This window comes from Microcaecilia unicolor, chromosome 14, assembly GCF_901765095.1.
Source record: "Microcaecilia unicolor chromosome 14, aMicUni1.1, whole genome shotgun sequence".
NCBI lineage: Eukaryota > Metazoa > Chordata > Amphibia > Gymnophiona > Siphonopidae > Microcaecilia > Microcaecilia unicolor.
Genome location: NC_044044.1, coordinates 15,690,140 through 15,834,318, shown reverse-complemented (window position 1 = coordinate 15,834,318; position 144,179 = coordinate 15,690,140). Strand labels below are relative to the sequence as shown.

Here is a 144,179-nt window from a genome sequence, read left to right as displayed (position 1 = left end):
TTCAGCTTGTGACGAACCCGGAAGTACGTGATGTCAATTCAGGAGATGGATACAGAGAGCAGGAATGCCTCAGCCATGCAGTCAGCTTCAGAATGTTGGAGGTGCCTTTTATTATATAGGATATGGGATGCTTTCAAATAAATTAAGCAGCTGTCAAATAAGTAAAAATAAAAAAAATCTTTTGTCCTCCACCTTTTAAGGCACTGCCTATCCAACTGGAACAGCTTTTGACTTTTTACAGATGGACCACACATAGGCAGTCCATTATTTGTAATAATCTTTTACAATTGCTTTCAATAGTGTTTGCTATTGTTTTGAGTGTACTTGTGACTCCGCCTACTGGCTTCAACCCATATAATGGGCTAGATAGCCTATACCTTCTCCTGTTCTCAATCTAACCTCCTTGTGGACAGCACAGTTTCGGTTCCTGCCGAAAATTCACAGTATTTGGGCCACTTTTGGCACCAAAGCCAAAAACAAAACCAAAATTCAGTCAGCCTTTAGGAAAATGTCAATTAATCTCCCTCGTCTTCAGTTATCCGTGGCTCTATCAATGACTCTAACTGATTTTACTCAAGCTATTTCATCTCCCTGTAAAATGTACATTTTTCCCAGAGGATAATCAGGATAGCAAGTCCTCACTGATGGGCGATGTCACTGAAATAGGGTTGCCATACTTCCGGGTTTCCACAGACATGTCCTCCTTTCCAGGCAACTGTCGGGCGGCCTAGCAGTTTTGCAGATTGTGACAGTTTGGGTTTTCGGAGGGACATGGGCTGTGCTTGCACTGCACCGCAATTTACGCTCCTTCCCAATCGAGTCAGCATCTGCCTTTAGTTCCCTTGAGCGCCATTGGAAGTGAAAGCAGACTAAGAGGCACAGCTGACGCCGACTCCCCGCTCCCTCAGAGCTGCCAGTGCTTCCGCGAATCTTTACTCAGTCGCTAGGTTCCCTTCTGTGCCTGTGCTGCTAGTATCGTCACCCCCCACCCCGTGCTACCAGTCACAGTGCCTCCAACGACCCCCCCCCCCCCCTCAGCCAGTGCTTGTCTGCTCCCTGCTAGTATTGCCACTTCGGATGCTGTGCTGGCCCCCTCAGACAGACTGCGATTCACTCTATCTCCCTCTCCCTCATTGAAATCACTCTGCAAGAGGAGGAGAAAGTGAACAGCTGCATATGGGCTGCTTCCTCCTCCTGTGTCTGCCTAGAGCCAACTGCTCATGAACCGCGGGGGTCCGCTCATGGGGTTCAAATGAACAGTCAGTTCTCTAGGCAGCAGTTCACTCTTGCCTTCTCTTGCAGTACGATTTTAGCAGGGAAGAGGGCGAGAGAGAGTGAACAGCACAGCTGGTGCCTGTCTGTGGCTGTGTATAGCAGGAGGCAGGGCAAGGTGGCTATGCACCATTGGGATGGGATGGAGGGGGCAAAGCAAGGTGATAGTGCTCCATGGGGAGCATAGAGAAAACTGAGTTTGTATTCCAGGGGAGTGAGAGCAGCAACCTGAGGGTGTGCCATGGGAATTGAAGAGGGGCAGAACAAGGTTAGAGTGTGCCCTGGGGAATTTGGGAAGGTGGGGGGGGGGGAGTCTAAGCAAGGTGACTTTGTGCTATGGGGAATGAGTTTTTTTGTCCCTAATGCAAACATAGATTATTGTCTATTACTGTACTGTAAGTCAATCACCGTTTGATGTGTGGTCATTAGCTAAAAGCCATTTACACATTTGCTACGACTAAATATTTCTTTAGCAAAGATAGCAACCATTTTATTTTTTGTGTCCTCTGTTTTTTTTTTTGTCTCTGCAAATATGGTAACCCTACACTGAAAGAGCCCAACATGGGAAACTTTTTCCAGACCAGATGTATCCTGAAGCTTTTGAGACGCCTACCAAGCAGGCACCTCACTTCCTGCCTGCCACTGTCATGCGGGGACTGCAGTGCCGTAGCGAGGGCAGCTGACACCCGGGGCGAGTCGCCGCTGCACACCCCCCCCCCCCTCCGGGTGCAGCACAGCGCACCCCCTCCGGCGCACGAAGAAACAAAGAAACGAGGTGAGGGACGGGCCGATCCACCCCCGAATGCAAGTCACTGGGAGCTGCGTCGGCTCCGCTGGTTCCCTGCTCTCTCTGCCCCGGAACAGGAAGTAACCTGTTCCGGGGCAGAGAGAGCAGGGAACCAGCGGAGCCGACACCCCCACCAGCGGCGTGCAACCGGGGCGGACCGCCCCCCCTCCCCCCCTTCCTACGCCACTGGGGGACTGCCCTAATCATCGTTTTTCTACAGAGCTGGTCAGTTGCGTCACTGAAGCTACCCTTCAGTTGTTTTCATTTTCCCCATCCAACTTTGTTCCTTTCAATGCTGTTGCTATCATGAGGTTCCCAGTGTCCTTCATAGTGTCTTAGGCAGGTTTTCAGCTGGTTTCAAGTTTAATTTCTTTTTTTCTCAGCAACCTAGTAGTCAGGCCTCCTTTAGGAGGCTGAGACGCCCTGGTTCAGTGTATTTTTTCACAGTCGAGTTGTTTGATTATGCTGCTGCTGTCTTTTTCAGCAGCATGTGTAGAAAAATCCCCCACCCAGTCCAACAAGACTTAGTGCCTGAGGCCCAATCGTGAACCCTCTCGTAGTAGTTTGTGTTCACTGAGGTCCAAGAGAGGTCTTCATGGTCAAGAGAAACAGTAAAAGTGGATTTGTGGCTCTTAAAGTCATCTATCAATATCGGAATCGGAGGAAACAGTTCGCATGCGTCCAGGATTTGCGTCAGATGCAGGGGATGCATTAGCATTGATATTGAGAGTGCAGTGGTCACCCTTGGTATCAAGCATCATATGAATCCATCAAGATCAGACATCCTCTGACTCCTGTCCCAAGAAGTGGAATGATTCATCCTCATCTTCATCGATGCCCAGAGTCGCAAGGAGCTGCCTGTGCCTGAAGTGGGAATCGAACTCAGTTCCTCAGGACCAAAGTCCACCACCCTAACCACTAGGCCACTCCTCCACTAGGCCACTCCTCCACTGTTGCTACTATTTGAGATTCTACATGGCGGTTTCAGGGGAAGGCAGTGTGGAATAAAGAGGAATAAAGTGGAAGAATTCCCACGAGACTGGATAAGTACTCAGCTTTTCACCTTGCACATTTGTTTTAAAAGATTGAAAGTTTAAAGTATTTAGTCCATTACTTTGCACATTTGGTTTAAAATAATATATATAAAAAAGAAAAAAGTCTTCCGAACTCACTGCAGGGATACCCGATGAAAGAAATGCTATACCATTTCAGAGCAGTATGCTTGACTGCATGACAAGTGGCAAAATCATCTGAGGGTTCCCTTGCTACTCATGGGTGTGCATTGTATTATAAACATTGGATGAGTGAACTAGTGCATTGGTGTCAGCTGAGTCTTTAATAATCGGTGGCTAAGGTCCTGGTTTATTTTGTCTAGTTTTGGCTATTCCACTAGCAGCATTCAGTGTAGAAGTCGGCCCTTGCAGATCACCAATGTGGCCACACAGGCTTCTGCTTCTATGAGTCTGACGTCCTGCACATACATGCAGGACATCAGACTCACAGAAACAGAAGCCTGCACAGCGTTCTACATGGAAAGTTGCTAGTGGAATAGCAACATTCTATGTAGAATCTCCAATAGTAGCAACATTCCATGTAGAATCTCCAATAGTATCTATTTTATTTTAGTTACATTTGTACCCCGCGCTTTTCCACTCATGGCAGGCTCAATGCAGCTTACATGGGGCAATGGAGGGTTGAGTGACTTGCCCAGAGTCACAAGGCCTGTGCCTGAAGTGGGAATCGAACTCAGTTCCTCAGTTCCCCAGGACCAAAGTCCACCACCCTGACCACTAGGCCACTCCTCCACAGTGCAAGAGAGAAGAAAGTGAGCAAGATAGAAGAAATTGCAGGTACTCTTCCTCAAGAGAAGGCTGCACAACTCCATTCACTTTGTGGGCAGAGGGAAGGAGTGTGGAAAACGCAAGAGCTTCTGCATTTGAAGACTCTAATAGGTTGGGCCTCCGAACTGAGGTATGGTGTGCAAAGAAAGTTTGCTAACATGCCGTGCTGAGGAGAGAATCTCTTTGAAGGTAATGTTAAAGAGGCCGCATCATTTATAAATAAGCACAGTGAGACCATTAAGACCCTTTCTAGGCCCACTTCTGATCCAGCCTCCTCCTCTTCTAGGATGTATCAGAGTGGAGGTTAAAGGAGATATCCTATTACAGAGCATATTCAAAATCATGGATTAATGAGACAAAAGCCAACGTGGATTTAGTGAAGGGAAATCTTGCATCACCAATCTACTACATTTCTTTGAAGGGGTGAACAAACGTGGATAAAGGTGAGCCGGTCAGTGTTGTATATCTGGATTTTCAAAAGGCATTTGACAAAGTATCTCATGAAAGACTCCAGAGGAAATCAGAGATTCATGGAATAGGAGGTAGTGTTCTCTTGTGGATTGAAAACTGGTAGTTAAAAGATAGAAAACAGAGAGTAGAGTTAAATAGTCAGTATTCTCAATGGAGAAGAGTAGATAGTGGGGTTCTCCAGGGGTCTGTGCTGGGACCACTGCTTTCTAACATATTTATAAATGATCTAGAGGTGGGAGTAACTAGTGAAGTTATTACATTTGCTGACGACACAAAGTTATACAAAGTTGTTAAATCACAAGAAGATTGTGAAAAATTACAATAGGACCTTACAAGACTGGGAGACTGGATAACCAGTGTAATTCAATCAAAAAGTGGAGTTGAACGATCAAATCCATGAGCACCACAAAGGAATCGGGCTGAGGTATTTTGAAGTGTTTGGAGCCTTTTTAACTTTTTAATTCCAGTATATATCGAATTACAGCAATCCAATCGAGAAATCAAAAAAGCATGAAAAAAGGGTATGCAAAGCCAAAGTGTCAAGTGATTTTGTAATGGTACAAAGTTTACAGAACGCTAAGAATCCAGACTTCACAACGTTCAAAATTTGTTTATGAAATGAAAGCTCAGTATCAGGTATAACACCCAAGTACTGAGAAGATTCCACCATAGAAACAGGGGCATCAAAGAGAACAGGTAGACGTGAAGCGTCTGTTTACTCTTTCCAAAAATACTAGGACTAGGGGGCATGCAATGAAGCTAGAAAGTAGTAAATTTAAAACGAATCGGAGAAAATATTTCTTCACTCAACGTGTAATTAAATTCTGGAACTCGCCAGAGAATGTGGTAAAGGCAGTTAGCTTAGCAGGGTTTTAAAAAGGTTTGGATCATTTCCTAAAGAAAAACTCCATAGACCATTATTAAAATGGACTTGGGAAAGTCCACTGCTTATTTTTGGGATAAGCAGCATAAAATGTTTTGCACTTTTTGGGAATCTTGCCAGGTATTTGTGACCTGAATTGGCCACTGTTGGAAACAGGATGCTGGGCTTGATGGACCTTTGGTCTGTCCCAGTATGGCAATACTTATGTACTTATGACAACAGAAGGAAGCATTGAGCAACCCATCACACAACACATCATTGTCTTGTCTTGAGTCAATATCAATTTGTTATCAGAGATCCAAATTAGCCTTTGTTTTCAAGTATGTCTGCAGAAGAGGAAAATCAGAAGAGTTTATAGGGTAGGAACATCAAAAGAGTATCATCTGCATAAAAATGAGAGGATACTCTAACTGAGGCAAGATCAATGGATCTTGAGCACACAGCGAACTCAGGCCATTTAGAGGCTTTGAGACATCAACTATGTCACCAGACCCGTCTGGGACTCTCTGACCTGATGAACGGTTCAATCTCAATTTGTCAAAAGGCATCCCTTTCCAAATTGCACTGTTCCAAATAGTATTGAGGGCAGATACATTCAAACTGGGTTGGGAAGCCCATGTAGACAGATTCCACACTCGTGGAATTCTGGACTTCCCAGGGCTCTGGAACGCTCAAGGCTTTCAGAGATCGGTTGGCCAACAAAATTATATTAGTACAAACTGACAATCAAGATTCCAATACATTATATCAGCAAGCAGGGAGAAACAGGATCCTGTCTCCTGTGATGGAAAACTATCAGAATGTGGAACTGGATCATCTCTCATGGGATGTCCCTCGGGGCCATGTACCTGAGGGACATCCCGTGAGAGATGATCCTGTACTTCGATCACACAAGTATTCCCTGGGCTCAGGGGTGGCTCAGATCATTTTTCTGGAGTAGGACATAGCCTTGACAGATCTGCTCACCATTCCTCAGAACAGGAAAGTACCCGATTTGTGTTGCATGATAGGAACACACGTCAGTGGGGGGGGGGGGGGGGGGGGGAGAAGGAAGCCTTCTATATACGTATCTTCCAATGCCCCGAATAATGAAGACTTTCCTGCAACTTAGGGACCAGGGAACCATGATTTCATAGCTCCCTTTTGACTAAGACAGTTGTGGTTCCCTCTTCTTCTGGAACTTTCCGTAAGAAGACCCATAATCCTGGAATTCTCCAACACTGATCACACAGGCTCAGGTGTCTCTGTTACATCTCAACATCAAATCCCTTGCCCTGATAGCTTCCATGTTGAAAGGGTAACCTTGGCTTCCCTGAATCTGCCCGACAGTGTGTCACAGGTGATTCTGCCTTCCAGGAAAGAATCCACTAAAACTAGAAGCAGTACATGTACATCGATCTCATGCATATTCATTGTGGAAATCTTGAAAACCCAACTGGGTTGTGGCCAGGGGTGTGCTGGTAAATTTTTAACAACAGGCTCTTTCACCGATCGTAGCCAGCTCTGCAGTTGGAAGGGCCAGGGGTGGCCGGGGTGGGGGGGGAGCAACACTTGCCTCTCTCTCCTCCCTTCGTGCGGGCAAGCTAGGCATACCTTTGCTGGCAGCCAATAAATGGACTGCCACCACCCCCAACGTCTTGCTCTGAGCAGCATGCTGGAACTTCTCTCACATGCTCGAGAAGTCCCAGCCTGCTGCCCAGAACTGGAAACAAAGAGCAGAGAGCAGCAGTAGTCTGCAGGGCTCAGCATCCCCACCAGCAAAGTAAAAGATAATTCAGCAGGGGGCCCAAGCCCACATTTTGGGAGCCAGTTGTTAAAGTAGCCATGGAAGGCCCTACTTTAACAACCGGCTCCCAAAATTCTTAAAAACTTAACAACCGGCTCTTGCAAGCCTGTGAGAGCCTGCTCCAGCACACCACTGGTTGTGGCCCTTGAACACTGTGGTTGACCACTCTTGCGCTAGAAGGTCCTATAGTTCTAAATGAAAGAGGTTTGCTGTCTGGTTTGATGGAAAAGGCCTAGGTCCCTTTTTTTTGTCCCACACAAAAACAGCTTGAACATTTTCCTGAATGAGGTTTTAAAACCAGCTCTGTTAGAGCAATTGATGCGTATCACTGCCACATAGAAGGTAAATCCATCTCTCTATAGCCTTTGGTTGTACGATTGATGTGGGGTTTACTTCTATTGAGGCCTCCTGCAGTGTCAGGGGACCTCAAAGTTGTTTTAATGCAGTCAGATGATAAACAGGGTCAGATTTATGTATAAACTAGACAAACTACAGATTAGGGCCTCACGCTTCACTAGCATGGAAAAGGAATAAAGCTAAAATTTACTTCCCACTTAATCGAGAGGGGCCTCTTAAATATTACAGCTGAGAGACCACAATACACATAAATCCAGCCCTGCTGCTGAAAGCTCCTTTAAAGCTACTTGACACTTGTGATCTGAAGTTCCTGATCTGGAAGGGCTTGTTTTTGGAGGTGGTGACTTCAGAGCACAGAGTGAGTGACCTATATGCTCTTTCTAGAGACTTAACTCACCTCACACAACACAGTTTTACAATAACAGGGTGGTTTTGCTATGCACACGTTCAAAGTAAGCTCAGATTTCCATCTTAATCATCCTGACGGTCTTTTTCCCAGGCCTCACACCCACAAATGAGAAAACGTATTTGGATTGCTAGAGAGCCCTAGCCCTCTATTTAAAGTGGACTAAAGCCAGTGGTGTGTTGGAGCGGGTTCTCACGGGCTTGTAAGAGACGTTTGTTAAGTTTTTAAGAATTTGGGGAGCCGGTTGTTAAAGTGCCTCCTTTCCTCTCCCATGGCTACTTTAACGATGGCTCCCAAAATGTGGGCTTGGGCTCCCTCCTGAATTCTCTTTTACTTTGCCGGCGGGGATGCTGTGTCCCTGCCAGCCAAGTAAATAGACTGCTGCTGCTCCCAGCTCCCTGTTTCCAGCTCTGAGCAGCAGGCTGGGACTTTTCATGCATGCCTGAGAAATCCCAGCAGGCTGCTCAGAGTAGGAATCCAAGAGTGGTGGCAGGTGGGGATTGGCATCCCTGCCAGCAAAAGGTATGCCTAGTGTGCCTGCCTGGGGGGGGGAGAAAGAGGCATTCATTGCCCCCCCAGTCCACTCTGCCCCCTCCCCAAATTACAGGGCTTGCTATGCCCGGAGAGAGAGCCCATTGTTAAAAATTTACTAGTACACCCCTGACTAAAGCCCTTAGAAAGTCTACACAACTTTTTGTTTCTTTTGACCTTAATAAATCTGAGGTTGACATAACTAAATCCAGTTGGCTAGCAGACCACATTTACATAATAAGAACATAAGCGTTGCCATCCTGGGACAGATTGAAGGTCCGTCAAGCTCAGTATCCTGTTTCCAACAGTGGCCATTCCAGGCCACAAGTATTTGGCAAGATCCCCAAACAGTACAATACATTTTATGCTGCTTATCCTAAATAGAAGCAGTGGGTTTTCTTCAAGTCCAACACAATAATGGCTCAAGAACTTTTCTTTTAGGAAGTTATCCAACTTTTTTTAAAAAAACCCTGCTAAGCTAACTGCTTTTACCACATTCTCTGGCAACAAATTCCAGAATTTAATTACACGTTGAGTGAAAGAAATATTTTCTCTGATGTTTTAAATTTACTACGTAATAGCTTCATTGCTTGCCCCCTAGTCCTAGTATTTTTGAAAAGAGTAATCAAGCGATAGCTTCATTGCAGGCCCCATAGTCCTAGTATTTTTGGAAAGAGTAAACAAGCGATTCACGCCCACCCATTCCATTCATTATTTTATAGACGTCTATCATATCTCCCCTCAGCCGTCTCTTCTCCAATCTGAAGAGCCCTAGCCACCTTAACCTTTCCTCATAGGGAAGTTGTCTCATCCCGTTTATCATTTTCGTCGTCCTACTCTGTACCTTCACATATGCCCAGGCAGGCTTAGCACTGGGTCTTAATATAAGAGCTATGGCTGCATCGACAGCCTACTTGAGATCAGCCTGCATGGAGGAAATTAGCAAAGCTACCACATGGACTTCTGTCCTTATATTCACATCTCACTGCTGTTTGGAGAGAGACTCTCAGTGTGGTCATAGAAGCCAGTTCTGTGGTGCTAGTGAGTGCTGAGCATCCCCAAAATTGAGCAAGTCCCTTGTGTCCAGGGAGGGGTAATTTGTATTGTGTTCCCTTAGATTGACCCCACCCTGGGTATCCCTGGATACACAGCACAGGGCAGGGCGCCGCCATTTTGAAGATGATGGCTGCTGGAGGCAGGAGAGAGTGAGCATCGTTCCTGCATCATTGACTTTTTTTTACTCTGAAATAACACTCAGGCTGAAACCATTTCTGCAATGCTCAGCCAATTAAACCTGTGGTCTGCATGTGCCCCTGAAGCAGTGGTAAACAGGAAGTGATGCACATGTGCGATAGGTTTCTCAAAAGTTTCTAGATGCATATAAGCTGGAGAAGCTTTCCCGCCCTGGGCTTCAACAGTGATACCACACATCATTTTTATCCTGCTGTCCATAGAGAACATGTGCTACAGGTAAGTAGCATGGTTTTCCTCTCCCACTGCAGAAGTGGCTGAATGTCTGTTTCTGAAATACCATCCAAGTATTCATATGGCATATACTAATACATTTAGTGAAGGGAGCGCATCTATCAATCACTTCAAAAATCCTCAGCTTCACATTGATCTCTTGCTTAATTGAAGTATAATAGTCTAGTCAGGCTGATTTTATCTATGGGATCATCAGATCAGCGTGTGTGCTTCCATTTTGGCTATACTGAGCCATGCCGATTTCAAGGGGCATCACCGCAATCCTCATAGATCTCCCTACTCTCTTTTTTCTTAATTTTTCTCAAACTTTTCTCAGTTTTTTCTCAATTATTCAATTATACATTAAATCAATACGGCACATGGCGAAACAGACTATGTCGACTATTGATTTAATGTATAATTGAATAATTGAGAAAAGTTTGAGAAAAATTAAGAAAAAAGAGAGTAGGGGGATCTATGAGGATTGCGGTGATGCCCCTTGAAGTCGTCATGGCTCAGTATAGCCAAATCGGAAGCACACATGCTGATCTGATGATCCCATAGATACAATCAGCCTGACTAGACTATTATACTTCAATTAAGCAAGAGATTAATGTGAAGCTGAGGATTTTTGAAGTGATTGTTTCTGAAATACGGCATTCTGAAGTGCTTTGTATTAATTTAAATGACAGGTGCTGAGGGCTGTGAGAGTGGTCACATTTGTTACGGAAACACATCACCTCCTGATTGTTTCTCACTGGTCCTTATATCATAAATTACATCACACATGCTGTATGAACCATCTGTGATGTCATTTATGTGACTCTTGAGCATTCTGGTCTTATACAATAGTAAGGGGGGAAGAAAGAGCCAGAGAGGGAGGAGGGAGGGAAATGGGAGGCAGGGGATAGAGGACCAGAATGCATATGTGAGGGGAGAGGAACCACGGGGGGGGGGGAGAGAAAATGCCACAGATGGGGAGGCAGTAGAAAGAAGAGCCAGATGGAGTGGAGGAGTGGTCAAATGGTTAGTGCAGTGGGTTGAGATCCCGGGGAACCAGGTTCAGTTCCCCCTGCAGCTCTGTGTGACCCTGGGCAAGTCACTTAACCCTCCATTGCCCCAGGTACAACAGTAGTACAACGTACTGCTTAGATTGTGAGCCCACTAGGGATAGACCCAATCAGGGGCGTAGCCAGACACCCAATTTTGGGTGGGCCTGGGCCCAGGGTGGGTGGGCAGAATAACTTTGCCCTGTCCCACAAGTGATTTGGTCTCTCCCTCCCTGCATGCCATTTGGTCTCTCAAACATCCTCCCTCCCTCGCCTGCAGTAACTAATACACACTGCTCATGTTGGCCCCACAGTCTTCCCTCTGATGCAACTTCCTGTTTCCGCATAGGTGGGAATACATCAGAGGCAGTGTTGCCAGGTGGGCGGTTTTCCCGCCCAATTGGGCGGTTTTCCGCGACCCGCCGCGGGAAATTTTTGCCCGCAGCGGGTTGCGGTTTTTTGGGCTTGTTTTGGGGTCTTTCGGCGATTTTTTTGAGTGGTTTTTCGGGCCGCAGGGGCGGGGATAGTGAAGTTCTGGGCGGGGCCGATGACGGGAGAGGCGGGGCCGGTGACGGAAGAGGCGGGGCTGATGACGGCGGGGGCGGGGTTGATGACAGCGGGGTGGGGTGTCAGGGGCGGGGTTTTGACTTTGGGCGGGTTTTGAGCTAGATTTGGGCTGATTTGGGTGGGGAAAAAATTTTCCACCTGGCAACCCTGATCAGAAGGAAGGCTGTGGGGCTGGTGTGAGCAGTATGTATCAGTCGCTGCTCACTGCAGGTGAAGATCTGCTATTTACAAGGTATGCAGGAGGGACAGTTGTTGGGAGCTTTTGGCTGGTGAGGCTTAGGGATCTCTGCCAGCCACGTCATAGGTGTGCTGCTACTGGGTGGGCCTGAGCCCAAAGTGGGTGGGCCTGGGCCCATCCAGGCCCACCCTTGGCCACGCCACTGGACCCAGTACCTGCAAAATGAAACTGTAAACCACTTAGGTCTAGGTAGTATATAAATACTGAAATGAATGAATGGAAGATTTTCAGAAGTGAGTAATTCTTGGGGAGGGAGAGAAAGAGTTGCAAAGGGGATATTGTTGCAGAATAAAGAGCTGCAGAAGAAAGATAGAGGTAGAGGGAGAAAGAGCCAAGGAGGGGGAGGGGAAACAAAGAGTAATGGAGGGGAATTGGTATGGGAACAGAAAGTGCAGAGCTTCCCAAAGCGTGGGTCAATTTGGGGTCGGGACCTTGCTGAGTTCTCCATAGGCGCATCCTTATTCTGCACCTCCAGGGGAGGGGGCGGAGGGTCACACTATTTTATATGGCCACTATCGTGGGGGTCGTGGCTACGAAAAGCTTGATAAGCGCTGAGACAGAGGGGATGGCGGTGAAAGCCGCAGAGATGATTCTGAAGGGATGGCAAGAGCTTCAGAGGGAATCTAGTCAGCAGAAAGAGATGCAGAGAGGATATTTGGAGGAGGGAGAAAGACCTGCAATGGGGATAAAGGGGGAGGGGGGAGAAAGTTTAAAAAAGGGAGATTTCATAGAAAATATTGGTGGGTGGGGCAGTGGCGTAGCCAAGGATGGGCCCGGGTGGGCCCAGGCCCACCCACTTTGGGTTCAGGCCCACCCAGTAGCAGCACACCTATGATGTGGCTGGCAGGGATTCCCAAGTCTCAACAGCTGAAAACTCCCAACAACTGTCCCTGCTGCATAACTTGTAAATAGCAGATTTTCACCTGCAGCAAGCAGCGCCTGATACATACTGCTCGAACCAGCCCCACAGCCTTCCCTCTGACGTGTTCACACCTATGCGGAAACAGGAAGTTGCATCAGTGGGAAGGCTGTGGGGCCAACATGAGCAGTGTGTATTAGTTGCTGCTCACTGCCAGTGGAAAAATATTATTTAAAAGGTATGCAGGAGAGGGGGGATGTTTGCGAGACCATATGGCATGCAGGTGAAGATCACCTGTGGGATGGGTCAGGGTTCTTCTGCCCACCCATCTTGGGCCCAGGCCCACCCAAAATTGTGTGTCTGGCTACGCCCCTGGGGTGGGGACCAGAAAGATGAAACTGGAGCCAGAGAGATGATGCTTTTGTAAGTGCCGGTAGCGGCACTGCTTCAAGTAAATCAGCCTGCTTCGAGGCTTGGGGCCTTCCCTACGGTGCATCCCGCTCTGACTGACTCAACTTCCTGTTTATTGTACTGATTATACTTACCTGTCTCCAACGTTTTATTGACGTTATTGGTCTGTGCTAGAACCTGCCCTATCATTTATATTGTAGTTCCTTTCAAAATTTCTGTTAAATGTTATTTTAAAACCGCCCTAATCTGCGAGTCAACCTGGGCGGTTTAGCAAGTTTCAATAAACTATAAAGAAGAGCCGTGCTTACCACAAAACGATTAGTATGCGGTACTGGAACTCCTGAACAGTGCTACCTGGTGGCCTTACACAAGATTGCATCTTCAATATAGTAGGCTTCAACGTGTCGCTGTTGTATGTCTCAGGGATATTTACAACTGAAATTGAATTTGTTGTTGTGGGGAGTGGTGGCAAAGGGATGTTGTGTTTGCTTAGTCTCTCTCTTTTTTTTTTCAGTGTTTATAAGTTACTTTTGAAAATTCAGCCTATCCGCTTACAGTGATTACCAATAACATTTGCTCTTTCCTTGTACCCTTTGATGTGAAGAAGACAATGTAGAGGAAAAGCCGCCAGACCAGAAAATCAAGGCCAGGATGCAGCCAGCAAAGCCGTCAATGGATGTTTGCCGGGGCAGCAGGCACAGGGAGCAAGAGAACAAGAGTTGCTGGGCTAAACCCTGTTACATTGACCGCCTGGAAGAACATGTACTGAACATGAGGGACACGGATGAGGAGAAGGCCTTCCGGTACCGGCACCATCGAGTCCAGGCAGATCGCCATTGCCGTAGGGAATGTGAGAGGGCCAGTGGGACTTACTCACACCGGGGATCCACAGCAGCACTGGGACCCAAGCGGCAGGCTGTGGATGTGAAAGTGAGACCTGGTGTGATCTACAGAGAGGTCCTGCCACACTCCAGGCCCCGGGTAATCAGGCTGGACTCTACACCCCCTGTGGGCCATCCTGATTCCAGACCCCCCACAGCGAGGTGCCAGTCACCCAGTGTTGCTGAGCATTGTGCCAGTGCTACCAGCCCAAGGCCCCACCCATACTCCAAGCCCAGTGGGCTCATCAATGATTCCACCCTGCCTGTCAACCAAAACCAATTCCAGTACCCAGAGAGCCTTGAAATGGTCAGTAACCCCTCTCCTGTCTTCCGGCCACAAACCCCAGGTCCTATAGATCAAGGGTCTCGGCCCCAGTCACAATCAAACAACATGGGATTGGATGACCCTGCCCAATATGACCTCTCCCAGTCTCTAATCTCTGCCCCTCCAGTGAGTCCCGATATTCAGGACGATGCTGTGGGCCCCAACCCCTTGTTGCACACCAGCTGTAGCCGTAGGTTTCATACTACCAATTATCACAATAACCAGAGCTCTGAGAAGCCATCCCAGATCATACCAGACTATCTATCACCTCCACGCCCAGAGGAGCACCTCCAGTCCTCCAGGGATCAGCAAAGGCCAGCTTTACTGACCCAGGACTCCCAAACTCCAAGCCCCAAATGTACCTATTCCCAGAGCTCCTGGGTGCTACTCTCCCAGAACCAGGACAATATCGAGCATTCTACCTCTCCTCTGTCTGCTAGTCATGACCCACACTCAGGTCGAGTGGTCTATGATGCCCGGGCCCTGCACAGCCATGCCAGAGAACCAGCAGAGGTGAAAGAAATGGAGGAGGAGCAGGACAAGAGCCAGGTTACCCACGTGAAATCAGCTCAAACTGAGGAGAAAGCTACAGGATGCGAAGGGGCATGCACCCGGAGGAGATCAAATCTCTACAGGGGCACCAAGCCCACTTTCAACCTTCCACCTCTCATTAACACTAATCGCTACCGCTTTCAGATGCCTGAGGCCAGGATGTCCAAGAATCCAAGGGCGCAGACCCAGAAAACTGACTATTGCAAACCACAAAATTCTACGTTTAACCATTCTGTTCAATAAAAGAAATCTAAGAGGCATGGGCATGTGAGCATTTAATACAACGATGACACTGAGCAGCTGGCTCTCCAGATCACCAGAGACTGACTGAGAAAGGTCACCAGCTCTCTCCATGTCAACCAAACAGTCTGAGCCGTTCCTGGTTCCACCCCATTGCATGCAGGGAGTAGCAGTTGTGATCCTGTTGTGGAACCCGTGGGAACTACAATTCAAGGCATGCCATGGAGCATAACCAGGAAATGGATGGAGTTTCAATTCTGATTTCCTGGCATGCAGTAGGGTAAAATGAGAAAAGAACTATGTCCCCCTAGAATAGATGAAGTTCTGGCTCAGCATGTCCCCTCATCAGATCTGAAGCTATCTGGTTATTTCAGTTGATCAGCTAGCTGTTTTTAATTCCAGTACCAGAGCAATTTCGTTCCTGGTTTTTACCTGCCCCATTGCATACGCAGACTTCTAATGATCAATGCTTGAAGAAATCTGTGAACTACAATTCCCAGCTGGCAAATTGGGTGCGGGGGGGGGGGGGGGGATCGAGAAGAGCGGATGTGTAAAAACCAGATTAGCCAAACATGAAAACAAACTACTTGTTGCCAGCCAGTTGGTAAGACAATGGAGTGTAATGATTTGACAACCAGCATCATGTGACCCAGGGCGTAGCCAGACCTCGGTGGGAGGGGGGTCCAAATCTTGAGGTGGAGGGGAGCACAGTTTAGCCCGCCTCCCCCAGCCGCCAACCCCCCCCCCCCCACTTTGGACCCCCCCTCCCGCCGTCGACTCTCCCCCTTCGCCGCCACTGCCGCCAGGTACCTTTGCTGGTGGGGGTCCCCAACCCCTGCCAGCCGAAGTCTTCAGCAGCAGTCGACCCCGGCGTCTTCACTGATGATCTGTTTCTAACTCCTGACGTCCTGCATTCACGTCCTGTGTGTAGCCCCGTGCAGGACGTGGATGCAGGACATCAGGAGTCAGAAACAGACCATCAGCGAAGGCGCCAGAGTCAACCGGCGCTGAAGAAGACCGGCTTGCGGGGGTTGGGGACCCCCACCAGCAAAGGTACCTGGTGGCGGCGATGGGGGAGGGGGGGTCGGCGGCGGGGAGAAGGGGGATCCAAAGTGGCAGGGGGTCGGCGGCTGGGGTGGTCAAAAGTAGAGGGGGCAAGGGCTTAATCTGTGGGGGCCCATTCCCCCGTGGCCCCACCTAGCTACGCCCCATGATGTGACCACTTTCAGTGTACATTATAAATCAAGAAGGTGCCAATGGTTGAGTGATGTGCAGAGATGCTAAGTGATCCAGGTCCAGACTGGATATTTTGGGACAGTCCTGGATTTCTGACCACCCTATCCTGGTGTTTTATGCACAAGGAAGATAACAAGAAGCAGCATGAGCCTATCTGACCCATTATGTGGGCAGAAGCCAGTAGGTGGAGCTTGTTGCCCTATCAATTACATTGTTTTGGGTGTACCAAGATGGCAGCAGCTGCATTGGGGAGAATTAAAACCTCCTTGGGTGGAGTGGGTTGAGACTGGCTGTCTCCTGTCATTAAACCACCTTGTTTATGCATGGCTGCCAAGTTACTCAGTTCCAGGAGGAGTGAGACGTTTTGGCCAGTCCAGGGTTTGAACTTACATCGGAAAGAATTATGGAATTTGCAACCCCTGATTGTACCCATTGAAATGGGTGCTGCAGGTCCCATGATGCATCAGGATAGGCCTGTCAGAAAAGCCAGGACATCTCTCTCTTGGAACTGGGTAACTTAGCAGCTGTTTATGAGACTTGCAGGACTGATTTCAATGGGCAGGATCAGCTGCTGCAAATCACACACACTGCTTTGGGATGTAAGTTCAAAATCAGGATTGGACAAAAGGTCTTCAGGCTGGAACTAGATAACTTCTGGATTTAGACAGTGCCCATGGACATTTTGTACATGGAATTACACCCTTTGGCTTGCCTGGTTCCTCCCTTTGTCTCTCCCTTTCCAACCAATGGCAACCCAAGCAGTGTTGCCAGGTGGGCAGTTTTATCGCCCAATTGGGTGGTTTTCCGCGACCCGCCGCAGGAAATTTTTGCCCGCGGCGGGTTGTGGGTTTTTGGGCTTCTTTTGGGCGGTTTTTAAAGCGGTTTTTTCGGCCGCGGGGGGCAGGGTTAGTGACGTTCTGGGCGGGGTTAGTGACGTTCTGGGTGGGGCCGATGGGGGCGGGGTTGATGACGACGGGGGCGGGTTGATGGCGGGGGCGGGGTTGATGATGCGTGGGTGGGGGTGTCAGGGGCGGGTTTTGGGCTGGATTTGGGCTCGTTTGGGTGGGAAAAAAATTTTCCACCTGGCAACCCTGAACCCAAGATCATATTAAAATATGGAAAGTGGGTGGGGCAGCAGGATAGGAGGACTGAGTTCTGTGACCATGGCTGCCATTTTCAAAGCAGGTCATCTGATATTTTAGAGCATGATAAAGGGTTCAGCTCCCAAAGAATTAAACAGTGCTTACAAATAAATACATAATTTCCAATGATTTAGAACAGTCTCCTGAAATAAAGGAGTAATCTTCTCTAAATAAATAAAACCTTCATGTCTGGAAGGACTCAATTATCCCCTGATTAACCTGAGTCTCTGGGAGTAAATGATTCATCTAGTAACAGATTAAAACAGAGCCTTGGGGAAATACATTTACAGATAAACTGTTCTTCTCTGGAGAAAGCCTGGTCCCCATCTCTACCGTGGTGGGGACAGAAACAGTAATGTAACAGAGAAAAAGTCCAAGCAGAAAAACAGCACAAAGGGCCTTTAAAAACAAAGGGAACACAGTGCTTTCATCAAAAGAATCCTTTAATAGTAAAATTTGATTGGAGGAAGACCCGACACGAGCCGTGTTTCGGTGCTACCACACCTGCGTCAGGGGTCACACCAATGACGAGGCTTCAACAGACTAATTTCAACTGTCTGTGCTGCTTTTCTGCGGGGACAGAAACAGTGACAGATTTCAAAAGCGTGTGGGATAAAGTCGCACGTGCTACCTCCATTCTATGGAAATATATCTCATGCAAACCCATGGTGGATATCCCAAAAAACCTGACTGGCTAGGTGTGTCCCAAGGATTGGGTTGGGAACCCCTGGCTTAGGGCAATACTTCTGAACCCAGGGCCCGATGCTTAAAAATTGCCATTAAATACTGCAATAGTCTGTATCCACGGTTGACCTTACCAATTTTGAAACAGCGATCGCTGCTTAAAGGAAATCAGATGCAAATGAGATGCGTGAAAATTCTGCAAGCGGCTCAGCAGACAAAGCACGCATAGAGGAGTCCTACGGTAAGCATCAATGTTATCGCATGCCCAGGGAAAAAAGGTGAGAACTGCAAATAGCACATTTCATACACATATGCAGAGTCTATTAAGTTTTCCACAATAACCGTTAAGTGTGGAACACACACATATAATACACGCATATGGCACCAAGGTTGCGAGGTGGGTGGTTTTCTGCGACCCGCTGCGGGAAATTTTTGTCCGCTGCGGGTCACGGTTTTTTGGACTATTTTTGGTTTTTTTGTGCGGTGTTTCGGGCCGCGGGAGCGGGGTTTGATGACGTTTTGGACGGGGTTGATGACGGAGGAGGCGGGGTTGATGGTGGCGGGGGTGGAGTTGATGGCGGGGGGTGGAGCTGATGGCGGCGGCGGGGTTGATGACGGCGGGGGCGGGGTTGATGACGGCGGGGGCGGGGGTGTGAACTTTGTGGGCGGGTTTGGGGACTGGGTAATTGGCAGTACTGTATGGCACATTTATCACAGGTGCAGATACTATAAAAAAAATGTTTCACAACAACTTTTTCACGCTACTGTTACGTGTGGAACACACACATATAATGCACGCATATGACACATTTAACACACGCGTGCAAGCAGACTGCTCCACTGAGAAGTCGCCCTCATGCAACGACGGCTCCAGATCTGCTGGAACATTTTATTTTATTTATTGCATTTGTAGCCCACATTTTCCCGCATAGCAGCAGGCTCAATGTGGCTTACAGGTTCCGGAGAGGAGAGAACCAACTCCGGGAATATATACAGAGTGGAAAATAGAGTAACAGTAGGTGCAAGGAAGCTGAGAAGGTTCCGGAAAAGAGAATACAACTCTGGGACAAATATATAGTAGCATATAGAGAGAAGTAATCCCAATGAGTTAAAGGTAGGATCTCCTTTCTGTGTATTGCACAGAATGCTCATTTTAATACTAATGAGCTTGTTGTAATACATTTGCATAGGATTATCGGTAGCCAGCAGTAAAAGCGACTCAGAAGAACCCCTTTGAGCATTAGATTGCTGAATAATGTGTGCGCTAGACTGGCCACAACCAGTCTAATTCAAACATTGCAAGCACGGTAAGCTCTGAGCAACAGGGCCTATCAGCTTCTCTGAATATCCACAATGAATATGTATGAGAGAGTTTTTCAAGCACCGCCTCCTTGGTATGTAACTCTTATCTCACTCATTTTCATTGTGGCTATCCCAAAAAACCTGATAGGACTAGCCGTACTACCTCAAGGACTGAGTTGAGAAGCACTGGCCTAGGACAAAGGGGCGTAGCCACGGGTGGACCTGGACGGGCCCAGGCCCAGCCAATTTTGCTCCAGGGCCCGCCCAGCCTCTTCTGCCCGCTCTCCCCGTCCACGTGGTCTGCTCACTTTTACTGCCCTGAAGCACCGTTCTCCAGCACTGGCGTTTCTCATAGCCAGCCTTCTGCCAGCGCGCATCGTCAGGGCCTCTTCTCAGGCGCGTCCCGCCAACTCTGCAACTTCCTGCGTCCCACCTTTGTGGAAAACAGGAAGTTGCAGAGTAGGCGGGACGCGCCTGAGAAGAGGCTCTGACGATCCGCGCTGGCAGAAGGCTGGCTATGGGAATCGCCGGTGCTGGAGGGAGAATGGCGCTTCAGGTCAGTAAAAATGACCAGAACTGACCATGTGCAGGGGGCTGTCGGGGGGGGGGGGGGGCGGCGATAGCGGGTGGAGAGGAAATGCGAGCCCTGTGCCCACCCAGTCCACCTCCAGGCCCATCTAAAAATTAAACTCTGACTACGCTACTGCTAGGACATCAGATATCCTTGGGTCACCATCCAGGTCAATTTGGAGAGGCTGAGCCAGTCCAGTGTTTTGTATTTTGGCCTCCCTGGAACGTGTGGATGATGCAATTCGGATTATAATTCCAGGCATGAAAAGAGGGTAAGATCAGGTTTGGATCAGACTGTCTGGGTTGATGTGAGTAAAGTGGCAACCCCTGGTTAGGGTTACCATATGGCTCCAGAAAAAGGAGGACACATTGATCCAGTTCGGGTTTTGCTTCCATTGACAGCAATGGAAGTAAAACCCAGACTGGCTCAATCTGTCCTCCTTTTTCTGGACGTAATGAAAATACTCTGGGGATTATGTTGACCGGTTTCTTCTGGTATTGTAAAATATAGCACTATAGAAACCTCCCAAATTTAATACACAAACGAATAAATCCTATATGTTATAAAGTAGCGTGTAATAATGTTTAGTTGTGCTCAGTGGCATGTTATGAGCTATTTTATGGCTGAGCTACATGCATGGCAATCTGAGCACAACTAAACATTATTACACGCTACTTTATAACATATAGGATTTATACGTTTGTGTATTAAATTTGGAAGGTTTCTATACTCCTTTTTCTGGAACCATATGGTAACCCTACTTTCCTCATTTCAAAAACAAGGAACTGCCTAAAACGGGGATTTTCAACCCAGTAGCCAGGGACCACCTAGCCAGTCAGGTTTTCACGATACCCATAATGAATATGCATGAGAGATATCTGCATGCAGTGGAGGGGAAGTGCATGTTAATACATCTCATGCATATTCTCTGTGGATATCTTGCAAACCCGACTGGCCAGGTGGTCTTTGAGGACTGGGGTTGAAAACCACTAGTCTAAAAGGTCTGCTGCTTCGGGGAGCGGAAGATAGAGCAGAATTGCTAAAAGGGAGATTTTGGACCGATTCTGACTTTCTGACAACCCTATCCTGATGCATTATGGGAGCAGCAGCAGCAGCACTGATTTCAATGGGTAGAATCATAGACTACAAATCCCACACTGCTTTGGAGTGTAAGTTCAAAACCAGGACTTAGCAACTCTGTTGGGAGTGAATGGACAGAGAGATCAAAGTGTATAAACTGTCAGGACAAAAACGTTTCTTGATGTTTGACTGTTTTTTTTTCCCTCCTAATTGTCTTATAAATTCCTTTGGCAACGAGGTGCAAAGTGTCAAATCAAGACGGTTTCCTCTGTCTAAAAGAATGCTACCTTGAGAGACAGAGAAACTCCATTTCCCATGATCCCCCTGAGTGGCAGAGGGTGGAGCATGGCTGCCACACCCTCAAATGCACAGGGAGAAGGTGCAGGTGGGACGATGCTGGCAGGGTGTTGCCTGAATAACAAGGAAGACATAGAACTACAGATCCTTGCATGCAGGCCGGGGCGTGGGCTAGGGCAAAACCAGAACTGGCTTAACCTGTCTCTAGCTTCCTGGATGACCCAGAGCCAGCCGGTCAGCTCAGGGAGGTGAGAGCAAGGATTTCTTCCCACTGCCTCCTGGAGGGGCACAAGAATAGAGTGAGCAGCAACCGCCCTCCCCTTGTACCTGCGGAATCACTGGGTAAATCCTGGCACAGGGAGAACCTGTTCCCCTGTCAGCAGGGCAAAGAGACACTGACAGAGAAAGAGACAGAACTAGACAGGGAGACTGAGCGGAGAGACACTGAAAGACCGATACAAACAGAGAGACAGGAAGGAACAACTAGAGGGCAGCGAGACAAACACAGAACAGACTGACAGGAAAAGAGAGAGGCACAGAGAATAGACAAAAAGCGAGAAAGCACCAGATCTGTTTCGGGGAGGGTGTGTGAGACAGAATGAGAGCTGTACTTTGTCACTTGTGCCCTCCTTTAATCAGGTTGGAGGAGGGAGGGATTGATTGTGCCCCTGTCTGTCTCAGCTGAAAAAGTGAACTTTAAACTGCCCCTACTCACCACTGGGCCACGAAACTTCTTCCAGTCCGCCTGACATCAGATGAGGCAGCCTGAAATCAGGCACTGGAGAATTGTTTCTAGCACTGTTTATTACTAATTATACCTCAGGCTTCTGTGCTGATGCCAGAGTAATTCTGCCATCAGAGTGAATGACAGCAGTGAGAAGAATTCAAAGCCAGATGGGAGGGACTCAGGAGAGAAGAGGGAGGGAGAGGAGCCCTGTTAAGAGCTGGATGGGAGTCAGGACTGGTCAGGGAGGCAAGAGGGGATCTCAGATGAGAGTTGGGGGTGGGAGGGAGTCAGGAGAAAGGAGAGGACTGATGTTGAGGGGGAAGGGGCAAGGGGATCGCAGATGAGAGGGGAGGGGAATCAGGAGAGTGGACTGGAGGAGGATCCCTGATGAGAGCCAGATAGGAGGGAGGACCGTGGGAGGGGGGCATGGGAATCCCTAATGAGAGCTATGTGGGAGGGAGTCGGGACTGGCAGGGAAATGTTCCCTGATGAGAGCTGGATGCGAGGAGAGTCAGGAGCGAAGACTAATGGCTGCCATGATGAGAGCCAGAAGGGAGGGAATGAACGCAGGTCTGTGCTTAAAGGCCCTGCGCTGTGCTGAGTTCCCGCAGTCTTGGCCTGGGCAGAGGTAGGTGGTGGAAGTGGCAGTGGCAACAGGAACAGCAGAGCCTAAGGAAGGGAAGAGGAGGGAGATGCTGGCCACCTGGTGAGAGATAAGGCAAAGGAAGGGGAGATGCTGGGCAACGGGGTCCACTTCTTATGGGGAAGTATCCCTGATGAGAGCTGAATGGGAGTCAAGAGAGAGACCTTGTAGAGGGAGAATCCCTGACTGGATCTAGAAGGAAGGGAATAAGGGGAGAGGCTTCACGAGAGGAGGATCCTCAATGACATCTTAAACGTGGAATTGAGAGAAATTTCTGCACGGCAGGGGAGGGGGAATAGGAAGGAATAGAGGCAGATGGCAGGGGGTCAGGGGAGAGGCCTCATCCGGGATGAGGATCTCTGATTAGAGCTGGATGGACAGTGTGAGGAGAGCAGGGCAGTGCCCCCATGGTTCCATTAAAGCAGTGGCCTCGTTTTCTTTTTCTGTAGGGACACCTAGCGCTGAGGCCTCCTTTGCACCGACCTCTGCAATGAGAGTGTAAGCAACACGCTGCAACCAGGGAAGGGGTCATGGCGTACCCCACAGGTCCCACGAGTGCCCGGCCCTCAGCAGCGCGGCCCCTGACTGACCTGGACTTCCGCTCGGCGATCCGCATTGAGGAGATAAACAAACTGATTCAGGAACTGGGGAAATATGAGGCCCGGGATTATGGAGACCAGCTGGCCCTGGAGGTTCACAGCGCCAAGGACTTCATTTTCTCCATGCTGGGTAAGGGCAGCATCACTCCCCCGCACTGCTGTGCAGCCTGATTAATGTCGGATCTGTGGTAGACTTGGCGCCTTTTCCTGAGAAATGTTACACTACGTCCGTTGATAAAGACATATGGGTCAATATTCAAAAGCACTTATCCGAGAAAACAGCCCCTGCTTCTAAATATCTGTACAGGACTGCTCCTGCACTGTGCAGCAGGGCCGCAGAGAGGGGGGGCAGGGGGGACAAAATTCCCTGGGTCCGGGCCTCCAAGGGGGGCCTGGCGCCGGGGTCTCCGTCTCCTGCTCCCAGGCCGCCGGCAACGCAGTCCCCGGTCTCACCTGCCCACCCTTGGCTCCATCAACAGCTTCCCTCCATCCGCCACGGGGCCCCCTGCATTCAAATCGGCAGCACCTCACCTCCGTGTGAAAGCGGCAGATCCCCTCCTTTAAGGCCCTCCCTCCCTGTGTCCCGCCCTCGCGGAAACAGGAAGTTACATCAGACGAGGGCGGGACACAGGGAGGGAAGGCCTGAAGGGAGGCGATCTGCCGCTTTCACACGGAGGTGAGGCGCTGCTGATTTGAATGCAGGGGGCCCGGTGGGGCCGACGGAAGGGGGCTGTTAACGGGGCTGGGGGTGGGTGGGTGGAGACTGGGGACTGTGGAGGCGGCCTGAGTGGCGATTGGGGGGTGGCGGCCCCAGGAGGGCGGTGGCCCGGGGGGGGGGCGAGGGCGTCCTTGCCCCGGGTCCGGCTCAGTCTCTTGGCGGCCCTGCTGTGCAGATAGTGTCAAGGTGAGACGTGGATGGAGCCAGGGCAGTCCCAGAACTTATCCAGATCACCGGCATAGCCACAGGTGGGCCAATGCCCACCCACTTTGAATCTCTCCCTCCAGGAGATGGGGGAGGGGTCACTTAACTCCAGTCCCCCGAATCCCCCCCCCCTCCCGGTACCTTTACATCCTGTAGTGTAGGTCTTCGCCAGCAGTGAGCAGCAACACGTTCCCGCTGCTCGTGTTGGCCCAAACCTTCCATCTGATACAACTTCCTGTTCGCGGGACCAGGAAGTTACATCGGAGGGAAGGCTTGAAGCCAGTGCGAGCAAGGGTAATTAGTTGCTGCTCACTGCCGGCGAAGACCTAAAGGATTTAAAGGTACTGGGGGGTTGGGGGAATGGAGTTAAGTGACCCCCCTGATTGTCTGGAGGGAGGGAGAGATGCCTGGCTGGGGGAGGCAGGGTAGTCCTGCCCACTCACTTTGGGCTCAGGCTCACCCAAAATTGAATGTCTGGCTATGCCCCTGATCCGGATAGGAGAAATACATAGTCTGCTGACCAGATCATTTAGGACAGGTAGAAGACTGTCTTAACTTATCCGGATATGTTATCTAGTGAGAAGACTGCATAGTGCAAAGTCATACACATTGAGAAGAATAATTGAAATCATATAGTTACCTGATAGCTAGGGGCCATCTTGGGAGTCAGCAACCAAGAAAAAGATCTAGGTGTCATTGTAGACAATACTCTGAAATCTTCTGCCCAGTGTGCAAGACTGGCCAAAAAGCAAACAGGATGCTAGGAATTATTAGGAAAGGGATGAAAAATGAGACCAAGAATATTATAGACTCTGGGCAAGTCACTTAACCCTCCATTGCCCCATGTAAGCCGCATTGAGCCTGCCATGAGTGGGAAAGCGCGGGGTACAAATGTAACAAAAATAAAATAGATACTATTGGAGATTCTACATGGAATGTTGCTACTATTGGAGATTCTACATGGAATGTTGCTATTGCACTAGCAACATTCCATGTAGAAGGCTGCGCAGGCTTCTGCTTCTGTGAGTCTGACGTCCTGCACATATGTGCAGGACGTCAGACTCACAGAAGCAAAAGCCTGCGCGGCCACATTGGTGATCTGCAAGGGCCGACTTCTACATGGAATGTTGCGTGGTGGAATGGCCTAGTGGTTAGGGTGGTGGACTTTGGTCCTGGGGAACTGAGGAACCGAGTTCAATTCCCACTTCAGGCACAGGCAGCTCCTTGTGACTCTGGGCAAGTCACTTAACCCTCCATTGCCCCATGTAAGCCGCATTGAGCCTGCCATGAGTGGGAAAGCGCGGGGTACAAATGTAACAAAAATAAAATAGATACTATTGGAGATTCTACATGGAATGTTGCTACTATTGGAGATTCTACATGGAATGTTGCTATTCCACTAGCAACATTCCATGTAGAAGGCTGCGCAGGCTTCTGTTTCTGTGAGTCTGACGTCCTGCACGTATGTGCAGGACGTCAGACTCACAGAAGCAGAAGCCTGCGCGGCCACATTGGTGATCTGCAAGGGCCGACTTCTACATGAGTGGAATAGCAACATTCCATGTAGAATCTCAAATAGTAGCAACAGTGGAGGAGTGGCCTAGTGGTTAGGGTGGTGGACTTTGGTCCTGAGGAACTGAGGAACTGAGTTCGATTCCCACATCAGGCACAGGCAGCTCCTTGTGACTCTGGGCAAGTCACTTAACCCTCCATTGCCCCATGTAAGCCGCATTGAGCCTGCCATGAGTGGGAAAGCGCAGGGTACAAATGTAACAAAAAAAATAAAAAATAATGCCTCAATGGAGTGACCTCACCTTGAGTATCATGTTCAATTCTGGTCAAGCATGAAACGGTTGAGCAAAGGAAAGGAACCCCTCGCAGACGGTGTCCAAAAATGATCTTTATTTAAAAGTTCTTCTAAAAACAGTAAGGGTCACCATATCTCAAAAAAAGATATAGTGGAATTAAGACGAAGAAGGAAATGGAACTCCTCCCGTATGAGGAAAGGCTAAAGAGGTCAGGGCTCTTTAACTTGGAAAAGATAAAGCTGAGGGGGGATATGATTGAGGTCTCCAAAACCCTGAGTGGTGCAGAAGTGAATCGATTTTTCACTCTTTCAAAAAGTACAAAAGACCAGGGGACATTCAATGAAATTACATGGAAGTGCTTTTAAAACAAATAGGAGGAAATATTTTGTCACTCAAAAAATAGTTAAGCTCTGGAGCTCATTGCCAGAAGATGTAGTAACAGCGGTTAGTGTATCTAGGTTTAAAAAAAAGGGTTGGACAAGTTCCTGGAGGAAAAGTCCATAGTCTGTTATTGAGATGGACATGGGGGAAGCCACTGCTTGTCCTGGGATTGGTAGCATGGAATGGTGCTAGTAATTGGGTTTCTGCCAGGTACTTGTGACCTGGATTGACTGCTCCTGGAAGCAGGATACTGGGCTAGATGGACCATTGGTCTTACCCAGTATGGCTGTTCATATGCTCTTCTGCCGTTATCCAGGAAAAGTTCTGGTGCCGACTGTCTTATCCAGATAGTGGTGCTAAATATCCAGATTTGTTTTGACCACCGCAGCCAGTGTTTAAAACGATTTTGACTGTGGTGGCTGAATATTCACCCCTTAGTTTCCAGGCAGAGGTCTGTGCCCCCTCCTGTATGGCGTCTCCTCTGGCGGACTATAATGGATTTTCTTTTAGGTTGCCCGCTAGGCATCGCCGTATTCCATGCAGTGGCGTAGCCACAGGTGGGCCTGGGTGGGCCAGGGCCCACCCATTTAGTGCTCAGTCCCACCCAATAGTAGCACACATTTAGCGGTAGCTGATGGGGATCTCAAGCTCGGCCAGCTGAAGACTTTTCCCCGACGGTAACAAAAACGCTACTGTTCACGATACCGGCACCTGCACACACTCAGTTTTCAGCGCATGCCTGCTGCATACCGCCAAGGTGGTAAGAAGCACTTTCCTGCCAGCTGAAATATTTTTTTGGGTGGTGGTTGGGAGGGGGGGGGGGGAACACTTGGTGCCCACCCACTTCTTGCCTAGGCCCACCCAAAATTTGTTGTCTGGCTACGCCCCTGATTCCATGATCGTGTTTTATGGTCACAGCTCCTCTGTGCGATGAAGGGCTTCCATGAGGTGAACTAGGCAGGTCCCCTACAGTGCCAAAATTTGGGAGAGCAGGACCACCATGGTTTCTACTAAGCAGCTTTGAGCTGCACAGAAGTCCAGTGCCAGTAGGGAGAGGGCCGATGATTTCTTATTTTATTGGGTTTTATTAACTGCCTTTTATGAAGGTACAATTTAACATAAAACTCACAATTCTCTTAACAACATAACAATAGTAAAAATAGCCACATATAAATACAATAGGAATTGGAATGGGCTTCGTCACATTTGCCACATGGGAATCACTAGCGTTGGCTTGGTAAAAGGAGCCCTAAATGAGAGCAGCAAATCAAAACCTGATAACAGGACTACCATGAAACGGGATTAAAAATTATACACAGTTAACAACACTGGAATTCAAATAACGGAGATATAATACGATGTCAGCATAATACTAATGAAACACCCGATAAGCAGAGCATTCAAATAGCAGAGATATGTTGCTGATGCCTTTCTACAACCCAGCTTACCATGTAGCAGAGGGGCCAAGTACAGATATATATGTTATATGTAGGATATATGTTACTAGTAAAACATGCCCGTTTCTGACACAAATGAAACGGGCGCTAGCAAGGTTATCCTCCGAGTTCCAGCTTGGCCCCCTCCCTCCCCCTCCCTTCCAAGTTTCATGCCCCCCTCCCTCCCCTCCCCTCCGAGTTCCATGCCCCCCTCTCCTCCGAGTTCCAGACCCCCGTGCCTCCCTCCCTCTCTGTCTCTCCTCCCCTCCGAGTTCCAGGCCCCCATCCCTTCCTCCCTCTCCTCCCCTCCCCATCCGAGTTCCATGCCCCCCTCTCTTCTCCGAGTTCCAGACCCCCCGCGCCTCCATCCCTCTCTCTCTCTCTCCCATCCGAGTGGCAGCCCGACCTGTGTTGCCCGCCCTCTTCTCCCAGTCCTCTGCCTGCCCCTCGCCTTCCTGCGTGCCGGCCTGAATTTAAAAGTTCTTACCTCGGGGTCCGCCGGCAGCAGTGAAAGGCGAGCAGGCACGGTGCTTCAGCCTGCCTTCCCTTCTGTCTCAGCTCTGCCCCTGGTCCTGCCCTCATTTCCTGTTTCCGGAAGGGCGGGACCAGAGGCAGACCTGAGACAGAAGGGAAGGCAGGCTGAAGCGCCGTGCCTGCTCGCCTTTTACTGCTGCCGGCGGACCCCAAGGTAAGAACTTTTAAATTCAGGCTGGCACGCAGGAAGGCGAGGGGCAGGCGGAGGACTGGGAGAAGAGGGCGGGCAACGCAGGTCGGGCTGCCACGGAGGGGAGAGAGAGAGAGAGGGAGGGAGGCGCGGGGGTCTGGAACTCAGAGGAGAGGGGGGCATGGAACTCGGAGGAGAGGGAGGGAGGGGGTGGGCCTGGAACTCGGAGGAGAGGGGGGCCTGGAACTCGGAGGATGGGGGGGAGGGAGGGGGGTGATTCTCCCGGGATTGAATCCTCACCTCCAACGTTCTATGGCTGGCTGGTGCTGGTTTCCCTTCTCTCTCATTGATCCCGCCCTCTGACATCATCACATTCCGACGCGAGGGCGGACCAACGGGAATTGTGTTACGAATCCAGGAATTATATAGGATACCACCTTTCAAACGTACATCAAGGCGGTGTACAATACCACTGCAATCCTGAAAAATAACCCAAAAGCATATATTAAAATATAAAATAAACAATATTCAATAAATCACAAACCATACAAAAAAAAACAGTAAGAAGGGGGATATGAACAGCACAGCAATTTGTACCTAGAAGCAATTTTGTCGAAACAGATAAGGAGAAGAAAAGAGACTTTCACTTTCAAGGGACAGATAGATCACATCCCACATGCCCCCCAACCAGCAGGAACGCTGACAGAAAACTCCTGTACAAGCTCACAGCTGCTCAACGGGACCCCTGAGGACCACCCGCCCGCTCTTTAAGACAAGACATTTTCAGAACTCATGGGTTAGCACTTCCCAACTTGTTCTTGTGGCATCATGAAGAATTGTCTGTGCAGCAACTGGACAAGCCAACCCCTGAGTTTAAAAAATGTTTTGAGTACCAATATAGGGACGCTGAAGAGGAGAGCCCCTGACCACTTGTGGTGCTCACTCATCCCAGCACTGGCCAAAGTTAGGAGGAAGCCTGTAGCTGCCACCATGAGAAAGAGGGAGATGCTGGGTAGGTGGTTGGGTGGGGAAAAAGGACGCTGTCCCACTGGAAAGATGGAGAAGGTACTGGGGTGGTAAGAGGTGGGTGTGGAGGGAAAGAGGATACTGGGCGAGTGAGGTTGGATGGGGCGAGAGAAGGGAAGTGGAAAAGAGAAGGTAATTATGCTGGCTAAGAGGTGGAGGGGGGAAAATGAAAACGATGGGTGGAGGGTTGGGGAGACGCTGAGCGCTGGGGAAAAGGAAGGGGGGTGCCGGGCTGGCAGAGGGTGAAGAGAGAGATTGGTAGTGTACCAGAGCCTGTACCTGGGCACAAGATTGAACTGGTGTTGAGGACTGGGAAGCTCTGCCATACCACAGTGGGATTGTGGGCCTGGATTGGCCTCAGTAATTTGCAGGCCTCAGCCTGGTGACTTGGTGTGAAAATGGCCTACCACTGGCTGTGAGGCTCGGTGTCTACTTCTGCCCACTTCCCTCCGACCCCCATGCACTGGGACTATTTGGGGGGGGGGGGGGAGGGGGAGTTCTTACCTGTCTGCATCTTACAGGTTGTCTTAGATCCTTTTTTAAAAAAGAATAATATCAACGTACTTTGTTAACCCAAATGGGACATCACCGGGGATTAAAGTAGCACAAATGGAAATTTTCTTCGCCCTCCTCTCAGTTGCTGTCTTGGGATGGGTGAGTTGTTTCCTCTGAGCCCTCACAGTTTTAGGATGGGAATACTGAGGTTAGGTATATAAGAAAGAATTGTCTTTTGAATAGATGGTAAATGTCTCTTTCTCTGCCCCCCCAACCTCCCACCTCACTGTCTCTCTTTCCCCATCTCCATTTCTCACTCCTTCCCTCCTGTCTCTCTTTGTTCACCCCTTCCCGTTCTCTAACATCTTCTGTATGCTCCCCCCTCCCGCCCCCCACTTTCCCTGGTTTAGGCCTCGTTCAGAAAGAAGACCATCGCCTTCCCATTACGAATGAGTATCTCCTGCTCTCAGGGGGTGCCCGGGAAGGGGCCCTTGATATGGATCCTTACAACTTAGGGGACTACGCCTGGGGCCCTGATTACGACCTGGACTTCACACTGCTGGTGCCGGCCTTGAAACTCCACGATCGGAACCAGCCCATAGCCCTGGACATGCGTAATTGTGATGCTGGTCACACCTGGCTCAACCTCCATCTCTTCGACTCAGACACCCTGGCCAGGTGGGGGGAATTGTGCTGTGCAACAGACACCATGACTGATGCTGAGTCTGGACTGTACTTCTCACCAACCAAAGTAGCCAACTGGTTTTTCAGCATGGTTGCCACAGTGATTGAAGAGACCCGGAACAACCCACGCAGGGGGCTTCCCAGGGTGGAGCGGGTGGAGAGGAATGGCAGTATAACCACTTTACTGCTGACTGCTGGAACCTGCCGGGTGCTGTATGACCTTGTCCCAGTGGTGTCCTTCAGGGGATGGCCAGCAGTGGCCCAGGCCTGGCCAACCTGGAGCCATTTTTGGGATGGGAAGGTGACGGAGGAGGCGGCCATTGGAGGCTTCTACCTTCTTCCTGCTTGTTCCCGTGGTGGCAGAGGAGATGAAGAAAGGGAGTGGCGACTTTGCTTTTCCCGCACCGAGGTCCAGCTGAAGAAGTGCATCCCAGCTCCTCTCCTTCAGGCCTTCCAAGCCTGCAAGGCCGTCCTCCGGCTCCTTTCCCAGCCCCGGGCCTTGGGGCCATACCACCTCTGGACTCTAATGCTCTGGGCCTGTGATCGGCTGCCCATCAGCTTCCTGTGGCAGGAGGAGAACGCGGCCCATTTCTTTCTGGGTCTGCTCGATGAGCTCTTGCACTGTCTGATTAACAGGTCCTGTCCTAATTACTTCTTACCCCATTGCAACTTGTTGAAGCATGTGCAGGATACCATGGTGTTGCTGCTTGCCCGCAAACTATCTGGTGCCCGGGCTGAGCCAGCCGAGCACTTGCAGACTGCGGTGGAGCAGGCAAAGGCTGCAGTGAAGCTGGGGCAGGGGAAGGCAGGACAGGCTACAGAGGAGGGGGAGGGAGAGGAGGAAAAGAGTCGCTTAGCTGAAAAAATTCAACAGCTGGTGACCGAGAATCAAGGGAAGTCCATTTCTGTGTACTTGAATCCAGAGGATGTCTCCAAGCCTCACTTCCGTGTGAACCAGAAATTCTTCTGAGGAACAGGGGCGGACTGACTATTCGGGCAACCGAGCAGTGCCCGAGGGCCCAGAGGTTCTAGGGGGCCCAGAGGCTCTGCCTGGATGCCCGGCATGCTGATGGTGATCTAGTGGCCTCTGTGTGTGTGTGTGGGGGGGGGGGGGGGACATGTTCTTTCCTGCCTGGCCCACTGGGCTGCCGCTATTCCTCCCCCCCCCCCCCGGCCCGGCACCACCATATTTTAACAATGGTGGCAAGACTAATGCAGGAAGTCGTCCGCCATTTTGAAAACATAGTTGTGCCGACAGGCAGGAGAATAGAGGCAGCGCAGCAGCCAGGAAAGAATATTCCCCCCCCCCCCCCCATAGGCCAACAGACCACCAGAACCCCTCAGGTAGGACCGGGGCAATGGGGGCGTCGGCTGCGGTGGCAGAGGCGGCTGGGGGGTGTCAGGCAGTGCCGGGCGGGGGGCCAGACCACCCTCAGTCCACCCCTGGTGAGAAAAGACTGTCAGTGGTAGCTCTTGGTTTGGCCTGGCAGGGTGATGTCTCGGACTCCGCTCAGCAAGTGAGGTGTTGCTGCCGGCAACCAGGAAACCTTAAGTGTGGTATTTCTCTTGGGTCTTCATACCCATATCTGGGAGTTCTACTCAAGCAAAATGTTGCTGGCTTTGGTTTCTAGTTTCCAACAGTGGCCAATCCAGATCACATATACCTGGCAAGATCCCAAGTACAAAACATTTTATACTGCTTATCCCAGAAAGAGTGGATTTTCCCCAAGTCCAATTTAATAATGGTCTTTGGACTTTTCCTTTAGGAAGCCGGCCAAACCTTTTTTTAAACTCCGCTAAGCTAACCGCCTTTACCACATTCTCTGGTAACGAATTCCAGAGTTGAATTACGCGTTGAGTGAAGAAAAAGTTTCTCTGATTTGTATGCAACTATAAGCGCACAGTTAGGGTTGAGCATTAGGATGTAAGGAGAAGGAATGCGCCCAGCACAGCTGTTGTGCGTATGTGCAGTGTGACTGGGGAGCAGGGAGTCCTGGCCAGGGGGAAGAGGTGGAAGTGGAGCACTATTAAAATTCCTCGAGAAAGCTCTCCAGTCCTTGGGTCCTGTAGACAGAAAGAAAGCCTTCTGGCTCAGAAGGACACCTTTGGGAACACGCCAAGTTGCTGCCACCTCTCTCCCTCCCCCATCCCTGCAAGCAGGAATAAAAGTGAAAACCCCCACAGAAGAATCCGAGCGCCGAAGTCGGCAACAGACGCAGTGAGCTAATAAGGCACTTTTTTGTGGTTTGGGGATTTCGAGCAAGCTTGGCTTCCTCCTCCTTTCAGGAATCCCTCACGATCTTCTGCTTCTGCTGCTGAAGGTTTGCTGCTGTCCAGTAACCTAGCTGGCGTTAGGTTCCCGGCATCAAGGATGCCCTTCTTTGAGCATTAAGACGAATCGCTAATGGCCTAATGTGCATGCTATCTGCGTTAGGCTTTGGCGTGCTCGTTGTTCCACGCACTAGAGCCCTCCGAGCGTTCAGCAGTAGCAAATGTTGGCGCCAGTCTGGCGCTAATGGTCTCTAGCACCTGCATTGGTTTCTGAGCATCAGGGCCTTAGAGCCTCCCCTGCTGCTGTTAGGTTTTAACCCATTAAACAGTCTTGATGCAACAAAAGGAAGTATTTCATTTCTTAGGCCCCGATGCTCAGAAGCAAACGCGGGAACTAGAAGCCATTAGCGCTTGCATTAGTGAGCACAGAATCCTCAGAGGCTGTAGTGCGGGAAACGAGTATGCCAAAGAACGCGAATATCATGCTAATGTAGTCCAACGGATGTTAATGAGGTCATTTCCTATCCCTTCCCAATGCTCGGAGAACAGCACACAAAGCAAAGTCGCCCTTACCGCTGAAAAAATAAGGCTGGCTCAGAGCAGCAGGGGCGTAGCCAGACACCCAATTTTGGGTGGGCCTGGGCCCAAGATGGGAGGGCAGAAATCCTCTGCCCTTCTCCACAAGTGATTTGGTCTTTCCCTCTCTCGCCTGCATGCCATATGGTCTGTCAAACATCCCCCCTCCCCTGCATGTCTTTTAAATAGCAGATTTTCACTGGCAGTGAGCAGCAACTACCGTATTTTTCGGACTATAAGACGCACTTATTTCCCACCAAATTTGGGAGGAAAATGGGGGGTGCGTCTTATAATCCGAAGGTAGAGTTTAGCAGGCCGCCCGCCCTCCCTCCGAGCTCAGGATCGCCCTCCCTAGGGTTACCTCCCCTCCCCCCGGCCCTGTCACGACCTCTCCCCTTACTCACGCGATCTTCCCTGGTGGTCTAGTGACGTCGGGGCAGGAAAGAGCCCCCTCTTTCCTGCCCAGCGCACTGCTCTGCCCAGCGCACTGTGATGACGGTCTCGGCGAGATTCAAAATGGCTGCCGAGACTTCAATTCTCGGCGGCCATTTTGAATCTTGCCGAGACCGTCACAGGCAGCATACAGGAGGATGGAGAGCAGCGCGCTGGGCAGGAAAGAGGGGGCTCTTTCCTGCCCCGACGTCACTAGACCACCAGGGAAGATCGCGTGAGTAAGGGGAGAGGTCGTGACAGGGCCGGGGGGAGGGGAGGTAACCCTAGGGAGGGCGATCCCCAACTCGGAGGGAGGGATTCGGACAAGACGCACCGGAGCACCTAGGTTTTAGAGGAGAGAAAAAGTGCGTCTTATAGTCCGAATTTTTTTTTTCCTATTTCCCTCCTCTAAAACCTAGGTGCGTCTTATGGTCTGGTGCGTCTTATAGTCTGAAAAATACGGTAATACACACTGCTCATGTTGGCCCCACAGCCTTCCCTCTGATGCAACTTCCTGTTTCCGCATAGGTGGGAATATATCAGAGGGAAGGCTGTGGGGCCTGTGCAAACAGTATGTATCAGTTGTTGCTCGCTGCTGGCAAAGATCTGCTATTTACAAGGTATGCAGGAGGGACAGTTGTTGGGAGTTTTCAGCTGGTGGGGCTTGGGGATCCCTGCCAGCCACATCATAGGTGTGGTGCTACTGGGTATGCCTGGGCCCACCCAGGCCCACCCTTAGCTACGCCACTGCAGAGCAGGCATCATAGTGTTTGAAGAGAGGATTTCTCACGATTCTTTCTTTAAAATCTATCAGTTTTTATTTAATCTGAAAGCAGAAGGAAGCCCGTGCAAGCCCGTAAGCGCTGGTATGAGAGACAAATGTGTGTGTGTGTGAGTCGGAGCAAACCTGAAAATGAAAGCACACATTGATTCCTGTTTCCTGTGTTTAAATAGTGTTCCAAGTTTAAAAAAAAATTGAAAAGCTTATATTTAAAGGCGCAGAAAACAGATGCCAATGTGTGTTTCACGTTCCAGTTCGCCTGGCACATCCCCCTCGCCCCTCCTTGCTTTCACTTTAACGGCATGCATATGAGATTTAATAGTTTGGGATTTCTTACAAATTTTCTAGTGGACACCCTTTGAACTGTTATTGTTTATTGTAACTTGTCGCAGGTAAACTCCAAGTTAAGCTGGGAGGAAAAGGGAAGGGTTGGGGGGGGGAACGTTTTGATATAGATTGATGATAACTGTCACTTTGAAATGTTGCTATGTTTATTCAGCATTGGGAAATTGATGCATTTTCTAAAATAGAGGGGCGGGCTGGGGGTTGCAAAAGTTTAAAAGTTGGATTATAATGTTACGTCAATATTGAGCATACTTTTCTATTTGAATTTCGGTATGTATACATTGTTGGATGTGATTCCTCCTCAAAGTCATCAATAATAAAAAAAACCTGTTGAATCAGAACAGCGTGCGTATGAGTCGCATACCATTTCCTCTGAGCATTGGCGAGCTCGTTTTCTGCGCTGTTCCGGCGGGTATGGTTTCTGCACTGTTGGCTTTACCGCAGGACTTCTGAGCGTTGGGGGCCTTAGAATTTCTCTCACTCCTCCCCTTGCCTGCCTCGGACTCCTCAGCCTCACCAATAGAGAGATTTAATTCAGCCAGAAGAGATTCCCACCGCTTCTTACACACCCTCAAAGAAACCCTGATAAACTGAGAGACAAACATCTGAACTGACCATTTATAAATTCCTAAAAATAGAAGCATTAACTCAGCGGTGTAGCAGGGGCGGGGAGGTCCGGGTGCACGCCGCTGGAGGGGTGCAGAGAGCAGCCGCGCACCTGTCGGCTCCGCTGTTTCCCTGCTCCCTCTGCCCCGGAACAGGTTACTTCCTGTTCCGGGGCAGACGGAGCAGGGAGCCGTGCAGCTGCTCCCAGCAGCCAAGAATGCACCCGGGGGGGGGGGGGGTGGTCGTGCTGCACCTGGGGGGGGGGGGTGCATCAGCGATCCGCCCCGGGTGGCAGCCGACCTAGGATCGTCACTGCATTAATTATATTTTCATAGGACTTGTGCCCAGGGCAGATGTTTCCATTAGGTGAACTAGGCAATTGCTTAGAGTGGCAAAATGCTGGAGGTGACAAACAGACAATGGTCAGTTATTTTACATTTTCTGCCCCCCCCTCCCCCTCTTCCCAATGCCATACCCCAGCACATCCTCCAGTTCCTATGACCAGCAGGAAGGAGGGTTTACCAGTGTTACCAGATGGGCAGTTTTCCCGCCCAATTGTGCTCCTTTCCGCGACCCGCTGTGACTTTTTCACGGCTCATGTGGGTTGCGAGATTTTGGGCGGCTTCTTGTTGCCCCGCCGGCGGTTTTTTTAGCCCGCTGCAGTTTTTTCCCAGTTGGCTAGTTTTTCAGCAGCCGCGGCCAGTAGAAGCCCCACGGAGGCGGGCTTAATGACGTCATTTGTATGCAAATAGCCTCATTAATATTTATTAATGTCATTCATATGCAAATTGACTCATTAATATTAATGATGTCGTTCACATGCAAATCGACTTTGCAGTTTGGGGCTGGCTTTGGGCCTGACAAATTTTTTCCATCTGGCAACATGAAGTTTCTTCTGAGCCACAGGGACACTGTTGTTATATGAGCCAAGAGATCCCATAACCTTCCGGCTCATACCATGTAACTGGCCCCAGGTGGAAAATGAAACTGATTTGTTATTAAGCATCCTTCCTTCTGGGGAAACACTGAAATAAGGCCTCTGGTGGAGAGAGGGAATTTAAAACTGCCTTTTTACCACCCCCAGAATCTTGTAGTATGTGAACCCTGATTGGTCTTTTACTCCAGTCCTCGAGATCCCCCCAATGGGTCAGGTTTTGAGGATACCTCTAATGAATATGCAGAGTTGCCAACTGGATCCAGATTCACCTGACAGGGTTGATCCAGTCCGGGGTTTACCCTGTTGCATGCAGGGATTTGTAGTCTTGCCTTTCGTAGGGAATGCAACGGGGTAAACCCAGAACTGGATCAACCCTGTGGGTGAATCTGGATCCATTTGGCAATGGGAGAGGTTTGAGTGGAGGTAGTAGGCATGCATATTCATTAGAGATCTCATGAAAAGCTGACCCATTGGTGGCCCTTGAGGACTGGGAGTGAAGACCATTGCACTGGGCTTTCAGAACTACACCTTAATGCATCGGTCTTCACTCCTAGTCCCTAATAAATACGTATGTGAGATATATGCATACAATGGAGGCAGTAGGCATGCATATTAATTAGGGATATCTTGAAGACCTTATGGTAAAAGCAGTTAGCTTAACAGGGTTTAACAAAAGGTTTGGATAGCTTCCTAAAAGAAAAGCCCATAAGCCACTATTAAAATGGACTTGGGGAAAATCCACTGCTTATATCTGGGATAAGCAGAATAAAATGTTTTGTACTTTTTTGGGATCTTGCCAGGTACTTGGTCTGTGCCCTGAAGAGGACAGGTACAAATCAAGGTAGGGTATACACAAAAAGTAGCACATATGAGTTTATTTTGTTGGGCAGACTGGATGGACCGTGCAGGTCTTTTTCTGCCGTCATCTACTATGTTACTATGAGGCTCATTTTCAAAGCACTTAGCCTCCCAAAGTTCCATAGAAACCTATGAAACTTAGCCTCCCAAAGTGCTTTGAAAATATGCCTCTATGTATGTTACTTGTGACCTGGATTGACCACTGTTGGAAACAGGATACTGGGCTTGATGGACCTTTGGTCTATCCCAGTATAGTGACATTTATGTACTTATGACCTGACCAAGGCAACAGAGTTTTTATGTGTGCCTGGGAGCGGGGGGAGGGGACATGGAGAGTGGTTTTGTATATTTTCTGATTTGCATGGATTTTGGGGGTTTGTATATAGGAAAATCTGAAGGTATATGTTTTTGGTTTCCCTGGTATTTCTTCCTTGTTTATCGCTGGTACTTTTTTTTTTGTGAAGGGAGTTAAGTGTTAGGTATAATCAAGGTCTTGACCTAATGATGGATTTCCTATTCTGAATTTTGCCTTTGGAAGTACTAGTCCTTATGTAAATAGAAGCAGGTATACAGAGGCACAAGGGGATGAAAATGACTCACCCTGAGGTCACACACAAAGAGAGCCTTTGACTGGAACCGAGGCACAGGGAACAGGGCAGGATTACGGTATTGGCAAATTAGGCACAAGCATAGGGACCAAATGTTTAGGAGGGACCCCTCTCAGATATGCTAATTCACTGGCTCCCAAGTCATACTTTGACCTGGGAAGTCACCTGCTGGCAGAGGGACCAGACCAAAGAGAATGCACGCGTGTGGAGAACTCAAGTGATCCCACGGAGAAGCTGAAGAAGAGGAGAAAAGTGGGAACTCGGACCACGGGTTCCAGAGGCTGGAGCACACATGTCTTGAACTTAAAACAAGGTTTATTTAAAAATCACAAATGACTCAACACAACGTTGGGTTTCGTCCAGAAGGCCTGCAGCAGGAGTCTGTATACAAGTTCAAAACAAAATCATCAAAAAGGTAAAACTCATGAAGAAAAAACAAGATGGTCTCTATAAAGACCGTTAAATATTTCCGCTGCTTAATGATAAGACTAATTGTGCCTTACAAAAACTTCATGATTTTACCTTTCTGGTGATTTTGTTTTGAACTTGTATATAGACTCCTGATGCAGGCCTTATTTATTTATTGCATTTGTACCCCACATTTTCCCACCTATTTGCAGGCTCAATGTGGCTTACATAATACCGTCAATGCGTTTGCCTAGTCGGTTGATAACAGATACAAGGTTGTATAGTGATCGAATGAGTTATAAGTGGAGGGTCGCAAGGGGTGAAGATTGCGTGTTGTCCAGTACGATTATAGTCATGCTGTGTAGCTGGGTGAAGAGGTCTACATGGGGTCGTTGGGGTAGGCCGTTTTGAAGAGGTTGGTTTTCAGTGATTTCCTGAAGTTCAGGCGGTCGTGCTTTGGGAAGCCGTTCCACAGCCTTGCGCCTATGTAGGAGAAGCCTTCTGGCCGAAACACAACATTGTGTTGAGTCATTTGTGAGTTTTTTTTAAATAAACCTTGTTTTATTTTCAAGACATTGTGTGCTCCAGTCTCTGGTCCAGAGGGACCAGACCACCCCCTGCCCACAGAAGTCTTCAGTTCTCCCAACCCCCATTCTACTGTCACCTCTTCACACGAAGGATTGGGTGAGCAGCACTCTTCTCACATTGTGAGAGCTTAAAATGTATTATATTACAATCAGGGATCTAATGTGCTTGTCTAGGACTTGCCAACAGGTTAATCCTGTCCCAACAGGGAAATAGTGACCCACTGGTGTTTGGGTGGTGGGGCTAGTTCTGGGCAAGACTTCTACAGTCTGTGTCCTGAAAATGACAGATACAAATCAAGGTAAGGTATACACAAAAAGTAGCACATATGAGTTTATCTTGTTGGGCAGACTAGATGGACCGTGCAGGTCTTTTGCTGCCGTCATCTACTATGTATGTTACTTGTACGTATGTGTCTGTTAGCTGTGAATTAGAGGGTGCAGTTGTATAGAACAGCCACAGGGTGGCAGCACATGATGGGGGGGGGGGTCCCCTGGCTCCGTCACTATCCTTGTAGTTTGGTTTAGGGTATGTGCTGCAGAGGCAGGATTTGTAGGTGTGCAATACCGACCACACCCTTCCTGTAATTCTCTGTCCCCGCTGCTGCAATCCCTGACTGCCAGTGACTTTGGATCTCTCTTGCCTTGTATTAAGTCTTGCAAAGAGATTTCCATGTTAACGATACAGTCAAGGTTTATCACGAAATGATATCCTGGGATTCTGAGTATGGATTCAGCATCTGCAGGGCCAGAAGAATTTCAAATGGGTGGTTTAAAAGAGCTGAGAGGGGTGGGGAAGGGGAGAGAAAAATTACAGGAGACTCGGGCAAAATGCAGAGCACAAGGACTGCATTGCATAAAGAAGTTGAGTGGTTTTGCTACAGATAAATTGATTAAGGGCTGAGAGTACAATAGTTAATTGATTGAAAAATTAAAAAAAAAAAAAAAAAAAGAAACCAGAGAGAGATCCAGAAATGAGAGGCGCTATTTTAAAGCAAGGAGTGCCTATGAACTTTTTTTTTCTCTGTGTCTTTTTGTCCCTGAGACAAAAGAACTCGGGTTAGTGTATTTCAAATTGTCACTCAGCTGCAAACTCATGGAGACATATTCATTTTATTACCCTTCACCTCACTGTAAAATGATCCCACACACCTGAGAGGGGTATCTCTCTCTTTCTCTCACCCTCTGTGTTTTCCTGGAGTCTCCCCTGGTATTTTTTGCTGCTGTGCGCTGGAGTCTCTTCTGCACCCTCCTGCATTCTGCTTAGAAGGGGACAAAGGGTGAGTTAAAGGGAGGTTGCAGTTGACTTGTAAGAGTGATTAGGTGCTGGACATGCTGCACCTCTTTGAGGCCAGGTCCCCCAGGTGCTTCCCAGACTTGCTATCCTTTCCCTTCCCCGCCTGCTGCCGCATCCTCACTGTTCTCACCTGCCAAAGATGCTGTACTGACAAGGTCATCACAGCCTGAGAAGGCAGTGTGAGCAGAGCTAAAGCTGATGGAGGATGTGCAGCCCCCTCCTCCCTCCCCAGTTCGCTGCATTTTCTTGGCTGTCTCCCTCAAGATCTTAAAGCCTTTCTTTCTTTCTCTCTCTCTCTCCACCCACCCACCAAAACCCTTTAATCTCTCTGTCTCTTTCTCTTCACTGGCTCTATCTTTCTTGCATGTTCATCTGCCCCCTCCTTGGTTCTCTTTCCCTGCCTCTGTTTCGCTCTCTCTTCCTGGCCTCATTTTTATACCCATTTACCCCCTGCCACTGTGAGCTGGAAAGAAGCCTCAGATGGGGGTATCCAAGGTCAGGTGAAAGACACTTTGAGAGAGAAGGGAGGAGATTTTGTCATTCATGATCAATAAAGACTCGGTTCTTGCACACATCCCGTTTTCCTTTTTTTTGTAATCCTTTTTGGCATTTTGCAGGAAAATTGTATTGACAATTAACTTGACATTCAGTAAAAGCACCCAGGGCATTTCACTAATCTTACTGCTGGACTTTGAGTTGTCACGCTGGAAGAACAGGATAACACGGTAAATGACGGCAGATAAAGACCTGCAGGGGCCATGCAGTCTGCGCTACGAAGCGACCAGAGCCATACCCGCCATTCTGCACAAGCCTTAGTCATGACAGCACACTGTCTCACTGCACTAAAGCACGGGAAGGAGGCGGGTGGGGGGGGGGGGGGGACTGGTGTGGACTGTGCCCTTGTGGCAGGATTGGTGGGGGACAGGCGGAGAAAGCAAAGACGGGTTTGAAAGTCACTTGGGAACAGCCTGACCTCCTCCAGCACAGAGTAATGTATGAGGCCTGCACAGGCTGGGGCAGGTGGGAACCTCACCTGAGCTGAGGTCATTCTAACCCTTACAGTATATCACTGCCACCGCTGCAGGTGTAAGGAGGCAGGTCCCAGGACCTGTCGACCCACGAGAGGACAAAAAAAAATGGGACTAGACCAACTCAATTCCAACAGAAGGATACTTGCTTATTTATATGTAATCCAAAGTAGAGGAGTGTGGTTGCCGTGTTAGTCCACTCTTAAGGTTATCAATGATTGAATATTTTAACACCCAACAGAAAGGACTTAACAAGGATCTGGGGTTCCTAACCCATTATAAACCATAAAGCTGTATGTCTCTGTTGATCACCCCACCCCTCACCTATCCACACCCATCCTGTTAGAATATCAATGATATGCTTTGATGTCCCCATGCATACCTCCTACCCACCCCCATCCTCCTACCCTGTCAGACTGTCATAGTAATGCTTGAATGTTTTCACTTATATACACTGTCAGCTAGCACATTTGCTTATTTCCGATCTGAGGAAGAAGGGCAACCTTCGAAAGCTAATCAAGAAATGTATTAAGTTATGTCCAATAAAAAAGGTATCATCTTATTTTCTTTTCCATGTTTTATTTTGTTTGATTTCTATGTAATCCAAAGAAACTCTTGCAATAGACTCGACGCAGTCCTGCGTTTCGGCACAGTGAGTGCCCTGCGTCAGGAATCGAAGCAGTCCAGGTACGTAGAGAACACAGGGCAATGATTCCAAAATAAGGACACAACTGTGGCAGTGTCAATCTACAGCGATGACTGGCAGCAGGAAAAGGAAATGATCAAGGCACTAATGAAATAGTGGGTTGCAGTTTTTTGCGACTATTACATTAACGCTTTGATAATTTACTCTTACTGCAGTCATCGTGTAGACCGACAGGGCCACAGTTGCGTCCTTATTTTGGAATCATTGTCCTGTGTTCTCTACGTACCTGGACTGCTTCGATTCCTGAGGCAGGGCGCTCACTGTGCCGAAACGCAGGACTGCGTTGAGTCTATTGCAAGAGTTCTTTGGATTGCATGTCACTAAACAAGCATCCTGGTGTTGGAACTGAGTCGGTCTACCCTCTTTTTTTTTTTTTCTCTGTTGTTGTGGCTGGGGGCGTCTTCCACTCTTTGTTGACACTAGAAAACCAGGCGAAAAATACAACAAAGAAAATGTTCCAAGCAATGTGGAAACTCAAAAGAGTAAAACCTGGCTTCCCAAGGGAAATATTTCGCAAACTGGTACAATCAATGGTGCTAAGTCTCGTTTAGACTACTGCAATCTGCTTCTTGCTGGCCTCCCACTTAGTCACCTCTCCAGTCGGTTCAAAACTCTGCTGCCCGTCTCGTCTTCCGCCAGGGTCGCTTTACTCATACTACCCCTCTCCTCAAGACCCTTCACTGGCTCCCTATCCGTTTTCGCATCCTGTTCAAACTTCTTCTACTAACCTATAAATGTACTCACTCTGCTGCTCCCCAGTATCTCTCCACACTCGTCCTTCCCTACACCCCTTCCCGTGCACTCCGCTCCATGGATAAATCCTTCTTATCTGTTCCCTTCTCCACTACTGCCAACTCCAGACTTCGCGCCTTCTGTCTCGCTGCACCCTACGCCTGGAATAAACTTCCTGAGCCCCTACGTCTTGCCCCATCCTTGGCCACCTTTAAATCTAGACTGAAAGCCCACCTCTTTAACATTGCTTTTGACTCGTAACCACTTGTAACCACTCGCCTCCACCTACCCTCCTCTCTTCCTTCCCGTCCACATTAATTGATTTGATTTGCTTACTTTATTTTTTGTCTATTAGATTGTAAGCTCTTTGAGCAGGGACTGTCTTTCTTCTATGTTTGTGCAGCGCTGCGTACGCCTTGTAGTGCTATAGAAGTGATAAATAGTAGTAGTAGTAGTCTCTTGTAACCAGAGCTAATAGTGTGATGTCATAATGCCTCAGTCCACCAATAAGAGCTAACCTCATCAGTGATGTCACAATGGCTTGATTGTCCTATACTTGGCTCACTTTTATTACATAGCTCTTTGAGCAGGGACTGTCTTTCTTCTATGTTTGTGCAGCGCTGCGTACGCCTTGTAGCGCTATAGAAATGCTAAATAGTAGTAGTAGTAGTAAGCCACCTAGATTACTGCAATTCACTATATGCCGGATGCAAAGAACAAATCATCAAGAACCTCTAAACAGCCCAAAACACAGCAGCCAGAACTCATATTTGGAAAAACGAAATACGAAAGTGCCAGACCCCTAAGAAAAAAACTACACTGGCTTCCACTAAAAGAATGTATTACGTTCAAAATTTGCACTCTGGTTCATAAAATCATTTATGGAGAGGCCCCAGTCTACACATCAGACCTCATAGACCTACCACCTAGGAATGATCAGCACGCACATTCCTGAATCTCCACTACCCTAGCTGCAAAGGTGTAAAATATAAACTAACATATGCATCCAGCTTCCCCTACATAAACACGCAGCTATGGAACGCACTACCACTTGCCGTGAGAAAAATCCATGATGTAACTAACTTTCGGAGATCACTGAAGACCAGCCTGTTCAAAAAGGCATACCACAGTGGTCCATCCTAATACCATACAATGAAACTAAAGTCGATTTGGATAAACCCAACTCTCTACGCTCGATTACCAAAGTCCACTTCACCACAATTGATCTTTAACCCATTACCACTCTATCTTTAATTCCGAATATGAACTCTTTATACTTGACTGTTTAGTCTATTAACTCATCTCTTCCAAAAGGCCTACAAGGAAAATACATAGCCTACAAACTACTTCAACAAATCACACTATTACCACAGCTCACCTCTAACTTACCGAACACTTCCCGTCTATCCTCCCCTACCCAATCTTTAAAGAGCAAGAATTGTACTTGTCATCATGAAACGACTATGCTTATCTTCTCTTACCAACATTCAAACTATAAGAAATGTACCTGTTAACACGAAATGATGATGAGGCATATTTTCAAAGCACTTTGGGAGGCTAAGTTCCATAGGTTTCTATGGAACTTTGGGAGGCTAAGTGCTTTGAAAATATGCCTCGATGTCATAACCACACTCTGTAAGCCACTTTGAGCCTACAAATAGGTGGGAAAATGTGGGATACAAATGCAATAAATAATAATAATATAAATAAATGAGACGAAGCAGAGGAACAGCAAGGCTGGTACTGGTAAATTAACGGGACGTAAGATTCTTATTATTATTAGCATTTGTATAGCGCTACCAGACGCACGCAGCGCTGAACACCTGACACAGAGAGACAGCCCCTGCTCAATAGAGCTTACAATCTAAAATATGTGCTGAAATGGGCCATGGCAAAGGTCTCTCTGCCCCTATATCCTATCCCCAGAAGCATGAGAAGGAGCAGAGAATTGAGCGTCGATAATGACACCTTAGTGTAGCGAGGCAGAGATGGGCAAAACCAGGCCAAACCCCGCTTCCCAGAGCTCTCAGCACTTGATGGAATGGCTTTAGAGACCAAGTATATTGAAAATTAGTGTGGCGAGAGCAGCTGGCTGGCGGAAAATTGGTAGTGTGTGTGGCAGTGACATGTGAAATTCAAGCACAATGGAGCAGCAAGCCATGCTAAAAAAGTCTGGGGGGTTTCTGGCCTATAGAATGCAAAAAGGTTTGAAAGTTTATTCCGTAGGCACGTTAATTAAAGCGTGACTTCATGCTTCTGCTTTCTTAGTACTGTGACTCACCACTGCGTTGGTGGCACTTGCTGGTATCTGCCCTTCAAGATCATGGACGACTCTTAACTTCGGTGGGTTGGTTCCACAGGCCTTATCCTTCTCAAAAGGTTCTGGGATCAGAAAACAGCTGTCGCCGGCTTCTATCGAGGCTGTGACTTCTCTTGCAGCTGTAGTTTAATATTCCTGTGTTGTGCATCTAACCTTTTATAACAGCTACTCATGGCTACGTTTATAAATCCCTGAAGCACGCTGCCCGGGCCTGTTTTTTTGTACAGAAATAAGGTTCAACATTGAAGCTGTAGGCCTCTAATTTTTGTGCTATTCGGGGGGGTACCAGAGAATGACACGGGGACCCGCGGTAACCGTGGGGATGGGGACGGAGACAGAGCCCGTGGGGACAGGGCGGGGACAGATCTCGCGGGGACAGGGACAGATCCCACGGAGACGGGGCGGGGATGGGGGCAGAGCCCATGAGGACAGGGACAAACTTTGTTCCCATGTCACTTTCTACTTTGAAGCCTGTTAATGAACTGGACTGTTATTTGTGTTTGATGCAGACGACGATATTTTTATTTTTTGGAAAAACAAGCAAACGTGCTGGCCACAGCTAGCAAAATTTGCTTGGGGGATCCCGTACATCCTCTTACAAGCACATCTTCTAAGAAGACACCTTCTATTGCAGGAAGGGCTATGGAAGACAGGAGAGATAGACTGAATCCTGAGATTGTTGATGACTTATTCATCCACAGATTAAAAAATCATACCCTATGAAGCACTGTTAAATTTCTCCCTTCTAGGGCATACAGAACAGGTTGTATTTTCTACCCCTGGACATTTTAACAGTGTGGATTAGGATTCCTTGGGGTAATAGAAATCACCTATTGTTGGGGTTGGAAGGGTAGAGGGTGGTGGTGGGAAGGAGGGTTATTATAGCAGCTCATTGTTATTATTGTTTTCTATTTGTAATTTATACACAACAGTTACACAGCATATTGTTCCTTTTTATGCTTTAATACAAAGATTTAAATATAAAATCATAAGTGTTTGAGGCTTCTGCAGACGAGAACAGAGCCCACAGGGCAGGGACGGAGACAGGGCCTGCGGGGACGGGACGGGGATGGAGACGTGGCCTGCAGGGATGGGGAGGGGACGGAGACAGAACCCACAGGGATGGGGCAGAGATGGGGAATAATTTTATCCCCGTGTCATTCTCTAGTTGGTACTCAAATCAACTTAAGCGGCCAGAAACGGCTCCTGGCTGGTTACATCGTTTGTTTGGGGCTAGTCTCTGATATTGTTCGGAGCTAACCGGTTAATGCCGCTAAATATCATTACAGACTGCTGACTTCAAAGCTGGTGGTCCGTGAGCAGAATCAGCACTTACGTGGTTAAGTGCTGATAGACAGCACATAACCAAGTTTAGCGGTCAACTCAGACCTCATAAAAGTCAGTCATTTTTTTTTAATGTGGTGGGGCTTAGGTGGTTAAGTGCTGAACGTCGCACTTAACCGCATAAGAGATAGCTGGACGCATAAACCCGGCTATTCGATACCAGTGCTGATGAGGCCAGGCATTGAATATCCGTGAATAATGCCACCACTGGATAAAAAAAATGCTCACCACCACCGGCTGCATATCGACCCTCAAATATTCAACGTACTTCTTGCTGCAGCTGATGTACAGAACAAAGGTAGGTCTCCTTGGTTAAGCGTCGCTAGTTGAGACCTCAGTCCGTGGTGACCACCCGCGTATCCTCTTAGTTCAACTCATACGAGACTAAAGTCTCCGCAACCAAGGTCAACAGGAACAAAACAGCAATGGAGAACAACAGCCACTTGTGAAACCAAAGGGACTTTATCGCCAGCATAAACAACATGCACACGGCGACCCGACACGGCCATGTTTCCATCAAACATTGCCTGCGTCAGGGGTCTTTGAACTCTATTGAAAGAAATGCATAAAATGGGTAAATGTATACATACAATAAAATACCGAATAAACAAATACACGATCAGAGATGTACAATAAATAAGCATGTACTTTTTCACATTTTGTTTTTATGTTGTTATTTAATGCTTATTTATTGTAAATCTCTGATTGTTTATTTTGCATTTTATTGTATGTGTTCTCCATGTCTGTTTTGCTCCAGTTACAAAAATCATATAAACATTAGCACACTTAAAGGCCAACTTTCCTCCATCTTCGCTCCTTCCGGGCACTCAGATCAGCGGGAGTGGTAGCAGGCTGGTAACCTGGATGGGACATAGTACGCACATGCCCTCAGCTGATTCCCCAGTCCCCAAAGTCTTAGTACATAAGTAATGCCACACTGGGAAAAGACCAAGGATCCATCGAGCCCAGCATCCTGTTCACGACAGCGGCCAATCCAGGCCAAGGGCACCTGGCGAGCTTCCCAGACGTACAAACATTCTATACATGTTATTCCTGGAATTGTGGATTTTTCCCAAGTCCATTTAGTAGCGGTTTATGGACTTGTCCTTTAGGAAACTGTCTAACCCCTTTTTAAACTCTGCCAAGCTAACCGCCTTCACCACACTCACCGGCAATGAATTCCAGAACTTAATTAAGCGTTGGGTGAAGAAAACTTTTTTCTCCGATTTGTTTTAAATTTACTACACTGTAGTTTCATCGCATTGCATTGCATCGCATCCACCTGTTCCACTCCACTCATTATTTTATATACCTCTAGCATGTCTCCCCTCAGCCGTCTCTTCTCCAAGCTGAAAAGCCCTAGCCTCTTTAGCCTTTCATCATAGGGAAGTCATCCCATCCCCGCTATCATTTTAGTCGCCCTTCGCTGCACCTTTTCCAATTCCACTGTATCTTTCTTGAGATGCGGCGACCAGAATTGAACACAATACTCAAGGTGCGGTCACACCATGGAGTGATATAACGGCATTATAACATCCCAACTAGAAAGAGAGTGCACATCTTGGGTGGGGGGGGGGAGGGACAGGGTCAGCTATAGACATAATCTACTTAGATTTCAGCAAAGCTTTTGACACAGTTCCCCACAGGAGGCTCGTGAATAAACTTGACAGGCTGAAAATAGGACCCGACGTGGTGAACTGGATTAGGAACTGGTTGACGGACAGACGCCAGAGGGTGGTGGTGAATGGAATTCGCTCGGAGGAGGGAAAAGTGAGTAGTGGAGTGCCTCAGGGATCGGTGCTGGGGCCGATTCTGTTCAATATATTTGTGAGTGACATTGCCGAAGGGCTAGAAGGTAAAGTTTGCCTTTTTGCGGATGATACTAAGATTTGTAACAGAGTGGACACCCGGGAGGGAGTGGAAAACATGAAAAAGGATCTACAGAAGCTAGAAGAATGGTCTAAGGTTTGGCAATTAAAATTCAATGCGAAGAAATGCAAAGTGATGCACTTAGGGAGTAGAAATCCATGGGAGACATATGTGTTAGGTGCTGAGAGTCTGATATGTACGGGGAGAGGTATCTTGAGGTGATAGTATCTGAGGATGTGAAGGCGACGAAACAGTGTGACAAGGCGGTGGCCGTAGCTAGAAGGTTGTTAGGCTGTATAGAGAGAGGTGTGACCAGCAGAAGAAAAGAGGTTTTAATGCCCCTGTATAAGTCGTTGGTGAGGCCCCACCTGGAGTATTGTGTTCAATTTTGGAGGCCGTATCTTGTTAAGGATGTAAAAAGAATTGAAGCGGTGCAAAGAAAAGCTACGAGAATGGTATGGGATTTGCGTTACAAGACTTATGAGGAGAGACTTGCTGAACTAAACATGTATACTCTGGAGGAAAGGAGAAACAGGGGTGATATGATACAGACGTTCAAATATTTGAAAGGTATTAATCCGCAAACGAACCTTTTCCATAGATGGGAAGACGGTAGAACTAGAGGACATGAAATGAGATTGAAAGGGGGCAGACTGAAGAAAAATGTCAGGAAGTATTTTTTTACGGAGAGAGTGCTGGATGTTTGGAATGCCCTCCTGCGGGAGGTGGTGGAGATGAAAACGGTAACGGAATTCAAACATGTGTGGGATAAACATAAAGGAATCCTGTTCAGAAGGAATGCATCCTCAGAAGCTTAGCCGAGATTGGGTGGCAGAGCCAGTGGTGGGAGGCGGGGCTGGTGGTTGGGAGGCGGGGCTAGTACTGGCCAGACTTCTACAGTCTGTGCCCTGAAAATGGCAGATACAAATCAAGGTAAGGTATACACAAAAAGTAGCACATATGAGTTTATCTTGTTGGGCAGACTGGATGGACCGTGCAGGTCTTTTTCTGCCGTCATCTACTATGTTACTATATTATGGGACTGTAACTAGGGCTATTGCCATGAACCCCCTTGTCACAGGTGCCCCTGTACCTTCCTGAAGCTATATGAGGTGCAGCCAAATAGTTATCTTTTGGTGCCACCTCCTAAATTTCTGCCCTTGTCCTCAGTGTATCTAACCCTGACCTTGAAGTCGCAGCTGCGAGGATGGAGGTGGACAGCAAGCTCTAGCCTCTCACCAAATGCCTGTTACTGCTCTGCCCGTTGGAACTGCAGGGAACTTGTAGGAGAGGAGGGGGAGATACAGAAGGACCTGGGAGGAGGTTGGTGGAGAGCTAGCTGAGAAGATGGAGGGGAGCGGAGGAAAGACAAAGCGCTCCAAGGGCAGAGGAAGATGAATAGGACCTCGGCCGGGGAGGAGGAGGCAGAGAGGAAGAGGGAGAGAGGAGGCTGGGAGTGGATAAAGAGGGAGCCAAGGAGAAAGACAAGATGAGGAGGAACCTAAAGGAAAGGGGGATGGATATATAGCGAGATAATTCCAGGGCAGGGGAGGATGGATGTGAACTTTGTGGGAAAGGTAGCTGGGGGGGGAGGGAGATAAAAGGAGTGTTGAGAGTTGAGACGAAGAGGAGGGGAAATGGAAAAAACCTAGGGAGGGGAAGAGATAAATGGGGGAGCAGGCAGGACTGCTGCAAGAGATGGGGAAGAAGGGCAATTGTCATGACCCCAAGCTGATAGAAAGGAGCACATGTGTCACATCATCCTTGTGAAGTGGTCTGCAAGCATGTCAACTCCAAAGTGAAGGGAGGTGCCAAAAGCAACTCTTACCCAGTGCGCCATGTGGTCGAGCCATTGCCCTGGGAGAAGATAGAAAGGAGTCTGGAACTAGGAACAGAATGAAAGTGAGATGGAACATGTAGGAGAATGATGCAGGCACCTACTCTAGTCTCTAGGAATGAATGTAACCAAGAAGACATGTTAATCAGAAGAGAAACCCAATTCACTGTTCAGTTCCAGGGATTTTTCTATGGTGTTGTTCATGGCAATGACCTAAAGATTAACCTTTAAGCCAGAAGGCCCCAGGTCACACAAAGTGGGTTGGTGGGGCAGAGCTGTGACCCAATCCTCAATTCACACAATCTTTTTTCCTTCTGTCCACCCATTCTGTTTGTTACCTTTGAGCTATCTAAAACAGTTGAGACATTAGTGGGTACAAAGTAGGTCAGACCTTAATAAACCAAAAGGAAATCAACAGAAGGTGGTATTAAATGGTACACCCTGATGCAAAAAAAAAAACAAACAAAGTTTCCTTTGTTAAGGTCTTGTGGGGGGTATTTTTTGATACGTTTCACCAAATAAACACAAAATTTGAACAGAATAAAAACATAAAAATAAATGAATCAAGGACAAAAGGACAGCCATCTTGGATTTCAAGAGAAACAAATTCCCAATGGTGCACTGCAGGTTATGCTATGGTGACTGCCTTTGTAGGTAGTGACGTCAGTTAGCAGAACTACCTAAGAGCTACCAAAAGATTATTTATTATCTGAGCTTTCACAACCACAGAGGTCTCTTCAGGCATGACCTGCAAAACCTTGTTGGTTTACTCTTTGTTCTCAGTTCTTGATTAAATGTGCATTTTTGCCACGGAGCATCCATCACACCCATCCTGTGGATCCTGCCAATACAAGAAAGTTTAAATCAGCAGATGTAATTGACCAAACCAGTGATAAAACCCATTTAATCAGGACTGAGTATTAATGGAGTCTCCTTTTGTGTCTCCAGCCCCGGCACTCTGCACTTTGTTGGAATCTCATCTGATATATTCAGCCTCTGCATTTTGCTGGACTCAGCTCTGGTATTTTCAACCCTTGCATTCTTCATTTTGCCAATGCCTCCTCTATTTTATTTCAACACTGGTGCTTAAACATTTTGCTGGAGTCTCTCCCGTATTTTCAGCCCTTGAGCTCTCTGCGCTTGACTGGAGCATCCTCCAGTGTTTCCAGCCCCTGCATGCTCCACATTTTGCTGGAGTGTCCTCTGGTATTTTCAGTTCCAGCGCACTGGTGAGGCTTCTTCTACCTACTGCTGCAGAACAGAAAATTCCTGACTTATGCAGCAGAGGATCAGAAACCAAACAGCAGCCCTGAAAATCTGATTCTTTAGGGTCAAAGTTTTTTTTGTCTTCATCATTTATTGATAACACCTCAGGTGACTCAGGACGTGGACTCCATGTCAAGCTTAAAATATGCAATTTAGGAAGTCCATTAGCCAAAGTGTTTTTGCATGTTTATGTGGGAGCTTTAGGTGCTGCAGAGCTGTGGGGTGGGGGTTGGGGTGGAGTTCTCATTACTAGAATAATAGGTGCTGCAGAACAGGACTGAGGTGCTTTGATATAACTGCATGGGAGACCTCAGTACTGGAATAGCCAGGGGTGCTGCAGGGAAGGATTGAGGTGCATTGGTAGAAATTTGTGTTCGTGGGGGACCTCAGTACTGGAATAGCCAGGGGTGCTGCAGGGAAGGATTGAGGTGCATTGGTAGAAATTTGTGTTCATGGGGGACCTCAGTACTGGCATAGCCAAGGGTTCTGAAGGGAAGGATTGAGGTGCATTGGTAGAAATTTGTGTTCAAGGGGGACCTCAGTACTGGAATAGCCAGGGGTGCTGCAGGGAAGGATTGAGGTGCATTGGTAGAAATTTGTGTTCGTGGGGGACCTCAGTACTGGAATAGCCAGGGGTGCTGCAGGGAAGGATTGAGGTGCATTGGTAGAAATTTGTGTTCAAGGGGGACCTCAGTACTGGAATAGCCAGGGGTGCTGCATGGAAGGATTGAGGTGCATTGGTAGAAATTTGTGTTCATGGGGGACCTCAGTACTGGCATAGCCAAGGGTTCTGAAGGGAAGGATTGAGGTGCATTGGTAGAAATTTGTGTTCAAGGGGGACCTCAGTACTGGAATAGCCAGGGGTGCTGCAGGGAAGGATTGAGGTGCATTGGTAGAAATTTGTGTTCGTGGGGGACCTCAGTACTGGAATAGCCAGGGGTGCTGCAGGGAAGGATTGAGGTGCATTGGTAAAAATTTGTGTTCATAGGGGATCTGAGTACTGGAATAAATGGGCAGTGCTGCAGGCAAGACTGAGGTGCTTCCGCAGAGCTGTGTGTGTATGTGTGTGGGAAGAAGACGGGATCCAGTTTCTGGTTCAGATGGCTTTATTGTTGTAATCTGCATTGATCATTGGGAAATAGCAGGCTATAAATGTTGAAAATACATAAATTAATAAATAAACAGTGGCTGAGGCTGGGTTGGCCCCCTGGCTGTGGCAGTGTGTAAAGGCTGTAACCTGTGGTAATGTTGGGGCTGGGGGGGGGGTCCCTGATGTCTGAAATAATAAGGGCTCAGCAATTTGGGAAGAAGAGATAATGACTACAAAACTCTGAAGGAAAGATGATTAACTCCTGTGGAAGTCTCCAGCTCCCTCTGGGTTTAGATTTCCGCTGACAAGAAAGTAAATGAACAAACAGGAGCCGCTGGTGTTGAACAGCATTCACTCATGAAAACACTTGTAACAGCTATAGACACAGGTAACACAACCACAAAGCACAAACACCCGTAACACAGCTACACACATTAAACACGTGTAACATCTCAGACACAGATAACACAACCACGAACACCTGTACGACAGCTATAAACGTTAAACATGTGTAAACATCTACAGACACAGGTAACACAACCACAAACACCCATAACACAGCCACACACATTAAACACGTGTAAACATCTACAAACACAGATAACACAACCACAAACACCCATAACACAGCCACACACATTAAACACATGTAAACATCTACAGACACAGGTAACACAACCACAAACACCCATAACACAGCCACACACATTAAACACATGTAAACATCCACAGACACAGGTAACACAACCACAAACACCCGTAACACAGCCACACACATTAAACACGTGTAAACATCTACAGACACAGGTAACACAACCACAAACACCCATAACACAGCCACACACATTAAACACATGTAAACATCCACAGACACAGGTAACACAACCACAAACACCCGTAACACAGCCACACACATTAAACACATGTAAACATCCACAGACACAGGTAACACAACCACAAACGCCTGTAACACAGCTGCACAGATTAAACACATGTAAACATCTACAGACACAGGTAACACAGCCACAAACACCTGTACAACAGCTGCACACATGCAGACATTTTTAAGGTACAGGTGGCAATATATATGCAAACACATGTAGCAGCTACAGACACAGGTAACCCAATCATAAATATATAACACAGCTACACACATGCAAACATTGTAACTGCTACAGGTAACCACAAACACTTGAAACACAGATTCACACTTTAAACATGTGCGCAGCTACAGACACAGGTAACACAACTACAGGGGTGTGACACTGTTATACACATGCAAACACGTGTAATAGTTACAGACATAGCCACGAATGTATTTAATTTCTTTATCTCATTAGTGTACTAACGAGTTACACATATGTCCAAACCACAAATGCATATAAACAAATGCATGCTTAAACGACCAAAACCACACACGTAACCTAATGTGTACATACCTCAACAATACATGTGGGCAAACATATAGAGATCTCTAACCACACACCCATGCGTGCTGTTGCCTTTGGAAACATTGTGCACACAGGATTACAGACACACAACTAAGAAAGCACATGGACAGGTCAGAAGAGCAACAGCTAGCACACCCGAACGCACAGTAAAATATCAAACACGCGTGTTCCCTGACTGTGCATTCTGAGTCCAGGAATTACAGACGCACATACATGAATATCTATCCTAGGCATGGGGAGGGGCTCCTGCCCTTCGCTTCTCAGGTGGGGTACCTGTGGAGTGATCCCAGGTTGAACTTTGGTGATATATAAGGACGATGCAATATAGCATAAACCCCCCCCCCCCCACCCTCACCCCCTTTTCCTGACACTGCAGGCTCTCCCAGTCGCAGCTGGAAGGCTCCTGTCATGCTTGGGTATCTCTTGCTGTGCAGTGCAGAAGGGGCTGTCCCCTCTCTCTGTTTTTCTCTCCCGCCTTCCCTCCATCCCTCTCCCTCCCTCTTTCTCTCCACCCCCCCCCCCCCTGCAAAGATGACTAGCTCTCCATCCCTCAGCGAGCACTGAAGGACACGCTGATCTCTGCCAAAGAGGAGAAAGGAGACTTGCAATGCGGGCACACACTCACACACACACACACACACACATGGCTGCGAGTGACATGGGGACATGAGTGAGCGGCTGAGGAGCAGCGTCCCCACAAGAGGGGATCCCACCCAGGAAAGCAGCGCCCAGAATCCAGGACAGGGTGAGGGGAAAACTCTGCTCAACTCAAATACCCACATGCCCTCATTGTGTGTATGTGTTTGTATCACTGTGATCGAACGTGAGACTATGTGAATGTATGTACATGACAGTCTCCCTGGGTGGCATTCTGTGTGTGTGTGTGGGGGGGGGGGCATTGTGTATCTCCATGTGAATGAATGCATTTGTCACTCTGTGAATATGTATCTCAGTATCTCCCAGTGCTGCAGACCCCCATGCTTTGCTTGCACTCTTGTACCAGGGATACCATGACATTAAAGATTCACCCTGTCAAAATGAATTGGGGATAGCTGACTGGAGTGGCTGGGGCGGGGAGAGGGGTTCGGGTTCCTACCTTTCTTACCAGTGGAGGTTCTCAGATCTCTCCTTTCTAGGCTAGAATCTCAAACGCTCTTATGCATGTAATAACCCTTCCCTTGGTAGCTGGATTTTGCAAAGCAGAGAATGCTGGAGAGAGGTGATTTCTGTAAGCAACCTTTGGAGACCACACAAGTCTCTTCTGTGGAAGATTTACTCACCTCTGGCAGTATCTCGCGAATACTTCTTAGCTCAGTCCATCAGATGTATTGCAGCCAACACAGAATACAGGGCTGCCCAATCCCCTTGCTATTATATCACACAATTACAGGTGGAAATTGCTTTAGGTACATCGTAATATGATGTACCAGAAATTTTGACAGACAAGAAAGAGAGACTGGGGGCTTGGGAGATGCCATCTGATGCTGGAAATTAAAATGACTTTATTCAAGTTTGAAAAAGCGTTGTTTTGATTGTCCTGCGTTCGATTCCAGACTGAGATCATCATCCACCTCCTGGGCTAGTCGGGGGGGGGGGGGGGGTGATACAGAGGTAGCACTCACATCGCTCCCCTACCCCCCCATGCAGGAGGACATCTGAGTCACTACGCAATGGTGACACCTACTGGCTGGGCTCAGAGTGCACTCCTGCTGGGTTCTGGAAGGAGCTGCCCTGTGTGGCCTCTGGTGAAAGTCCCTCACTACAATGATCAGGGTAGATGCTGGGGTTATGAAATAGGAGGGTGGCTTACGGTGCTTAGCTCACGAAAGGTTGAGCCTGACTGTGCTGGAAGCCCAAAAGAGTTGGAAACAGCCGAGAAACTCCCTCTTCCAAATGAAGTTTTATTTTATGATCATTGAGTCAAATGGAAGGTTTTTTTGGGGCCGCAATATGTTAATTTTGTGCATACCAGGACAGTAATGAACCCCACTTCTAAGCCCAGGTATGTGGCGTGCGATCTCAGTGTCTCAAATTCCCTGCGAGTGCTCACTTAATACTTGCATTGTGCCAAAGAAACCTTCCTTCTGGAGTCCATAGGATGTCATAGGTATAGACAAATGATCAAAGTGTGCTTAGAAATTGCATTTAATCAGGCCTATGATGCCCAGCACGATGAGAAATTCTAGGACTATGGGGTACACAATGAAACTAGAAAGTAGTACATTTAAAACAAATCAAAGAGAAAATATTTCTTCACTCAAGGTGTAATTAAACTCTGGAATTCGTTGCCAGAGAATGTAGTAAAAGCAGTTAGCTTAGCGGGGTTTAAAAAAGGTTTGGATGGCTACCTAAAGGAAAAGTCCATAGACCGTTATTAAAATGGACTTGGGGAAAATCCACTGCTTATTTCTAGAATAAACAGCATAAAATGGAATTGTACTGTTTTGGGCTCTTGCCAGGTACTTGTGACCTGGATCGGCCACTGTTGGAAACAGGATGCTGGGCCTGATGGACCATTGGTTTGTCCCAGATGGCATGTACTTATGTAGGGTCACCAATGTCAGTTTTGACACCTATCTATCTTCCAGGAAATAAATTCAGAAGCCACCGAGAACGAAGAAAGATCAGCGCCAGCCTATCTTGTGGTGAAAAAAAGTCCCGGTGAAGAAAAAGCACGAGGGACCACCCAGTGCCCTCTCAAGATCTTTGGTCTGTTTTTTTGTAATATCCTCTTTACCCCCTTTTTTTTACAGTCTCTCCCTTGTGTGGCTTGGAGACTTTAGCGGACTTCTTTGTGGACAACAGAACTTTTCTGACGTATCCCAAGCCTCTGCGTTGCGGGTGGGGGGGTACGGTGCCCATGCACCAAGGTGGTGGAAGTCTCCTACGGTGAAAAGTCCAAAAGGGCTGATTGGAAATTGTGGATCTCCATTGGGAAAGCTGATGGCAGAAGCCACAGCCAAAGAATAACACAGGTACAGAAGAAAACAACTAAGGAAAGCAGAAGGGAAAATCCCTCCCATAAGATCTGAAGGCATCAATCCAGGGAGAGTGGAGGGCACTCGGTGAAGTTAGGTTGGTCTCCCAACTCAAATCTTGGAACTGTGACAGCAGCTGGTTTCCTCGTACGCACAGAAAAATTCTTTTAAAAGAAAGGCATCCGTCTGTGAAAACCCACACAAGTGATCCCCTCTCTGTGTCCCCCTCCCCAAGCCGTACTCACAAGCCCCCAAAAAGTCGAGGCTTGTCTTATATTTCAAATTTTTTGGAGGTTTTTCTTAGAGATTTTTTATTTGTTGGTGAGGAGACATATGGCCACCGCAGCAGCTTCCTAGATGGAGTGACCATGGCAGCCCTTGCCAGCTCCTTGATTCGGCAGAAGAGAGAGGTGGTCCGGGAACCAGTGGTCAGTCGGCCAGTGCCTCCGCCCAGGAAGGTCTGCCCCCGGGGCACCAAGTCTCTGTGCCAGACGCAGTTGCTACTGCTGGTGTCCAAGGTCCGACTGTGTGGGGGCCGCCGGAGTCGGCTGGACAAAACACCAGGTGAGCGCAGTCTTCTCGTTTTCTGTCTTTTCTGGGGAGTGGGGGGGGGGGGAGGATGAATTGAGACTTTTTCTGGACCAGTCGGAACCCTTCCTGGTTTCACTTTGGGCATAACCACCAGAGCTCCTGGTAAAACCTGGGGTAGATAAAACTGCTCTGGAGTTGGAGGTTTTACATTATTCCCTGCCTCTGTGGGCTTTGATTAAAAAAGAAATTGAGGGGAGAAATGATGGATGTGCAATCAGGAAGAGAAAAAAGAGACAGGAAGGGGGACGGAAGGAGAAGGAGAAGACAGAACGGGGAAAAAGCAACAAAAATTGACTGAGAGAGAGAGAGAGAGATTGGGGCAGCGAAGGATGAGACGGAGAAGTGATGTAACAGAGAAAAGGGAGATTATTGCGGGAGATACCTAGAGTGAGGCAGGGAGGCAGAGATGGAGAGAGAATCTCCACACAAGGATAACCCTCTGAAATAATGGGATACCGTGTTCCTGGAGATTTCTTTTGCTTTCCTAGGAGTTGGAGGGAGGAACGGAAGGGAGACAACAGCAGCCTACTTCCTAGGATGTGTGCACATCTGTGGTCCATGTATGTGTATAAATTTGGGGGGAAAAAAAAAACCCACTCCTGCTAGGAGGGCCAGTGCAAGAGTATTTCTGCCCCAGGGAAACCTTCAATCTTGTGCCTAGGTAAAGACTCTGGTACACCACCAACCTCTCTCTCTCTCTTCACTCTCCGCCAGCCAAGCACACTACAGGCTAACTGAATTTCCATTTTGATTTCAGTTACGGTGCTGAAACTGGCCCCAAATCCTTTTTCTGCCTGGTTTCACTTTCGGCCAAAAGGCTACGGTCATGGTTTTCGGCCGAAATTGACCGTGTGTTTTCAGTAGAAGCCAAAAATTTGTGCTTTATCCTGTTTGTCTCCCTCCCCTCCACCCACCTGTAGGTGTCCCCCTCGGGCCTGTCTTACAATCCCTGGCAGTCTAGGGGGTGTAGTCAAGGCAGGAGTGATCCCCAGTCGCTCCCTGCCGAAGCTGGCTCTGCTCTCAAAATGGCTGCCATGACCTCTATTGGCAATCTCATGAGATTGTTGCAACAGGTCACAGCAGTCAATCTGAGAGTAGAGCTCAAATGGATAAGAGTGGCTGGGGATCACTCCTGCCCTAAATATATTACTAGACCACCAGAGATTGCAAGGTAGTCGGGGGGGGGGGGGGGGGGGGGGAGGCTACTCTTTTCATTATGTTTTTTTTTGTGAGTGTGTAATGTGATTGCAAGTAATACAGTTAAGATATTGCATATATGGTAAATAAAGTGCTTCAAATAAATTCTTGTGATGCAAAAGTTTTGTAGAAAATTAAAATTTGTAAATTTGGGATGATAAACCCTTTAGAAATTAACCTCTCTGTGGAGCAGGGACGTAGCCAGACTTTGGCGGGAGAGGGGCCCAGAGCCCGAGGTGAGGGGGCACATTTTAGCTCCCCCAGCACCGCCGACCCCCCCCCCCCCCCCGGTGCCACCGCCACCACCACCAACAACTTTGACCCCCCCCCCCTGCCGACGACCCTCTCGACCCCCCCTCCTGCCCCAACCCTCACCAGCCGAGGTCCTCTTCTTCCTTCATTCTGAGTCTCATGTCCTGCATGTACGTGCAGGATGTCAGACTCAGAAACAGAACGAAGGAAGAAGAGGACCTCGGCTGGCGGGGGTTGGGGTCCCCTGCCAGCAAAGGTAGCAGACGGCGACGGCGGGTTGACGGCGGGAGGGGGGGATGAGAGGGTCGTCGGCAGGGGGGTCCAGGGCCAAATCTACGGGGGGCCCAGGCCCCCATGGCCCCATGTAGGTACGCCCCTGCTGTGGAGATATGACATCAGCTGTCACTCCAAATGTAGTGCAAAGTCAGCCATTGTAAACTCGTTGTGGCTTTAGTTTCGGTTTTCATTAGCTGAGATCCATGTGAGCGGAGGTCCATTATTTAAATATATATATATATATATATATATATATATATATATATATATATATATATATATATATTCTGGCTTGGATACTATTTGGGTGATTCTAAAGAATTTCTAGGCTCCGTCGGGTATGATGAAGACGCAGCGGCCGACGTTCAGCGAGCAGGAGGCCGGCCAGCTAAGTGCCGCGATCAGCAGTGAACCCGGATACTCAGTGCTGGGCAGTTTCTGGTGACCCAGCACTGAATATCCAATTTTTGGGGGGGCCAGCTTAAACTTAACCATCGAAGCACTGAATATTCGCAGCTAGCCGGTTATATCGCGTAATATAGCCATTCAGCCACATGTGCTAAATGTTAATATTCCGCGGAGATAATCAGCTATCATGAGTTGAATATTAGCACTGAGGGACCCTTTTACTAAGCCGCATAGGCTCCTACGCGCACCCAACGCACATCAATTCGGAGTTATCGCGTGGCCCGGGCGGTAATTTCAGTTTTTTTACGTGCGTCCGGTACGCACGCCAGAAAATACATTTTATTTCCTGGTGCACGGCAAAAAAACGGGCGGTAACCAACATTCTGTGCACGCAGATGATTACCACCTGGTTAATGTGACAGACCTTACCACTAAGTGAATGGGTGGCGTGGTAAGGTCTCAGACCCAAAATGGACGCGCGCCAATTTTTATTTTGCCGCATGTCTATTTTCGGCAAAATTTTCAAAGAGACCTTTTTTTTGTAGGTGCGCTGAAAAATGGACCTGCGCGTGTCCAATACACGCGCCTACAACTGCGCAGGCCATTTTTCAGCGCACCTTAATAAAAGGACCCCTTAGTCGATTAAGTGCTATTTAACCGGCCAGGAGCTGAATATCGACCGGGCAGTGCTGTAATCAAATTTGTGGCCTGCAGAAGCTGGATTCTATGAGAAAGGAACCTGCGGTGATTGCTTTCAAGCACAGGTACTGGTCAGCTTATAGTAGGGAAATGATATTACAACGAAATAAAGTTTATGTATATAAGAATTTGAGAAATGTATTGCTCTTAATTGTAATTTTTCAGAGCATATAGTCCTTACTTCAGTAACATCAATGGGCTTTTTTAAAATTCTGGATTATGCATCGTGCTGGTATAATGTCTGCAATGTAGACCAGTGTTTGGGCTCCTTTACCCTCTTTTAGTAAGAATCTATATTATGCTTGTCCTTAATCAGTTTTATAACTAAATACAAAACGGGAAACATCTCAGTGTTACATTTCCTTGTTACTTGTGCACAGTTTGGATCAGGGGTGTAGCTACTATGGGGCCACTAGATTTGGCCCTGGACCCCCCCCCCTGCTGACGACCCTCAAAACCCTCCCTCCCGCCGCCAACCCTCCGTCGCTGTCGCCTACCTTTGCTGGCGGGGGACCCCAACCCCCGCCAGCCGAGGTCTTCTTCTTCCTTCGTTCTGAGTCTCATGTCCTGCATGTACGTGCAGAATGTCAGACTCAGAAACAGAACGAAGGAAGAAGATTACCTCGGCTGGCGGGGGTTGGGGTCCCCCACCAGCAAAGGTAGGCGACAGCAGGCGGGTGGGGGGGGGGTCGAGAGGATCGTCAGCAGGGGGGGGGGGGCAAAGTTGTTGGTGGTGGTGCTGGCGGCGGGGGGTGTCGGCAGTGCCGGGGGGACTAAAATGTGTCCCCTCACCTCAGGCTGTGGACCCCCCTCCCGCCGAAGTCTGGCTACGCCCCTGGTTTGGATAAGCAGAAAAAGCTAGTAATCATGTCTTTTGTGTGTTTTTTTTACATGTTCTCACAAGGTTCCTCTTTCAGAGCATATGTAACGACATCTGCATTGACGTGAGAACCTAAACATGCCAGATCTGTTGAGAAGTCCTTGTTAAAATGGCTCTCCCAGTTAGTTGTCAGCCTGTGCTTGCAGTTCCTGGGACTGGAGGGTAATAATCTCCTGTGGGTTAGGGCTACCGACCGACCGACCAGGGGCGTTTCTGCTTGGGGCCTCAGGGGCCTGGGCCCCCGCAGATTTTGCCCTGGACCCCCCTACCGCCATCAACCCTCCCCCGCTGCCGTTGCTTACTTTTGCTGGCGGGGGACCCCCAACCCCCGCCAGCCGAGGTCCGCTTCCACCTGCCGCTGCCTTAAAAACTACTTCTTCAGCCGGTGGGGGACCCCCAAACCCCCGCCAGCCGCCCCGAGGTGTTTAAAGTTCATCTTCGGCCTCCGTGGCCGTGCTGCTGTTGATAGGAGCTGTTGAATCCACTTCGGAGTCCGTAGATGAACTTTAAACACCTCGGGGCGGCTGGCGGGGGTTTGGGGTCCCCCGCCGGCTGAAGAAGTAGTTTTTAAGGCAGCGGCAGGTGGAAGCGGACCTCGGCTGGCGGGGGGTTGGGGCCCCCCGCCAGCAAAGGTAAGCAACGGCAGCGGGGGAGGGTTGGCGGCGGGAGGGGGGTGGGGAGAGTCATTGGTGGCGGTGGGGGCTCTGACAATGGCGGGGGGGTCGGTGGCGGCGGGGGGAGGGGCTAAAATGTGCCCCCTCCCTCTGGCTCTGGCCCCCCCTACCGCCGGAGTCCAGATACGCCCCTGTGACCGACTGCAAGATCTGACAGATCCCAGTAGGCCTCATTGGTTCACATTCACGTAACCAAACTTAAGTTTTCCGTATCGGTTTTGGCCGAAACCAGACGATAAGTTTTGGCTGCAGTTTCGGCCTTAAGTGTTTAGTTTCGGTAGCAGTTTTGGTTTTGGCCAAAACTGGGGAGGAGGGGGGGAACAGTTTGGGTCGACCTGTACAGCACACACCTTCCTTTGCCCCAGCGCTCAGCATCTCTACTTTATTCTTCTCCCCCAACCCTACACCCATAATTCTAAATTTCCCCTCCACATCTTAGCTAGCATACCAACATAATTCCAATCTTTTTGCCTCCTTTTTGTAATACCCAACACCCTGTCTTTTCCACTCCCCTTCTCTTGCCCCATTCAACCTCACTCACCCAGTATCCTGTTTCTCTCCGCGCACACCATCCTGCACTCACCCACAATCTCTCTCTGCCCACTCACTACCCCCACCCCCAATACCTCCATCTCTCCAGCTGGCCAGCATCCTCTCTCCCCACCTCATCACCTACCCAGCATCCCCGCTTTCTCATGATGGCAGCTCTAGGCTTTCTCCTGTCATTGGCCAGTGCTGGGATGAGCACCACAAGTGGGCAGTAGCTGTCCTCTTTGGCCGTGGTGAAACGAGCTCTGTCAACATGCTGGTACCAAAAGATTTTTTAAAGCTGGGGTTGGCTTGTCCAGTGGCCTTAGTCATGATCTCATGATACACAAGAATATCAGTTGGGAAATGCTAGGAAATGAATTTTAAAAATGCATCCTAGGTAAACCTCTGCTCCCCTGGCCCCCTCACCACCATCACCACAAACAATATACACTATCAAGTCCTCTGTAGGCCCTAGCCCAGCATTTCCCCTGGCTGCTCAGCCTCTGTGGCCAGCAGGATGTTTAATAGCACCCCTAGAAACTCTACACTCTAGAACCACCCCTGGAATCTCTATACTCTACAACCACTTCTGAAATCTTGACACTCTAGGGCCACCCTGGAATCTCTATACTCTAGAACCACCCCTGGAATCTCTATATAACCACTTCCGAAATCTTGACACTCTAGGGCCACCCCTGGAATCTCTATACTCTAGAACCACCCCTGAAATCTCTATACAGCTGCTTCTGAAATCTTGACACTCTAGGGCCACCCCTGGAATCTCTATACTCTAGAACTACCCCTGAAATCTCTATACAGCCGCTTCTGAAATCTTGATACTCTAGGGCCACCCCTGGAATCTCTATACTCTAGAACCACCCCTGAAATCTCTATACAGCCGCTTCTGAAATCTTGACACTCTAGGGCCACCCCTGGAATCTCTATACTCTAGAACCACCCCTGAAATCTCTATACAGCCGCTTCTGAAATCTTGACACTCTAGGGCCACCCCTGGAATCTCTATACTCTAAAACCACCCATGGAATCTCTATACTCTACAGCCACTTCCGAAATCTTGACACTCTAGGGCCACCCCTGGAATCTCTATACTCTACAACCACTTCTGAAATCTTGACACTCTAGGGCCACCCTGGAATCTCTATACTCTAGAACCACCCCTGGAATCTCTATATAACCACTTCCGAAATCTTGACACTCTAGGGCCACCCCTGGAATCTCTATACTCTAGAACCACCCCTGAAATCTCTATACAGCTGCTTCTGAAATCTTGACACTCTAGGGCCACCCCTGGAATCTCTATACTCTAGAACTACCCCTGAAATCTCTATACAGCCGCTTCTGAAATCTTGATACTCTAGGGCCACCCCTGGAATCTCTATACTCTAGAACCACCCCTGAAATCTCTATACAGCCGCTTCTGAAATCTTGACACTCTAGGGCCACCCCTGGAACCTCTATACTCTAAAACCACCCATGGAATCTCTATACTCTACAGCCACTTCCGAAATCTTGACACTCTAGGGCCACCCCTGGAATCTCTATACTCTAGAACCACCCATGGAATCTCTATACAGCCGCTTCTGAAATCTTGACACTCTAGGGCCACCCCTGGAATCTCTATACTCTAGAACCACCCCTGAAATCTCTATACAGCCGCTTCTGAAATCTTGACACTCTAGGGCCACCCCTGGAATCTCTATACTCTAAAACCACCCATGGAATCTCTATACTCTACAGCCACTTCCGAAATCTTGACACTCTAGTGCCACCCCTGGAATCTCTATACTCTAGAACCACCCATGGAATCTCTATACTCTACAGCCAATTCTGAAATCTTGACACTCTAGGGCCACCCCTGGAATCTCTGCACTCTAGGAACACCCCCACGCTACGTAACTGCCTACTTTGCCTAATGGAAGCCCCAGCCCTGAGTAAGCAGATGTACCAATATGAGACTTCCTTCAGCTCACTGGCCTCTGTGGTGTTTTTCACAATGTGTATGGTTCATCCTTCCCTCTCCCAACCGTAAACCCAATAGCGCCACTGATCTCCATTAGAGACCACCTCAGCACTGTCCAAATAGTGCCGGGTGGAGTGGGGACGGAGCATGGGTATTTCGGCAAACCATACAGCGAGCTTAGCATAACAACAGAGCTATCTGCTCTGCACATTCAGTGCCACCACCTATCCAGATGCCAGTGCTGAACATATATTCATAATTTAAGCGCCGTAGGTAGAATTTAGAAAGTCTCCTGACCATGGAGTTTAAATATCAGGTCATTAGATTTTAAGGGACAGAGATCCCTGTCTGCAATATGCATCTGTTGTAGATTATAAGCTCCTTGGAACAAGAACTGTCTGTGTCTGTACAGTGCTGTGTACACATTTGTAGCACTATATAAATGTTTAGTTTACTAGTCGAAGCACAGGGGTGCACAGTAAGGAGAAGGCACTAAGTGAAAAGACGTGGGAGCCACATGCAGGAAGAGCTGACCTCATTGGATCACTGTCAGTGAAATAAGCAGTTAGGATTAGGACAGCTGTGTGATAGTAGCCTGTACTGGAGCAGAGAGGAATGTGCTAGAGTCATGGCCTGTTGGAGAGAGTGCTACCTGTCCTGTCACTGAGCCAGATAGCTACCTGCAGGGGAGGAGGAGGAGGGAGGCTTCAGCCTTAAAAGACTAGGCTGCTGGGCTGAGGAAGGATAAAAAAGAGGGGAGGCAGGGAAAAAAAGAAGAGAGAGGGAAATGCTGGGTGGGGAGCAGGGAAAAATGAGCAGAGAGGGAAATGGTGGATGGGGGGGGTAGGGAAAATTGAGCAAAGAGGGAAATGTTCGTAAGGGGGCAGGGAAAAATGAGGAGAGAGGGAAATGCCGGGTGGGGGCAGGGAAAAATGAGGAGAGAGGGAAATGCCGGGTGGGGGCAGGGAAAAATGAGGAGAGAGGGAAATGCTGGGTGAGGGGGCAGGGAAAAATGAGCAGAGAGGGAAATGCTCACTGAGAGGGGCAGAGAAAAATGAGAAGAGAGGGAAATGCTGGGTGGGGAGCAGGAAAAAATGTGGAGAGAGGGAAATGGTGGATGGGAGGGTAGGGAAAATTGAGCAAAGAGGGAAATGTTCGTAAGGGGGCAGGGAAAAATGAGGAGAGAGGGAAATGCCGGGTGGGGGCAGGGAAAAATGAGCAGAGAGGGAAATGCTCACTGAGAGGGGCAGAGAAAAATGAGAAGAGAGGGAAATGCTGGGTGGGGAGCAGGGAAAAATGTGGAGAGAGGGAAATGGTGGATAGGGGGCAGGGAAAAATGAGAAGAGAGGGAAATGCTGGGTGGGGAGCAGGGAAAAATGAGGAGAGAGGGAAATGCTGGGTGAGGGGGCAGAGAAAAATGAGAAGAGAGGGAAATGCTGGGTGGAGGAGCAGGGAAAAATGTGGAGAGAGGGAAAGGGTGGATGGGGGGGTAGGGAAAATTGAGCAAAGAGGGAAATGTTCGTAAGGGGGCAGGGAAAAATGAGGAGAGAGGGAAATGCCGGGTGGGGGCAGGGAAAAATGAGCAGAGAGGGAAATGCTCACTGAGAGGGGCAGAGAAAAATGAGAAGAGAGGGAAATGCTGGGTGGGGAGCAGAGAAAAATGAGGAGAGAGGGAAATGCTGGGTGGGGAGCAGAGAAAAATGAGGAGAGAGGGAAATGCCGGGTGGGGGCAGGGAAAAATGAGCAGAGAGGGAAATGCTCACTGAGAGGGGCAGAGAAAAATGAGAAGAGAGGGAAATGCTGGGTGGGGAGCAGGGAAAAATGAGGAGAGAGGGAAATGCTGGGTGAGGGGGCAGAGAAAAATGAGAAGAGAGGGAAATGCTGGGTGGGGAGCAGAGAAAAATGAGGAGAGAGGGAAATGCCGGGTGGGGGCAGGGAAAATGAGCAGAGAGGGAAATGCTCACTGAGAGGGGCAGAGAAAAATGAGAAGAGAGGGAAATGCTGGGTGGGGAGCAGGGAAAAATGAGAAGAGAGGGAAATGCTGGGTGGAGGAGCAGAGAAAAATGAGGAGAGAGGGAAATGGTGGATGGGGGGGTAGGGAAAATTGAGCAAAGAGGGAAATGTTCGTAAGGGGGCAGGGAAAAATGAGGAGAGAGGGAAATGCCGGGTGGGGGCAGGGAAAAATGAGCAGAGAGGGAAATGCTCACTGAGAGGGGCAGAGAAAATGAGGAGAGAGGGAAATGCTGGGTGGGGGCAGGGAAAAATGAGCAGAGAGGGAAATGCTCACTGAGAGGGGCAGAGAAAAATGAGAAGAGAGGGAAATGCTGGGTGGGGAGCAGAGAAAAATGAGGAGAGAGGGAAATGCCGGGTGGGGGCAGGGAAAAATGAGCAGAGAGGGAAATGCTCACTGAGAGGGGCAGAGAAAAATGAGAAGAGAGGGAAATGCTGGGTGGGGAGCAGGGAAAAATGAGGAGAGAGGGAAATGCTGGGTGAGGGGGCAGAGAAAAATGAGAAGAGAGGGAAATGCTGGGTGGGGAGCAGAGAAAAATGAGGAGAGAGGGAAATGCCGGGTGGGGGCAGGGAAAAATGAGCAGAGAGGGAAATGCTCACTGAGAGGGGCAGAGAAAAATGAGAAGAGAGGGAAATGCTGGGTGGGGAGCAGGGAAAAATGAGAAGAGAGGGAAATGCTGGGTGGAGGAGCAGAGAAAAATGAGGAGAGAGGGAAATGGTGGATGGGGGGGTAGGGAAAATTGAGCAAAGAGGGAAATGTTCGTAAGGGGGCAGGGAAAAATGAGGAGAGAGGGAAATGCCGGGTGGGGGCAGGGAAAAATGAGCAGAGAGGGAAATGCTCACTGAGAGGGGCAGAGAAAATGAGGAGAGAGGGAAATGCTGGGTGGGGGCAGGGAAAAATGAGCAGAGAGGGAAATGCTCACTGAGAGGGGCAGAGAAAAATGAGAAGAGAGGGAAATGCTGGGTGGGGAGCAGAGAAAAATGAGGAGAGAGGGAAATGCTGGGTGGGGAGCAGGGAAAAATTAGGAGAGAGGGAAATGGTGGGTGAGGGGGATCCTGAGCAGCATGAAGAGGGGTTTGCTGGAATACTGGGGCATAGGCAGTGGAACAGGGTCTGAGCAGCCTTTTGCCCTGCATGGCATCAGTAACTAGGGAGTGGGGGGGCAGGGGCAGATATTAGTTTGCTTGGCCCCCTGTGCTATTGAGGGGGTGAAGAACACTGGACAAGGGGAAAGAAGGGAAGGGAGCACTGGACAGAGTGGGAAAAGAGACAGAGGAGACACAGAAGGCTGAGGAAGAGAAGGTGATGGGAGGCAGGAGAGAGAGGTACGTGTTAGAGACATGCATTCATTCGAAATGACATGACAAATGTCAACGACATTACCAATATCATTGCATATCGTTTTTAGCCAAAATGACAGCAAAAAATGCATGTCAGGTTTTTTTATGTGTCAATAATAGTAAGCACTATTAACGAAACTGCTCTGAAACCACAATTAAGAAAATTAAAAACAACAATGCAAATGAAATGGGAAGCTAAAGAAAACAAATTGGTTTTGTCTGCACATCCCTAGGAGATACACCGAAGGGCAGGAGACAAAGAGATGTGGTCACAGAGGGGGAAGAGGATGTTGTGCTTATCTTGCTCCTGTATTTATTTGGCCATAGGGAAAGGGTTAGGATATAGGGGAGAGTGCCAAGGGAGAGAAGGAGCCTAAGACAAGAATTGGAGCCAGTAGGCCTTTCATGTTTGAATTCAAGACAGGTGGGGGTTTGGGGGAACCACCTTGCTCCCATCATTGTTCCTCTGTTGGCAGGACCTCCGAGAGGGGGAGGGGGGGAGAAGATTCTCCTGAGCCTGGCCTCCAAAGGAGGCCCAGGTGAGATCCAGCGTCTTTCCCTCTTTTCTCTCACTCCCCCCCCCCCCCCCCCCCCCCCGTCATTAAATGGCAGGCATCAATGATTGAGAGACACTGCTCTGTCAGCCATGGGTCCTTCTTCCTGCCACATCCCGTATATGTGGAAACAGGAAGTTACTTCACAGGAGGCGGGACGTGGCAGGAAGAAGGGCCCGTGGCCGGCAGAACAGTGTCTCTCTTCTTGATCACTGCCGCCTGCTATTCCAATGACTCCATGCAAGTAGAGAACCTGGGGGGGGGGGCAGCGGTGGGCCCCTTAACATTATTATTTGATGGAATTTATTAACCGCATTTATGAAGAGAGTCACCCAAGGCAGTGTACAGCAGGTACAGCTTAATATAAAACTTTGTTAACAGCATAACAATAGTAAAATAACCAAGAATAAATATAAATACAGTAAGAGGTAAACTTGAAAACAGTAAATTGAAACCTAATAATAGAAGTACTGTGAAACAGTATCAAAAATATACACATTTAACAGCACTGGAATTCAAATAGCACAGATATAATACAATGTTAGCATAATATTTGCCCCGGGCCCGGCTTTGTCTCTTGGTGGCGCTGTCTGTTAGAAGTAAGGTAGGAGTGTTATATTGGGCCCGTTGAGTCTCATCGTTGTTCTTGTGGTGGAGGGGGGGGGGATTACTATGTTGGTACCCTGAGCCCTGTTAACATTTTTGCGATGGGGAAGAGGCAAAAGATCCTTTGGGGGGGTGGGGGGGTGAGATGTCGATCCTGGCACTGCCTATGGCCTTTTGGCTGAGGATTTTCCCTGCGAGGGATGGGGCTGTAGGAGAAACTGGGCTTCAAATGGCAAAGCCTGGGTACTGACCACTGAGGGGCTAATTCCAACTGAGCTGGAATCCCAAAGGGAACAGGAAAGGGAGGGGGGGGGAACAAAGTGTCTCCGCAGCCCGAACAGCACAGATAACTCACAACATGTCTCTATCAGAGCCTTAAGTAGTGCTGAGCTAGCCATTTTTAAAGCAGATTTTAAAATGTATTCCTTTAATGAGAGAGAAAGGTCAGGGTGATAAAAGGGGAGAGAGCTCTCCCGCATCTCCTGAAGAATGACTGCGTGTGGAAAATTTCAGATTTTTCTCTGGGTAAAATGTTTTTTTTCTTCTTTTAAATGAGAGATGAGATTTGCCCAGGATGACTGCAGTGGGGATTCAGGCCCAGGCTGCATATGATGAACGATTCTCGCTGTACCCAGAGCCTGGCGGCAGCTTAACAGTCCGTTGTAACTCATTCATAACAGCAAGGGGTGAGGAGGGAGAGAGGATGTTTTGCCACTCTTTATAGTCTCCAATTAAAGCTGTCCGCTACTGGCTGACTGCCAAGCTCGCTAACTGCTAAGTGTGAGTATCCATCAGCACATGTACCTGGCACTGGAGAAGTAAACACCTAATACAAATGACCCCTGCAACCCAGTGCACCTGCCTCATTCACTACACTGCCTCCTATTGGGAGAGGCTGGGACTGCAGGAGCTGTAAGCTCACTCTATAACAGGGCTCTCAACCCAGCCGGTGAGGTTTTCAGGCTATCCACAAGGAGCATACACGGCGGAGTACCAAGGACAGGTGGTGGGGGCGGTCCGCCACGGGTGCAAGGGGGTGCAGGGAGCAGCCGCATGGCTATCGGCTCCGCCGGTTCCCTGTTCCCTCTGACGTTACTTCCTGTTTCGGAGCAGGGAACCGGCAGAGCCGACAGCCGCACGACTGCTCCCTGCACCCTCAGGAGGTAATAGTGATGCATTTTGGGGGTGGAGGTGATGCGCCGGGGGGGGGGAGGGGTTCTGATTCACGGGGGGTGGGGGGGGGAAGGTGATGCACCGGGTGGCAGCTGACCTAGGAACGGCTCTGAATATATATGAGACATATGTGCATGAACTGCCTCCTTTGAATGCAAATCAATTTCAGGCATTTTTATTGTGGATATCTTGAAAATCCGACTGGCTGGGTGTGTCCCCAGGACAGGGCTGAGAACTGTTACCCGGAAATGGCAACCGCCATTACGGCAAATGTAAGCCACATTGAGCCTGCAAATTGGTGGGAAAATGTGGGATACAAATGCTACAAATAATAATAATCATCATCGTGCTTGCACAGTTTCCTACAGCGTCTCCAGTTGGGAGATGCTGGAACCGCAAGGACGAGGCGCTCTCCCATCTCGTAGCCAGCGCTCCTGCACCAGTCCTTAGGGCATCTTCTGCTGGACAGCCTGGGACACAGGAGCTGTGATCTCCCCCCACCCTGGCCAGTGTTCCTGCACCAGTCCTTATAGTGTTTCTGGGGAAGGGCATGGACTTCCGGAGTTGTTACAGTTTTTTACAGTTCCCCCTAGTGGCAGAGCCTGAGACTGCAGGAAACACACGGGGTCTTTTGCGAAGCAGCGGTAAGCCCAATGCAGGCTTACCGCTCGCTAATCCGGAGCTACCGCCGGGCTACTGCAGCAGCCCGGCAGTAGTTCCCACCCCCCCAGCGGGCGCCACTCTCGGCTCTACAAAAATATTTTTATTTTTGCTGCGCCGGTGTTTACCCAGCAGTAATCAGGCAGTGCCACGCACTGCCCGGTTACCACCGGGTTAGCGTGGGAGCCCTTACTGGCACCTCAATGAGCGGTGGTAAGTACTCCACCCTCCCCCCCCCCCCCCGAATGGCCACGCAGCAAGTGGTTCACTTGCCGCACGACCAATTCTTAAAAAAAAAAAAAGACAGCCTTTTACCCGCTGTGGTAAAACGGAGCCTCCGCGCACATCAAAAATACGCGCTGATAGTGCGGGCCCCCTTTTACCGTAGCTTGGTCAAAGGACCCCCCCCCAGTTTCTAAAGCATATATAAGGGAAATGAGAGAGAGAGGAGAGTGCCATATACCCTGTATAGCAGAAGCAGCTGGGACGTCATTAACACTGCAGAAGGCAGAAGATAAAGAAAGAAGCCCCGAGACAGCTGGATACATGATATTTAAATTAAAACCAATTTAAAAAATTATCACCATAGCATTAATGGACTTGGAGTTAATGCAAGTATTGCAGAAAAAAAATTAGGAGATCATGTAGTGTAGGCTTTGCCCCTCCCCTTCCCCCTCCCCTGGATAATAACTGTATTTTTAATTAAAGCCTAAGAAAAGCAGTATGCATAAATGAGACTGAAAGCTATGAAGCTTGGAAGAGAAATGGATAAAACCTGCTGTGCTGAAAGAAATTAAACCCAGGGAGAGTCGAAAAGAGAGGGGGTGAGAAAGAGCTGGAGAAAGCTGAGGAACAAAGGAAAGAAGAGGCGGGGGAGAGGGAGGGATAAAGCTGAGCGGTGAAGGAGAAAGCAGAAGGGGTAAAAGGAAGGGAGAAAACCCAGTAGCTGAAAGCTAATAAGTGAAAAAGGTGAAGGAGAAAGAGAAAACTGAGGAATGAAGGAAAAGAATGAGTGAAGGAGGGAGAAAGCTTAGAAATCAAGGAGAGAGGCAGGGAGAAAGTTGAGCAGCAACCGACAAGGGTGGAGGAAAAGGGCTGAGAAAGAGAAAGCTGAGAAGCAAAGGAAAAAGAAGAGAAAACACTATTGAAGAGAGTACGAGAGGAGAGAACTCCTGGCTGAACAGACAGAATGCAAGAACATAAGAATAGCCAGACTGGGTCAGACCAGTGGTCCATCTAGCCCAGTATCCTGCTTCCAACAGTGGCCAATCCAGGTCACAAGTACCTGGCAGAATCCCAAATAGTAGCAACATTCCAGACCCTTGAAGAGTAACAAGATTCCGGAATCATAACGACTAACAAGATTCCATGCAGAATCTCAAAAAGTAGCAAGATTCCGGAACCCCAAGTACTAGCAAGATTCCATGCTACCAATCCCAGGGCAAGCAGTGGCTCCCCCCCATGTACGTCTCAACAACAGACTATGGACTTTTCCTCCAGGAACTTGTCCAAACTTTTTTTTAATCCAGATACACTAACCGCTGTTACCACATCCTCTGGCAGCGAGCTCCAGAGCTTAACTATTGTTTGAGTGAAAAAATATGTCTTCCTATTTGTTTTAGAAGTATTGCTATGCAATTTCCTTGAGTGTCCCCTAGTCTTTATACTTTTTGAACGAGTAAAAAATCGATTCACTATTACCCATTCTACACCACTCAGGATTTTGTAGACCCCGTTCATAACCCCCCACCCTCCTCCCTCAGCCATCTCTTTTCCGAGCTGATGAACCCTAAGCTCTTTAACCTTTCCTCATACGAGAGGAGTTTCATCCCCTTTATCATTTTGGTTGCTCTTTGAACCTCTCCTAATTCCACTATATATCTTTTTGGAGATATGATGACCAGAAATGAACGCAATACTCAAGGTGAGGTCATACCATGGAGCGATACAGAGGCATTATAATATTCTTGGTCTTATTTTGCATCTGTTACCTGCCTCTGGTTGCTGCATTTCAAAAAAGGTATAGCAGAATTAGAAGGGTGACCAAAGTGATAAAGCGGATAGAATTCCTCTCATATGAGGAAAGGGTAAAGAGGTTAGGGCACTTCAGCTTGGAGAAAAGACAGCTGAGAAGAGGTAGGATAGAGAGGTCTACAAAATCCTCAGTGCAGTGAAATGGGGTAATCACAAATCAATTGTTTGGAGGGTCTTTTACTAAGGCTACTACTACTTATCATTTCTAGATGTACGCAGCGCTGTACACTTGAACATGAAGAGACAGTCCCTGCTCGACAGAGCTTACAATCTAATTAGGACAAACAGGACAAGTAAGGGATAAGGACAAAGAGTAGCAAAATTCCGGAATCCCACAGTAGCAAGATTCTGTGCAGAATCCCAAAGAGTAGCAAGATTCCGTGCAGAATCCCAAAGAGAAGCAAGATTTTGGAATCCCAAAGACTACTACTACCACTCATCATTTCTATAGTGCTACTAGACGTATGCAGCGCTGTACACTTGGAACATGAAGAGACGGTCCCTGCTCAACAGAGCTTACAATCTAATTAGGACAAACAGGACAAACAAGAGATAAGGGAATATTAAAGTGAGGATGATAAAATAAGGGTTCTGAACAAGTGAATAAGGGTTAGGAGTTAAAAGCAGCAACAAAAAGGTGGGCTTTTAGCGTAGATTTGAAGATGACCAGAGATGGAGCTTGTGGGCGCGCTAAACGTTAGAGACACCAATGCATTCCTAGGCTCTAATGTTTAGCGCGCCCACAATTTTAGCGTGCGCTAAAACCGTGAGCGCGCCTTAGTAAAAGATGCTCTTAGTCTTTCAAAGACTAGGGGGCACATCACGAAGTTACAGAGTAGCACATTTGAAACAAATAGAAAAATATTTTTTATTTCACTCAACACATAGTTAAGCCCGGGAACTCGTTGCTGGAGGATACGGTAAAAGCAGTTGTGTAGCTCTATTTTAAAAAGCTTTGGACAAATTCCTGGAGGCAAAATCTATAAACTTTTATGGTAGACCTAGGGGGTAATTAACGTAGAATCTTGCTACTTTGACCTGGACTGGCCACTGTTAGCAACAGCATACTGGGCTAGATAGACCTTTGGATGGCAACTCTTATGTTCTTATGCCTTGTGTTCCCTGTGAACTGTTGGGTCACTGTAGAAACATCCCTACAGTGCAGAGGAACTCTCACAGAAGGTTCTGCCCTGCAAGTGGTGTCAGCTGGCCAGAACTTGAAAGGAAATGCTATTGAGGCAATGTGCCAGTGAAGGGGTTCAACAAAAGAACACGCCCCTTGGTGTGGACACTAGGATAATAAATGGCAGGGCCACCGAGAGACTAGGCCGGGCCCAGGGCAAGGCCGCCCCCAGGGCCCCGCCCCTGCCACCCTCACCGCACTGCCCCCCCCCGAGGTTGCCGCTGCTGCCGCTCCCCCCCACCCCCCCCCCCGAGGTCACCGCTGCCACTGCTCTTCCCCTCCACCCCCCCCCCCTGAGGTCACTGCCGCTGCTCCTCCCCTCTATCCGCCACCGGGTCGGGCCCCCTGCATTGAAATTGTAGTCTCACCTCTGTGAAAGCAGCGCTGCAGGCAGCAGAACGCCTCCCTTCGGCCCTCCTTCCCTCCTTGTGTCCCGCCCTCGCGGAAGTTACGTCAGACGAGGGCGGGACACAGGGAGGGAAGGAGGCCCGAACGGAGGCGTTCTGCTGCCTGCAGCGCTGCTTTCACGGAGGTGAGACTGCGATTTCAATGCAGGGGCAGACGATCGATGATGTAGGGTGGATGGGACTGCAGTGCCTGGCCCCCCCTCGAGGCCCGGGCCCAGGGAATTTTGTCCCCCCCTGCCCCCCCTCTTGGCAGCTATGATAAATGGTACAGCCAGGGCTTTTTTTGAGGGGGTACTTGGACGTATTGAGTACCGGCACTTTTTCCATTGTCTGCTAAAATTGGTCCATGGTCCCCAAGTTTTAATGAAAGAGCTCAGGCTCTACACACCAATTCTGCCTTGTCATAGATTCTGTGACCGGTTGCAGGGGTCCTGGCTATTGTGGGGTGGGTCCCTCAGTGATCACTCCACCCCAGAAGGGTGGCCTAGCATTTGAGTACCAGCACCTTTTTTCACTAGAAAAAATGCATTGGGTACAGCTGGTAGGAGAGATTGGGTTATGTTGGGGATTCTGAGTGCTCAAGTATTTTTATTCTGAAGGGGTGGTTTTTAGATTTTAGTATTTTTTTTTCAGGGGTACTTTATGCATAAAGAATTGTCAGAATTCTACATCCCAATTATTTTTAGTCAAGGGAAACTTAGAAATGGCAACTCAAAGAATGAGAAGAAGCCTAGTCAAAGAATGATCATTTGATTTACTAGAAAGGCTCTAGATATCTAGCAAGTTTCTAGCTCTGTGGATTTTAAGATAAAAAGTTTTTTAAAAAATGGGAAATGTAGTTCCCTGTACGCAAGTACCAAGTCGCGACCAACTTATGGGGTCTGCTACTTGCATAATTAATGGGATGGTTCGCCGTTGCCTTCTCTACTCTTCCCCCCCCCCCCCCCCCCCAGCCAGGTACTCATTTACATACTGAAAGTTACATGCTATTCTAATAGATAAATATTCTATAAAATGGTGTCTAAATGCGATGGCATGTAGTTTGAAATTGGCCGTGCATATGGGCAGAGGCTGGGCAGAATGCACAGGTACACACAAATTATAGGATGCTACAACTTAATAATGCTATAATAATTTAATACAGTACAGTCTCATTTATCCAAAGTAAATGGGACCGACAGGTTGTTGGATAATCAAAAAGTCAGATAATTCAGAAAAAGTGGATGAAGGATAAAATAAGAGTATATTGAACACATGTTTCAAAAGAGGAAGCAGTGAAAAAGAGTTAAAAACTTTACTGTTAAAACCTATTCGAACACAACATAACCTTGTATCTGTTCTCTACCAGGAATTGGCAAACGCCTTTACGGTACTGTGTAAGCCACATTGAGCCTGCAAATAGGTGGGAAAATGTGTGGTACAAATGCAACAAATAAATAAATTAAATAAATTTGCCCAAGAATCTTACTTAGCACTGCTGCCTTTTAACTAAAAATGATTCCGGCAAAAAGAAAGAGAAACTTGTGCGCGTCTCAGTGACAATGCTGTGACGTCACCGAGGTATGTTGGATAATCCAGAGCTTCAGATAAGTGAAGATCAGATAATCAAGACTCTGCTGTAATATAAATAATATAATGTTATAATCGTGGAATCTTGTTACACTTTGGGATTTTGGAATCTTGCTACTCGTCAGGGTTCCAGAATCTTGGTACTTTTTGGGATTCTAGCAGGTACTTGTGACTTGGATTGGCCATTGTTAGAAGCGGGATACAGGGCTAGATGGACCTTTAGTCTATCCCAGTATAGTAACTCTTATGTAATTTAATTATATAAATTAGTTGAATGCTATAATTTATGCATGTTTTTATAGCAAACATTTACAATAGCTCTATGGCTGCTATAGGTGGTTGCACCTAAAATATAGCCATGCATTTGCGCAGCTACGCTTGTGTGACAAAACAGTGGGTTTTTAAGCCTTGTAAAACTGTATTATTTCTTCAAGTGTATTTCTCTAGTTTGGCCAGCAGGTGGTGCGTGTTAATGTTTAAAGCTGTTACAGAGAACTGACTGTTCCTTCTTTAGTTAACACAGATAACTATGTGGCCAGCTACTTTTAAAACTTGTTGTTCTGGGCTCTGATTGGCCCAGGAGCTCAATTCATCTAGGGTGTACTGGGGGGGGGGGGGGGGGGTTCTCCAGTCTTAGCCAGGGCGAAAAGAGAGAGGGATCTCTTTGCTGAGTCCCTGTGAACAGTTATATTTGATAACCTGTGAGCGGATATATGTCCTGTTCTCCCTGGGTACTATTTAGATAGTAAACAAATGTTTAGATAGTTTTATAATTGATCCATATTTCAGTTACCTGTTACTGTTTGCTGATTGCACCTTTTCTGTTCATTGTTCTGATTTTGTCATGGCAATAAACATTTTTAGTTTATTGCCTCTGCTTGTCTGGACTGACTAAGAATCCTGGTGGTTTGTGTGTTTGGTCTGTAAGTGCTTTCTGGGAACTGTGGGACTACTGGGAGTGTGCCCCCCCCCCCCCAATAACCCAGAAATCACTGGGGATAATTTGAAAGTGGGAGACTCGCCCAAGAGTGGTTGGGACCCAGTCAGTAGAAGGAAGGTGCTAGTGTAGAGCACAAGTGGCAGGTGCAGGCGGACCTGAGCTGTGCTGGGGATAGACCCTCTAAGTGGCTGTGGGGTAACCCCTGGCGGGTGGCTAGGTGTTTCGTGACAGCTTGTATTATATAAAAGAAAGTAGGTGCCAACTTTCCTTTATACAATAGGCTTCAAATCAATAGTGTAGCCAGATCTCAATTTTTGGGTGGGCCAGGGGGTGCACTAGTGGGCATGACTCACACATTTCCTCTCTGTGATTCCCCCCTCTGGTAAAGATGAATACCTTGGCTGGTGGGGATCGCCAGGCGTTGCCAGTTGAAAAATCTTCTGGAGTGCCCCGAGGCTTGAGAAGTCTCATCCCCGCGCCAGTCACCAACGCATATCCAGACGCCAATAATCCAACACCGGCACTGCCCCCTCCCCTCCCGTGCATGATCAGTTCATCCACTATCCCTGTGCATGCATGTGCGGTGGTGCCAATTGAACCTGGGGTGGGGGGGAAGTGCCAGCATCAGTGGCTGGAAGCACACTGCTGACTGCTGCAAGATTGAGGCTGCCTCAGGATTTTTATTTTTTTTTTAATTTTAGTTACATTTGTACCCCGCACTTTCCCAGTCATGGCAGGCTCAATGCGGCTTACATGGGGCAATGGAGGGTTAAGTGACTTGCCCAGAGTCACAAGGAGCTGCCTGTGCCAGGAATCAAACTCAGTTCCCCAGGACCAGAGTCCACCACCCTAACCACTAGGCCACTCCTCCACTGTTGCTACTATTTGAGATTCTACGTGGAATGTTCCATGTAGAAGTCGGCCCTTGCAGATCACCAATGTGGCCACGCAGGCTTCTGCTTCTGTGAGTCTGACGTCCTGCACGTACGTGCAGGACGTCAGACTCACAGAAACAGAAGCCTGCGCAGCCTTCTACATGGAATGTTGCTATTGGAATAGCAACATTCCATGTCGAATCTCCAATAGTAGCAACATTCCACGTAGAATCTATTTTATTTTTTTTTACATTTGTACCCGCGCTTTCCCACTCATGGCAGGCTCAATGCGGCTTACATGGGGCAATGGAGAGTCACAAGGAGCTGCCTGTGCCTGAAGTGGGAATCAAACTCAGTTCCTCAGGACCAAAGTCCACCACCCTAACCACTAGGCCACTCCTCCACTAGGATGCTAGGACTTATTAGGAAAGGGATGGTGAATAAGACCAAAAATACTATAATGCCTCTGTATTGCTCCATTGTGCATCCGCACCTTGAGTATTGCATTCAGTTCTGGTCGCCATATCTCAAAAAATATATAGCGGAATTAGAAAAGGTTCAAAGAAGAGTGACCACAATGACAAAAGGGATGGAACTCCTCTCGTATGAGAAAAGGCTAAAGAGATTAGGGCTCATCAGCTTGGTAAAGAGATGGATGAGGGGAGATATGATTGAGGTCTACAAAATCCTGAGTGGTGTTGAACAGAAGTAAATCAATTTTTTACTCCTTGCAAAAGTACAAAGACTAGGGGACACTTGAGGAAGTTACATGGAAATACTTTTAAAACAAATAGGAGGAAATAATTTTTCACTCAACAAATAGTTAAGCTCTGGAACTCTTTGCCGGAGGATGTAGTAACAGCGGTTAGCGTATCTGGGTTTAAAAAAAGTTTGGACAAGTTCCTGGAGGTAAAGTTCAGAGTCTGCTTTTGAGAAGGACATGGGGAAGCAACTGCTTGCCCTGGGATTTGTAGCATGGAATGCGGCTACTCTTTGGAGTTCCGGAATCTTGTTATTCTTTGGGGTTCCGGAATCTTGTTACTTTTTGGGGTTCTAGACTGTTGCTACTATTTGGGTTTCTGCCAGGTACTTGTGACCTGGATTGGCCACTGTTGGAAAACAGGATACTGGGCTAGATGGACCATTGGTCTGACCCAGTATGGCTACTCTTACGTTCTTATGTTATGACTAGTAACGAAGGCTTGTTTCCAAACGCAATGAAACGGGCGCTAGCAAGGGTCCCCTCCGTTCCTTCGTGTCTCCCTCCCGAGTTGCAGACGGCCCTCCCACGGAGTTGTAGACTCCCCCCTCCCTCCGATTAGAACCCCCCCCCCCACCGGAGCGACTCTGTGGAGAGCACCTTTACCTCCGGAGAAGCTGGCCCGAAGCCTCAGCGTGTGTGTGGTGACAGAGGTGAACTTCTTTTCAGGGCTGCAGGGCGTTCCTTGTTGAAGGAGCATCTGTTGACATGTCTGTGCGTGCGTCTGACGTCAGACGCACGCACAGAGACGACAGATACTCCTTCATGAAGGCACGCCCCGCAGGTGAGAAGAGAAGTTGTTCGGCGTTAGGAGAGGTAGGCGAAGGGTTCGGGGGAGGGTTTTCCGAGGGAAGGGTGGTGTGCAGAGGGTCGCGGAGGGGGTGTGTTGGAATCGGAGGGACGGGGGAGTGAGTTAATGGTTGTTAGGGATGTGATGGGCGTCAAAGTGGGAGGGATGGTGAGAGTGACATGTGTGTGGGTGGGGGCGGGTGTGTTGCGCCCTCGACGTCATCACGTTTGACGCAAAGGCGGGAAACACAGACATGGTGAGTTTCATGGCTTCACCACCATGAACTAACGAACCCTTGAGGGAGTGTGCAGTTGGCTTCAGGAGCTTTTGTCCTCAGAACGTTGAGGTAGCGTTTTATGTACAGATAGGGCGTGGCTGAGGGCGGGTCTATGACTGAGGGTGACTGGTCCTGATGCCCTAGCCTACCAAGACTACAGGAGTGCAGTGCTTCAGTGCCTTGCAGTGAGCTTCAGAACGTTCGAGGTGGGATTTATTTATATAGATAATGTATGCGGGAAACAACTGCTCCAGTTGCATTCCATTACAGTTTCAGCATGTCACCTTAATTTCAAAATTATACAAAACAGAGTTATGAGTTTAGTTTAGTTTATCAATTTGATATACCGCCTCTTTCAGAGCACGAATCGAGGTGATTTACATATAACTATTCAGGTACTTGCACTGTCCACGATGGACTCACAATCTAAGTATATTGTACCTGGGGCAATGGGGGGGCTAAGTAAGCCATAAATAGAGGACTGTTGTGGGGTTAGGTGGTTATTGAGGGTCACGGCAAGCACACCTTCTGCCCGCATACCATTTATAATACGGTGGCACCCACATTCATGAAAGTACCGTTTGAATTTCTACATACACAGAAGCTCAGGGTGATTGATATCTGCTGATATCGCTTTGGAGATTTTCTTATTCATTCTTTCATAGAAAGAGAGAGGCTGAAAAAGGACAGAGAGGCAAAGAGCCAGCGTGGGAGAGAGAGAGAGAGAGAGAAAGGAAATTTCATCGGTGGGGGGGGGGGGGGGGGTAGGAAAGGGGAGGCGGATGGAGGGGGAGAGAAGAAGCAGTCAGCCGTGTGCAGATTGAGAACAAATTAAGATGGAAAATGAGAACAGCTGGTTAGCCTTTGCATGTTTCAGATCAAACTACCTTTCACTGTTATGCTTTAATTAACTCGATCGGGATGTTCCTCACCTTGGGCTACGCACAAACCCTGTGAAGAGTAATAGGAAAATTATGGGCTGTTCTGGCCTTCTGCCGTAGTGGTTTTGAAGGTCAATAGGAGAATAACAAGACAATAATGGATATTATGGGATGTTCTGGTCTTGTGCTGTACTCAGACCTCAGGTAGCAGCACCCAGGGGCGGTGGGAGAGTAATAGAAGGAGTTTGATAGAATCAGCACTTCCTGAATCTTAGCCTATAATTAATAAACCTCTGGGCCTGCTTTAATAGTGAGAGCAGTTTGGCAAGTTTTCCTGATTTTGTCATGGGTGGAAGGAGAGGTTTATGCAGCGGAAAATCACCTTTTCCATGTGGTAATCAGTCCTCTGGCTGCGCCAGCGTAGTGAAAGAGAGAGCAAGGGAAGGTAGATGGCAGCATCGCCACATGGGTACTGCTCCCACGGATGGTGGTTTTCCACCTATAACCCCCACCCCCACCCCCGCGCTGATACTCAAGTTGATTGTATTCCTATTGCTACGACTGCTGACCAAGATTCCACATTAGATGACAAGGCCTGAAATCAGAATTACAGACAAAAGAAGCGAATGGATCACGGAAAATGAAGTAGAGTACTTTTATTAAAATAGCCCACGTTTCGCCTGTTGCAGGCTGCTTCAGGGCCAAGCCACTGTCAATTAGACTTAATCCATAAATTAAACATGTCATATATTAAAACAACAATTACAACATGTAAACATAAAAACTTCCATAAAATCATTAAAACATGCAAAACTATAAAAATCATGCACTGTACCAAGAGGTCAATGTCATTAACACAATAATGTAAGTAATACACATATAATACATAGTATCAAAAGCATAAAACCTGGGACATTTCCATACGACGTCTAAATCCGAATTGAGATGTTTTGCTGAAGCATCTCAATCCAATGTCTATCTAGCACACAGCCATCATAGAAGCAGAAGAAAGTCTAAATTTCTGGTTCAGTTATGGCTTGGAGCTAGACGTTTTCAGGTCAAACACGTCCATCTGTAAGCACCAATTTTGAAAAAGAAACTTCCCAGGAAAAAATGTAAAAACACAAGCCGTAGGAACGTCTGTCTGGCAGCATTCCTAGTGAACTAGCCACCAGGGCCGCCGAGAGGGGGGAGGGGCAGGAGGGACAGGCCGCCGGCGCTGCAGTTCCTGGTCTCACCTGCCTGCCTCCTTGGCTCCGGGCCCCCTGCATTCGAAGCGGCAGTCACAGATCGCCTCCCTTCAGGCCTTCCCTCCCTGTGCCCCGCCCTCGCGGAAACCGAAAGTTACATCAGACAAGGGCGGGACACAGGGAGGGAAGGCCAGAAGAGAGGCGATCTGCGACTGCCACTTCGAGACCGCGGACTGCAGCGGTAGGGGGAGCGACGGGGGGCGGCAGCGGCGGGGGGAACGACAGGGGGCAGCAGCAGCAGGGGGAGCGACGGAGGCGGCAGAGGCAGGGCGGCCTTTCCCCGGGCCCAGCCTAGTCTCTCGGCGGCCCTGTTGGCCACCCAGACATCCCAGCACTTCAGAGGAGCAGCTTAGTGGTCAGTGCAGTGAGCATCACAGAAAGGGACCCAGCTACAAATCCCACCTAAGCCCTTTCATATTGTAGAGTGAGCCCTCCAGGAACAGAGAAAAACTACTGTACCTAAAGGTCCACTACTACAATAGCCCTCAGGCTTGCAGGTCACTTGGGGTCCTTTTACTAAGGTGCGCCAAAAAGTGGCCTGCGCTAGTGTAGATGCGTGTATTGCCCTGGACCTCCCTGCCGTGACCTTCTCGACCCCCCCTTTCTGCCGCCAACCCTCCCCCGCTGCCGTCGCGTACCTTTGCTGGCGGGGGACCTCAACCCACACCAGCCGAAGTCCTCTTCTCGGCCGCACGGCGTTGCTTGCTGAATGATCTGATCAAGTTTCTGTGCATGCGTCTGACGTCTGACGTCCCTCACGTTGTATGTACAGGACGTCAGACGCATGCACAGAAACATTCAAACTTGATCAGATCATTTGGCAACGCCGCACGGCCGAGAAGAGGACTTCGGCTGGGGGGGTTGGAGTACCTCGCCAGCAAAGGCGGGAGAGGGTTGGCGGCGGGAAGGGGGGTCGAGAAGGTTGTGGCGGGGGGGGGTCAGCAATGCCGCGCGGCTGAGAAGAGGACTTTGGCTGGTGGGGGTTGGGGTCCCCCACCAGCAAAGGTACGTGGCGGGAGAGGGTTGGCAGCGGGAAGGGGGGTCGAGAAGTTTGTGGCGGTGGCGGGGGGGGGGGGCTAAAATGTGCCCCCTCACCTCGGGCTCTGAACCCCCCTCCCGTCGAACTTACTTTTCTGCCCTGGACCTTTTTTTCTGTTCCGTTATTGTCGAAAAATGTCCAGATTGTGAGCCCGGCCAAATCCCGCCCAAAACATGTCTCCAACCCACTCCCTTGCCTTTTTGAAAATCATGATTTAGACGTTTTGGTGAGAAAAATGTCCATCTGCCGTTTTGTGCCGCTTGTGAGACGTTTTTCTGTTTTGAAAATGAGCGCTGTAATGAATAACCTACAGTAAAAAAAAATATAAGTATAGAAAACTCAAATCTCTAGTGTAAGCAAGCATAGTGCATCAATTTGAGCATGTTTTTGACATCTCACTGTAGTGAATCGTACATGTATGTTTAATAGGCAGTGAGAGCACATACCTAAAGAGGTTTCTGACAACACACCTTCACACACTGAAATTACAAATTGCTTTCAAAATAACAGTGGCAAAAATAACACAGTAACGGAAATCAGGACTTACAGCCACTGCACTGTTCCCCAAAGAACAGAATGGTAGCCTAACTTGCTATGTGCTAGGTTTATATGCATGTCACAAGGGTCAAAGGGCTATCTTTTCCACAGATACAATTTAAAACTTTTTTTAAAATGGCCTATTTATGAATAAACCTTACAATTAACAATTCAGGATTCATTTGCCGCAGTGTTTTTATATCGCAGGCAAGCAGATCTCAATCCTTTCCCATTGAAAAAGGTCCAAGTGCTGTACTTCATCTTTCTTGATCCCAGGGGCCTAGCCAGAAGTGCATTTTGAGGGGTGCCCAAAGATGGACTGGAGTGGGGGGGCAGGTATTTTCTCCCTCCTTCCCCCTCCCACTGCAACCACAGTGCGGGTCTCCTCTGCGAGTCCTGCCTTTGCTATCCAAACAGCACTTAAGTCAGCAGGCGCGCTTCAGCCTTCGATACTGGCTCTCTCACACATACTCAGTCGGGAGTGCCGACGTCAGTGGCTGAAGTGCACTGCTGACTTGAACGCTGCTCCGGCAGCACAAGCGGGTCTCATGGACTCAAGTCAGCGTGCACTTTAGCTGCCAACATCGGTACTCCAGCACACGCTCAACTCAGTCACTGAAATGAGCATGTGCAAGAGAGTCGGCATCGGAGGCCAAAGCTCGCTTGCTGAGCAGTGGTGTAGCCACAGGTGGGCCTGGGTGGGCCGGGGCCCACCCATTTAGGGCTCAGGTCCACCCAACAGTAGCAGACGTTTAGCGGTAGCTGGTGGGGATCCCAAGCTCGGCCAGCTGAAGACTTCCCCCTGATGGTAACGAAAGCACTACTCTCCATGATACTGGCACCTGAGCAAGCTCATTTTTCAGCGCATACCTGCTGCAGACTGCCAAGGTGGAAAGAAGTGTTTTCCTGCCAGCTGAGTTATTTTTTTGGTGGTGGTTGGTAGAGGGACAACACTTGGTGCCCATCCACTTCTTGCCTAGGCCCACCCAAAATCTGTTGGCTGGCTACGCCCCTGTTGCTGAGTTAAATGCTGCTCGGACAGCACCGGTGGGACTCATGGAAGAGACCTCTTCGGTTGGCAGGGCTTGGCATCCCTGCCAGCCATTAAAGCAGAGGGGGCCTGAGTGGAAGGAGAGAGGGCACAGGCCCCCAATACCACCCCCCGTGGCTATGCCACTGTGTAATCCATTCTCTTCTGTTGCTGTTACTGACTATGGATCACACATGCCTCTTTTGTGTTGACTTTATCAGAATTGCAGGCCCAGCAGAGTAGCAGTTGGGGGTTTCTCCGGTCAATGTCTTTCGGCTGACATAGATTCTTCTTCTTTCTTTTTTTTCCACTTTTTATTTATAATATGAAATCATACATCACAAGTTCAATCACTTGCACAAGAAATACAGAGAAGATTTCCTCCAAGATCAGAAACAATAGGCAATCAACTCTTATTCATAGAACAAAAAGGAAAAATACTTAAGGAAACCAAAAATCTTCCTTAGACCACACAAAAAAAAAATGGACAGGGTGGATAACAAAAATAAAGGAGCTCGTCGGAAAATATAATTAAAGCAAAGACCTAACTGGACTTAATCCCAACCATGTAACTATCACTTAAGGGTCCTTTTAAAAAGCAGCGTAGGCGCCTATGCGCACCCAATCCACGCCAAATTGGAGTTACCGTGTGGCCCTTGCAGTAATTAAAATTTTGGCGTGTCTGCTACGCGCGTCTGGAAAATGTTTTTTTTTTTCAGACGCACGTAGCAGACGCGCGCCAAGTGGCATCCGACGCACATAGGTCATTACCGCCCAAATTATTTACCACTAGGCAGTAAGGTCTCAGACCCAAAATGGACGCGCGGCAATTTTGATTTTGCCGCACGTCCATTTTCGGCAAAAAAAAGGCCTTTTTTTTACAGGTGCGCAGAAAAATGATTCTGCGCGCGCCCAAAACCGGCGCCTACACTAGCACAGGCCATTTTTCAGCGCGCCTTTGTAAAAGGACCCCTTAGTTAATCCATGACGTTTTCCCACTGGCCAACTTCTTTAGGTCCAAAGACGATCTTAGATGTTCCGGTACAAAAAAATACATGTTTCAAAGCCAAGTATCTCACAACGCACTTGCACGGCTATGTCGACAGAAAGGTAGAATCAAAACTTTTTTATCTCATCTCTTTTATAGCCTGAAATTCATAGTAAACCTTGTTCATAGGGGGATTAGTATCCATAGGAATTTTTAAATTATCCAAAAGAAACTTTTTAAACATATCCACGGGGGGTCATGGATATGCGTGGGATAAACATAAAGGAATCCTGTTCAGAAGGAATGGATCCTAAGGAGCTTAGCCGAGATTGGGTGGCAGAGCCGGTGGCAGGAGGCGGGGATGGTGCTGGGCAGACTTATACGGTCTGTGCCAGAGCCGGTGGTGGGAGGCGGGACTGGTGGTTGGGAGGTAGGGATGGTGCTGGGCAGACTTATACGGTCTGTGCCAGAACCGGTGGTGGGAGGCGGGGGATAGTGCTGGGCAGACTTATACGGTCTGTGCCAGAGCCGGTGGTGGGAGGCGGGGCTGGTGGTTGGGAGGCGGGGATAGTGCTGGGCAGACTTATACGGTCTGTGCCAGAGCCGGTGGTGGGAGGCGGGGCTGGTGGTTGGGAGGCGGGGCTAGTGCTGGGCAGACTTCTACGGTCTGTGCCCTGAAAATGGCAGAAACAAATCAAGGTATGGTATACAGAAAAAGTAGCACATATGAGTTTATCTTGTTGGGCAGACTGGATGGACCGTGCAGGTCTTTTTCTGCTGTCATCTACTATGTTACTATGTCATACCCAATACTTTGTAGAAGCTTAACACTCTCAAATTCCATCTCCTATTGAAATTGTCCAATTGTTCAATTTTTCTATGGATACGTTTTTGATCTTTAGTAACTGTAGAAACAGCTCAATTTGTTCTGAGCCTTGCTGCCGCACTTTGTCCACAGGTTGAGACGATGTATCAAATTTACTCACAAGCGTAGTTGTGTCTTGAGCAGGCTTTTCCACCTTCGCATCCAGTTTCTTTATGGCCAGCCAGAGAGTTTCCAGTGACACTGTCTTGGGGGTTGCTACGTCCTTAACTGCCGCAATGCTTTTCTGTTCAGCCCAGTGGCGTAGCCACAGGTGGGTCTAGGTGGGCCAGGGCCCACCCACTTAGGGCTCCGGCCCACCCAACAGTAGCACACGTTTAGCGGTAGCTGGTGGGGATCCCAAGCTCCGCCAGCTGAAGACTTCCCCCTGATGGTAATGAAAATGCTACTCTCCATGATACTGGCACCTGAAAACGCTCAGTTTTCAGCGCTTGCCTGCTGCAGACTGCTAAGATGGAAAGAAGCGTTTTCTCACCAGCTGAGATTTTTTTTGGGTGGTGGGTGGGGGGAGAACACTTAGTGCCTACCCACTTCTTGCCTAGGCCCACCCAAAATCTGTTGTCTGATTGTGCCCCTGTCTTACCTGTAAGTTTTTAAGGGGTGAATGCCCAGTTTATATTATAGGTAAGAGAGTAAGAGGAGTTAGAAAATAGGGTGACTAATTTAAAGAAAGGTGCACATGAGGTTAAAGAGATGGTTAAATATTTGCGAGAGAGACAGCAGCGAATGGAATCTGAAAGGGTGTTTTGTGGTGACTGGTTGATAGGGATTCATCTCTGAGGAGAGGTTTGTGGCTACGTGTGGTTAAAAACTATTTCATTATGTGCATTGCAATTTCTGAATCTTACATGTGAGAGATTAGTGGCGAGTGTTTGGCTGGGACTGTATGGTTGCAGTCCGGATTCGATACAGTGAGCAGGGCCGTGCCAACACGGTAAGCAGGGTAAGCACCGCAGGGGGGTGCCGCCACGGTGCTGGCCCTACCTTTTTCCTGATCACTTGCAAAATGTTTTACCTGAAGCTGTGATTCTCCTCTCTCCCCTGCCCTCCCCTCTTCGACCGCAGTGCTCACTGAGGCAGGCAGGCTCTGCTGAAGTTGTTTGAAAGAATACAACCAGTGCTATATATGTATTTGATGTGGGAAGAACTCCTCATTCAGGGTGAGCTTGAACAACATTCAAATTAAAGAGAACAGCCAGGTTTGGAGGGAGGTGTGCAAGTGAGACTGGGGAGAAATAAAAACTAAATAGTGTAATTGTTAAAATCTGTAAGTGGTTCAAAGTTTTTGTTTTGTTTTTTTCTGAGCATATACACCGAGAGGAGGGCATGACTACAATGATGTGTGCATAATTATCAGGTAACTGGATAGCTACAGCTAAAAGCCACTTCATTGGCTGGTGGTTCCAACAGTAGTTTCAAAAGAGGAAGTTTAGCTGACGTGTAGTGTAGAAGAGCTGGTAAGTGAAAATCTGATTGGTTTTTTGGGTGTTTGTTTTTATATAAAACATTCTCCTTGGATTGGATAGGAAAAGTCTGTGATATGTGAAAATATATTTTGCTTTAATGAAATTGCTAAACTTTAGAGTCAGAGACTTATCAATGATCAGAAAAAGAAAGTCACCAGACAACAAAGGTAAAGAAAAATCATTTTATTTTCATTTTAGTGTTTGGAATATGTCCACTTTGAGAATTTACATCTGCTATCTTATTTTGCAGTGTATAGCAATTTGTTTCTAAGAATATTGCTGACAATTCCTGTCAGTGTGGCAAGTGGTGAGCGATCATTTTCACGGTTAAAAAATCATAAAAAACTAGTAAAAAATGCCCGTTTCAATAGGGAAGGAAACGGGCGCTAGCAAGGCCATCCCCCACCCTCCCTCCCTCGCTGTTCCAGACTCTGCCGTCCCTTCGTTTTCACCCCTCCCCTTTCCGCGACCCAGTCGACCCACCTTCTCGGCGAAAACCTTCCCCCGCCACCGTCCAGTACCTGTGCTGATGGGGGACCCCAACCCCCGTCAGCAGAAGTCCTGTGCTGGCCTTCGAGGCGTTGCTTCTTCAATGATTTTGTGTCCAACTTGCTCTGCGTGCGTCTGACGTCAGACACACGCAGAGGAACTTGAACCGAAGATCATTGAAGAAGCAACGGCGTGAAGGCCAGCACAGGACTTCGGCTGACAGGGGTTGGGTTCCCCCGTCAGCACAGGTACTGGACGGCGGCGGGGGGTCAACTGGGTCGCGGAAGGGGGGTGCAGTGGGCTGTAACACAGGGGGAGGAGTAGGGAAACACGCTCCGCATGTTTCCCTACTCCTCCCCTTGCTTTGGTATCAGCTGTCACTGACGTCAGTGCGTGCCTGCCTAGCAGACCACCTCCGAGGGAGGCACGGTCCCAGGCACATCCTGTTGGAGGTGAGAATTATTATATAGGATTATTTGCGATCAAGTATTTCGCAAGAAAGGCTTGTAAGCCTTGCCATGATTGCTATTGAGAATGATATATGTGCCCAGTTAGATATCAAAGATTTAATTACTAATTTCGTGAGCATGAAAGCACGAAAAGCTAAGTGGTTGTAAACCCTCTATTTGTTCAGCAATCCCACAAAGATGCACTCCATCTTTCAGCTCCTATTTCCTTTGCATCTTGTGCCACACGGGGGGGGGGGGGGGGGGGCGCCAACTGATAGTCTGCAGAGGGGCACCAGAGACCCTAGGCACGGCCCTGACAGTGAGCTGTGGTCAGTGGAATGTGGGTTTGGATTGCTGTGGTGTGTGGGACACTTTGTGTGGGGGGGGGGACACATTTGCCAGTGCCTTCCTCAGGAAGGGAGGGGCTGATTCCAGAGCAGAAGATGACTGTATATGTTACATTTCATAGAACCATGAATTTGGGGTGAGCCCTCGGAAGAGAATATTGTATTTCTATTGGAGGGGTTAGAGGGGTGGGGGTGGAAGGGGAGGGGTGGGTGGTTTTGGAGGTTCTACAAGAGGAAGTGGGGAGGTGTTGAGGGGGGGTCAAGGAACTAATTTGCAATGTTTTGAAATAGTTGTTGGCGAAACTTATAAAATGGGAGGGAACCCTCTGATTCAAAATAAACTTTCTATTTCTGTGTCACATTTGAATGGTGAGAATAATAACACTGATGTGGTCACATGATGCCCGTCCACCGGGTGCATGGACTGAGTTAGCTTTGGAGGAACACATTTTGCAGGGTTTTTTTTTTTTTTTTTTTGCTTCGTTGTGAACCTGTTTTCGTTTTCAAGCCCCTGACGCAGCCCTAGTGGGCGAAACACAGCCTGTGTCGGGCGTTTTTTTAGAATAAAGTTGTATACCATACCTTTTGTTTGCTTCCATGTTGGATTTTGTGGATTATTTATTTTTGTTACATTTGTACCCTGCGCTTTCCCACTCATGGCAGGCTCAATGCAGCTTACATGGGGCAATGGAGGGTTAAGTGACTTGCCCAGAGTCACAAGGAGCTGCCTGTGCCTGAAGTGGGAATCAAACTCAGTTCCTCAGGACCAAAGTCCATCACCATAACCACTAGGCCACTCCTCCACTGTTGCTACTATTTGAGATTCTACATGGAATGTTGCTATTCCACTAGGTCGGCCCTTGCAGATCACCAATGTGGCCGCGCAGGCTTCTGCTTCTGTGAGTCTGACGTCCTGCACGTACGTGCAGGACGTCAGACTCACAGAAATAGAAGCCTGCGCAGCCTTCTACATGGAATGTTGCTAGTGGAATAGCAACATTCCATGTAGAATCTCCAATATTCCATGTAGAATCTCCAATAGTATCTATTTTATTTTTGTTACATTTGTACCCTGCGCTTTCCCACTCATGGCAGGCTCAATGCGGCTTACATGGGGCAATGGAGGGTTAAGTGACTTGCCCAGAGTCACAAGGAGCTGCCTGTGCCGGGAATTGAACTCAGTTCCTCAGGACCAAAGTCCACCACCCTAACCACTAGGCCACTCCTCCACTAGCAACATTCTATGTAGAAGTCGGTCCTTGCAGATCACCAATGTGGCTTCTGCGAGTCTGACGTCCTGCACATATGTGCAGGACGTCAGACTCACAGAAACAGAAGCCTGCGCAGCCTTGTACATGGAATGTTGCTAGTGGAATAGCAACATTCCATGTAGAATCTCCAATAGTATCTATTTTATTTTTGTTACATTTGTACCCTGCGCTTTCCCACTCATGGCAGGCTCAATGCGGCTTACATGGGGCAATGGAGGGTTACGTGACTTGCCCAGAGTCACAAGGAGCTGCCTGTGCCTGAAGTGGGAATTGAACTCAGTTCCTCAGTTCCCCAGGACCAAAGTCCACCACCCTAACCACTAGGCCACTCCTCCACTGTTGCTACTATTTGAGATTCTACATGGAATGTTGCTATTCCACTAGAAGTCGGCCCTTGCAGATCACCAATGTGGTCGCGCAGGCTTCTGCTTCTGTGAGTCTGACGTCCTGCACGTACGTGCAGGACGTCAGACTCACAGAAACAGAAGCCTGCGCAGCCTTCTTCTACATGGAATGTTGCTAGTGGAATAGCATCATTCCATGTAGAATCTCCAATAGTAGCAACATTCCATGTAGAATCTCCAATAGTAGCAACATTCCATGTAGAATCTCCAATAGTATCTATTTTATTTTTGTTACATTTGTACCCTGCGCTTTCCCACTCATGGCAGGCTCAATGCGGCTTACAGGGGGCAATGGAGGGTTAAGTGACTTGCCCAGAGTCACAAGGAGCTGCCTGTGCCAGGAATCGAACTCAGTTCCTCAGTTCCCCAGGACCAAAGTCCACCACCCTAACCACTAGGCCACTCCTCCACTCGCCTGCCTTCTTGTTTTCTTGGACCATAACGTGGAATGTGGGCAGATTGGGCTGTCCTATTAAATGGGGAAAAAAAAGTGTTGGCAGCTTTGCATAGAATGCAAACAGGAGTGACATTACTCCAGGAGACGCACCTCACAGATGATGAAGATAAAAAAATTAAAAAGAGAATAGGTAGGGAGACGTTATTACTCTACCCGTCTGGTTAGTAGTCATGCAGGGGTGGCCATTTTGAATAATAAAACTCTCCCTTTTGTGGAGCAGAAAGGCATTACAGATAAGGGGGTCATTGGGTTTTGATACAAGGGGAAATTTATGGAGTACAGCTTATTTTAATGGTTCCATATGCTCCAAATGAGCGGGACAAAACATTGTGCAGGCAATTATGGGGTTACTGGGGAAGGGCGCTAGGATTATTAGAAGCTTGGCGGGTTATACACCCATTAGAGAAGGAAAGTGCACGTGGTAGATACAAATCAAGGTTAGCTATACATATAAAGCAGCGCATATGAATTTATCTTGTTGGGCAGACTGGATGGACCGTGCAGGTCTTTTTCTTCCGTCACCTACTACGTTACTATGTTTATGTTTCTCCGGCTTGTCATACTCAGAGTCATTTTGACTATATTCTGGTGACAGATCATCTCTTCTCCTGAGTGCTGACAACGGAGAAAGACCTCCTTGTAATCTCAGGGCAGGAGTGGCCTAGTGGTTAGGGTGGTGGACTTTGGTCCTGGGGGACTGAGTAACTGAGTTTGATTCCCGGCACAGGCAGCTCCTTGTGACTCTGGGCAAGTCACGTAACCCTCCATTGCCCCATGTAAGCCGCATTGAACCTGCCATGAGTGGGAAAGCGCAGGGTACAAATGTAACAAAAATAAAATAGATACTATTGGAGATTCTACATGGAATGTTGCTACTATTGGAGATTCTACATGGAATGTTGCTACTATTGGAGATTCTACATGGAATGATGCTATTCCACTAGCAACATTCCATGTAGAAGAAGGCTGCGCAGGCTTCTGTTTCTGTGAGTCTGACGTCCTGCACATACGTGCAGGACGTCAGACTCACAGAAGCAGAAGCCTGCGCGACCACATTGGTGATCTGCAAGGGCCGACTTCTAGTGGAATAGCAACATTCCATGTAGAATCTCAAATAGTAGCAACAGTGGAGGAGTGGCCTAGTGGTTAGGGTGGTGGACTTTGGTCCTGGGGAACTGAGGAACTGAGTTCAATTCCCACTTCAGGCACAGGCAGCTCCTTGTGACTCTGGGCAAGTCACGTAACCCTCCATTGCCCCATGTAAGCCGCATTGAGCCTGCCATGAGTGGGAAAGCGCAGGGTACAAATGTAACAAAAATAAAATAGATACTATTGGAAATTCTACATGGAATGTTGCTACTACTGGAGATTCTACATGGAATGTTGCTACTATTGGAGATTCTACATGGAGTGTTGCTATTCTACTAGCAACAATCCATGTAGAAGGCTGTGCAGGCTTCTATTTCTGTGAGCTTGACGTCCTGCACATCCAGGCAGCTCCTTGTGACTCTGGGCAAGTCACTTAACCCTCCATTGCCTGCCGCATTGAGCCTGCCATGAGTGGGAAAGCACAGGGTACAAAATGTAACTAAAATAAATAAAGATCACGCTCCAGCTTTGATACAATGGAATTTTCGTAGGTGGGAACCGTCTTTCCAGTGAAGAATTCAACATGGCCTAGAACAAGGTCTACATTTCCAGCAGTTTTTGGTATGCAAATGGGAAGAGTATTCAAATAATAACCAGCAACACACAGATAGGCCTGGTTTATTCTGGGAGACTGCTAAAGTAGTTGTGTGTGGGGGGGAAACCATCTCCTATGGGGCTACCCAACATTTAAATTGCTATCATTGTCATCCAAGACCAATATTCAAGAAGTCGAAATATGAGAGTAACTCCACTGCCTGCATCGCTACACTGGCACCAAATTAAAGGTAGATTATTCTTTGGGACTAGCGCCTTAATTTTCAAAATATTATTTGGCATGGCTCCCGACTAGACCTGATCAAACTATCTCCAAAAAACGCAAACCCAGCCACCAGGAGCTACTTACTACTCCACCTAACCAACTGCAGCAATACCATCTACAAATCCATCCACGTGGCTGGATTCAGCTACCTCAATCCCCAAGGACATAACAAGCATCAACAACTATCTCCAGTTTAGACAAGGACTAAAAACTCATCTATTCAAGAAAGACTATGGTTAACCTCATACGTCGAAAAGCTCCATAATGCATGGGATTTGTAGTATGGAATGTTGCTACTATTTGGGGTTCCGGAATGTTGCTGCTCTTTGAGATTCTTCATGGAACCTTGCTATTCGTTATGATTGCGGTATCTTGTTACTCTTTGGGGTTCTACATGGAATCTTGCTATTCTTGCAAGATTCCAGAATCTTGTTACTCTTTGGGGTTCTGGAATGTTGCTGCGATTTGGGTTTCTGTCAGGTACTTGTGACCTGGCTTGGCCACTGTTTGGAAAACAGGATACTGGGCTAGATGGACCATTGGTCTGACCCAGTATGGCTACTCTTCTGTTCTTTTGTTCTAACACTGTAATCAAATATAGATGCTGTAATCCCTTCCAATTAATGTACCTCTTATACCTCATTCGATCACTATACAACCTTGTATTTGCTATCAACCAACTGGGCAAACGCCTTGACGGTACTATGTAAGCCACATTGAGCCTGCAAATAGGTGGAAAAATGTGGGATACAAATGCAACAAATAAATAAATAAATAAGTAAGCCACTTTGAAGCAAAACTTGTTTTTGGATAACTGGGAGATATAAGAACGGATAAATAAATAATATTTCCTTATCTTGTAAAGGAGTGTGGTAGCCGTGTTAGTCCACTCTTAAGGTTATCAATAGAAATCAAACCAAGTAAAACATGGAAAAGAAAATAAGATGATACCTTTTTTATTGGACATAACTTAATACATTTCTTGATTAGCTTTCGAAGGTTGCCCTTCTTCGTCAGATCGGAAATAAGCAAATGTGCTAGCTGACAGTGTATATAAGTGAAAACATTCAAGCATTACTATGACAGTCTGACAGGGTGGGAGGATGGGGGTGGGTAGGAGGTACGCATGGGGACATCAAAGCATATCATTGATATTCTAACAGGATGGGTGTGGATAGGTGTATGTCTCTGTTGATCACCCCACCCTTCACCTATCCACACCCATCCTGTTAGAATATCAATGATATGCTTTGATGTCCCCATGCATACCTCCTACCCACCCCCATCCTCCCACCCTGTCAGACTGTCATAGTAATGCTTGAATGTTTTCACTTATATACACTGTCAGCTAGCACATTTGCTTATTTCCGATCTGAGGAAGAAGGGCAACCTTCGAAAGCTAATCAAGAAATGTATTAAGTTATGTCCAATAAAAAAAGGTATCATCTTATTTTCTTTTCCATGTTTTATTTTGTTTGATTTCTATAGATTCTACATGGAATGTTGCTATTCCACTAGCAACATTCCATGTAGAAGTCGGCCCTTGTAGATCACCAATGTGGCTGCGCAGGCTTCTGCTTCTGTGAGTCTGACGTCCTGCACGTACGTGCAGGACGTCAGACTCACAGAAACAGAAGCCTGCGCAGCCTTCTACATGGAATGTTGCTAGTGGAATAGCAACATTCCATGTAGAATCTCCAATAGTAGCAACATTCCATGTAGAATCTCCAATGGTATCTATTTTACTGTCATAGTAATGCTTGAATGTTTTCACTTATATACACTGTCAGCTAGCACATTTGCTTATTTCCGATCTGACGAAGAAGGGCAACCTTCGAAAGCTAATCAAGAAATGTATTAAGTTATGTCCAATAAAAAAGGTATCATCTTATTTTCTTTTCCATGTTTTATTTTGTTTGATTTCTATTGATAACCTTATCCTGTAAGAAATCAAAAATGTGGCTATTTAAGATATCTCTGCCTGAGAGATTTTCAAAATAGTAGACACATCCAATTCCAAATCTTCTGAAAGAGGATTTGGAAAACTCCCCCTGCTCCCCAGGAGTCACTTGTCTAGAAGCAGTTGGTAAAAAAAAAAAAAAAAATACATTTTTTGAAGAGGTGGTAAACCAAAGTCTGAGTAGGGGAAAATCTCTGTTAAAAATTTAAAGAAGGCTTCACAAGGAGGGCAAAATTTAATCAAAGTGAAATTGCAAAGTTTCAAGTTCAATGATTTAGCCACATTTTCAAGATTTTCAATTCTCCGAGCTAAGATTTGATTATCTTGGAACACTCTATTCTCCACCTCCTTAGCTCCAGTAATGAGACCTTCTATGTCAGAAAGCATTACAGAAATTAGAGGTACCCAAGGTAATAGAAACAAAAGCTGCACAGATCTTATGGAAGGACTCGACTGCAGTCCGTATTGATTAAAGAGTCATCTCTGGTGGTCTTACAAGGGCTGTAATAACTCAGAAATCCTCCCCGGATCCAGGCCAGGTATGACTGAACAGTAAATTCCACTGAATCTTCAGTGGTTATTCAAATACCAGCCTCCGGGGTACAGACTAGAGTCCTGCACGGGAACGGAGTTTGTGGGAATCCCTTCTGGAGCTCAGGGACGGAAGCAGGAGGTTCACGTGACGACGGAACCAGTTTCTGCGAGGTTCCCATGGGGACGGAAGCAGCTCCTGCGGGGTTCCCGTGGAAGTATAAGCTGCACCTGTGCCAGCCTCTCACATGCCAAGGACCGAGTTCTTTGAGTGCCACCCCCTTCTCCTTCTTGCTTTAACAGTGCAGATGTGGAAATTCTTCTATTAAATTTCTCTGCTCCCGGGCTGATGTGCAGGCCTCAGCTCTGATCCAGACATGAGCAACAGAGGTCACTTGATCTACTGGCGTGTACATGTGGTGACCTCTCAGCATACAGTGCCAGCGAATCAGAGATGAGTCTTCCATGTGTGCACCAGAGTGTTCCAAATTCCAACTTCCATTCCTCCCTTGCCTGCAGCAGGGCCGCCGAGAGGGGGGGCAGGGGGGACAAAATTCCCCGGGCCTCCAAGGGGGGCCCGGCGCCACAGTCCCCTCCACCCGCCCCCCTCCGTCCACCACCGGGCCGGGCCCCCCTGAATTCAAATCATAGCGCCTCACCTCGACCTCGCTCCGTGTGAAAGAAGCGCAGCAGAGGCAGTCTGTAGATCGCCTTCCTTCGGGCCTTCCCTCCCTGTGTCCCACCCTCATCTGACGTAACTTGTGCAAGGGCGGGACACAGGGAGGGAAGGGCCGAAGGGAGGCGATCTGCAGACTGCCGCTGCTGCGCTTCTTTCACACGGAGCGAGGTCGAGGTGAGGCGCTATGATTTGAATTCAGGGGGGCCCGGCCCGGTGGTGGACGGAGGGGGGCGGCAACGATGACGACCTCGGGGGCGGGGCTCCAGGGGCGGCCTTGCCTCAGGCCCGGCCCAGTCTCTCAGTGGCTCTGGCCTGCAGTGCTGCGGCTTGAACCCAGAAAGAGACAGAGAGCTGACCAGGTTTTTTTTTTTTTAGGTACCAGTAAATTCTCGTGAGGACAGGTTAAATTCTTGTAGGGACGAGTGAGGACGGGTTAGATTCAAGCAGGGACAGGTTAGATTTCTGTCCCTGTGCAACTCTCTAGTAGAGGCTACCACTGGAGCCTCATGCTCGAGGTCCTCCATCACCAGCAGAGGATTCTTACTCCCTCTCTCCCATGCCTGCTCAGTTCTTGGCATATCCAGAGGTTCTGGAAGGAAGTTAGGGCTCCATGGCCTCAGCGAAATATCACCCTCCAATACAGGGTTCTTCGCAACCCCACAATCAGCAGAGACACCCTGAAGCAGCGCAGGAGTACAAAAGCTGACTATAGGTGTCCTTTTACAAAGGTGCGCTGAAAATGACTTGCAGTAGCGTAGGCGCGTGTTTTGGGGTGTGCGATGATCCATTTTTTAGCGCGCCTGTAAAAAAAAGGCCTTTTTAAAAATTTTTACCGAAAATGGACGTGCGGTAAAATGAAAATTGCCGTGCATCCATTTTGGGTCTGAGAATTTACTGCCAGCCATTGACCTAGCAGTAAAGACTCACGCGGTAACCGGGCAGTAATGACCTTCGCGTGCCAAATGCCACTTGGCGTGCTTCCGAAAATATTTTTCGGACGCGTGGCAAAAATGAAATTACCGCAAGAGCCACGCAGTAGTCGGGCGGTAACTCCATTTTGGTGCTCGTTGGGCGCGCATAGACGCTTATGCGGCTTAGTAAAAGGACCCCTTAGTGCTGGGGTTACTGGCATGGGGGATGAGGAACCCCTTGGCTTCCCCTTATGCTTTGCCACATCCAAAAATAGGGGTGGACCAAGAAGACTCTTGCAGCCAGCTGGGTAGTATCTATAACTTTTTTAGGCACCTCTCATCTATTGGACCTGACATGGGGCCGTGTTTCCATGGGACACGCCCGTCTGCCTCAGGGGTCACACACTATATACAACCAGTGGCGTACCAAGGGGGGAGGGCGGTGGGGCGGTCCGCCCCGGGTGCATGCCGCTGGGGGGGGGTGCAGTGGCGTGCGCCTGCTGCGAGAGTTCGCTAACTTCTCTCATTCGCTGCAGCTCCCTCTGCCCCGGAACAGGTTACTTCCTGTTCCGGGGCAGAGGGAGCTGCAGCGAACAAGCAAAGTTAGTAAAGTCGCAGCAGGTGTGCGCTGCGGCACCCCCCCCCCCCAGCGGCATGCACCCGGGGGGTGTCTTTCGCCGGGGGGGGGTCCGCGCTGCATCGGGGGGGGGACACTGCACCCGGGGGGCGGGGCGCCGCCCCGGGTGTCCGCCCCCCTAGGAATGCCACTGTATACAACAAAAATAAAAAATAATATGTAAATACATAAATATATAAAACACAAAGCAATTTAAAACCTTTTTCAATACCAACTAAACCATAAAAAAAATAGATTAAATGAGAATCTATATAATCTAACATATAGTAATAAAAATATGTGGATAGTCAAAATAGAATAGACAAAAAACCGAGCTTGTGCACGGTGGAGGGGCCTGCAGCTGGCAGCAGCTTGGGGACAGTGCTGGCAGCTGCCAAAGAAGTAAGCTCATTTGGCAGGGAGGAGGTCTTCGGCTGGCGGGACTTGGGGATCTCCGCCAGCCACGCTAAGGGAAATGAAATTTTAGATGGATCTGAGCTACTCACATAAGCATTGCCATACTGGAAAAGACCGAAGCTCCATCAAGCCCAGTATTCTTTTTTGTTACATTTGTACCCCGCGCTTTCCCACTCTTTACAGGCTCAATGGGGCAATGGAGGGTTAAGTGACTTGCCCAGAGTCACAAGTTGCTGCCTGTGCCTGAAGTGGGAATCGAACTCAGTTCCTCAGTTCCCCAGCAGTGGCCAATCTAGGTCTCAAGTACCTGGCAAGATCCCAAAACAGTAAAACAGATTTTATGCTGCTTATCCTAGAAAGGAAAAGTCCATAGACCATTATTAAATGGACTTGGAGAAAATCCACTATTTCTGGGATAAGCAATATAAAATGTTTTGTATTTTGGGGGGATCTTGCCAGGTATTTGTGACCTGGATTGGCCACTGTTGGAAACAGGATGCTGGGGCTTGGTGGACCTTTGGTCTGTCCCAGTATGGCAATACTTATGTCCTTATGTAAATAACCAGTGAATTTCCCCTAGTCCATAATTACACATCGAGTGAAGAAATAACTTCTCCAATTTTAAATTTACTGTTTAGTAGCTTCACTGTGTGCCCTCCTAGTCCTTGTATTTTTGGAAACAGTAAAGAAACGATTCACATCTACCTGTTCCATGCCACGCAATATTTTATAGACCTCAATCATACCTCCCCTCAGCCATCTCTTCTCTAGGCTGAAGAGCCCTAATCTCTGTAGCCTTTCCTCATGCCCTTGATAGAATTATACATAGCGCCGATTCTCGCACCTAATTTTAGGCTCCAGACTTACGCCTGCTGAAACCTTGTGTAAATGGTGGCACCCAACTTAAGTGCGTTGAGGTCGTATTCTACAACTATGCGCGCAACTTTTCGGAATGTCCCTGACATGCCCATGGCCACGCCCCCTTTTGAGTTATGCACTAGCAGAGTTAAGCGCCACGGCTTATAGAATAGTGCGCAGCCAGACGCACATGCAAATTTTAATGAGCACCAATTAACATCAGCAATTGGTTGTTAGCACCCAATTATTGATCGTTAAGGGCTCGTTACTCAATTAGGGGCCCTTTTACTAAGGCGTGCCAAATCATGGCCTGCGCTGGTGTTGGTGCATGTTTTGGACGCGTGTGTGTCCATTTTTCAGCGCACCTGGAAAAAAAGGCCTTTTCTTGTGGTCAAAAATGGACGTGCGGCAAAATTAAAACTAGCGCGTGTCTATTTTGGGCCTGAGATCTTACTGCCACCCATTGACTTAGCGGTAAGGTCTCACGCGTTAACCGAGCGGTAGTCATCAGCACGCGTAAACTGCCAATTACTGCCAGGTAAGCGCCGCATGGTAGAATATAGAAAATATTTTCTACTACATGTTTTGGACACGCGTCAAAAATGGAATTATGACCTGGGCACGCACGCAGGCGCCTACGTAAAAGGGCCCAAAATTTCTGTGTGCATCTTGGGCACCATATATAGAAATGTGGGGTAAATGTAAAAATGTGCATACAAGATTATAGAATTAGGGGGGTTAACGGAGTAGAAGTGATATAACTAAAATATTATCAGGCTTATTTTCGAAAGAGAAGGGCGCCCATCTTTCAACACAAATCGGGAGATGGGCGTCCTTCTCCCAGGGTCGCCCACATCGGCATAATTCCAAAGCCGATTTTGGGCGTCCTCAACTGCTTTCTGTCGCGGGGACGACCAAAGTTCACGGAGGCCTGTCGGAAGCATAGCGAAGGCGGGACTGGGGCGTGCCTAACACATGGGCGTCCTCGGCCCATAATGGAAAAAAGAAGGGTGTCCCTGACGAACACTTGGGCGACTTTACTTGCTCTTTTTTTTTTTTATGACCAAGCCTCAAAAAGGTGTCCAAACTGACCAGATGACTACCGGAGGGAATTGGGGATGACCTCCTCTTACATCCCCAGTGGTCACTAACCCCCTCCCACTCTAAAAAAAAAAACTTTAAAAATATTTTTTCCCAGCCTCTATGCCAGCCTCAAATGTCATACCCAGCTCCATGACAGCAGTATGCAGGTCCCTGGAGCAGTTGTAGTGGGTGCAGTGCACTTCAGGCAGGCGGACCCAGGCCCATCCCCCCCCCATTACACTTGTGGTGGTAAATGTGAGCCCTCCAAAACCCACCAGAAACCCACTGTACCCACATCTAGGTGCCCCCCTTCACCCCTTAGGGCTATGGTAGTGGTGTACAGTTGTGGGGAGTGGGTTTTGGGGGGGGGTTGGGGGGCTCAGCACACAAGGTAAGGGAGCTATGAACCTGGGAGCTTTTTGTGAAGTCCACTGCAGTGCCCCCTAGGGTGCCTGGTTGGTGTCCTGGCATGTCAGGGGGACCAGTGCACTACGAATGCTGGCTCCTTCCACGACCAAATGGCTTGGATTTGGTCGTTTCTGAGATGGCTGCCCTCGGTTTCCATTATTGCCGAAAACCGGGGACGACCATCTCTAAGGACGACCGTCTCTAAGGTCGACCTAAATGTTGAGATTTGGGCGTCCCCGACCGTATTATCGAAACGAAAGATGGACGCCCATCTTGTTTCGATAATACGGGTTTCCCCGCCCCTTCGCCGGGACGTCCTGCGAGGATGCCCTCAGGAAAACTTGGGCGCCCCGTTCGATTATGCCCCTTCACATGAGCCTCACGCGTCTTTTTTTTTTTAACCTTTTCTCTTCTTCTCTTGCCTTACATGTTGCCTGCTCACCTCTCCTCCTTCTCTCTCCTCTCTCCTCTCCCTTTCCCAGAGCCCCAGTTGAAGGGTATCGTAACAAGGCTGTTTTGCAGTCAGGGCTTCTACCTGCAGATGCACCCGGACGGCCGGATTGATGGTACAAAGGAAGATACCAATGCTTACAGTAAGTAATTTGTCCTTATTTCCTGCTTCTTCCTGATTTGCTATGTCTTATCTTGGGAGGGTAAGGTGGGGGGGAGGAGACACCTCCTTGAAACCTAGATTTCATGGCAATAAAACCCTCTCCAAAATGTGGTGGTCATTTTGCCAGCTACTGATGAGTCTCAGGCTAAATCAGCTTTCATGGTAGTCACAACATCTGTTGAACTACTAGCCCCATTTGAAAGGACCTTTAAATACAGGAACACTTGAGGAGGTCTGTTTACCCCAGCATGCCAGGGATCCTAAGTTATGGTTACCAGACATCCCCGATTGTCTCCAGTTTCAGATACCTGTCCCCAACTCCTTAGTGTTTGGCAACCTTCCAGTGGCGTACCAAGGGGGAGCGGTGGGGGCGGTCCGCCCCGGGTGCACGCCGCTGGGGGGGTGCCACGCGCCTGTCGGCTCTTCGTTTTCTTGCTCCCTCTGCCCCGGAACAGGTTACTTCCTGTTCCGGGGCAGAGGGAGCATGGAAACGAAGAGCCGACAGGCTTGCGGCACCCCCCCCCCCCCCCCAGCGGCGTGCACCCGGGGGGGTTCTTTCGCCAGGGGGGGGGTCGCGCTGTTCCGGGGTGGGCGCTGCACCCAGGGGGCGGGGCGCATCGGCGATCTGCCCCGGGTGTCAGCGCCCCTAGGAACGCCACTGCAACCTTCTGTCTTTGATTTTAATACTGGAGACAGACTGGTTCCATATTTGAGTGAGCCATTGCCTCTCCATCCTCCCCATACATGGTCCAGTTTCTCCCCCTCTTGCCACCACCCCCCTTGGGGGTCAGACCCTCCCCTCAAACCTCCATTTTTGCCTCATGGGTCCCCTCCTCTGGTGTCAGAGGCTCTCCTAAAGCACGCTGTGCATCTCTGCCAGTTTCCGCCACAGGAAGTGATGCCATAGGAGGGCAGGACCTGGCAGAAATGTACAGTGTGCTTCAGGAGAGCTGCCTTGGTAGAACTTTCCAAGATTTCGGGCTGACGTATGAGAAGGTTGATGTGAAAAGTAATTTATATTTTAACATTCTTGCAACTCGGAAAGTGTAAGTTGAGGAAGGATCGAGCAGTCACTGATGCATGATTGTATGTACAACTGATACGGCCTCCCGGTGGAGGTCGTGGAGTTGAGGACTGTGTCAGAATTTAAGAAAGCATAAGGCAGGCACGTGGGATCCCTTAGGAAAAGGAGGAGTTATTGGTTACTGAGGAAGGGCAGACTGGATGGGCCACTTGGCCCTTATCTGCAGTCATGTTTCTAGGGAGGAGTGGCCTAGTGGTTAGGGTGGTGGACTTTGGTCCTGAGGAACTGAGTTGGATTCCCACTCCACTTCAGGCACAGGCAGCTCCTTGTGACTCTGGGCAAGTCACTTAACCCTCCATTGCCCCATGTAAGCCGCATTGAGCCTGCCATGAGTGGGAAAGCGCAGGGTACAAATGTAACAAAAATAAAATAGATACTATTGGAGATTCTACATGGAATGTTGCTACTATTGGAGATTCTACATGGAATGTTGCTATTCCACTAGCAACATTCCATGTAGAAGCCTGCGCGGCCACATTGGTGATCTGCAAGGGCCGACTTCTACATAGAATGTTGCATGGAGAAGTGGCCTAGTGGTTAGGGTGGTGGACTTTGGTCCTGAGGAACTGAGTTCGATTCCCACTTCAGGCACAGGCAGCTCCTTGTGACTCTGGGCAAGTCACTTAACCCTGCATTGCCCCATGTAAGCCGCATTGAGCCTGCCATGAGTGGGAAAGCGCGGGGTACAAATGTAACAAAAATAAATTAGATACTATTGGAGATTCTACGTGGAATGTTGCTACTATTGGAGATTCTACATGGAATATTGGAGATTCTACATGGAATGTTGCTACTATTGGAGATTCTACATGGAATATTGGAGATTCTACATGGAATGTTCCTACTATTGGAGATTCTACATGGAATGTTGCTATTCCACTAGCAACATTCCATGTAGAAGGCTGCGCAGGCTTCTGTTTCTGTGAGTCTGACGTCCTGCACGTACGTGCAGGACGTCAGACTCACAGAAGCAGAAGCCTGCGCTGCCACATTGGTGATCTGCAAGGGCCGACTTCTAGTGGAATAGCAACATTCCATGTAGAATCTCAAATAGCAACAGTGGAGGAGTAGAGTGGTGGACTTTGGTCCTGGGGAACTGAGTTCGATTCCCGGCACAGGCAGCTCCTTGTGACTCTGGGCAAGTCACTTAACCCTCCATTGCCCCATGTAAGCCGCATTGAGCCTGCCATGAGTGGGAAAGTGCGGGGTACAAAAATAAATAAATACTATACTGTTTTGGATATTTTTGTACATTGTTTTAGACGTTTACCTTGCATTTCATTTGCTGTTCAATGTTTGACACCTGCTGATGATGAGGCCTGCTCTAAAAATTAAGGTACATCTGAATCTGCTATAAATTATTATTATCTGAATCTCACCATATCTCACATCTGTCTTGCTATATCAAAACCCCTCCAGATTAATTAAATATATCACCTACAGCTCATCCTATTGCATCCATATCCTATCTCTATCTCACCTTGACTTGCTAGTCCTTCACCAGGGCCTGGCCGGTTTCGATTTGGGTTTCTGCCAAAACCAAGCAGCCAGTTTGGGTTGCGGATTCAGATTTGGTCAAAACCAAATATCCTGATTTTCAGTCGGGCTGTATTTGTCCCAGGGGTGTAGCCAGACTTCGGAGGGAGGGGGGGTGCAGAGCCCGAGGTGAGGCGGCACATTTTAGCCCCCCCCCCCCAGCGCCGCCGACTCCCCCCCCCCCCCGCCATTGCCAACCTCCCCTGCCGCCACTGCCGCCACCAACTTTGACGACCCCCCTCCCGCCGCCAACCCTCTCCCGCCGTCGTCACCGCCGTGGGCTACCTTTGCTGGTGGGAGACCCCAATCCTCGCCAGCCGAGGTCCTCTTCTTCCCGCGAAGGCTTTGTTCTGTTTCTGACGTCCTGCACGTTGTACGTGCAGGACGTCAGAAACAGAACGAAGCCTTCGCGGGAAGAAGAGGACAGTGGCGGCGGGGGAGGGTTGGCGGCGGGAGGGGGGTCAAGAGGGTCATCAGCAAGGGGGTCCAGGGCCAAATCTACGGGGGCCCAGGCCCCCGTGATCCCACGTAGCTACACCACTGATTTGTCCCGTCCGTAGTAAGATGTTTCATTGTATTGTGCAACATATATCTATGTCATTTGAATGTTCTAATACTTTGTCTATTCGGGTGTTTCGTCTGTATTATGCTGACATTGTGAGTATCATATTTATGTTTTATGAATGTTCTTTCATGCTGCTTAGTTTGGTATCATTTGTATTCTGTTGACTTTTATCATAGTTCTGTTCTACGGTTGGTTTACAGTGCTGTTCTGATATATTTTCTTCCCTTCCCCTGTGAGATACACTCGTAGCACATGATATGAATGTGATGTCAAATATCAACTAACAAAATGAGATTCAAACCCTAATACTACAGTAACTATGTTCAGGGCCGGTCTTAGGGCGAGGCGACCGCATAGGGCCTTGCACTCAAGAGGGACCCGTGCGGCGCGCCTGAAGTCGCCCCGACCGCCCAAGCTCCAGTCCCCCCGCCCTCTGAATTTTAAGTTACCTCGTCGTCGACGTCGGAGCACCCGCAGGTAGCAGCAGCCGTGAAAAGCGTGCGAGCTGCTGGGCGGCGCTTCAGGAGCCTTCCTTTCCCTTCCCTCGCTCAGCTCTGGTCCCGCCCTGGAGCTAGGGTGGGAGCGGGGCTAGGATGGGGCCCCATCAGATTGGTCTGCAGAGGGCCCCGCACTTGCTAAGACCGGCCCTGACTATGTTAGACACTGGGGGGCCCCTTTTACCAAGCTGCAGCAAAAGGGGGCCGGCGCTGGCGTGCAGCTGGTAAAAGGGAAGTCTCGCTTTCTGACAGAAAATGGCCGGGCGGCAAGTAAAACACTTGCCAGGCAGCCATTTCTGGGGAGAGCTCTTACCACCGCCCATTGAGGTGATGGTAAGGGCTCCCACGTTAACCTAGCGGTAACCAGGCAGCGTGCGGCACTGCCCAATTACCGCCGGAAATGACGACACGCTAGGGATGGGAAGTACTGCTGGGCTGCTGCGGTAGCCCAGCAGCACTTCCTGGTGTACAGTTTATTTCTTGACATACTATGAATCATAAGACAAAATATCTAGGCAATTTACAATAAACTGGGTTAGAAAAAGGAATTAAATTCGATACAGACATCGGTCGAGTCTTTCTACCACAGGCCAGGATTGTAAAGCTCCGGAATCAGATACGGCCAGTCTCCGAGGCTGGGGTGCGCATAGGCAAATGGACCCAGGGACTCTGGTCTCTGGAAGCAGTTCAGTCAATCAACTTTCTGGAGACAAGAGAGATCCGTTTAGCTCTGCAGCACTTTACTCCTCCACCCAGTGGCGTAGCCATAGATGGGCCTGGGTGGGCCAGGGCCCACCCACTTAGGGCTCAGGCCCACCCAACAGTAGCACACATTTAGCGGTAGCTAGTGGGGATCCAAAGTTCCGTCAGCTGAAGACTTCCGCCTAATGGTAACAAAAACGCTGCTCTCAACGATACCGGAACCTGCGCATGCTCAGTTTTCAGTGCATGCCTTCTGCAGACTGCCAAGGTGGAAAGAAGCGTTTTCCTGCCAGCTTAGATATTTTTTTGGTGGTGGTGGTGGTGTGGAGAACACTTGGTGCCCACCCACTTCTTGCCTAGGCCCACCCAAAATCTGTTGTCTGGCTACGCCCCTGCCTCCACCAACTTTACACCAACACCAACACGCTAAGACAAAGGACATACAATGTACAAAAGGGGTTTACAGGAGGCTAGGCCTAATTTACAATCTTTCTTGCTAAAAGGGTATAAGGAGAAAAAGGGAAGGTAAGAACAAGAGGGAAGGATCTGTATAAGACAAGTTACTGCGAACGGTGTGCCTGGGTAAAAGAAAAAGTTTTACATGTCTTACTTTTTTTTTTTTTTTTTAAATGGAGGTTCTGTTCGAAGAGGATGAGGAATTTTGGAAGTTGACGGGCTATAAAAATAGTATCATATCATATCATATTAGTTGTATGCCTTCCCCCACCCAATTAAGTTTCAGGCCCCTAATCTTCCCCCACAAGACATCGTGCTATTAAACTTTGTTTTTCTTGTCTGTGTGTGCAAACGTCTTTATTCAGGTAAATGGCGTATTTGAACCTACCCTTCCTGCAGGTCAAAGGATACCTTGAAGGTTCCTTAATTTTGTGTGGCTGACAGGATCTATTGTTTTGCTTTGACTGAAGCTGCCGCGCCCTGGGTGGCTCCTTGTTTCGCCTGAGCCAGCCCTGAGTGCACTGCCGTACCAAGGACTGTGCAAGTAGGGTGGCTGCAAAGGGAAGAAAATATAGGAACCAGGCGCCTACGCGCATCTAACGCGTGCCAATTAGGGGCTACCGCGAGCCCCGGGCAGTAATTCCATCTTTTTTACGCGCGTCCGATACACGCGGCAGAAAATATATTTTTAAAATTTTCTACCACATGGCGCTAACTGGGCGGTAGGTAATCAGCAGTGTACATGCGCTGACGCGTGAGACCTTTACCGCTAAGTCAATGGGTGGCGGTAAGGTCTCAGACCCAAAATGGACGCATGCCCATTTTTTATTTTGCCGCGCGTCCATTTTCAGGCAAAATTTTTTTAAAAAAGGCCTTTCTTGCAGGCCTGCTGAAAACGTGAATCTGCGCGTGCCCAATAAACGCGCTTACAACAGCGCAGGCCATTTTTCAGCACCCCTTAGTAAAAGGACCCCATAATGAGGTGGAAGAATTGCTCCCAACCCACTCTCTGCTCTCATTGGTGGTGGTAAAGGGGGGGGTGGGACTGGGGGGAAGGTTGTCACTGGGCAAGTCACACAGGATGCAGTTATAGCCAGTGTTGCCAGGTGGGCGGTTTTACCGCCCAATTGGGCGGTTTTCCGCGACCCGCCGCGGGAAATTTTGCCCGCGGCGGGTTGCGGTTTTTTGGGCTTCTTTTTTGGTTCTTGGGCGGTTTTTTTGGCGGTTTTTTTCGGCCGCGGGGGGTGGGGTTAGTGACGTTTTGGGCGGGGCCGATGACGTTCTGGGCGGGGCCGATGACGGGGGAGGCGGGGCCGATGACGTGGGAGACGGGGCCGATGACGTTCTGGGCGGGGCCGATGACGGGGGAGGCGGGGCCGATGACGGGGGAGGCGGGGCCGATGACGGCGGGGGCGGGGTTGATGACGGCGGGGGCGGGGTTGATGACGGCGGGGGCGGGGTGATGACGCGGGGGGTGGGGGTGTCGGGGGCGGGGTTTGAGTTTGGGCGGGTTTTGGGCTGGATTTAGGCTGTTTTGGGTGGGAAAAAAATTTTCCACCTGGCAACCTTGGTTATAGCTTGGTGCAGTCTTGCCTGAGTGTCTGCATTTCCACTGGAACTTCCAGATGTAGCTATCGCCGTATATTTATTTAATACACTCGTATCCCACATTTTCCCACCAATTGCAGGCTCAATGTGGCTTACACATATCTGTAGAAAAGGCTGCAGTGCATGAAATACAATTATACAGTTTAAAACAGTATATGTCAACCACTGAGTGAAAAAGTACCAAAAGTGGAGTATGTGACCTATTCATACCACAAGACAGAAGGGCATTAACTCAGGTATGGACTAATTACATCTTTAAAATATGGGAAAGGTTTAGCACTAAAAAAAAAAAAATCACATACTCCGCTCTGCAGTTTTTAGCCTGTAGAAGATGGAAACCTCAACGTCGTGAAGAAAAATTCTACTACTACTAGTACTATTTAACATTTCTAAAGCGCCACTAGGGTTACGCAGCGCTGTACAGTTAACAAAGAAGGACAGTCCCTACTCGAAGGAGCTTACAATCTAAAGGACAACATGTGAAGTCAGCTTACAATCTAATGGACAGTATGTGCGGACAGTCAAATTGGGGCAGTCTAGACCCCCATAAGTACAGAAAACGTTCAGAAATGAAGACTGTCCCTCCAAACTTTTATCGCTTTGTTACTTTTTCAGTCAGCGAGTCATATTTATTTATTGACTAGTAAAAAAAGGCCCGTTTCTTAACGCAATGAAACGGGCGCTAGTAATGTAATGAGTTCCTGCCATTATTTAATTAATTAATTTATTTATTGCATTTGTATCCCACATTTTCCCACCTCTTTGCAGGCTCAATGTGGCTTACAATACATCATTAATGTTTCCACGGTTGTATTCTGAATATAATTGTTGCTTACATGTGTAAGATTTCTTTATATACAATAGTTTTTGTGTAAACTGCGTTACAATGTGGTAAAAGTTTTCCTTGTTCAGGCCCTTCAATCAGTTTAACAATCACATCAGAAGAGCTCCTTACTCGTGAGAATGAAACATACATTTGCCCATGTGAGAGACTGAGAGTGAAAGCAGTGACGGTCCTGGCCTGGATGGCAAGTTCCCTGAACTTCGCTTCGCTGCAGCTCCCTCTGCCCTGGAACAGGAAGTAACCTGTTCCGGGGCAGAGGGAGATGCAGCGAACGAGCGACGAAGTTTAGCGAACTCGGAGCACGCGCGCGCCGCAGCACCCCCCAGCGGCGTGCACCCGGGGCGGACCGCCCCCACCGCCCCCCCCTTGGTACGCCACTGAGTGACAGTGTGTTTTACAGGCAGTGTAAGAGAGAGATACACAGAGTGATTGTGTGTGTGTGATGTGTGTGTGTGATGTGTGTGTGTGTGACAAAGTGATTAAATGTCTGTCTTCCCTTCCGTTCTGTGCACTTGCCTCCACTGATGTTCGTACCTCCCTGTATATGATTGTTTGTTAGAGATTCAATCCACTCCACTTCCCTCCTCCAAGTTCCGTTCTGTCTGATTGGTTCTTCGTTCCTGTGATGTCGCGTTTGTTTGCTTGGCAACTATGCAGCATTCCGTTTCCTCGACGTGAGGGCGGGGACAGTGAGAGCCAATGAAACGCTGAACTACAGACTTACGAACCCCACAGTGCCACAGAGTCAGCTTCAGAATGTTGGAGGTGCTTTTTAATGTATAGGATTTGTTGCATTTCTATCCCACATTTTCCCACCTATTTGCAGGCTCAATGTGGGTTACATAGTACCGTAAAGGCGTTCGCCAAGTCCGGTAGAGAAACAAATACATGGTGATGTTGTAGTTGATTAAGGTTCAGGCACAATGGGGATCGAAGAGAGGAGGGGTTATATAGTGTCCATTACGAGCTTTGGTTTTGCTGTGTTGCAGAGTGTAGGTATTTATGTTGGGTCGGTAGGGTATGCCTTTTTGAACAGGTTGGTTTTTAGTGATTTCCTGAAGTTTAGATGGTCGTAGGTTGCTTTCACAGCTTTTGGCAGTGAGTTCCATAGTTGTGTGCTTATATTGAGAAGCTGGATGCGCAGGTTGCTTTGTATTTGAGTCCTTTGCAGTTTGGGTAGTGGAGGTTTAGGTATGTTCGTGATGATCTGGTTGGGTTTCTGGTTGGTAGATCTATGAGGTCTGTCATGTAGCCTTAGAGTTGGCCGTAGATAATTTTGTGGACCAGGGTGCAGATTTTGAAGGTAATACATTCTTTGATTGGGAGCCAATGCAGTTTTTCTAGGCTGTATTGCGTCTGCAACGAGGCTGTATTGGCTCCTTCCCCTACTCCCCCCCCTGCCACAGAAGTTACTGTATTACCTGTGTGGTGGTGCCGCTCAGTTCTTAACCTTCTTCCTGCCTCTACAGGTCTCTTTAACCTCATTCCTGTTGGTCTACGTATTGTTGCCATCCAGAGCACCAAGTCTGGTCATTACGTGGCCATGAACTCCGAGGGCTACCTCTACACTTCAGTGAGTACCTTTCACATTCTCAGTTTCTCCCCACAGGCTCCGGAATCCGGCTCTATCAAAAGGGAAGGGAAAACACTCGGACCGATACTCGGAGGGACTTATCGGTCTGCTATTCAAAAAACGTATGTGCACAGCAGCAGCTGCGTATGAATGAGTGCTCTATCTGTGAATTTTCAATGGTAGTATCCAGAAACCCTAACTCTATAAGGACCCTGTTTACTAAGGTGCGCTAGGGTTTTTAGCATGTGCTAAGAATGAGCACGTGCTAAGCGTGTAGATGACCATAGGAATATTATGGGTATCTACTTGGTTAGCGTTAGTTCACCTCTACTGCAGCTTAGTAAACAGGTCCCTAAATTTGTACACATGCGCAATTTTATGTTTCACGAGCAAAGCTGCGCATACAAGTTTTAGAATACTGTTAGTTATATATGTAACAATATGATAATTAGCTGCTAATTGGAGAAGGGTAGATAGTGGACTAGGGGGCACCCAATGAAGCTACAAAGTAGTAAATTTAAAACGAATTGGAGAAAAATTTATTGCATTTGTATCCCACATTTTCCCACCTATTTGCAGGCTCAATGTGGCTTACAGAGTTTTGTTATGACATGTTCATTCCATGTCATTAAACTCTGGAATTCATTGCCAGAGAATGTAGTAAAAGCAGTTAGCTTAGCGGGGTTTAAAAAAGATTTGGATGACTTTCTAAAGGATAAGTCCACAGACCATTATTAAAATGGACTTGGGGAAAATCCACTGCTTATTTCTAGGATGAGCAGCATAAAATGTATTGTACCTTTTTTGGATCTTCCCAGGTACTTGTGACTTGGATTGGCCGCTGTTGGAAACAGGATGTTGGGCTTGATGGACCTTCGGTCTGTCCCAGTATGGCAATACTTATATACTTATGTCTATTCTGGGACCGCTACTTCATAACCTGAACATGGGAATAACTAGTGAGGTAATTAAATTTGCTGATGACACAAAGTTATTCATGTTAAATCGCAAGAGGATTTTACGAGACTGGGACACTGGGCATCCAAATGGTAGATGACGTTTAATGTCAGCAAGTGCAAAATGATGCATGTGGGAAAGAGGAATTCAAACTATAGCTACGTGATGCAAGGTTCCATGTTAGGAATCACCGACCAGGAAAAGGATCTAGGAGTCATCATTGATGATACATTGAAACCCTCTGCCCAGTGTGCAGTGGCGGCTAAGAAAGCAAATAGAATATTAGGAATTATTAGGAAAGGAATGGAAAACAAAAATGAGAATATTTACATTGAGCCTGCAGATAGGTGGGAAAATGTGGGGTACAAATGTAACAAATAAATAAAATAATGTCTTTGTATCGCTCCATGGTGCTACCGTGCCTTGAATACTATGTGCAATTCTGGTCACCGCATCTCAAAAAAGATACAGCAGAATTAGAAAAGGTACAGAGAAGGACGACAAAAAATGATAAAGGGGATGGGGTGACTTCCCTATGAGGAAAGGCTAAAGCGACTAGGGCTCTTCAGCTTGAAGAAGAGATGGCTGAGGGGAGATGTGATAGAGGTCTATAAAATACTGAGTAGATGTGAATTGCTTTTTTACTCTTTCCAAAAATACTAGGACTTAGGGGTATGCAATGAAGCTACTAAGTAGTACATTTAAAACAAACTGGAGAAAATATTTCTTCACTCAATGTATAATTAAACTCTGGAATTCATTGCCAGAGGATGTGGTAAAAGCAGTTAGCTTAGCAGGTTTTTAAAAAGGTTTGGATTATTTCCAAAAAGAAAAGTCCATAAGCCATTATTAAGATGGATTTGGGAAAAATCCACTGCTTATTTCTAGGGTCAGCAGCATAAAATCCGTTTTGGGATCTTGCCAGGTACTTGGGACCTGGATTGGCCACTGTTGGAAACAGGATCCTGGGCTTTATGGACCTTCACTCTGTCCCAGTATGTCAACACTTATGTTCTTATGTTGGCATTAATGAACAATTATTGGCTATAATTGGTATTAATTGCTACTAGATATCAGCTGCACGCGTTACTAACACAATAACACAGTAAATGACGGCAGATAAAGACCTGCACGGTCCCTCCAGTCTGCCCAACAAGGCAGCAAGAGTTGCACCCACCACTCTGTGCAGGTTATAGTCATGCGTGCTTAAACACTGTTGGCAGCTGCCCATCATGCCAACCACATATAGGCAGTTAAATATGATGGAGTCTACAGACAATACGTTAAAAAAAAATTGCTAACAGTATTTAACTTGCACTTTAAGTGTCTTCCCCTTCCCCTTGAGTTGTACAACACCCTCACTCACAGCATATGGTAATAAAGTGATATACAATATTGGCATTGCTGAAACTTATCTGTCTTTTGCCAATTGCGAGACACAGCTGTATAAGTTTGTCTGGCTTTGGACTTGTTCTCCAGTCTTCATCTGTCTTTTGCCAAAACAAGTCTCCTCCCCTGATTAGGATATTAGTCACTGGCAGGGGCGTAGCCAGTATGGGGCCACGGGGGCCTGGGCCCCCATAGATTTGCCCCTGGACCCCCCTGCCAACGACCCGACGACCCCCCTCCCGCCACTGCCTACCTTTGTTGGTGGGGGACCCCAACTCCCGCCAGCTGAGCCAAGGCCCTCTTCTTCCCAATCCCACGCAAGGCTTCGTTCTAGTCTGACGTCGTGCAGGACGTCAGACTCACAGAAACAGGGAGGGGGGTCCAGGGGCAAATCTACGGGGGCCCAGGCCCCCGTGGCCCCATACTGGCCACGTACAACGTGCAGGACGTTAGACTAGAACAAAGCCTTGCGCGGGATTGGGAAGAAGAGGACCTCGGCTCGACTGGCGGGGGTTGGGGTCCCCCGCCAGCAAAGGTAGGCGGTGGCGGGGGGGGGGGGTCGTCGGCAGGGGGGGTTGGCAATAGCGGGGGGGGTCAAAGTTGGTGGCGGGGGGGTTAGCAATGGCAGGGGGGTCGGCGGCGCCGGGGGGGGGGGGGCTAAAATGTGCCCCTTCACCTCGGGCTCTGGACCCCCCTCCCGCCGAAGTCTGGCTACGCCCCTCACTGGGAAAGATGCTCTTCTCTAGCAACTAGTGATGTCATGACTAGGTAGAAGCAGAGTCTCTAGGCATCTCTGCTAGCACTCCACAGCATAGCCGCTGAGAGGGGGGGCAGGGGGGACAAAATTCCCCGGGGCCTCCAAGGGGGGCGCGGCGCCGCAGTCCCACCCGCCCTCCGTCGTCGACCGTCTGCCACCGGGCCGGGCCCCCTGCATTGAAATCACAGCGCCTCTCACCTCCGTGTGAAAGCGCTGCAGGCAGCAGGGCAGCAGATCGCCTCCCTTCCTTCCCTCCCTATGTCCCGCCCTCATATGACGTAACTTCCGCGAGGGCGGGACACAAGGAGGGAAGGAGGGCCGAAGGGAGGCAATCTGCTGCCCTGCTGCCTGCAGCGCTTTCACACGGAGGTGAGAGGCGCTGTGATTGCAATGCAGGGGGCCCGGCCCGGTGGCGGACGGAGGGGGGAGCGACGGCGGCGACCTCGACCTTGTGGGGGTGGAGGGGGGGGGCCCCGGCCCAGTCTCTCGGCGGCCCTGCTCCACAGCAAGGACCTCACCCTAGGCTCTCTACAGCCTATCCACGTGCTCTCTTTCATCAAACTCTCACACTTTCCTGCCCACCTTCTGGCTATCTCTCTCTCTTTCTTTGTGTCTGTTTCTTTGAGATGTTTCCTATCCATCTTGTTCTCCTCTCCCTATGCATTCTGTCCCCTCTGTTTCTCTTTTTATTCTCCCTTTCTCTTCCCGTTAGTCTCTTTTTCTCATTCCCCCCCTCCCCCCCCTCGCTCTCTGTAGAGCATCATGGGCAATATTCAGGCACAAGAGAAGAGACAAAAGGAGAAGGAAGTAGATTAAGCAAAGGCAAAAAAAAAAATCTCTTTCAAAGTTAAAAGCATGAAATGAAGGTCACCACTGCCCTGGAAAGGTTGGTACAGAAACTCCAGGGTGTCTCTGTCAGAGATGGATTTCCTGTAGAGCAGAGCAAGGTTAATCACCAGCCTGCAGGCAATCCTCTGGATGCTACCGCACACTACACCCTTCCCTGGCCCATCAGTAGCAGAGATGCCAAGGGCGAAGAGTGAAATGGAAGGCCAAAGAATGAGAATGTGCAAACGTTAAAAAAAAAAAGAGAAGGCATAAAATTGTATTTGCTTTTCTTTGGAACCTCAGAAAAGATACAGAGAGTGGAGGCAATGTGGCTACATTCTCTGGACTGCTCTAGTGAGGGGGGGGGGGGGGGGGTGCTGTGCCCCTAGGTGCGCAGAGCAGGCACGCTGATTCGGCTCTGCCGGTCCCCTGCCCCAGAACAGGAAGTTGACATCTCAGGGGGCAGGGGATCGGCAGAGTCCACAGTTCGTTACCTGCTCCGCGCACCCCCTTGCTTGGAGGAGGGGGGGTTGTTATCCGCCCCGTGCCATTTAAGGAAGGTACGCCGCTGCCGGGCTGAAAATTGATCTCCACTCAGTGTACAGCTAGGTTTCAGAGCTCATGTGTCTGTGGGGGCAGGGAAATAGGATGGGGCAGGGGGAGGCAGTATTCAGGAAAGTGTGGAAGATTTCTTCTTACAGACGGGGGGGGGGGGGGCGCTTGGGTTTTTCTTCTCTCAGCCTCTCGTGAAAGCAGTGATCACAATCACTGCAGCGGTGAGAGAAGGGGCTGAAAGAGTGTGAGAGTGAAAGAGCCTTCAAACAGGGCCTCCTATATGGGGGAGCAAGATTCCCCCCCGGACCCGGCTTCCAAGGGGGGGCCCTGCGCCGGGGTCTGTCTCTCTTCTGCTCCGGACCTGGGATATTGCGTCCCAACAGGAGCAGGAGAGAGAAATCTCCGGTGTCAGGCTCCGGGAAGGAGCACACACAGGGCTTCAGGGCCTCTGGTTTGGCTGGCGGGAGTTCCCAAAACCCGTCAGCAGACCCCTTCCTCCAGCGCTGTTCTCTGCCGCATTGCCGGCCCTACAGCTGCTTGTCCCCTCATGTCGCGAAAAGCAGGCCACAGGCTTCTGCTGGTGGGGCTTGGGCAGTGACGTTCCTAGGGTGGCTGACACCCGGGGCGGATCGCTGATGCACCCCCCCCCCCCCCGGGTGCAGCGCGACCGCCCCCACCCCTGGCGAAAGGACACCCCCTCCCCCCTGGTGAAAGGACACCCCCCCGGGTGCATTTTTACCTGCGGGGGGGGGGGTGCCATGCGCCTGTCGGCTTCGCTCGTTCCATGCTCCCTCTGCCCCGGAACAGGACTGTTCCGGGGCAGAGGGAGCATGGAACGAGCAGAGCCGACAGGCGCGCGGCACCCCCCCCCCCCCCAGCGCCATGCACCCGGGGCGGACCGCCCCCACCGTCCCCCCCTTGGTATGCCACTGGGCTTGGGGACCCCCGTCAGTCAAGGTATGTGAAGTTGCAGTGGGAAGCAGGGAGGTGGGGCCTGGCAGCAGTGGTCTTGGGGGGGGGGGGTGGCGGCAGCGGCCCTGCCCTGGGCCTGGCTCAGTTTCGCGGCGGCCCTGCCTTCAAATGAGTGTGACAAACTCCTAATGAGTGAGAAAAGGAGTTCAAAGATTAGTCACATGCACTGTAGGAATTCTGTGAGCTCCTTAATTTCTTACCATATTTTCAGCTTCTGTCATCTTAGTATTTTCCTGCACACTCCTCTTGTTCCCTGCAGTGCTTTAAATTGTTTGTCTGTCTCTCCTCTCAGGCACACTTCACTGCTGAATGTCGCTTCAAAGAGTCTGTATATGAAAATTACTACGTGATATATTCCTCCACGCTGTACCGCCAGCGCGAGTCGGGCCGCTCCTGGTACCTAGGGATTAACAGGGAGGGACAGGCCATGAAGGGAAACCGTGTGAAGAAGTCCAAGGCGGCTGCACACTTTCTGCCCAAGCTCATGGAGGGTAAGAGAGAGACAGAGCGGGCGAGCGAGATCTGACGCCTCTGAAGCAATGAAGAGGTCAAAGGACACCTGCGGTCCTTTGTAACTGAGTTCTGGGATGGTGGACTCCTGGGCTTTCCCCTCCTGGAGGGCTCTCTTGTGGCCTAGGAGTTTGTCCCTGCCTTCATGTAATTTGCAGAACTTGGGAACTCGGTCAGGGGAGAAGAAGGCCCAGACTAAATCTTGGGTCCCTTTTCCACCCACAACAAGATGCTACAGTGAAGTCAGAGGGTAGGGTCATGATTGAGGTCAAAGGCCAGGTGTGACAGAGCATGTGTACATAGGGCAGGGGTTCTCAACCCAGTCCTCGGGACGCCTAACTAGTCAAGTTTTCAGGATACCGTAAGAAATATGCATGACATAAATTTGCATGCGATAGAGGTACTGCATGCAAATTTATCTCATGCATATTCATTATGGGTATCCTGAAAACCTGACTGGTTAGGTGTGTTCCGACGACTGGGTTGAAAACTCCTTATCTAGGGTAAAGGTCAGAAGGGGGAGGAATGCTGTGGGGGTAGGGTTGCCATACGTCCGGTTTTACCCGGAACATGTCCTCTTTTTGAGGACACGGCCGGGCAACCGGGCGGGTTTTGCCAGTCTGCCCGTTTGTCCGGATTTGTGGACAAACGGGCAGGCAGGCGGGCCTAGGGGTGTCCTATCCTCAACTGCCCTTACCTTACTGTCCTGCCCTGGTGGTCTAGTGACCTCTTCGGGGCAGGAAAGAGCCCCCTCTTTCCTGCCCAGAGCGCCTGCAGACTGTCTCTTGCTGCCTCCGGTCCTGGCACCGATTCAAAATGGCCGCCGAGAGTTCAAGTGGCAGCCTCGCGAGACTTCTGCAGAAGTCTTGCAAGGTCAGCTCGGCATCCATTTTGAATCGGCGCTGGTACGGGAGGCAGCAAGACACTCTGCAGCCGCTCCAGGCAGGAAAGAGGGGGCTCTTTCCTGCCCCGAAGAGGTCACTAGACCACCAGGGCAGTACAGTAAGGTAAGGGGAGGGGAGGATAGGACATCCTTAGGGGGCTGTGACGGGGTCGGTGTGTGTGTGAAAGGGGCGGGGTGCTAGGTGACAGAGGGTGGGTGGGGCAGGGCGGGACATGTGTCCTCTTTTCTGGGGGAGCAAATATGGTAACCCTATCTGGGGGTGTCAGTTATCTTCTAAGCTTAGGACTGGGGTCAGAGGAAGGCCTGTGGCCAGGATAGAAGGCAGAGGAGGGATGGAGTATCCTGTGTCTGTGGCACTTATGCTCTTCGGTTAGAATTGGGTGAGGGCTGAGAGTGGGGGTTCACAGCTCGGGTTAAGAGTCCGAAGAATGACAGAATATTTTGTGTCCGCAGTGGCAATGTATCGCGACCCTACCCTTCACAACATTGTGGAAAAGACTCTTCCGGCGAAGGGAGCCAAAGCTAATGGACCCCCCACCCGCCCACCTCCTGCCAAAGAGCCTGTAAAGACAGTTGCTACGTAGCTGAGGGGAGAATGGCCTTGCCACAGGTTCATCCCTCAGCCTCATCACACCCAGAACTTTCACACTAACAGAGACACTGAAAGAGAGCCTAAGGGACAACCCTCTTTGCCCACCAACTTCTCCTTCCACCTGCAAAGACAGCCAAGGAATCTTGCGTGGGATAAAGATGAAAGTGAAAGCAGGTGATATGGAGGGGGGAAAAAATGATATAACCCTTTATCTTCTAACAAAAATTATAATCTGCCTATTTCAAGGGCAGGATGCTGGATTGCGAGAGATCCTCTTTTACGATGCAGTGTAATCTAATTAAAAAATGCCTTTTTATTTCTTTCTCTTTCCATCCTCCCACTACTGCACAGTGGCAATAGCATCCAAAGCACAGGATGTGAATTCTTTTTTTCCTTTACTAGCAGTGTCGGCTGCCCACTGCAGATGAAGACGATGCTCACAGAGGTGTGTAGCATCGAGCGCGTGTGCCTGTCACCAGAAGCAATAGACAGGAATGTTTCGCCCTCTACAAACAGCACAGTCATTCTCAGCCTTGAGGCTGCAGTCGTCCATGTCCAAGCTTTCCACTATTTCTATATGACTTATGGAGCCAAAATAATTTATGTCACCTGTGCCTGATATTCAACTATTTCTCCGGCTACAGGAGCTGGTAAAGCAGGATACTTACTACAGTGAGTGATTTTGTATGTCTGCTGAAAGCTAGGGTGACCAGCCATCTCCAGGACACCAGACCCAGCTTGAGCCAGCCCTGCTTTTGACCACATTGCATTCTGGGGCTTGTACGTCCTGTTTTTCTTAACATTACTGGATCTGTAAGTCCCAGAAAGTCAAAGGTGGATAAAATCAAGGCCAGCTCAGTTTATTGTTATCACCTGGCAATGCCTATGGTCTATTATACAACCTTTTCATCTAGTTTCATAATCTGTTTTTTGTTTTGTTTTGGGTTTTTTTACCAATCAAGGTTCTGATGAACTCGGTATCCCTATTAAACATGGCTGACTGCAGTATACAGAAACACCTTCTGCTGTTTTGCCCTATACCCCCGTCCGTCTGTCCCTTTCTCTGATGCAGTACTGTAGAGCTAAACCATTGCCGATGTATCTGGTCTCACGTTCAGCCAAAAGAGATGCATCTTGGGAGTTTTTACAGCCAAATCCCAATGTACTCTGGAAATCTCATGGAAAATGGGACTTCATCCCAGGAGTGCCAACAGAGGGGCATTCTTGGAGTCTTACAGTCAACCAAGGTGCATTCTGGGAGCAGTGTAGCCAGGCAGAGGTGCACGCCTAGAGATTATAACCAATACAGGTAAATTGTAGGAATTTTAGCCAACAGAGGTGCAGTCTAGGAGTCTTAAAACTAACCATGGTGCATTATAAGCACCCCAGAGAGCCAATACAGGTAGATTTTGGCCAACTTGTTTCCTCGAGTTTCATTTGCAATGGCTAATGACACAGGCACCATGAAGGACACCTCAGATTTAGGAACTGGGGATTAGGACCTCAGACCTCCTACTGGGCCTCTTCATACCAGAGCTACTTACAAAAATGTCTTCCTATATGATAAAATATCTATATTTTTTGTTATCCAACTGTATAATAACTTATAAGATCACTGTGCATATAACTATATATATCTATCTATCTATATCTACAACCATATATCACTGTGTATGTATAGTGTAACATGCTTTTAAGACATTGGGTTTGTCATGGGAGTTCTCATTGGTTCAGGTGCAATCACAGACAGAGCAGAAAGTATCAGGGCAATAGGGTGACAGGAAGGCAGTAGTAACTGTGATGACATCATCAGCTTTCCTGTCCCTTTGTCCTTACCCAGAATGCTTCCAAGGACTGGCTCAATGGAAAATGAAAGAGAGGTGGCAGCAGCGATGAATACTGCCCTCTGGTGGCACAATAGCATTCAACAAGATAAAACAGAGTTATCAAATACTGTACAGTCTTGATTTTCTGACCTTTTCTAATCCGACTAATGGCATATCCAACAGAGCCCCCCCCCCAGTGATGTCATCGCATTGCCCTTTAGAAGCACACAGCTTCTCTCCTTGTTTTCCGGCTTCACACACTTCTGGATAGTGTTAATAAACAATACTGTATTTTTAAATCTAGATACCCTTTGCCTGTTCTTTATGCATAGAGTATGTTTTCTGTGCATTTTTTAAGGGGTTACCGTTGTTTTCCGTGTTATCCGACTTTTCACTTCTCCGACAGCGGATCGGTCCCATTTATGTCGGATAATCGAGACCACACTGTAGCTGCAAAATAACATTAGAGGCCCCGTATCCTCAGTCCGTCAGTAACGAGGGGGGGATTCTTTCTTAAGGAGAGAAACATTAAATAGCGTAGGAAAAAAACAGGATTGTTAAATAGCAGGCAGCTTCAAATAATTCATTCGCGAGTCTGTGACATCTCATCAGTGGACTCTGCAGGAAGTTGGGCTAGAAAAGCAATCGCAACTAGTATGTTGCTCAAAAAGGCTGTTAATGAAGGTAGATGAAAGAAAATGTAGGGAACCCCACTGAAACCTAAGAAAGCACTTCCAAAGAAAACATAAAACAGAGGAGATGAACGGCTGCATGGTCCCATTAATAAGAACTGTGTCCTCTGGACGTGGGTAACTTGGCAGCTCTGTACGCTTCAAATGAAGTGGCTTCATGGTTAGACCTGGAGAGCTGCTAAGTTACCAGGAGGGAGATTTTAGGCCAGGGCCACCGAGAAACTGAGCTGGGCCCGGGACAGGCGCCCCCCACAATCCCCTGCCCCCGATCACCGCTGCTCCACCGGATCGTCACTGCTCTTGCCCCCTCCCCCCAGGATCACCGCTGCCGCAACTGAGGTACATTGAGGGGGGGGCGGGGATCACGAGGTCCTGCCAGCGAAAGAATCCGGTGCTGTTCTTCACTCCATGCCTGCCCTGCCCCTGCAGCTGCTTTTCTCTCTCATCGCGCATGCTTGGTCGCAAAACCGAGCATGCGCCTGAGGGGGAAAAGCAGCCGCTCGGCTCGGCGGCAGAGGAGAGTGAAGAGCAGCGCTGGAGGGGGGCCCGGCGCCGGAGTTTTCTCTCTCGTGCTCCTGTCTGGACCCGATCACTCAGGGCCCATCAGGAGCCGGAGAGAGAGAGACCCCGGCACCGGGCTCCCCTTGGAGCCAAACCTGGGGAATTCTGTCCCCCCTGCACCCCCCCCCCCCCCCTTGGCAGCCCTGTTTTAGGCCAGTCCTGGCTTTCTGACAACCCTATCCTGGTGCATTTTGGGACCTACAGCACTGATTTCAAGGGGTAGAATTAGGAACTACAAATAGTACACTGAATTGGGATGTAAGTTCTCTGTCCTGGAACTGGCAGTGGGCTGAATCCACCCTCCATTGTCTTCTTGTACAAACCAAAGATGCCAAGGGTGGAGCATCCTAAAGAGTGAGATTTATAGGTGATGTGTCTGAGGCATAAATTTAAAACATGTTAAGTATTTTTAAAAAAACTTCACAAACGGAAGACGCAAAAGAAAATAATATTTAGCTTTCTCTGGTGCTTCAGAAAGGATAGAAGCCGACATCAATACAAAAGAATACAAGCCCTCGCAGTCACAAAGACACACCAAACACAGCAAAAGTGACTCAGATAATACAAAGACAATGCTCCAGAGGTCGAAAACTTTATTCATCAACTTCCGAGACTCGACAGGAGTTGTATTTCGGCCTATCCGGCCTGCATCAGGAATCTATAAATTAAAACTTGTTAAAAAAACATAAAAAGTTAGCAAACTAACACAGTCAAAGGTATAAGTACATATAGGCTAAATTAAAATGTGCATTGTTCAACATTTTATTTAAAAAACATACAAAGGAAAATTCCATTACTAGAGGGACAAACAATTTCAAAGCCAATCATAAGAAATAAAAAATTAATATGAAAAAAATTAATACTGAGCAAAACATATCTATACGGCTAGCAGATCAGAAGATGTCTAAAGCAAATAATGTATGTAGAAACTGATCAGAAGAAACAAATATTGTTAAATAAATTAAATGACTATTGGGCTCATTTTCAAAGCACTTAGCCTCCCAAAGTTCCATAGAAACCTATGGAACTTAGCCTCCCAAAGTGCTTTGAAAATATGCCTCATGGGTGTACAATTCAAGAAATCTCTACGTCAATAATAAAAGAATAATATAGCCAAGTCACCTGTAAATAAAAGAATGATATAACCAGGGACGTAGCCAAGCTTTGGCGGGAGGGGGGTCCAGATCCTGAGGTGAGGGGGCACATTTTAGCCCCCCCCCCAGCACCACCGACCCCCCACCACCACCGCCGCTGCCACCACCAACAACTTTTACCCCCCCTCCCCCCGCCGACGACCCTCTCAACCCCCCTCCCGCCACCGCCATCGCCGCCTACCTTTGCTGGCGGGGGACCCCAACCCCCGCCAGCCGAGGTCCTCTTCTTCCTTCGTTCTGTTTCTGAGTCTGACGTGGCTGCACGTTGTACGTGCAGCTACGTCAAACTCAGAAACAAAACGAAGGAAGAAGACTTCGGAGGGGGGGTTGGAGTCCCCCGCCAGCAAAGGTAGCAGACGGCGGGTTGACGGCGGGAGGGGGTTGAGAGGGTCATCGGCAGGGGGGTCCAGGGCCAAATCTACGGGGGCCCAGGCCCCCGCGGCCCCATAGTAGCTACGCCACTGGGTGACGGTAGGGTCTCTGGCCCAAAACATGCGTCTACACCACTTTTCGGCACACCTTAGTAAAAGGACCCCTTAGAAAAGAATCTTTTGAGCTTATTCCTTGAAGCGCTGTAGTTAAACTTTGTAAACACGTGGACGTGACTCTAATGAGACTGTAAACATAGGTATATTTAGAAATGAATAAGAGAGACAATAAGCAAATACCTTCCAAAGGATGTTTGTAGCTTTCAGAGCAAAAGTTGGAAATCTAAATAAAACAAAACTATAGAAGCTTCAAGGAATAAGCTGAAAAGATCAAACATATAAACGGCGAGTGACCGTACTCACTCGCAAATGCGCAGTAGAGACTTCCCTCTCTGCCCCGCCCCCACTTCAATACGTGATGATGGGGGCGGGACAGAGAGGGAAGTCTCTACTGGCACGCTGCAGGCGTCTGAACCGCTCCCCCTCCCCCAGAGTCGCCGCCGCCCCTCCATCTGGCCCGAGCACTGTGAACTTACATCAGCACGCAGCAGCAGGCACATCAGCAAAGCTGCCGTCGGCCTTCCTTCTCTGCCTTTGTCCCGCCCTCGCCGACGTTACGTCACACGAGGGCGGGACACAGGCAGAGAAGGAAGCCCGCCCCGACGGCAGCTTTGCTGATGTGCCTGCTGCTGCGTGCTGATGTAAGTTTACAGTGCTGCTCGGGCCGGGTGGAGGGGCGGCGGTGACTCCGGGGGGGGCCCAATGTCAAGAGATCAGTCACCACGCATGAGGGTAAGATGCTCCAGAAAACCTTTATTAGGACCCAATAAAGGTTTTCTGGAGCATCTTACCCTCATGCGTGGTGACTGATCTCTTGACATTGGGCCCTCTCTACCCCATTTTTGCTGTGTTTGATCGCTGTGTTTGATCGCTGTGTTTTCCTGTATTATTCCTTACACCAGTTTCTTTTATTTACATGCCGTTCGGTTACATCATTCTTTTATTTACATGTGACTTGGCTATATTATTCTTTTATCATTGACGTAGAGATTTCTTGAATTATACACATGGTCATTTAATGGATTTAACAATATTTGTTCCTTCTGATCAGTTTCTATATACATTATTTGCTGTAGACATCTTCTGATCTGCTAGTCGTATGGATATGTTTTGCTCACTACTCATTTTTTCATATTAATTTTTCATTTCTTATGATTGGCTTTGAAATTGTTTGTCCCTCTAGTAGTGGAATTTTAATTTGCATGTTTTTAGTGATTGTATGTTTTTTTTAATGAAATTTTGAATAATGCACATTTTAATTTAGCCTATATGTATTTATACCTTTGACTGTGTTAGTTTGCTCACTTTGCATGTCTTTTTAATGTTTTGATTTATAGACTCCCGATGCAGGCCGGATAGACCCAAACACGACTCCTGTTGAGTCTCGGATGTAGATGAATAAAGTTTTCGATCTTTGGAACGTCATCTTTTTATTATTTGAGCCACCTTCACTGTGATTGTTGTGGCTTCAGAAAGGATAGTCAGAATCAAGGCAGTATTAGGACAGTTTTCAGAGGAATTTACCCAGATAGAAATAGTTAGCAGGAAAAATTCCCTGGGCTGAAATCTTGCCTTCACTTAGTATATGCACAGGTACATTTGTACCAGCTCAGATTTTCAAAGGGGAAACTCGCGACAGGATTGTGAAAAATTACAGAAGGACCTTACGAGACTGGGAGACTGGGCGGCTAGATGGCAGATGATGTTTAATGTGAGCAAGTGCAAGGTGATGCATGTGAGCAAAAAGAACCCGAATTATAGCTACATCATGCAAGGTTCCACGTTAGGAGTTACGGACCAAGAAAGGGATCTGGGTGTCGTCGTCGATAATACACTGAAACCTTCTGCTCAGTGTGCTGCTGCGGCTCGGAAAGCAAATAGAATGTTGGGTATTATTAGGAAAGGTATGGAAAACAGGTGTGAGGATGTTATAATATGGTTGTATCGCTCCATGGTGCGACCGCACCTTGAGTATTGTGTTCAATTCTGGTCGCCGCATCTCTTGAAAGATATAGTAGAATTGGAAAAGGTGCAGCGAAGGGCAACTAAAATGATAGCGGGGATGGGACGACTTCCCTATGAAGAAAGACTAAGGAGGCTAGGGCTTTTCAGCTTGGAGAAGAGACGGCTGAGGGGAAACATGATAGAGGTATATAAAATAATGATTGGAGTGGAACAGGTGGATGTGAAGCATCTGTTCACGCTTTCCAAAAATACTAGGACTAGGGGGCATGCGATTAAACTACAGTGTAGTAAATTTAAAACAAATTGGAGAAAATATTTCTTCACCCAACGCGTAATTAAACTCTGGAATTCATTGCCGGAGAACATGATGAAGGCGGTTAGCTTGGCAGAGTTTAAAAGGGGGTTAGGCGGTTTCCTAAAGGACAAGTCCATAAACCGTTACTAAATGGACTTGGGAAAAATCCACAATTCTGGGAATAACATGTATAGAATGTTTGTACGTTTGGGAAGCTTGCCAGGTGCCCTTGACCTGGATTGGCCGCTGTCGTGGACAGGATGCTGGGCTCGATGGACCCTTGGTCTTTTCCCAGTGTAGCAGTACTTATGTACTATGAGACTGTCCACTCCAGAGACATAGAAACTTACACACACGCACTCTCGCTCTTCAGACATGTGCTTACACATACATATATGCACTCTTGTTCTTCAGACACATACATACACACACACACATGCACTGTCGCTCTTCACACACATACACACACACACACATATGCAATGTTGCTCTTTAGACACGCATACACACACACACACATGCACTGTCGCTCTTCAAACACTCACACACATGTGCTATCACTTCAGACACGTACGGACACACACATTCACTGTCACTCTTCAGTTACGTGCATGCACACATAGAAATGTACTCTCGCTCTTCAAAAACATGCATACACAAACACACACCCATATACACTCTGACTCTTCAGACACGTGCATACACACACCCACACAGATGCACTGCCACTCTTCAAACACATGGATACACACATGCAGTATTGCTCTTCAGTCACGTGCATACACACACCCGTGACCCACATTTATATATGCACTCTTGCACTTCAGACATGTGCATAGAAACACACATATGCACTGTTGCTCTTCAGACATGTGCATACACACACATATGCCCTCACTTTTCAGACACACGCTCTCCCTCTCCTGGTGCTATGCACATTCACTTAGTGCCTCTCCCCTACCCCCACCAGCTCCGTCCATCCTCATGTAAAGTTCTTGCATTTGCTGTCAGCTGTTTTTCTCAGTCTGCAGCAACAGACTCCTCACATTTTCTCCCATTCTTCACATTCCTGCCGCTTCTCAACAACCCCCCCCCCCCAACCCCCAAGACACTGATTTCACAGGCTGTCTCCAAGGTTTCATGCATAGCTCAGCCCCCTCCCTCCTAGGCAATAACTAGAATCTTCCCATTAGCTGGATCCTACCACAGTCTGGGCACTGGAATGGAGAGGCTTAAAGAGTGTTAAACTAACAAATATCCAGACACTTTAGTCATCCCTTCTGGCTTTGGGATAATTAATTTATAAATGTGTAGAATCCTGAAAAAACTCAGTTGGCAGTCTTCCCCTCCTGGTTCCTGAGCACATATGACAGGGTCTCCTAAACTTCTAGGCCCTAGGCATATACCTAATTTGCCTATGTCTTAATCCGGCCCTGCTAGTGGTTTGAGCCACATCTGAAAAACTCTTGAAATTTACAGCTCAGAAAAAGGATCTCCTCTTTAAATTTGGGTTAAAAAAAAAAGGTTAGCGGTTAAAATCGAGGATCACATGGCATCCTTGTGATTCAGTTTGACTGAAACTACCAAGGGACAGCTGTCTACAAACTTTCATCTTACCCCGAGGGAAGGTCGTACATTGTTGAGAATGGTAAGAACTGCCACTGCAGGCATTTTTTGACACCCCAGGCAGACGTCTTTTAAAGATGTCATAGGGTGATGCAGAAAATGACCAGATGCTGATTCCAAGCAGTCGTTTTTGCTGGGTAGTGCCTGACCTGCAAAAAAAATCATTAAATTCCAGCTTCTTCTGTCTGTTCTCCTGAAGTCGATATTTTTTTTTCTCCCAGTTTGTTCATCTGAGTTTGTATTAAAGAAGACGCTGCAAACGCCCCATGTCCATCTGGTTTGATAGTTGCTGAATCTGGCCAGATGGCGAAAGCTGCACAGCAGCAAAGACCTCCCATAAGCTTTTCAATTTGAAAGCTACAAGGCACTTCAAATGGCCCTACACCAACTGGGACCCAAAAGCAACAAGGTTCATTTGCTCCATTCCAGCCGACTACCCTGTCTCCTTCTCTGTTCCAGCACTTTCTCTCATTCAGCCCGATGAAGTGCCCAGCTCCGACGTTCTCTCCTACTGCTACGCCTATGATGGTGTTATCAACGCTTGACTTTATCAGTAGTATCAAAACTTCCCAAGCAGTCCCTGTAGGGGGTGCAGTGACCCCCAAACTGCAGGGACAGAAGCAGGGTACAGCAAACGCCCTACCTCCCTCTAAAAAAGTGTTGCCGTTACTGACCTCCTTCTTCACATGAATTATCCAATAGATCCCAGTAGCATGACTAATATTTCACCAAAGTCGTTATGCCCATATCACACCTCTCCTGAAATCACTTCACTGGCTCCCTATCCGTTTCCGTATACAATTCAAGTTCCTCTTGTTGACCTATAAGTGCATTCACTCTGCAGTCCCTCACTACCTCTCCACCCTCATCTCTCCCTACACTCCTTCCCAGGAACTCCGTTCACTAGGTACATCTCTCCTAATTGCACCCTTCTCGTCCATCGCTAACTCCAGACTCCGCTCCTTCTATCTCGCCGCACCTTATGCCTGGAATAGGCTTCCTGAGCCATTACGTCTAGCTCCATCCCTGGCCACCTTCAAATCCGGGCTAAAGGCCTACCTGTTTGATGCTGCTTTCGACTCCTGACTTGTAACTTTTATCTTATCCTTATGTGTCCTTCTGTCTGTCCTTCCGTTATCCTTTTTGGTCCTGTCTGTCTGTCCTGATTTAGATTGTAAGCTCTTTTGAGCAGGGACTGTCTTTCTTCTTCATGTTCAATTGTAAAGCCCTGCGTACGACTGGTAGCGCTATAAAAGTGATTTATAGTAGTAGTAGTAGTAGTAGCATGAGAAGCACCTACTGATGTCATCCCCTGCAGTTGGAGTCAAATTTCATAATAAGAACCACGTAGCTTTGGGGCCTAGAATTTGAACTAAAGCCATTGGCCTATACAGAGGAGTCACTGACTCCTCTCTCTGCCGGCACTGTTGAAGGAATTTACTCCTCAGGGTGGGGAGAGAATGTAACTGTCTTAGGCACAAAGCTTATCCTCATGGTTCCTATCCCTTTATCCCATCTGGGATGTTTCCAAGGATTGACACAACCATGGCCCTTGAGAGCCACAACCCAGTCGGGCTTTCAAGATTTCCATAATGAATAATACATGAGATTAATTTGCATGTACTGCTTCCATTGTATGCAAATAGGTCTCATCATGCATATTCGTTGTGGAAATCTTGAAAACCTGACTGGGTTGTGGCCTTCAAGGACCGTGGTTGCCCACCCCAGTATTGGAGGCTGAATGAGAGATGATGAGGCCTGGAGTGACAAATGTTGCCCCATGGTGACACAACAGTGCTTCACTACCAGGGTCGGTGCAAGAGTATTGGTGTCATAGGCGAACCATCGTCCGTATGTCACCCTCTCCTCCCCCAGTGACTTTTAGACCCCTAATCATGCTCTTAAATAAAATTTGAAAATTGCCCTTCCTGCAGAAAAAAGTACGCATGGATAGTTCTTTGAGTTTATGTGGCTGTTAGGATCTATGGTTGCACCCTACTACTACTACTAACAAACATTTCTAAAGCGCTACTAGGGTTACGCAGCGCTGTACAATTTAAACATAGAAGGACAGTCCTTGCTCAAAGAGCTTACAATCTAAAAGACAAGAGAACAATCTAAAGACAAGTGAACAATCTAGAGGACGAGTGAACAGTTAATCTGATAGGGTGGATGGATTGGGGCATTCTATATTTCTCGAGCGGTTAGGCGCCGAAGGCAGCATTGAAGAGGTGAGTTTTAAGCAGAGATTTGAAGATGGGGAGGGAGGGGGCATGGCGTATGGGTAAAGGAAGATTGTTCCAGGCATAGGGTGAGGCAAGGCAGAATGAGCGGAGCCTGGAGTTGGCAGTGGTGGAGAAGGGTACTGAGAGAAGGGCTTTGTCCTGTGAGCGGAGGTTAGGGGCGGGAACATAGGGGGAGATGAGGGTGGAGAGGTAAGTGAGGAGCCGCAGACTGAGTGCATTTGTAGGTAAGGAGGAGGAGCTTGAATTGTATGCGATATCTGATCGGAAGCCAATGAAGTGATTTGAGGAGAGGGGTGATATGAGTATATCGGTTTTGGCGGAATATAAGACGTGCGGCAGCGTTCTGAACGGATTGAAGGGGGGATAGATGGCCGAGTGGGAGGCCGGTGAGGAGTAAGTTGCAGTAATGAGAGCGTGGACAAGAGTTCTGGTGGTGTGCTCAGAGAGGAAAGGGCGAATTTTGCTGATGTTGAAGAGGAAGAAGCTGCTACTCTAGGCAACCACCTAGTTTGGGCCTGCCCTGTCAACTAGGTTGCCCGTTTTATTACTTTAGACCACTTTCATAATGTTATTAGACATACTCAATACTGTACAGATACCTGGTGATGTTTCATCATGTTCTCGAGACCAACAGGCGTGTCAGAAGGATGCAATGCTCCATGGGTCCTTTTATCAGGGGGAGAGGATAGCTGATGATGTCTTGTTCTGGTCTAATGCCCCATGTCACAAACTATTGCCCATCCAGAGGGAAATCCAGCCCTCTAATCTCACCTGAACCAGGGGGGAATCTGGGAATTAACTACCTTCCTTGGGTTTCACATGGGAGAGCAGAGGAGAGGAGAGGGGGCTAGTTAGGGAAGATAAAGCCTCACTTGTCACTCATTATTACTTAGGTCTTTTAACATCTCCTAATATGTGTAGTCAGGAAATATCATTCTGAATCTTTAAAAGCCTTATATTTAGACAGTCGTACCTCCTCACCTACTGACAGTTGACTTAACTACTTTTTTCATTTTGAGTTGGCTCCCGTCTCCCTTGTGTTTGGGCCCCTGTGTTACAGAAAAACAGCTGTTCACCAGACTGGGTAGACCAGTGCCTGCCTACGGCCTTCAGCGTTAGGTTTCATGGTTATTTTTCCCCAGGGAGTTCATCGGTGATTATCACAATAGCAACAAAAATGGGATAAATCGGTAGTGGAACACCCCCACCCCCATCCCCAACACCCTTGACTTTGTTTCTTTTGGGTAAGTATTAAAGCTGATTTTGGTGGAGAGAGGCAGGAGGTGCCACTCGGCTTCTCTCCCTGTGCCAGCAGGGGAAGCAAGGACAGGATGTAGGAGTGTACCTCATTGGGAGGGTAGGGATGAGGGGGGAGGGACTTGTGGCAGTCATGAATTTTGTGAGACCGACACAAAATTCTGCTTGTTGAGTGTTAAAAAATTAGGGTGAAATAATTGAAAATGAATTATGGTTTTGTAAAAACCTGGAAGTTGGAGGGGATAAACTGAAAAGAGAGTGTTATCCAGTTCACCCTTTGCACAGTCTCCTGTTCCTCTGCTATATATCCACTAGGGGGCAGACCACTACCATGACTACCTGCATAGGGAGGGCTGGGCTTTGAGTCCCAAGCCCCAGTAATGCATCTGGCTCTTCCCTAAAGTCTGCTTTGACTGGGCTCAAAGGTGAGGCAACAGACTACAACGAGCGGGTGGGAATGAGGAATCCTATAAAAATGTACTTTGCCTATCCAATTTAATATCTCACCAGTCACTATTGGTCCCAGGTGAGCTATAACGGAGCCTCACCCACCCCTGCTACCCAACAGACAGCAAAAATAGATCCAGACAGACCACAGGATGGTGCTGGGAAGGTGCCTGCATGAATGCGTAATATGACTTACCATCTTTACAATAATCCTTCTGTACAGAAACACATTTGTTTCTACTGTTGAATAAAACTTTCGTATGATTCTAAGGCTGATTTGTGCTGTGTCATTTTTTTTTTAAGTCCTTTATTTGGCCAAAGCTACAAATACCAACAGCAAAGCGTCATAAGGGAACTTCCAAGAACTCCAAGTCCATAACAAGTGATGGGCTGTTGCATGGAAATGGAGAAAAATGAAGGCAGATAAAGACCATATGGCCTGTCCAGTCTATAAAGGTTTTATCAGGTATATTTTCATGATGCCGTCTACTAACTGTCAAGACCCTCATAGACTTGTTACCGTAAAGTCTCTGATATCTTGGAGTATAACCTTGGCACGCAGTCACACCTGGAGTCTCTATTATTTTATGAAGCCTCTTTTATTTGAATAAATCACAGATAATTTACTCACAGACAGATGTTCAGAAGTGCTGCTCCAGGGCACAGAGACTCCTTAATCTGAGAGCTGTTGGAGGTGGAGATCTGAAGGAGAGGTAGCTTTATTGCAGGGGAGAAAGATAGTTGAACAGGTAGAAATGGTCCAAAGCTGGGTGACTGGAGTATGCGATATCTCATTAGGGAGGAGATATTTTCAAGGTAAAAAACCAGGTTCGTTACAGGGAGTTTCAGCAGGACAGAGCTGTCTGGAATACGATGGTGCATGCTCCATGTCTCTAGCAAGATGGTGGAATGCCTCATGGCTGAAGGGACAGAGAGGTGTTGAGGCTTCACACAGGCTCAGGGAGGAGGAGCAGGTAGAGACCAATGGGGACAGAGCCTGCCATCGGGTAGCAAGAGGTGGTCCTAGAGGATGGCTCTCGATTGGAGGGAAAGGTCACACCTGGCTGGCCTCTCGGGACAGAGATAGTAAGACTGAACAGGAAATGATAGCAAGTAGACACAGGAGCCAAGCTTGGCTGAGAGAGAAAAGAGGTCTGGGCAGCCTCACCACCAGTGGTAACCGTTCTTACACAGATAAGCAAGTGTGGCTGCACTGCCTGTGAACTACATTACCCACAGTGCATTGCTCACGTATCTTTGCAGTGAGAAACTGCAGCAGTGAAAGTCCTTAGAAATAAGAATAACAGTAAAGGCATTAAACACATTTTAGGATCACGTTATAAACTAGTGCAAGGCTGTCAGAGGTTAGAACACTAACCCTTCCTCTCCCTTAGAGATCCAACGTGCTTGTCCCAAGCTTTCTTGAATTCAGTTACAGTTTTCAACTCTACCACCTGTCCCCTTTCACCTTCATCTCATGCCCTCTCATTCCAGAGCTTCCTTTCAATTGAAAGAGACTCACGTCCTGTGCATTTATGCCCAGTGGCGATCCTAGGTCGGCTGCCAACCGGGGTGGATCGCCGCTGTGCACCTCCCCCCCCCCCGGGTGCAGCGGCATCCGCCCCCACAGGGTGCAGCACAACACCCCCCCAGCGCAATGACACCCCCTCCCCGGCGCATCAAGCCCTCCCCCCCGGTTGCATTCTTGGCTGCTGGAGGGTGCAGAGAGCAGCCGCGCGCCTGTCGTCTCCACTGGCTCCCTGCTCCCTCTGCCCCGGAACAGGAAGTAACCTGTATGTGGGTCAGAGGGAGCAGGGAACCAGCGGAGCTGACAGGCGCGCGGCTGCTCTCTGCACCCTACAGCAGCGTGCACCCGGGGTGGACCGCCCCCACCGCCCCGCCCTTCCTACGCCACTGTTTATGCCACAGAGGTATTTACACGTCTCTATCATACCTCCCCTCTCCCGCCTTTCTTCTGAAGTATACGTATAGAGATCTTTAAGTCTGTCTCCATAAGCTTTATGACGAAGACCACTGACTATTTTGGTAGCCACCAGCTGGACCAAATCCATTCTGTTTATATCTTTTTGATAGAGGGTTTTACAATCTTTTAGGTTTTCCCTTTCAGGAGATTTGAGGTTCCAGTTATTTAATGATTAACATTACATAAGGACACAGTTATTATGGCTCTAATGTCAATTTGAAACAAACTTTTTTGTTAGTAAGTATAGCTTTATAGAAGTTTGTTATCCCAGTACAGAAGTTGTACTTTCCAATTTAACACACTCCCATTCCTCATAATGAACCCCCCAACTCATTATATTCCTACTGTCTGTGTGCGCTTCCTAGCTCAACCTAGCCCCTTCTTCCTTGTCCTATATCTGCATGAGTTCCACACTTACTGCAGAGCTGCCAAGCTACACAGTAGCTCTGTGTAAGGAAGCCAACAGTGACGAGGGTCGCAGCACCTCAAAAAAGACATAGTGGAATTGGAAAAGGTGCAGAGAAGGGCGACAAAGATGATACAGGGGATGGGACGACTTCCCTATCAGGATAGGCTGAAGAGGCTGGGGAAAACTAGAAGCATAAGTTGCATGTTGTTTGACTTGAGAAGTGATCTTTAAGAAGACACGTTTGTTGATTTTTTTTTTATTTGAAGCAGTTCCCACTCAAATCAGCACTTGTCACTGCAGTATCCCATTGGCATCACACAGACAAGATTAGGAGACTCTTGAGGCAGGCCAGGTAGGCTGAAACATGGCCGTGTCAAGTCTGGTCATTGAACAATCAAATGGAAGATCTTTTGGAGTCTGTTATTTTTTGAGTCACCTTTGCTGTTTTCGTTATATCTTCAAGTCTGCGAGGGCTTTGTTTCTTCTGTGTGTATGTCATATGCATAGAAGGTTCCATACAGGGTAAACCTATTACAATGCTTAATATTTATGCGACTAACACAGATAATCCTGCTTTCTTTAATAATGTGTTCTGTACTAATGCCATTACCAATGTCTCACAAACGATACTGGGTGGTGATTTCAATTTTCTGCTAGACCCTTTACTGGATAGGACATCCAATTGTCATCCCACTAAGCTAAAAGCTGAAAGGATCTGTTCTCCTTTATGCAAGATTACGGATGGACTGATCTCTGGAGACGCTACATCCTAATGATAAAGAATATTCATTCTACTCTCCTCCCCACCATACATACTCCAGACTTGACTACTGTCACGAAACGCCTAGCACCCACATAGGGTTACCCTGCGGCCACCTGAAGGGTCTGCCCAGCACTGCCCAGCCTCACCTGCACTTGGGCTCATGCTCTATACTAGTAGCCTCCACCTACTGACTGGGTCCCGCTTGCCTCTGGGCTAATCTCCCACTCTCAGGTTATTCCCTGGTGATTTCTAGGACACTGGGGCCACAGTCCCCAGAAAGCACCCACAGACCCCAAAACACAAACTAGGATTCTTAGTCCAGGACAGCAGAGTCAAGAAACTAAATAAGGTTTATTGTCAAAGAACTTGAACAGTGAACAGAAAAAGGTGAACTCAGAAAGGAATAACAGATAACTGAATATGGATCAATTATAAAACTATCTAAACATTTGTTTACTACCTGGGAAGTACCTGGGGAGGTCAGGAAATATAGTTGCTCACAGCTTATATCATATAACTGCTCACAGGGTCTCAGTAAACAGATCTTTCTCTCTCCACCCCCTGGCTGAGACTAGGGACAATCTAGTACCTTCAGGCTAGTTTTGAAATCCGGGGCCAATCAGAGCCCAGGACATCAATTTTGAAAGTAGCTGCCCAATGGTATTGCAGATTGCCTTTCCATAAGCTGAAACTGGAAGAGAGAAAGTCTTTTTCTGCAACAGCTTTAAAACTCAAAACAAGCACCATCTGCTAGCCAATTAGGAGAAATACACTTCATGAAATAATACAGTTTTCAGGCTCAGAAACCCACTGTTTTGTCACAACTACTTTTTGCGAACAAAGACTTTACTACAATCAGTAGCGTAGCCAGACCTCAATTTTTGGGTGGGCCTGGGGGTGGACTGGGTGGGCATGACCCACATATTTCCTCTCTGTCCATCCCCTTCCCATAAAGATAAATACCTGGGCTGGCAGGGATCTCCAGGCCCTGCCAGCTGAAGAATCTTCTGGAGGCCCGCAAGGTTTGAGAAGTCTCATCCCTGCGCCAGTCACCAGCGTGGCGGGAAGCAGCGTTCAGCAGCGTTGCCTGCATGCCTTTTAAAATAATTTGTCTCCCCAGGCTCCGCTGCATTTACTTCGCCCATCGCAAAGCGCTGCCGTTCGCACAGGCAGCTCCACTCCCCTTTGCCGCGTCCATCCGGCCCTCTCTGATCCACTTCCTGTAGTCAAATTGCGGCAGCTATTCACTTTAAACAAAGTTCTGTACATTATGCCTCAGCCAGCAAAGCAGGTAAAATGTTAGCATCATATTTAAAAGGACAATGCACTAAACAAAGTCTCCTCTATCAGAGATCCTTCCGGAATCCTAAAAGCTTCTACTGCAGACATCCTTCAAATATTCTAATCAGTTTACAATGATCTCTACAAATCAGAATCAATTGCAACCGATACCCACACCTCGGAATTCCTGGACTCCATCCAACTTCTTCATCTCGATCCAAAAAGCTTCTGACTCTTTATCTCAGAACATCACTGCCTCTGAAATTCAGTCAGCTATTAGTGCCCTTGCTTCTGCCAAAGCACCAGGCCCAGATGGCCCACCTGATGAATTCTTTAAACCTTTCTCCACCTTTATCATCCCGAAGCTGGAACTCTATTTTCAGGACCTACTAAAACATCCACACTCCAATGGGTGATTTCTAGACGCGCATATTGTGGTCCTACCTAAACTTAACCATGATCCACTAGGCTACTCTTCCACGTTATGTAAATGCTTTTCTATCTTGAAAAAACCTTGTTGAGCTTTTTTTCAATGAATGAATCCAACTTTTACACTCTATTAAAAAAATCAGGAGGTCAATGAACTCATTCTTCTATCTCGCCCTCTCTGTTAATGCTTCCCATTTTTTACAAATTGCAAAAACATATTAAACATAAGCATTTACCTGGGTTGCAGAGATCATGGGGAGAAGATTTAAACTTCGCCTTTCAAGAAAAGGATTGGGAGAGATTCTAGTCTACAAACTTTTCTTCTTCTAGATCTGCGACTATAACACAGACCATGTTCTTTCTAGCTCATAGATCTTATCGGACACCTGTTAGATTACTCCATATTGATTCGAATATTTCTCCAAATTGCTGGTCTTGTGGTAAAGAAAGGGGTACCTTGCAACATATATTATTACTGGAATTCTATCTGGTCCGCTATATATATATATGTCTAGCTTTTCCTACATTGGCACGCAGATGTGGAATGCATTGCCACTTGATCTGAAGACTATTCACGACCTAATCAGCTTTCGAAAGTCATTAAAGACTTACCTTTTCAACAAGACCTACCGTAATAATCAATAATAGGATTTCTAACACATCGCTAGTCACTTGTTACTCTGACTGTTTTCTTGCTTACTGAATTGATTATATCCATTATGTTACACTTGTTCTGTATGTAGTTAATTGTGCATCTACTCTAATTAATTGTGTATCTACTCTTGAATGACGCTTGACATGATGTAATATTGTAAGCCACATTGAGCCTGCAAATAGGTGGGAAAATGTGGGATACAAATGCAACAAATAAATAAATAAATATATATAAATAAATATATAAAGTCAAAGGAAAGGGAGTAGCGCGATCAATGGGACTCTTCCAAAAATCCCAGGAGACATACTGATGAAGTAAAAGTCTTTAATCAATACTAAAATAGGACTCGACAAGGCACCGTGTTTCAGCAAAGTGCCTGCATCAGGAGTCTGTAAGTGGTAGAAAACCAATAAAAATATACTAGAAACGGGGATAACACAGGATCGAGTCTTTGGAAAGACTAACGATGCTGACACACCATTGGGGGTCAGAGTGGCAGCAGCAACTCTGGAGGAAACGTAGTTATCCAAGGGCGCTGAGAAAATGCCAAACCGGCATTCAAGACCCTCTTCAATATAAACATATTACATTAAGATCATTATGTTTTTTGAAACACTTTGAATCCACACGAGAATTCTTTATTAGATACCTTACTTGCTATTGCCATTCAGACTGTATTTAACGCCTTCAAAGACTTAACACAGCTTAATTATTCTTCCTGGTGGAATTCTGTTTGCCTTACACACAGATATGAAGCCTATATTGCCAGAAAATCTCCACATTTTTTCGAAGGACATTAAACTTTTCTTCATGTTCAGTCAGTTTATCAACAGATTCATGAGAGAATTTGCTAAACAAGGTCAGGCTATCATACAAATTCTGGCTATAACCTCAAAAACATCTTTCAAAGAAATGTCCTGGTTAGATTTAGAAGAGTCAGTCAGAGACTGACATGAAAGCGTCACAGGAATCGGCATCTTAATTGAAGTAGCTACCAATCTCTTCTGAAAGCTTCCAACTACATCAACCAAACCAGCTGTATTAATAGGCAATTCAGAAATGGCTACGGTCTTCTCCTTTGACGGAACATGGTTGCTTTCTGAAAACACTGCTGGTTGCGAGGAGAAATTGGAATCTCAAATGGTTTCTTGTCAAGCAGTACTACTACTACTACTACTTATCATTTCTATAGCACTGCTAGACATGCGCAGCCCTGTACTGGACATAAAGAGACAGCCCCTTCTCGACAGAGCTTACAATCTAATTAGGACAGACAAACAGGACTTATATTTGGAAAAATGCGATTTGAAAGCGCAAAACCCCTCCACCAAAAACTACACTGGCTCCCAATCAAAGAACGTATTGCCTTCAAAATCTGTACCTTGGTTCACAAAATTATTTATGGCGAAGCCCCGGGATACATGACAGACCTTATTGACCTACCAACCAGAAACACATCTAAATCAACACGAACATATCTAAATCTGCACTACCCAAGCTGCAAAGGTCTTAAATACAAATCAACTTACGCATCCAGCTTTTCCTACATAAGCACACAACTGTGGAACGAATTACCAAAAGCCTTGAAAACAACGTACGACCACCTAAACTTCCGGAAATTACTAAAGACTAACCTATTTGAAAAGGCATACCCTACCGATCCAACCTAAATGGCTGATCTCTGCAACACAACAAAAGTAAAGTACGCAATGCTCATAACACAACTCTTCCGCTGACTGTTCCACATGAACTTTTTATTACCACAACATCACTTTGTATTTGTTCACACCGGAGTCTGCAAACGCCTCTCCGGTACTATGTAAACCACATTGAGCCTGCAAATAGGTGGGAAAATGCGGGATACAAATGTAACAAATAAATAATAAGGACAAAGAGTAGCAAGATTCCATGCAGAATCCCAAAAAGTAGCAAGATTCCGGAATCCCAAAGACTACTACCATTGGAGCCGACTCTGTGGGTGCTGGGGGTGCTTGAGCACCCCCAATATTAAGAAATTCCTTGGATGTGTCCAGGGAAGGGTTATTTCCATTGGACTTAGCACCCCCAATAATTTTGAAAAGTTGGCTCCTATGACTACTACTACTACTACTTATCATTTCTATAGCGCTACTAGATGTACGCAGCGCTGTATACTTGAACATGAAGAGACAGTCCCTGCTCGACAGAGCTTACAATCTAATTAGGACAGACAAACAGGACAAATAAGGGATAAGGACAAAGAGTAGCAAGATTCCGTGCAGAATCCCAAAGAGTAGCAAGATTCCGGAATCCCATAGTAGCAAGATTCTGTGCAGAATCCCAAAGAGTAGCAAAATTCCGGAATCCCAAAGACTAACTACTTGTCATTTCTATAGCGCTACTAGATGTACGCAGCGCTGTATACTTGAACATGAAGAGACAGTCCCTGCTCGACAGAGCTTACAATCTAATTAGGACAGACAAACAGGACAAATAAGGGATAAGGACAAAGAGTAGCAAGATTCCGTGCAGAATCCCAAAGAGTAGCAAGATTCCGGAATCCCACAGTAGCAAGATTCTGTGCAGAATCCCAAAGAGTAGCAAAATTCCGGAATCCCAAAGACTACTACTACTACTTATCATTTCTATAGCGCTACTAGATGTACGCAGCGCTGTATACTTGAACATGAAGAGACAGTCCCTGCTCGACAGAGCTTACAATCTAATTAGGACAGACAAACAGGACAAATAAGGGATAAGGACAAAAAGTAGCAAGATTTCGTGCGGAATCCCAAAGAGTAGCAAGATTCCGGAATCCCACAGTAGCAAGATTCTGTGCAGAATCCCAAAGAGTAGCAAAATTCCGGAATCCCAAAGACTACTACTACTACTTATCATTTCTATAGCGCTACTAGATGTACGCAGCGCTGTATACTTGAACATGAAGAGACAGTCCCTGCTCGACAGAGCTTACAATCTAATTAGGACAGACAAACAGGACAAATAAGGGATAAGGACAAAGAGTAGCAAGATTTCGTGCGGAATCCCAAAGAGTAGCAAGATTCCGGAATCCCACAGTAGCAAGATTCTGTGCAGAATCCCAAAGAGTAGCAAAATTCCGGAATCCCAAAGACTACTACTACTACTTATCATTTCTATAGCGCTACTAGATGTACGCAGCGCTGTATACTTGAACATGAAGAGACAGTCCCTGCTCGACAGAGCTTACAATCTAATTAGGACAGACAAACAGGACAAATAAGGGATAAGGACAAAGAGTAGCAAGATTCCGTGCAGAATCCCAAAGAGTAGCAAGATTCCGGAATCCCACAGTAGCAAGATTCTGTGCAGAATCCCAAAGAGTAGCAAAATTCCGGAATCCCAAAGACTAACTACTTGTCATTTCTATAGCGCTACTAGATGTACGCAGCGCTGTATACTTGAACATGAAGAGACAGTCCCTGCTCGACAGAGCTTACAATCTAATTAGGACAGACAAACAGGACAAATAAGGGATAAGGACAAAGAGTAGCAAGATTCCGTGCAGAATCCCAAAGAGTAGCAAGATTCCGGAATCCCACAGTAGCAAGATTCTGTGCAGAATCCCAAAGAGTAGCAAAATTCCGGAATCCCAAAGACTACTACTACTACTTATCATTTCTATAGCGCTACTAGATGTACGCAGCGCTGTATACTTGAACATGAAGAGACAGTCCCTGCTCGACAGAGCTTACAATCTAATTAGGACAGACAAACAGGACAAATAAGGGATAAGGACAAAAAGTAGCAAGATTTCGTGCGGAATCCCAAAGAGTAGCAAGATTCCGGAATCCCACAGTAGCAAGATTCTGTGCAGAATCCCAAAGAGTAGCAAAATTCCGGAATCCCAAAGACTACTACTACTACTTATCATTTCTATAGCGCTACTAGATGTACGCAGCGCTGTATACTTGAACATGAAGAGACAGTCCCTGCTCGACAGAGCTTACAATCTAATTAGGACAGACAAACAGGACAAATAAGGGATAAGGACAAAGAGTAGCAAGATTTCGTGCGGAATCCCAAAGAGTAGCAAGATTCCGGAATCCCACAGTAGCAAGATTCTGTGCAGAATCCCAAAGAGTAGCAAATTCCGGAATCCCAAAGACTACTACTACTACTTATCATTTCTATAGCGCTACTAGATGTACGCAGCGCTGTATACTTGAACATGAAGAGACAGTCCCTGCTCGACAGAGCTTACAATCTAATTAGGACAGACAAACAGGACAAATAAGGGATAAGGACAAAGAGTAGCAAGATTTCGTGCGGAATCCCAAAGAGTAGCAAGATTCCGGAATCCCACAGTAGCAAGATTCTGTGCAGAATCCCAAAGAGTAGCAAAATTCCGGAATCCCAAAGACTACTACTACTACTTATCATTTCTATAGCGCTACTAGATGTACGCAGCGCTGTATACTTGAACATGAAGAGACAGTCCCTGCTCGACAGAGCTTACAATCTAATTAGGACAGACAAACAGGACAAATAAGGGATTAGGACAAAGAGTAGCAAGATTCCGTGCAGAATCCCAAAGAGTAGCAAGATTCCGGAATCCCACAGTAGCAAGATTCCGTGCAGAATCCCAAAGAGTAGCAAAATTCCGGAATCCCAAAGACTACTACTACTACTTATCATTCCTATAGCGCTACTAGATGTACGCAGCGCTGTATACTTGAACATGAAGAGACAGTCCCTGCTCGACAGAGCTTACAATCTAATTAGGACAGACAAACAGGACAAATAAGGGATAAGGACAAAAAGTAGCAAGATTTCGTGCGGAATCCCAAAGAGTAGCAAGATTCCGGAATCCCACAGTAGCAAGATTCTGTGCAGAATCCCAAAGAGTAGCAAAATTCCGGAATCCCAAAGACTACTACTACTACTTATCATTTCTATAGCGCTACTAGATGTACGCAGCGCTGTATACTTGAACATGAAGAGACAGTCCCTGCTCGACAGAGCTTACAATCTAATTAGGACAGACAAACAGGACAAATAAGGGATAAGGACAAAAAGTAGCAAGATTTCGTGCGGAATCCCAAAGAGTAGCAAGATTCCGGAATCCCACAGTAGCAAGATTCTGTGCAGAATCCCAAAGAGTAGCAAAATTCCGGAATCCCAAAGACTACTACTACTACTTATCATTTCTATAGCACTACTAGATGTACGCAGCGCTGTATACTTGAACATGAAGAGACAGTCCCTGCTCGACAGAGCTTACAATCTAATTAGGACAGACAAACAGGACAAATAAGGGATAAGGACAAAGAGTAGCAAGATTTCGTGCGGAATCCCAAAGAGTAGCAAGATTCCGGAATCCCACAGTAGCAAGATTCTGTGCAGAATCCCAAAGAGTAGCAAAATTCCGGAATCCCAAAGACTACTACTACTACTTATCATTTCTATAGCGCTACTAGATGTACGCAGCGCTGTATACTTGAACATGAAGAGACAGTCCCTGCTCGACAGAGCTTACAATCTAATTAGGACAGACAAACAGGACAAATAAGGGATAAGGACAAAGAGTAGCAAGATTTCGTGCGGAATCCCAAAGAGTAGCAAGATTCCGGAATCCCACAGTAGCAAGATTCTGTGCAGAATCCCAAAGAGTAGCAAAATTCCGGAATCCCAAAGACTACTACTACTACTTATCATTTCTATAGCGCTACTAGATGTACGCAGCGCTGTATACTTGAACATGAAGAGACAGTCCCTGCTCGACAGAGCTTACAATCTAATTAGGACAGACAAACAGGACAAATAAGGGATAAGGACAAAGAGTAGCAAGATTTCGTGCGGAATCCCAAAGAGTAGCAAGATTCCGGAATCCCACAGTAGCAAGATTCTGTGCAGAATCCCAAAGAGTAGCAAAATTCCGGAATCCCAAAGACTACTACTACTACTTATCATTTCTATAGCGCTACTAGATGTACGCAGCGCTGTATACTTGAACATGAAGAGACAGTCCCTGCTCGACAGAGCTTACAATCTAATTAGGACAGACAAACAGGACAAATAAGGGATTAGGACAAAGAGTAGCAAGATTCCGTGCAGAATCCCAAAGAGTAGCAAGATTCTGGAATCCCACAGTAGCAAGATTCCGTGCAGAATCCCAAAGAGTAGCAAAATTCCGGAATCCCAAAGACTACTACTACTACTTATCATTTCTATAGCGCTACTAGATGTACGCAGCGCTGTATACTTGAACATGAAGAGACAGTCCCTGCTCGACAGAGCTTACAATCTAATTAGGACAGACAAACAGGACAAATAAGGGATAAGGACAAAAAGTAGCAAGATTTCGTGCGGAATCCCAAAGAGTAGCAAGATTCCGGAATCCCACAGTAGCAAGATTCTGTGCAGAATCCCAAAGAGTAGCAAAATTCCGGAATCCCAAAGACTACTACTACTACTTATCATTTCTATAGCGCTACTAGATGTACGCAGCGCTGTATACTTGAACATGAAGAGACAGTCCCTGCTCGACAGAGCTTACAATCTAATTAGGACAGACAAACAGGACAAATAAGGGATAAGGACAAAGAGTAGCAAGATTCCGTGCAGAATCCCAAAGAGTAGCAAGATTCCGGAATCCCACAGTAGCAAGATTCTGTGCAGAATCCCAAAGAGTAGCAAAATTCCGGAATCCCAAAGACTACTACTACTACTTATCATTTCTATAGCGCTACTAGATGTACGCAGCGCTGTATACTTGAACATGAAGAGACAGTCCCTGCTCGACAGAGCTTACAATCTAATTAGGACAGACAAACAGGACAAATAAGGGATAAGGACAAAGAGTAGCAAGATTTCGTGCGGAATCCCAAAGAGTAGCAAGATTCCGGAATCCCACAGTAGCAAGATTCTGTGCAGAATCCCAAAGAGTAGCAAAATTCCGGAATCCCAAAGACTACTACTACTACTTATCATTTCTATAGCGCTACTAGATGTACGCAGCGCTGTATACTTGAACATGAAGAGACAGTCCCTGCTCGACAGAGCTTACAATCTAATTAGGACAGACAAACAGGACAAATAAGGGATAAGGACAAAGAGTAGCAAGATTTCGTGCGGAATCCCAAAGAGTAGCAAGATTCCGGAATCCCACAGTAGCAAGATTCTGTGCAGAATCCCAAAGAGTAGCAAAATTCCGGAATCCCAAAGACTACTACTACTACTTATCATTTCTATAGCGCTACTAGATGTACGCAGCGCTGTATACTTGAACATGAAGAGACAGTCCCTGCTCGACAGAGCTTACAATCTAATTAGGACAGACAAACAGGACAAATAAGGGATAAGGACAAAGAGTAGCAAGATTTCGTGCGGAATCCCAAAGAGTAGCAAGATTCCGGAATCCCACAGTAGCAAGATTCTGTGCAGAATCCCAAAGAGTAGCAAAATTCCGGAATCCCAAAGACTACTACTACTACTTATCATTTCTATAGCGCTACTAGATGTACGCAGCGCTGTATACTTGAACATGAAGAGACAGTCCCTGCTCGACAGAGCTTACAATCTAATTAGGACAGACAAACAGGACAAATAAGGGATAAGGACAAAGAGTAGCAAGATTCCGTGCAGAATCCCAAAGAGTAGCAAGATTCCGGAATCCCACAGTAGCAAGATTCTGTGCAGAATCCCAAAGAGTAGCAAAATTCCGGAATCCCAAAGACTACTACTACTACTTATCATTTCTATAGCGCTACTAGATGTACGCAGCGCTGTATACTTGAACATGAAGAGACAGTCCCTGCTCGACAGAGCTTACAATCTAATTAGGACAGACAAACAGGACAAATAAGGGATAAGGACAAAGAGTAGCAAGATTTCGTGCGGAATCCCAAAGAGTAGCAAGATTCCGGAATCCCACAGTAGCAAGATTCCGTGCAGAATCCTAAAGAGTAGCAAGATTCCGGAATCCCAAAGACTACTACTACTACTACTACTATTTATCATTTCTATAGCACTGCTAGATGTACGCAGCCCTGTACTGGACAGAGCTTACAATCTAGTTGCCTCATCAGTTGAAAATAATCGTTTGATGGATGCTCAGTCAGAAAAAATTAAAAAAAACTCTGCTAGAACAAATAATATTGAACTTTCCAATTACATCTTCTCTTTCCCTTAATGGAACTTTTTAAGAGGTATATGAAGGATGCGTTGCAATGCAATTATCAATGATGGAATCAGATGTTATGATTATGTAATTATATTCCTAGAGGTTTGCGAGTAGCTAATCAGGAAGGGGACATTGATCATTTGAATGCACTGGACAGTTTGGATCTTACTAAATTTTGGGATTCTTCTAAAGATAATATTGAGAAACAGGCTATACTATTGATTTCTTTTGTTTCCCTTGATAAACAGTTCGAGACTTTGGACGCATACTTCAAAAAGAAGGATATTAACTTTTGTGGTCAAAGAATACAGATGTTCCCTGATATATCCAGGCCAACTCAGATGAGACGTAAGGCTTTCCTGCAGCTAAAGCCTAGAGTTTTGGCTGCACGTGGTACATTTTTTATTAAATTTTTTTGTAAATGCTTGATGAATCAGGGGAACAATTCACATGCATTTCTAGATCAAGCTCATTTGGAAAGCTT

General features: G+C 47.9%; 3 protein-coding genes across 5 annotated transcripts in view; all 3 read left to right on the top strand.

The window, feature by feature from the left end:
• The window catches only part of LOC115457493, an 18,486-nt gene extending 3,555 nt beyond the window's left edge, over nt 1-14,931 (top strand). The window contains exon 2 of the mRNA XM_030186918.1: nt 13,527-14,931. Within this exon, the coding sequence (XP_030042778.1) occupies nt 13,527-14,923 (1,397 nt within the window). The 3' untranslated portion in view covers nt 14,924-14,931. The remainder of the gene's footprint in view (nt 1-13,526) is intronic.
• Nucleotides 14,932-21,346: 6,415 nt separating this feature from the next.
• On the top strand, nt 21,347-31,634 carry TMEM102 (transmembrane protein 102). 3 transcript variants are annotated; one of them, XM_030186916.1, is made up of 3 exons: nt 21,347-21,480; nt 23,052-23,331; nt 30,344-31,634. In XM_030186916.1, the coding sequence occupies exons 2-3, from the start codon at nt 23,133-23,135 to the stop codon at nt 31,585-31,587; spliced, it is 1,443 nt and encodes a 480-aa protein (XP_030042776.1). In that variant the 5' UTR covers nt 21,347-21,480; nt 23,052-23,132; the 3' UTR covers nt 31,588-31,634. The 3 variants fall into 3 exon arrangements, with proteins under 3 accessions (XP_030042776.1, XP_030042775.1, XP_030042777.1); XM_030186915.1 differs by having other exon boundaries at nt 21,347-21,574; XM_030186917.1 differs by lacking the exon at nt 21,347-21,480 and adding an exon at nt 22,514-22,587.
• Nucleotides 31,635-54,594: 22,960 nt separating this feature from the next.
• FGF11 (fibroblast growth factor 11) lies at nt 54,595-118,964 on the top strand. Its single transcript, XM_030186914.1, has 6 exons — nt 54,595-54,708; nt 56,552-57,505; nt 101,015-101,125; nt 109,907-110,010; nt 115,761-115,959; nt 117,336-118,964. The coding sequence occupies exons 2-6, from the start codon at nt 57,310-57,312 to the stop codon at nt 117,464-117,466; spliced, it is 741 nt and encodes a 246-aa protein (XP_030042774.1). The 5' UTR covers nt 54,595-54,708; nt 56,552-57,309; the 3' UTR covers nt 117,467-118,964.
• Nucleotides 118,965-144,179: the final 25,215 nt, after the last annotated feature.

Excerpts from the sequence above, each read along its gene's own strand:
- FGF11 (XM_030186914.1), top strand. The coding sequence starts at position 57,310 with ATGGCAGCCCTTGCCAGCTCCTTGATTCGGCAGAAGAGAGAGGTGGTC. Across the intron at positions 57,506-101,014 it reads TCGGCTGGACAAAACACCAG|AGCCCCAGTTGAAGGGTATC; the intron begins GTGAGCGCAGTC and ends TCCCTTTCCCAG. Across the intron at positions 110,011-115,760 it reads AGGGCTACCTCTACACTTCA|GCACACTTCACTGCTGAATG; the intron begins GTGAGTACCTTT and ends CTCTCCTCTCAG.
- TMEM102 (XM_030186916.1), top strand. The coding sequence starts at position 23,133 with ATGGCGTACCCCACAGGTCCCACGAGTGCCCGGCCCTCAGCAGCGCGG. Across the intron at positions 23,332-30,343 it reads CTTCATTTTCTCCATGCTGG|GCCTCGTTCAGAAAGAAGAC; the intron begins GTAAGGGCAGCA and ends TCCCTGGTTTAG.